The 144,179-nt window shown below is 41.7% G+C and overlaps 1 protein-coding gene and 2 long non-coding RNA genes across 7 annotated transcripts; 1 reads left to right on the forward strand and 2 right to left on the reverse strand.

The window, feature by feature from the left end:
- Nucleotides 1-5,633: 5,633 nt before the first annotated feature.
- On the reverse strand, nt 5,634-63,633 carry CYYR1 (cysteine and tyrosine rich 1). 4 transcript variants are annotated; one of them, XM_040576405.1, is made up of 4 exons: nt 63,445-63,633; nt 59,321-59,423; nt 11,010-11,167; nt 5,634-8,356 (listed from the first exon to the last, which is right to left on the reverse strand). In XM_040576405.1, the coding sequence occupies exons 1-4, from the start codon at nt 63,461-63,463 to the stop codon at nt 8,223-8,225; spliced, it is 414 nt and encodes a 137-aa protein (XP_040432339.1). In that variant the 5' UTR covers nt 63,464-63,633; the 3' UTR covers nt 5,634-8,222. The 4 variants fall into 4 exon arrangements, with proteins under 4 accessions (XP_040432339.1, XP_040432323.1, XP_040432330.1 ...); XM_040576389.1 differs by lacking the exon at nt 63,445-63,633 and adding an exon at nt 61,209-61,338 and having other exon boundaries at nt 59,321-59,426; XM_040576396.1 differs by lacking the exon at nt 63,445-63,633 and adding an exon at nt 61,209-61,327.
- A 37,749-nt stretch (nt 63,634-101,382) lies between these two features.
- On the reverse strand, nt 101,383-106,309 carry LOC121079326. Of its 2 annotated transcripts, XR_005824982.1 has the most exons (4): nt 106,135-106,309; nt 103,808-103,866; nt 102,319-102,386; nt 101,383-101,848 (listed from the first exon to the last, which is right to left on the reverse strand). It is a non-coding gene; the product is annotated as an uncharacterized LOC121079326 (long non-coding RNA). The 2 variants fall into 2 exon arrangements; XR_005824981.1 differs by lacking the exon at nt 103,808-103,866.
- Nucleotides 106,137-107,155, forward strand: LOC121079324. The gene is made up of 2 exons (XR_005824979.1): nt 106,137-106,528; nt 106,839-107,155. It is a non-coding gene; the product is annotated as an uncharacterized LOC121079324 (long non-coding RNA).
- The last annotated feature ends 37,024 nt before the right edge of the window (nt 107,156-144,179 follow it).

Raw genomic sequence — 144,179 nt, forward strand, 5'->3', positions numbered from 1 at the left:
TCTTTTTGCCAGCCTGACCATAACCCTCATTCCCTGTTTCCCTGCGCCTCTTGGGGGGAAGAGATAGAAGGGGGTGGATGGGGGGGGAAGATGTTTTTAGTTTGATTTTAGTTCTCACTGCTAGAGTCTGTTATTAGTAGGCAATAAATTACAATGATCTCCCTATATTGAGTCTGTTTTGCCCACGATTATAATTGGTAAGGAATCTCCCTATCCTTATCTCAACCCATCAGCCTTTTTTCATCATTCTCCCTCTCTTCTTTTGAGGAGGGGAAGTAAGAGAGCAGCATGGTGGAGCTCAGCTACCCGTGAGTACGAAACCACCACACATGCCCAGTATGGAAGGCTTACCAAACTGCTCCATTTTGCTTGTAATTACATGGTGACAGCTGGTGGTAACTTCATTTTACTCTACCAGCCTCTCAGTTGTGACAGGGACTCTTCATTCTTCTCCATATTCTCCAGTAGATTATGAAGATAGATATACAGTGATAGCCTAACTAGGACAGTGGTAAGTATCTTAAACATGGGTTCACAATTTGTCAGTAAGGAGACCAAAATTTATCACTCAGCTGGGTTGGTTTACCTCTCAGTTCATCACTTTATGCACAAATATATATGCTGATTTTCTAATCCTGAATCAGATCATTGATCCCCTGCCATTCACCTCAGAGGAAGAGCACCACCAAATGAGGAACAGCAGTGCAACACATATGTATTTATTTTCATTCCTAAATCTCAAGAATTTACCTGATTAGGTCTTGGCTGAGGCACATCACTGGAGACTGCAGTACCACAGCACTTCTTTGATGAATGCCCACAAGAACCCTGCCTTGTTTTTTTTAAGCACAGAAATAATGATGATGATAATTGACAAGGGCAGCCTCAGATGATTTCATAAATTCTCATTATGCGAGGTAGCAGCATCAGAAACAACCTTGTCTCTTAGCTGTCAATAAACGGCAGGTACCGTGGTATCCCTTCATGCCTTGGCAAGTAATCAACCACCCCAAGCCTATTATCATAACAAAGCAGCTCACTGCTATGACAGCCTGTCTCAAACAAGGGCCAGTCACAAGTATACAGGTTTAATCTGCATGTGTTATGCATATCCCATCGTACAAGCTATATAATCTGTAGTAGTCGATTTATTATTCAAGTTTCAGGGTATAATGAAATATACACTGAAGTTCTGAGTCCCACTACATGGGTTGACTGGATTCTCCGTCTTAGGTTAACATTTTGTGCAATTAAGCTCAGCCTAGTCACCAAGTTACCACAGGTATACATGAGATATCTAAAAATTAAGCCCAGAACAGTATTATATATCATCATCAACAACAACAAATTAAAAACTTCCCAGTTGAGTGATTGTTCACAAGGATCCAGATAAAAAACAGAGGGCCACAGGTGCCAAAATCAGGGTGCAGCCCCAGGTAAGGTTTGGGTTTCACAGCCAGGTGGATTGCTGAAGCACACCCTCCTCGTTAAAGGCAGCTGTACAAGAAAGGGACTGGATCCCTCTTCAGAAACCAGGAAGCATCCTGTCAACTGGATAGCTGGAGATACACAGAGCAAAAGGCATCTCTCAGAGGTGAGCTAAGCCTGAGGGCAGATGTGGGCATGACTTCTTTTTCCACTGCCATTTACTCTCTCTAAATTTAATGACCATATTTAGATTTTGGGAAAACTGAGAAAGTGGAGGACTAAAGCTTGGGCTGAGGGTGATCTCAGGATAGCTGGTGAACAGCTGGCATTCCTCCCCTGTGGAGGAGGTGATGTTTAAAACTGGGCTATGGATTACTCTTGTAGAGCCTGATCTTCCCACACTGAAGGTGGTAACACGGTGGGGGCAGGGGAGCGGTCTGGAAAATGTCTTCCTGCGATCAGTGTTCTTCAGAAAAGCTCTTTGACAAGCGGCGGTAAAATAAGGACACAGCCCTGAGGGATCTTGAGGGAGCATGTAGAATAAGGACAGTGAGAGGAGTCACCGGTAAAAATACTGTAACAAGAAAAGACCGGGCAATTTGGATAAACCGGTGAAAGACAATACCGGTGTCCAGATAAATTTCTGTGAAGGAGGACTTTTTATCAATAGAATATGGCGTTTATCGAGAGAAAGTGGGGGGATTGTTTCCTGGCCATGGAAAAGTGGCTTTGCCCATGTTACTGAAAACAAACCTGTCTTAAATCTGTTGTGAAGGTTATGGACAAAGATAGCCAACTTTGCATTTATGCAAGAGTGCAAGAAACAAACACTGCCCTGAGCCCTCACCCACACAGACATTTTCCTGCAAGTGAGCAGGCAGCTCAGGTAAAGACCGAGGCCTCCGGGAAGAGAGCACCATGCAGCTCCCACTTCAGCCTCGCTCCTTCTGGCATCAGCTGCTTACCACCAGCTGCCCGAGCAGGTGGCCTGCCAGCTCGCCTCCTTAAGGAGACAGCTCCATATTACATGCTAGCAAAAAAAGAACACTTTCTTCAGAAACACCTCAGTCTTTGGCTTTCCTTTTGTTTCTCTTGGCTTTACTTTATTCTTAGTCATTGTTGTGATTGCAGTGGCATCCAAAGGCTGCCCTTTCCTAATCTCCACTAAAATACTAATCATGCACAGCATAACAAAACTAATTAATGTTTCCCCTTTCCAGTGCTGTGCAAATGTTGAGCATCTAATCTTCACAGCAAACTGGACAGACCAACACCGCTTCTCTGGTTACTGACGCCAGCACCTTGAATAACATTATCCCCGAGTATGAGCTTCCTGAGATCTTTTATGGGCACTCCTCCTGGTTGCACGTCAGTTCCTTAGCACACTTCTTACTCATACCTCTCAGTCTTCCCACAGTGATAGCTACTGTCCATAGCAGTAGCAATCCATCCTCCACAGGTCACAGAAAAGCAAAACGTCTCGATCATGTTGTTTTTCCCTGTCTGTAAAATGAGGGACCGTCACCCCTTCTTCTTCTAGCCCTCCACTTCTTCATCTAGTTTGACTTCACACCAAACTCACTGCAGAGTGGGAGAGGTGTTTTTACAATAGATGTACTATAATCTACACTTGGACTGGTGTTCAGCTTTTTGGACCTCAGAGGTTGCTGCAATATAAAAACCGCCGCTAGACTGGATGTATCCATTGGAAAGTAGCAATTGGGACCACTTTGATAAAGGGTCCTGGTCATTACTTTCTCAAGGTGTTTTGCTGAGTGCCGCCATTTAAGTGAAACTGAAGAAATATATTCAATATATCTAAATTTTTTTACTGCAACTTCTGCCTCAAGGTGTTACACACTGCTATTGTCTGCTGTTAAATACCTGTTGTGTTTTATTCCAAGGTGACTAAAATACATATATATATATATATATATATATATTTTTTTTTTTTTTCCTAGTTACTAAAGCATTTGGTGAGCTTCCAGGATGAAAGTGAATACAGAAATGCAGAACATTTACCATTCAAGTAGATAGCTATCAGTGCTTTATGAACTATTCCATTACATCAAAAAAAATCATTGTGTCTTAACAAAGGGTCTTGAGAACATTTGCTTTAAATTGAAAGAATATATTTTTACAGTACCAAGAATACTGCTAATATTGATCCAGGTGTTCTGTGGAGCAATCTAATCTTTTCATTGCGGCACTATTGAAAATCTGGTCTTGTACACCACTGATACTGCATCTTTCAAAGTTAGCAACAATGAAAAAGTAAATCCTTACATTAATTAAAAAGGGCTTACAATTGCATTAACGATCCTTTCATTGGAGTGTGTCATTTAGGTAATGGCAGCCTAGCATATTAACTTCCCTTGGCTTTGCCTTGGCCTTGTAACTACTCCAACTGATTATTAACTAATTTGTAAAGTCTCCCAAATGGGGCATTAACTCTTAAATACATTTCTCCTGCTGTTTGTTATATATCCTAGAAAAAGTAGACTGTCAGAGAGATAACTGTTTTGGAAGTAGCTTATTCTGAGGAAAAAAAAAAAAAAAAAAGGTTAACGAAATACCAAACACAAACACTAAGTTTGTGAAATGAATCATGGCTTGAAATATCCCCGATACGTGATTATCTAACATGCTACACACACACGTGTATATATATATATATATATATATATCTTTATATATATATATTAATTTTTTTTTCCACAAAAGAGGACTGGCATTGGAACATATGCAAGCATATGTGCTTTTGCAAGTACTTGTAACTCCTGCTACTTCTAGTCCATAACAACACTCATGCAACCAGGTAATCTTCTAACATGCTAAGCTATGAAACCCAGGAGAAAGGCTCATGGGACCAAATTCTGTACTCCTGATATTATAACCTTCCTTCTGCCTTCTCAATCCAGCCCAGAAATCATGAGCCAAAGGCAGAGCAACCTGAGAGCACAAGCCAGTCAGTATCATGTAGTCCAAGTATTTGAATCACCCAAGGCAATGCTACATTCATTAACTAAATTAGTTATTCTGTCCACTGCCAAGTGAGAGAAGCAAAAGATCATTTTGGTATTTTTTCTTATTTACAATAATTACTTACAATTGATGCTGCCTCATTTTGCTTGCATGGAGTACGGCTGTTGGGTCTTGATGTCCTCACTGCATTGAAAAGAGATCTACTCATGGTAAGACTAAAGTGTTTTTATTATGTATTATCTGCAGTGTAATGTTCTTTTGTATCTGTGCTGTTCATGCATGTTGGGTGGTGCACAGCCCTGCTCCAAAACATGGGAGTATGGGGACGTCTCTCTGTTGTGTTGGACCTGCAAGAGTGTGATGTGACTCCACGACTGCAGAGCTGGGCAGTCAGGCTGTGCCCAGGGAGCTGGCAGAAGGGTGGCTCTGGTTATCTCCAGAGGTCCCTTCCAACCTCAGCCACTCTGTGATTCCGTGATTCTGTGACATGATGCAGTGCAGGAGACTGAAATAAATCTTTATGACTAAGTAAAAAACTCTTTGTACTAACCCACTCATCTGCAATCTATTCATGTGAGACAGAATAAATGACTACTGGCCAGCAATATCCGAACTGCAGGAACTTTGAATACTGAGATGCTGAATAAATTACATGTTTCCGCACAAAGAAAATAACACCTAAAGTATAACAACACTTCAACTTTTTCAACACTTGAGTATTAGCAAGTGCTCCCATTTGTTTATGCAGTCTATGTTTATGTTCTATTTCTTCACTTCTATAAATTTCTCAAACTCCCTCTTCCTCTTTGGTTATTTCCTTACTTTTGAAGCAATCTTCACTTCTTTTTGAAAAGAGGCGACTTGGCACTACTTCTACCTGATTTGCTGGAAGGGCAGCTCCTGTATGTTTTATCTTCTTAGCAAGGACAAGACATGTGGTGACCTTTGAGAAGTAAAATCATTGTCTGGTATGGCCCAATACATATGGGTCTGCAGAACATAAACTGGCATGTTAAAATCAACATCCTCACTAGTTTTTTCATATCAAACAAATAACTCTCTATCCCCACAAAATTCTCAAATTTCTATTTCTGTAATTTTCCCCTGGATTAAGCCATATATACATTCCAGTTACTTAGGTCACCATGACTTTTATGGAATATCATTAGGGGCAACATGCAATCTCAAAGCTGAAAAACAGAGGACTCCATTACCAAAGATTTTTAATTGTTTTCCTGAAATGCCTTTTTATTTAAGAATCTGCTTTGTAACTTGTTCTGACAAATGTCACAGGCGGAGAAATTCTTCCTCTAAGGAGAGATTTAGGATCATTTTCTTTCTTTGTATTTTTCAGGAGACTGGATTCATCAAATACAAACTACTCTTTGATTGGTGTGTCCACATGCTCAGTACAAAGACATGAGATACACAAATGGGAGAAATTACAAATACTCATTATCTACAGGTAATTTTTTGGCACAGAGATATCATCCATTGTAATCAAGGGTAAAGTGCTGAGGTAGTAGCGTAGAACTTTGTAGAAGCAGGACCTCCCACACAGAACACCATGCTTATTTTGTTCTTCACACTGACCACCAGCTCAGATGGGAAGTTTGGCAGGCCCACCAGCACCCCTACAGATGGTTTTGAGAAGGGAGTGCTAAAACCCAGAAGGTTACAATTCACAGGAGGATTTCAACTGAGGAACATCCATCTTAGGAGAGGTCATGTTAGCAGCAGAGATGTCACAGGACAAAGCCCAGAGAAGTAAGTGTAAAGATAACCTAGTTTAGGATTTGTCACCTCAGAACAGCAAAACAGAAATGAGAATTGTAACTTTCCTTCCTTGGTGAAGGCTCCAAGCAACCAACAGCAACCAAAATCTGTAACACAGCTGTTTTCCTCTGACCGGGTTACAAATGCGTGGATAGCTAATAGGTCGGTGATTCAAGGCTCAGTTTGGCCAAGGGCCACAACACAGATCTGAACCTAGAGTGGTCAGGTTCAGATCTAAGGTTCTAGTGTGGGTTTCAAGAGGGTAAGTTTAGTTGTCTTGGAAAAGATAAATACAATTACAAAATCTGAGCAAGAACAGTCAATAAGGTCTTGGATGCAAGAAAGCTTCTGAATAAGTTTTGTACTTCGAGTTAAAAGGTTGCTTGAGTTCTTCCCTGAATTAGGACTGAATGACAAAAATATCTCACTTAGGGGGTGACGAGAAAGTTTGTTATCTGGCTTCACAGGGATATACACCTTTTGCAAGCTGTTTTTCAGTTCATTAACACGCTGAAACATCTGAAAAAAAAGATGAGGGCTATACTGGAAAACATTTAAATACCTTCAGATCTCCAGGAATCAGTGGTAACCTGAAGCTTCTCCTCTGAAATGAACTTGATGCCACAGTTGTCCTGAACCGTCTTGAAGCAGGTGTTGTATTTTGTCACCTTCCAGTATTTTGACTGCACAGTTTTCCAACTGCCCAGCTACCCAACTCAAACTGAGTTCAACACTTCTAAATCCCTGAAGAGAACCATTGCCTTTTGGTTTGCATATAAAACCAGTCTTGTCATTGAAGGATGATGCTTTAGGATGAATGATGCTTTAGGTAACTGGATACTCTGTTCTGAAATAGCTGCTGCTGAATTACAGTTAGGCCAATAAGTATATGGAAGATTTTAAATCATGAAGGTCTGTACTTTACATAGTAGAGATTAAATAATTTTGAACAGTATGCATGACAAATGCAAGAAATACTACTTGGTGACTTAGAGTTTTAGAACGCCCAGGACAACATTCAAAAGTAATCTGATGCTCACAGTCTCTCTTCTCATCTCTTTGCTTAGGCTGAATTTCATTACTACTGGAAAACACTATGATTTTTTTTTTTTAATTTAAAAAAGGTCTTTACGCAATCCAATTGAAACACAGATCTATGATGTTTTAAAAATTGATTTGTTTTTCTTCTCCCACTTGTGAGTTTTCCTGAATTATTTTTTTATTAAAAAAATCAAAGTATCATTTGGTCTTAAAAAAGGCATTGTGGCATTGTCCAATATATACAGTATCTAAGTCCAGGTAAAAGTTAATCAGCTATAAATTAGTGTAATTCCCATATAAAAATGCTCTTTATGTTTACATTTTAGGCCACAAACTAGTCTCAACTTGTTTAAAAGTAGGCACTTAAAACAGCTTGCACTTGGCCAGAAATAACATCCATCATTTTTTGGTTACTGAGTAACTCCCAACAGCACTTCTCTTTGTAATACACTTATCAGGTCAATATGCACAGCTGATCATCAGTTATTATCATCCTGAAGTAGAAACTCAAAATAGCTTCAGTCTTCCTTGTTCTTCCTTATTCCCCTTGTCTCACGGAAAGGTGTATCACATGTTTGAAGACCACAGTTGGAATTTTCTCCCAGAATAAGTCCCAGCAGCTGTCTCTTGTGCATTTGAAACAGACCTTGTTGAACCATTTGCAACATTTACATGTTCCTAAATGGGAAGACCATGGCTCCCATGTGTTGTAACAGGCTGCAGCTGAGGCTAAACGCTGGTATTAAGGGCTACTCATTAGGCACTGACTTGGAGGAACTTTGGTCACACATTGTTTAATCATGAAATGTGATGGTCCAGAGTGGACAGTATTTTTCTTTGTCCTGAGACACATCAACCCTCCTTGGTTATTTCATCATCTGACCAGATGTGTTGATGCAGACCCCATCCTACTTGTCCCTGAGCCAAAAATATTTGTTCCAACAGTGCTGGCTGTTTCAACAGGTAGTTAATATCCAGGTGAAGCCGTGTAATTATTTCCCTGAATATCCAGGGTAAGGAGGGGGTGGGGGATACTGTATTGAAGTCTGTGGAGTTGGAGTGTATGGTGGAGGTAAATCAACTGGGTACTCCATTTCATATTCATAGCTGTACGGTGGTGGGGCCACTAAAAAGGGAGAAGGAAGAAGAAAGAGTTAAAAAATTAATCTTTTTCATATGCAGGCCCCTAAGTATTTTCTTGTTGGCATTAAGATTTCCATAGAACAGATGTAAAGTCTCCTGACAACACACGTGCTTTTTTTTTTCTTTTCAGACTGTTGCTATAAGTCCCTTTATGTCAATGCCAACCCTTGCTTATTGCCCTATCCTTCACTGCTTATCCCTATGCCCACAGACATGCCACAGACATGTTGTGCTGCTAACAGGGCTTGAGTGGCCATATGGCAAAAGATACCAGGGTGGTGTAGCAGAGAACTACACTTTTTCAGAGGAGGGAGGTTGGGTTTTCATCAGATCTATTCCCTTTCACCCCCTTCACCAGCAACATAGACTTATGTTATCTCAAAATGGTGGTGTAGCCAGGGCCTTCACTGATCTCTACAGATAATCGGAACACCCTCTGGGTCCCCAGGAGATGTGTGCCGTGCCATGCCATGCCAAACACAGTGGAAAGCTCCTTGCAGCACAGCAGTGTCACACCTGCTAGGGCAAATGCTGGACATCTTTTCAGGACGTTCCCAGGTCTCAGGTTGAGTAATAACAGAGCTTTCATCTTGTTCTCCCCAAAAGGGGCACCTGAGGAGAGCCCTGTGTTTGTAAACCAGGTCAGGCATTTAGAAAAAAAAAAATATATATATATATATACATACATAAAGAGGCAGCTGAAAAGCTTTTCTTCTATTACTTCTGCTAACCTTAGAGAAAGATTAATTCAGTGATCACAAAGACAGTAAATGTTGCAAAATTGTATGTATGGTAGGAACAGAAAGCCCCGTATCAAAACCCCATTACAGCAGTCTACAAATTTTAAGCTTGAGTCTGCCTCTTCTCAGTTCGTGTCACCATGGAGGCCTTTCTATTCCTTGCCTAGGTATCTCAAGCAGACTGGCATCAAAATAGCACTTTAATGGAGAGGAAACAGAAACCTAGGATGTTTGTGATGGAAGGAAGAGACTCGAGTCGTGGTATGGCAGGAAAAGCACTCGCTGCTCTCTGAAAACCTGGCTGCCACGGCGGCTGAGGCCAAAGGAAAGGCACCTCCTCACTTGCTGTTCCTCTCCAAAACTGGCAGTGGCAGGAGGACAAATCTTACAGCCAAAGCCGGGTCAGTCATCACTCCAGAAGTGTTCATGACAATGGGGAACACAGAAATCATTTCAGGGCTTGCCCTGTCCTCCAAAAAGTGCTGCTGCTGAGAGGAAGAACTGCTCAAACAAATATTTGGACCTGGAACAGGGAGTGTGCAGAGTCAAACTGCCTGGAGGTGGAGAGATAGGGGGTGAGTCATTGCAGGAGCCTGCTTGGGGAGGAAAAGGCTACAGCCCCAGAGCCTTCATTTTGCTGTTGTTTTTACAGCTTGCAGTCACTGTTAGATTCTAAAGAAGCTCTTCAGCAATTCATGGCTGAGAGTATTGCAGTTTTCTTTCATTACTCATCTCTCTACGCAAAACAATGTTGCTGTGATAAGGATGATTATAGCTGGGTTTAGTTTAACTGGAAAGTCAGAGGATGAGGGAGAGAACAGACACTAAGAGCAGTGAATGTGACAGAGGAAGACAAGTACTGCATAGCTTGCCTGGAAGTATACTTAATGCACCTGGGGTTTGTGGCAACCTTTTCAACAGGAGGGAATATAAAGGCAGGGGATCTCTAAGAGTGGGATGGGGGGACATGCTCTGTGAAACGCCATTGCCCTTTATGACAGTGAACTCTCAGTTATCCCTAGGCAGTTGCTCCTGGATGTGTAATTAATCACATCACCAAAGCAGAGACATAGCTGCAATGCATAAACACCATTAATGCTGCTTCCAGGGGCCAGCTTTGCTCTTCAACAATGTGGCCATTTTCATCAGGTAGGGACCCCAGAAAAACAACCCCTGCAGCTTTGGTGCTCCTGTACCGCACTCCTAGAGTGCAGCGAGCTGACAGGTGCAGTGCAGAGAGCAGATCTGCACAGAGCTAGCTCAGGTACCACCAGACATATCAGCTCCTTCCTGCTCATGATGGGCACAGCTACACTACAGCAGAAGTGTAAGGGGTCCCTAGTGCCCCTTGGGGTGCCCCAGGGCCCTGGCTCGGTGCCTCCCCTGGTGCTGCCCTGCACCTGAAAAACCATTATGGCAAAATGGCATATGGCATGCTGGGCCCCCCATTGTGCAGGACGATGAAAGGGAGCTGACTGCACGCGACCCAGTGCCACTACAAGAACCAGAGCACAAAGGAAAACCAACCGATCTGTCACCGGAGAGCCTCTGGCACGTGCAGAGAGCCGGTCCCACACAGCGCAGCGAGGCCTGGACATGATGCTGCGGGCACTGGCCGCCGTGCAGCCATGCTGATGATCTGGTGCCCGGCCAGATCTCGTTAGCCCACAGAGGAGCAGAATAAATGAGCCTGGGTGGAGAGCTGCACTAATGAGCCCTGTGCAGGCCGGGCTGTCTTGCGATTCTTGGCAGGGAGTCCTGGTCGTGCCTCTCCCCTGCAGGCCCAGGAGAGCCTCCAGCGCTCACACCCGCGTTCGCTGTGGGGCCGGGGCTGTCCACAGCCACGGCTCCACCGGGGCTGCTGGCGCTCCTGCTGGCCCTGCTCTGCCCCCTCACCTGGGTAGGTGCTGATGGCGTTGATGTGCGTCGTGCGGATGACCCCGACTCGAGTCCCACGGTTGTTCTTCATGCACATGCAGATACAGATGGCAATCCCGGCGATCACTCCCATTATAAAGACAATGCCAAAAACGATCCCGGCTATCGCTGTGCCTCTGCAAAGGGAATGGAAATACGCAATCAGTGGCAGCTGAATAACGTTTACAAAAAATAATAAATTCTTTCCTCAGGAGTGGCCTCATTTGAGCAGAAAAAGTGCATACTGGCTATTGAAAATGTTGCAAATTTTGACCCATGAGAATAAAAGAAATGAAAGATCTCAGAGACCGAAATGGAGACTGTTCCAAAGTCACCTTTGCAATTATGCCAGATCACTCTCCTGATTTACTGTATGTGAAATCCTTCCATTCCAGGGCCTTCTGCATTTAAACACTTCTAAATATTACCAAAATAACTTCCTCCCTTTCTCCTCATCACACGAGACCTTTTTTTTCTAAAGGCATTGGCATGATTTTCTTTTTAAAAGGCAGTGTAAGCTACCCCCAGTAATATATTCCAGAAGCATCCAGAAGCGCAGCCTGCTTCCACAGGAAGGTTTGTGTCATTGTTTTATCTTGGTCAAAAAGTCCTCCTGCTCTGCTTCTCGGCCCACAGATTAAGGAGAGCCTGCTCTTCTCAAGGATGAGCAGCAAGAAGCAAAGCAAGTGCCTAACCTTTCACACATCTGCTGCTGCAACCAGTGCAAGTATTTGAGGCTTAAATGATTTCTTTTAAAATGGTCCAGGGGATGGAATCCAGCTCAGCCCCTGAAGTAATGAATCGGGCTTTCCTTGAAATCATACAGAGAAAGGACAGGAAGCCTCATTGCGCTGACACACAGGAGAAAAACCTCACTAAAAGGGACTGAGGAACTCCTAATAATACCGAGGGCAAAATTAGCCTTTCTGATGAACCCTGTAGTTCACTTGGGCTTGTTGTCAGGAATGGGAATGAAACGTTATATGAACGACAGTATTTACAGCCTCCCCTTTTATGAAACAAACCCCGTGACTTGCCAGAAATATTCTTACTTCGTGCACCTCTTCTTCTCTTTGGAAGCCATCTACTGGCTTCCAAAAAGTCAACAGGAGTCAGAGTAGACTCAGTATTTGAAAAATCAGACCTTTTATTTAGGAACGTAAATACAAATTTAAGAGTTTGTTTGTAGGTACCAACTTTGCAGGAATTTGGCCAACATTTGCAGTAATACTGAATTGTATAGCATAAGTAAACACAGACAATTTGCTGTCTTAGTAAAATACACTGCCAGGGAGCTAAATTGCTCTCTGCTGTTATGCAGCAATGAATGAAGGGTGTGCAGGGAGAGTAAACCTGCTAATATTTTGCAGAATACATAAAGGTCAAATTTATGAAATGCTAACTCATGGCAGCAAGCACTTGGCCACAAAACCAGTAGCTCAAAAGTCATTTTGGAGCACTGCTGTGATCAAGTACTTTGGTATTAACCTGTATGAATAACTTAAAAAACACCTCCCCTGCCTCTGCTTCACCATGACCTTCGCTGGGAGCATTGTGCTATGGTCACAGGGAATGCTCTTACACCCGAATTTCTTCCACCCACTTCCAGGTGGAAGAAACAGAAGCAGCCACCGCTGGCGTCAGGACCTGGGCTGCATTTCTTCTTTGTGCATGGCTCGCTGCACAGCACTTGCAATCCAGGTCGGCTCTGCCAGGCAAATCTCCCTAAATCCCAGAAACTACAGTAATTTCCCTTGCTCATAATCGGCAGCAAGCTGAAGAAAATGTGACTTCCATCCTAAAGGCTGACAGATGTGGGTAATGCACAATATTGCACACACATATAGCTAATACATAGTACAATTACTTTCCAAGATCTAAATTAAAACTTCTATATTGATGAAGCCCATTTTGAATAGAGTTTAACTCAGCTGTCTCCAAAGGCAAAGGTGCCCCATTTGTTCCACAAGCATTCAGCTGGATGCCATTTGGTTATCTGCCCAAGCGATGGGTTGCACTAGCAACACAGAAAGCATTCTTCATGCACCAGTGCCCACCAGACAGCTTGCATCCGAAGCCCACTTTCCCCTCCTGCATGAACAGCTATTGCTCCAAAGCAGTGTCTCTCCATTAATTCAGATGCAGATTCAATGATACTCTACATAAGAAGAGTGTTCATAAGGAAAGGAAAAAACATGACAAAATGTCTGATGCTGTCTTCAAGAGGAGTTTCCACTGTTCCTGAGATATTATGCAGATGCTTGTATACTTGTCAGCTTACTTTGGGTGACAGAAGTGAGATCTGAGGCCTTACTTGCAGTACTGCAGTTTCTTGTAGTGACCTTTGGATGGTGCTGGCTGACGGGCACCATCCTGCCTCTGCAGGGAAACACTGGCAGGGCAAGACAGCTGCAGAAAGCCCATCGGCATCTGCCTGCATCTGAAATTCATAAAGAGCTAGATTTGGCTAGTATATACACGTGTCTTAAATCCACTGGCAAAACTTCCAAGTTTGAAAAGGCCTCTCAGTCTAAACACACCTTCTGCCAGGTTCACTATGCAAAACGAGGAGTTGTGTCTTAGCTTAGAGTTGTGTTTTAGCTTTAGTTGTGTTTTAGCTCGCATCAGCTAGCACATTCTTTTGCTCGTATCCACCACAGCTCCTGCTGGTGTAGCCATGAGCTGGAAACAAAAATGGTCACCAAAGAAAATATCCACCAGCTTAGCTCTGTCGACAAAGCCGGTAAATGCAAGTCCTGCTCATGGTTCAGAAATCAGGACAGAAAGTGGTTTAAATAGCTAGACCTACTGCTGTTCATGTAGTGTGAAATCCTTGTTTTCACACTGCAATGGTAAATTTAGACCACCTCTGGGTAGTTACGCAAAGAGAGCCTGAGGTATGGAGCAGAAGATGTAGGCCACTTTTTAAATCCGGCTGCAGCCTGGCTGAGCATCAGCAGAGAGGCATTCACTGGCCTTTGTGGGCTTCAGATTAGAGCCAGAGTCACACACGTTGAGCTGCTACAAGGGACAGAGTGTTTCACTTCAAAAGGAGCTGGCTGGGAGGACGTGGGGAGATGCGCACAGGGACACTCCCTGGTGCAGGGACCTGCTACGCCCGCAATGGCTCCCGTAAAGCTACGGGCACTCTGCCTTCCTGCATCAGTCTGAGTGTCCCGGCACGGTCACAGGCATGTAATAGCAGTCCTGTGGATATAACACAAAAACGAAGACTTGTGCTTTTTGTGGAAAGCCCATGGTATGACTAGGATGTGTGAAGAAAAAAAAAAGTATGCATTTTTTAATAAAGTGTCTGGGTTTCATTTCATGCTATTAGGGAATTTTTGAAAATAAATGTCCTATGAATAAGGAACCCTTATTTTATATTTAAAAATGCTTGCTTTGTTTCTCTTTGTCTCACAGATATTTTAGACTTCTATGTAGTGACACAGAGGGATACAGATATTTTTCATTCTATCTCCACTGCAGAGCTTTTCAAGGGAAGCTGCCTAAGAGATAAAGGACACCGTAGAAGAGCAAAAGGAGACCTACAAACCACACAGCAGAGTCACATAGCAACTGGGAAGTTTGAAACAGAGGGAAAACTTTGAAACAGAACAATTTAAAGGAAAAACATTATGCAGTCATTTACAGAAGCAAAAGACATATGAGAAAATAAGCACCAGAGAAAAACAATGCTTGGGAAAGTAAAGAGGGAGAGGGGAAAAATAATTTTAAAATGGTGGAAATGTCAGGAGGAATTGCCAGGGTAAAAATCAGATAGAGAGAAGCAGCTTTGGAGGTGTCTTTAGCAACATCCCACTTGAAAGAACATAAATCTGATTTACACTTCTGGCCAGACAGTGCCCCGTGCAGGGATCAGCCGGGCAGGGACCTCGCTGCCTGAGCAGGTGGCATGGCCGCGGTGCCTGGGGTCAGGCACTCCGTAGCTTGGTGTAACCGGCCAGCTGGGTGTTTTACTCAGGTGTCAGAGCCATCATTTCACCTGCTGGAGCAGGGGGTTGGACCAGCTGATCTTCAGAGGTCCCTTCCAACCTCAGCTGTACCGTGATTCGGTTATCAGCAGCTGCTGCTCCAACCTGCGAGTGCTAGGGTTGAGGTGACCAGAGAACAGGAGATGGACTGAAGAGCAGCCCTGTTCCTTCAGGTTTTAACGAGTGGGAGCCAAGTTCATTTAGCACCATTTTCCCCTTGAGAAGTCCAGTCGTTTGGGATTTTGGCAAGCAAAGTGGATGCCAAACTTGCTCAGGTTAATACTGTCTCTGTGGTCATCTCCACTTTGGGGCCAATGGATCTCAGAGGCCTAAAAACCTTACAGCTCAATAGGTTAGTGTTTCCAAAAGGAAGAATGATTACTGAATAGGCATTGATTTTTAAACGTATTGCCAAAATTTTGGAGCCAAGTCTCCACAGCTTGCAGTGTGATATGGCAGAGACTTGCCTAGTCCACTGGCATCCTTCTACTGCTGCAGTTTCTCCTTCTTTGGTTCCATCCTAACTTTACATGTGGTATTGCCTGCAGCACAAAACTTTGCCTGGAAGCCTGGTTTATTAATACAAAAAGAAGAAAAACCTTTCAATCAGCTTTTCCAGAATGCCCACAGACCATAATACAAAACTTCTTAATCCCACCAGCACCAAGACAGTCCCTCCCTTGACTCCCCCCTATATCACTTGCTCCTCGCCTGGGGATGCCCAGGGAGGTGCACGTCTCCAAACTCTCCGTGTCACCATGCCCAAGGGATGCTGCGTGGCACGTCACCCCTGGCCTCCTCTTGCCTCCAAGGCACCTTCAGCACGGGGGCTTGCATGTTGTCCTTCACAAGCAGGTGTTTTCTCTTGATTTCTGTTTTCCTTTAGCCATTTCCTTCCCTGGAACACCTTTAAAGGCTTTCTTAAACTGGGGAACACAATAGCAGCAAGTAGCCAAAAAGATGCCTAGGGAAGACCGTAAGAAAAGGAAGAAAATGTGCATTTCTCTCCTTGCTCCTTCCAATGTTTTGCAGCACAGCAACTCTGACCCAGACAGGTCTGTTTGTTTTTTAACTGTATCACTCAGTGCACTTCTCTGCAAACCTGCCCAGCCTCTCTCTGCCCTCATGCAAATTTTAGCATCCACAGCCTCATGTGGCAAGGAGCTCCCCAGCTTAACTACACACCTGAAGAACCACCTCCCCTGCTCTATTCTGCACTAAACAGGCAGTTTCCCCAAGCCTCCTAGCTCTCAGCTCTTCTGTCACCAGCTTCCCTGTCTGCACTGCCCATGATTTTAAAGACCTTTTTAGCATCACGCCTGGCAGTCAACTCCCTCCCATCCTGCAAGATCCCTGTCCTACCTCATTGATTTGTGTATGGGAACTGCTTTATACCTTTAATCGCTCTGGTCACCTGTCCTGGTACTTATTCTCATCCTATTCTGTTGGTTTTTGAGTGCTGCATACAGCATTCAGATTGCAGCTGATGCCAGTACTACATAGAAGCATAATGATGTTAGCTGCCTTATCTCTATTTTTTTTTCTAAAATAATCCATGGTATTAGATCTTTTTTTTTTTTTTTTTTTTTAATTTTTTTGGGGGGGGCAGTTGGGAGCTGAGATTTTGTGGAACTATTTACCATAATTCCAAGTCTCATTTCTGAAAGGCAACAGCAGCTCAGAGCCCATCATTTCATGTGGGAGTTGGGACGGTCTTTCCCAATATGCATTAGATAATGTTTACAGGCCCTGGGTTTCCTGCCATGATGCCTGGACACGTGTCCTCTATTGGAGGACAGAGACTAAAGTTAGCACAAGAGAACTTAAGCCACTGGATTTTCAAAAGCCCAGCTCACTCAGTAATATCCTATCATTTTAGAAGCTATCATTGCAGAAGTGGTAGCGCTCTACACCAGAGATTCATTTATACTGGCATAAAAGTCCTTTCATTCTGTAATAGCTTACGTCAGCAATCTTACAGAAATGTGACCGAGTATGGCAAGAAGTTGGTTAGAAGCATGTGAAGATCAGTATTCCCACTCTGCCTTCACTGTATTTCATTACCCTTTTACTGCAAGAATGACGTGCCATTTTCAGTCTTCACTTTGGTCAGCTGATCTCTTCTATCTCATCGCCTTTCCTAATTTCCAGTACTTTTTTAGTCCTCCAATTAATTTCTTGCCAATTCTCTGTATCTGTGATTTGCTGGCACTGCATCTCCGGAATAATATGAATAATAATGCATGTAATACATTTTGGAATACTACTGCTAATACTAATAAATACCCTTTAATTTCTTCCGTCTTTTGGGCATTCAAAAAGAGGCTGATAAAGGATTTTTTAAAAATCATTCTTTGAGATAAAATAAAATAAAAAGAAATCAATGATCTTTGATCTTCCGACCCAGCCACTGACGTTTTGAAAAATGTACTCTTCGGACTCTTAATCAGACCTGATGTTCCTTGCAGGCAGGGGGTGCTGGGCTGTTTATATAATTTGGTTAGCAAACCTTGGTTTACTCAGACTGACAGCAGAAATGCACTTCTCCTGAGTGCACTGAGCATGCAGACCTGCTCTGGGGGCTTTTCCCCTTTTTGCAGTTGCCCCTCTGTTCAAATAAGGGCAAAACCACGTAGTGAGCACCCGTCCAAGAGGCTATGCTGTTCAGGGCAGTTTGGTTTTATGGCTGGGGCACTTGAAAGCCCCACTGCTAAAACTGATGGAGCAATGGTTGATTATATCTGCAGCCCAGGTACCCCATAGCTGAGCCTGCAGCCACAGTTTTACAGCCATAGAATGAAGAAACCAGGGTAATGTGGACTGCAAAATCATCTAACTCAGGAATCAGTGCAATAGTCAGCTGGCTGCTGCCTCCTGTTTTAAATTGAGTAATTAGTTTATGGAGTAGCAACTCAAATGGACCAGGCTTGCCTTTGAGGCTCTACTTTGCAAGCTCTACTTAGACAAAATTCCTACTAGTACTTCATTTTAAGGCATGTTTTACAGCTCAGAGGAAGGCAATGATTGTCTGCTTCCGTAAACAAAACCCGTCTGCCTATTACAACTGAGTACAAACTGTACTTGGACGGTATTCCCTTCTTTTGTTCCTGTTCAGTTGGATCTAAGGTGTGCTGTTAATGTTTAATTCCTTCAAAATTGTTTCCTCTGTGCCCTTCTCTCTCTGCCTTGCTATATTCACGACATTATTAACTCAAGCAGCAAAATATTCTGAGTAATCCTGGTGTACAATGGAGAGGTAGTGAGTGGGTAATCATCCCAGTTCCTGACCTCCCTCCTCCCACCTACTTGTGGCAGGTCACCATCTAAGACTACTCCGTATTGTTAAGCTGCATAACCTTGCAAAGGGTTAAAGGCTGGTACTTTCTGTCTTTTAGTATTACCAGTGCCTGAGCAATAGGGTACCTACTACAGCTTGTTAAAAAGCTGCAGAGCCACTGAAGTGTAACTGTGGCACACTTGCAAAACCAGGGAGAAAATCATACAAAGTGCAAAACAAAAGGACAAGTAATTACAGCTCGTTCTGGTTTGCGCTATCCTTGGGGAGACTCTTTGGACAATTTGCCCTTTGAGAAATATGTAGATGTTTTATGCTTACTTCCTTTATGCTAAACCATAGACCTTTCTGCTGGAGGTGCTGCTTGGCCAGGGAGGCTGCAAAGTGCTTCAAATAAATGATCCTGGAAAGGTGTGTACGGCCCAATGTAGCTGCTAGAGCAATGGGAGAGTAGAGAAGGCGGCAGCAGTGTTCCTCTTGCTGGTTCCTGAACTGCCCTGCCTTCCTCTGCCTGCGCACCACGGGCCTGACATCCTCCTGCTGCTCTGCGCAGAGCAGGCGAAGGCGGGGATCAAATTGCTTGCACCCTGCTTAAGAGTCAGTGCCAGGAGCAGGGCTGTCTCAGAAACAATTTTATGGACAGAGGGAATGATGCATGAAATGGAGCTGGGAAGTGCGCGCCGCAATTTAACAAGCACAACACTTAATGCACAGTGGTGTTATTAACTGATCACAGTTAAGCAAATACATTTTGATCAGCCTCAGCCTGCCCAGCATGTTCGTAAGACTGATATGTGCACATATGCAGGTGCTGGCTTTGAAACTCTGAGCCTGTCTGGCAGTTCAAAAATTTCAGAACACTGCCAGAATGTGAAAATAATAAAAATCAACGTGTGTTTAGATTAAAACAAGAGATTTAAAAAAAGTCAGAAATACAGAAGTAATTGGGGGCAGGGAGAAAATGCTTTTTTTTTTTGACTTTTTATCTGAATGAATTCTGATTAAGATGCTGCCAAAGTTTCCAGTTACCATTTTCCACCCTCATGCTCTCTTGCTGCTTCTCTGCCCTCGTTTTCCAGCAGCTCCTCTTGCTCCACCTTTCCCTGCTCAGACATCCTGTCCTGTTCCCTGCAGTCATGACCTTCCCTTGCTCTGTAATGTGCTTCACATGCTTCTCTGGAAAGGAAACAGAAGCCATAATGCAATTTCCACTTTTCAAAAGGCTCCTCATTGTGTTTATGAATCCAAGGCCCAACCCAGTGTTGTCTTAAATAGAAAATTGTGGTGTAACTGCACCTAACATAGACTTTCCTTATTTTAGGCATTTTTATTCTCATAATGCCCGCAGTTTGCATTGCTGGCAGAGCCTGCCATTTAAAACGCTTTCTGAATCAACAACGGGAGAGGCTGTAATTGCTGCCCAACTTGCAGCCCTCTGAGAGACAAAGTACGTGCTGTCAAGATGACGTGGTGGGTTTCCACGAAGATCACAAGGTTAGTAGCCCCAGTAATAACTCACTTTTGGCACCAACCTGTTTACTGGGTATAAACACTTCAGAGAATCCCAGGAATATTATCTTACTGGTAATTCTTAACATACTCTTTCTGACAGCAATTTTATTTATTCCAGCTTCTGCAAACAATGCCTTTGCACACTCCATGAGCTCAGCGCAGGAGAATCCTGCAGCTCCCCTCCTGGGAAGCTCTTGCTCTAAGAACCCGACTTACTGTGCTGACTTCTGGACCTCCTGCCTGTCGGATCCTGAAATCTCAGAGCGATTGCAGTCAGACCTGCCTAGTTTTACAGATTGTTTTTACCCTGTTGCCAGAAAGGTTGATAGCTCAGCACTTCTTAGCATGCTTACTCCCCGCTCTGAGGCTGTAACAAACCGCAAAGCCAGCTTCTGATGGGATTTTGATCTGCCAGGGAACATCCCACATGGGGCTGTTACTTGGCTGGTGAATGAAGTGAGCAGGCACTACGGGAAAGGGCCATAAGACGGGGCCCTAAACTCTTGCTCCATGAGGCAGAGGAGCATCAAGGCAGGATGGAGGTGACCCATAGATTAATGAATTTTAAAAGACAAAGAACTCAAGTGGCTGTTATTAAAAAGAGCAGTTTCTCATGATTTTCATGTCAATTGGCTAAACAGAGAAGGAAACGCTAGATATGGAAACCAGAGGAGAGCTCTGTCACAGTCCAGGATGTCTTCTGTGAACTCACTTCATTTTCTTGCTGTTGGCCTCAATGTCTGTCTTCATAGTTTCACACCACTCTTTCAGTTCTGATCAACTTCACTTGCAAAATTGTGCACAGTGAAGGCTGGCCCCTACCTTATTTAATTTTCTCCACACAAGGCTTTCTCTTTCTCAGCAGCCCTGTGTGTGCAATCTAGCCGCTAGCCCTGAGCACTGCGGCACAAGCTGGAGTTGCTGGCAGAGCTCTGAGCTAACCATCCTCTGCTGCCACATTTCCTTTAGCTGAACAGAAACTAATGAAAGAGAATAAACTGGTTGTTAGGAAAAAAAAAAAAAAAAACCACAAAACACCTCCGCCCCTTAAACTGACAGCCACGCCACCATTTCTAACTTTCTGAAGAACAACAACAACAGAAGTAGTGCTCTCTGTGTTTCATTTGGGTAATGGGGTTGAAGAAGATAGGCCTCAGGGTGACTTTCTTCAGCTGCTAAGAGCTGGGACCTGATTCCTGGACACGGCACCCTCCAGGCTTTCCCAGAAATGCTCATGCTGGCACAGCAAAGAGCAGGACCCAGTGGCTTAGGAAGGCAGCGCTGGAAAGGACTTCCCCTACTCCATGACCAGTGGAAGCATGAACTTACGCCAAACTCAACTGACCTTGCATCTCTGGCCCAAACTCAATGACTGAGTCAACTGAGAAAACTACACTTTTTTTCCTTGCCAGTTAAATACTTTTCATGACAGAGTTGTCTTTGAGAGGCAAAACGCCACTGAATATAACTCCCAGACAAGGTTATTATTTAGTTTGCTAATGAGAAACCTGTTTGCATTATGTAAATGTGCCTCTTCCTGGCTGTGACCCTGGGCTTTCCAGGTCCCCCTCCTGGGCTCCCAACCAGGCCGTGCTTCAAGCATTCTGTCTCAAAATATTCTGAAAGAGGCAAAAGCCCAAACTTGGTCTCTTGCATTCAGTCCATGGTTCATACAAAACTGCACACTGCTGACTCAAGGTCTTCTTCCCAATTACGGAAAAATTGAGGCCAACTGAAACATTTTTTCCTCCTTTGTGGTCAGCTCTGAAGAAAAAGTAGCCTAGTAGCAAATCTAGTAGCTTATGTAAATTGCTAAGTAAGACATATTTTTAATATTGAAAGATTTCTGCCTAGATGCAACACAGCCCCTAAATACACACTTGCTAATCACTGCAAAGAATTGCACTGTCAGCTCCCGACAAAGACAGCAAATCCAAATGTGAGCTTTCAGGGGAACGTAGACCGTGCTGTGCAGAGGGAGGAGCCAGCAAGCAAATGCCCACAGACCAGATATTACAAAGCTAATGGCAGCTCTTTTTTTGTGCCAACTGACCTGGAAGAGCATCACAGAGACCATCATCCCTGAAACGCCCCCTGCCCATTCAGCACATTTTTCATGAGCTCATCATTCCCCCTCAAGAGGCATCACAGACCTTGTTCTGGCATCCTAGGATATATCCTCAGCACCTATATAACAGCACGGTTTCATTTGTACTCTTTCATTGACATTAGAGAGCTATAAATTACTCCCAGAACAGATGCTTGTTAACTCTTCTTCTTTTCTCTTCTCCTCCCCCCGCCCCCCCCCCCGAGATCGAGGGGAGGAAGAAGCAGAGTATTTTGCCTTTTTATGCAATGAAGAGTGGGAAGATTGTAACCAAAACCCCCTTTTCACAACAACAAAGTGAATAAAAGATGAAGCAATAAAATACCTGAAAATGAACAGATGACTCCAAACAATTCTCCTTTAATGTACCTGAAAAAAATGCTTTTGACCTTTTCAGAAATTTGATTCCCACAACATAAGCCGTGCCCCCCAAATGCATTTATGATTTACCAAATTTCAAAATGGAATACTTTACTGCTTTTAGACTTCCGCCTGGTAGACAGACAAACAAAAAAGATGTAGGCCTTTTTTTTAGAAATTGAGTAATCTGAAGTGGCTCCTGGAAGATCTGGGAGAAGAGTCCGGATTAAGAGATTAGTCAGCTTCATATATTATTTGATTCCATTTAAAAAGGAAAATCATAATTTATGTGCACTGCCTGAGTGAAATAGCATTTAAAAAAGGCAGTACTGCACTTCTTGAGTCTAAATAAATCTAGCTGGGCATTGAATTATCCAGCATAGGGGGATTTTTCCCTCATATCTTCCAATAAAAATAATAAGACACTGAGAGTTTAATTTTAGAAATTCTGGAGCAGACTGAAAGAAAAAAAAATGTTTTTCATCTTCTCTTTCCATCTCCTTTTTCTAATGCACTTTAATATTCAACTCTCTTACTCCTGTGAAAGCAATAAAAGAGCCTCTCCTGCATTATTTTCTGCATCAGATTTATAGCACCAATTTCATTTTTCTTTCTCGTTCTTTCTTCCCAGGTGCTGTGTCAGAGCTTATGAGGACCACAGAGATAAAGATGCATTGAACCCAAGTCAGTGGAGGTTGTGGCTGTAAGTCACCATCTGCAGAAACCTACAATGAACGGCAGTATTTACAGAAGTCTTTGCAGGATTCGAGCCTTATTACGTAGCACAAGCAAATTATGGTTTTAGTGGTTTGGAATACCCTCGTTAAGCATGCATGAAGTGCCATTTACAAATTTAAAGTGAGTTAAGTGCTTGGGTATATGAATCATTTTCTGTTTCTGAAGAAAGGGACTATGAGTCAGAAAACTAAAAAAAACCCTGAAAATTAAGCTGTATTTACAAAAATATTCTGTGGCTCTTACAAGTTGCATAAAATGTTGAAAGCTGCTGAATCTGAAGGCAGCTATGCGGAGGATGCAGAAATCGCTGTGCGATAAAACCGTATGCACACACTACATTAAGTAACGTCGAGCTAGACTTGACCTCTTCCACCGCGGGAGCTCTCTGGGGGCTGGAGAAGAGCCAGTTACTGATCACTCAGCAACAACTTCCCTTGTAAATGCGAGAGATCCTTGCTCACCTGCTTGCAAGGCCCCAACGAAGGGAACCCCTGCACTGGGCGAGGGGGAGCAGACCAAGGACTCTTCTTCCCCTATCCCAGGAGACTAGACATCACCTAATCTTGTAAGGCCATGCAGAAAGGACACCCTGATGTCTCTCTGGTCCCTCCCTCCCCATTCTCAGCATCACTTCACCTTGGTTTTTACACCAATGAGATGCTGCATAGTGCCCTGATGTCTTCAGGCACAGAGCCCGGTGCCTTTTCCCTCCCATGCAGGGAAGGTGAGAAGCTCTCTCCCTGAAGGCCCCGCTCGGCAGCCTCAGGAATGAACTTAAACATATGCTTAGGTATAAATGTAACACTCCCAAGGAAGCCGACAGACTCCATGTACTTTGCTAAATAAAAGCCTAAATCCGCTGCCTGTCAAACAATTAAAATGTTATCCTTCCGTTTTAGTTTTGCCTAAGGTAACAACAGCTTTGAGGCTGGCTTGACTATCTGAAAATAAATGCTCTGCTCCCCCTCTCCAAAAGGCGAGGCAGCCTGGCAGAAGGCTCTCCCGTACTGTGATTATCATATCTGACAGTAGTTAAACACACCCGGGAACACCAAAGCGCAGCCAACCTTCAGGTGTCCTTTGCCATACTGCATGCTCTAGTAGGTTTGTGCTCCTTCACGGGGCCGAGCGTTCAGCATCACCCTGTGAAACCACAGCAGCATCCACGAGCCAGAGGAGCTCATATCCACACAAGTATCTCTGGCAGCAGAAATAGAGATTTAGCGACAGTCTGAGCTATTTTCACAGGATGATCTGTAAACATAACATTTTTTGAAGTTTTCCTCGAGGCTTTAAGTACTGCTGTTATGCCACGACCTGTTACTAATCTAAACTTTACACAGTTTTGCAACAGTGCGAAGGAAGTGACTGAATACCATTATATGGCTTGCAAAATATTCAAAATCAAAAGCATCCACCACCGCTAAACCACATATCAATACAGCTTTAAATTAAGATATATGTTCACCGGGTCGATTTTTTTTTCACAAGTGTCACAGTCCATTAGAGTCACTTCAGACCTGTGTGCATCTGTTGGATAGAACAGCCAGGTTGGTCAACGCTGTGGTGAAGTAACACAAAAATATTTTCCCAGGAAAGCAGACCGAATTATGGCCCTTGCTGGAAGCAAACCATGCACCCCACTGATTAAACAGGAATTACATCCCTTAATCAAGAAATGCACATTTGCCTACACAGTTGACTAATATACTGAAGAGGAACACTGTGAAACATGTGAGGACATACATGTACTCCGCCCCAGAGCCGCTCCCCAGAGCAGTTCCAGTCTGGAGACACCACCACTCAAGAAGGGACCAAAAAAGGATATTTCACAACTGCAACATGGCATATGCAGGGTCAATTTAGAAATTTATCACCAGAATTAACACACTTGTAGAGGAAGCTTGCAAAATCAAGATTTTCAACAAACCAAAGAGTATGGCTCTGGAACAGCTTTTCGGTGGATACAGCTGGGGTTAGCTACTTACGAGGTGTGAATATTGAGCTTGGCACATTTATAAAGGCAACCACGTGGTGTGTTGCCTGTGATAGCAGGAGCCTGGTCACAGTGACCTGGGAGTGCAAAGCAAGCAAAAGTTCTGAATTCAAAGCTAAGCTGCAGCAGGTTTAAAAAAAATGCAAAGACATCAAAAGGACTCATGCTTCTCTGAGTCAGTGCTAAGTCACCAACGCTCTGGGAAAGCTCTGGGCTCGGATTGAGAGAAGGATCTAATTAGCAACCCCCATTTTCAACTTCTCCACATTTTCAAATCTTTTCTTTCTGAAGCAGCTGCACGCATCAACTGTTCGCTTACAAAACCCAGGAACACTCTTGTACCAAGCAAACATGTAGGCCAGCACGTATATTTTTATCCCATCAGGACAAATGAAGGTGAGATAGTACCCTCAGACCGGTCTCACTGTGGCATGAGAGTGGCATGCGTTGACAGCCGCCTGATGGTACCAGAAGCATGTCATGGACCAAACAACCTCAAGTGCCAACTCAGTTAAATAACCATACACTACATTTTCTGAAGTTCAAAATAGAAGCATGCTTGCCAGCTCTGGGGAAGACAAGTGGTAAATAAAAGAAGAGCGGAGCGATGAGAAACAGAAAGGCAGACAATACAATATGGCAGAGAAAGCAAAAAAAATGGGAAGCTAAGAGCAACTACATTAAAGGGCCAAGGAGACTAATAAAAGGAAGAATTAATTGGTCCTCTCTGTGCCACTGAGAATCTCTCCATGTGCCTTTCAAACTTCAAAGGATACCGGCACTCAAACAAGCAGAGTAGAATGGAAAGGTCCTGACTCAACAAAACACTTCATCACTTCAAGCTGAACATATGTTTAAATGCTTTATTGCACTGGGACTCCAGCACTTAAACGGAATGAGGAAAGGAGGAACAAAAAAAATAAGTGGCAGTATGTTGGACTTGGCAGAAGTAGCAGAATGCACTGCATCTAATACGTGACATTAACTGAAACGGAAGAAGGCTGGGAATAGAGTTAGGAATTAACAAGCTTTTAAGTACCAATGGCCCAGATGATGTAATGGCCTGCAAGGACTAACCCCGAAGTTAAGAGAAACTAATGAGGAACACCGATTTCTCTAAAACGGAACCAAGTCTTATGAGCAAATCTCTGGTTAGTGCCTCGCTTTTCAAATGGCAACTTTGCTGCTTCCCACCCTTTATGTAAGTAATCAGCATTGCAACTGGACTGAAGTTTTGCAGTTGCAAATGGCACATCTTAGGGATGTGACAGCAATGGCACACATGGATCATGTGAATAAGCAAGGATGGGGGTGACGGGCATATCTGAATTCTGGTTGCCTGACATGAGAACATCCAGAAGTAGGAGAACTGCACCAGAAACCTGTGGCTGTATCACCTGGCATACACACCGCAGAATGAGATCTTGCCATGGGAAGCTGCTACATTCTGGCCCAAGATGAAAGTACATCCATCCACAAACTGCAGGAAGCGCCACAGAGAATGAGAACAGCAGTGAGTAAGGTGCCAGTTGTATTAATTAGAAAATTAGGAACTCCTATTGGAGCAAACTGAATGACCACACAAAAGGATAGCACCACCAAGAACAATAAATACGATTTTTAAAACTTGTTAAAGGCAGAAAGCAAAACATTACCAAGTATAATGAAGAAACCAGAGAAAATAAGGGAAAATAATGTTTTATGACACAGTTCTCATTTTCAGCCTTTTGCAATGGAGAGCTTACACACTTTTGAAAGTATTTTTTTCCGGTTTCATTATTTCATACTTTTATGCATGTTTGTGTGAACAAAAAACATGACTTAACAATCAGGTAAAGGTATTTTTATCTGCCTATCTTTAATGCTGCCCTCTGGTCTTACAGCACTGAATAGAAGTTGAAGTCGATACAAAACCCATAAAGCAAGAGAATACAGTAAATGGTATAAACGACTTAATGGTGTAATTTAATGGAAGTATTTCCTGCTATAAAAATGCACTTGCGCCTTTCTTATCACCTGCCAGCTTATGAGTAATGAAGTATGTGATCTTCTAGTTACCTAATTATTGTAATGATTCTGTAGGTTGTTTTGCTTAGGAATTCTTTAATAATCCCTTTTTCCACATTATGTTTCTACCCTACTTTATCACACAGGTAAGTACAAAGAAAGAGATTTACAGCTTCCATTTTTTTTTTTTTTTTCCCTGATTGGAGAACTCAGATGGAAAAAGAAACATACATTCTTGCACGTTTTATAAGACTGTAATTTCGAACATCAGGCTATCACTTGATTTTCAACCTTCAAGTCCTGCACTGGCCAAAAACAACAGAGCTTCTAACTGGACTGCATCAATGACCAAATAATCACCATTATTTTTAAGAAGTGATTTGCATTTTTAAAGCACATATAAGAGAGTAAAATAAAGAGTAGCCTCACTGTATTTCTAAAAGCTATTTTTTGCAGAACTATTGTTCAGTACATACCACACAGTGCAGTTATCACAGTAAGAGATAAATATTGCAGCTGCCAAAGAAGTAGCATGAAGTATCCGCAGAATCATTTCAGTCCCATGGTGCTTTGGCTTTCCTTTTCCAGCAACTTCTCTTGAAAGGTGTTTCATCTATTTCAAAATGTTTTTACAACCCCCTCATTTCTTTAATGGGTTTGGGGATTATGAACAGACTCTCCCACCACCAGGGAATCAGATAATGCTCAGATAAACATCTGTTTGGAGACTCAAGGTTGTGCTAGACCCATTACCAGATTATGGGTGGTCTGGAGACCCTGTTGTAAAGACTAACTTTTGGGAAGCAGAGAAACAGATAAATTAAATCCTTCCATTTCAAAACAGCAATTTGGTAAAGTGCTTTTTCCTATTTCCCTCCTCAAAAACAGGGTTCAGGAGATTTCAGGAGAAAGGTTTTCACCACTAATGACAGGCTTAGCTCATGTGATTTAAACGATGGTGTTCCTTTGTTCCTATTTAATTGTCAAAGGAAAGTCATGTTTTAATTTTGCCTTTTCCTCATTTACTAATTACACAGAAAGCTATTTCATTTAGCTTATTTAGCCCTTTACAGAATTAAACTCTACAAAACCAAAACGTAAATCATGCTCAATCAGTGACAGTTTAGGCTACCAGAAAGCAGTTAGGTCTGATTTGAAGTAAGGGAAAATTTAAATGCATATCCAATACATAAGTCAAGATCAAATACTCCCCTTTTCCTAGCCTTACAGCTGTGCTTTGTTTCCAAAGATGCCAACAAAGGTATCGTTTTTTGACTGCATTTGACTGCCATTTTGCAACACACTTCGGGTCCAGCTATTCAACTTTCGGCCTCAGGTAAGCAAGAGATGTCAGGGTGAGAGAAAGCAAGGAGCAAGGAGAAAGTCTCTTTCTCAGCTTTCTAAGGATCTTCATCTCTTTTTAATTGACTGACACCAGACATATTATACCCAGACACCCCAATGATAGAATGTGAGGGAATGGCACAAAGCTGCACCAGGGGAGGTTCAGACTGGATATTAGGAAAAACTTCTTTACTAGGAGGGAGGTCAAACTCTGGAACGGGCTTCCTAGCAAGGTGGCTGATGCCCTAAATCGGTCAGTGTTCAAGAGACATTTGGATAATGTCTCAATAATATGCTTTAACTTCTGGTTAGCCCTGGTGTGATCACAAAGTTGGATTTGACGATCTCTGAAGGTCCCTTCCAGCTGAACTGTTCTATTCTGTATATGAAACTATTCACAATATGGGAAATAGCTTCTCATTTCTTCTTTCCAGAGGACAAAAAAGTTGTTTCAGATTCCCAGGTGGCTTGAGAGGATGTAGATCTATGAAACTTAACAAACATTACTGCAGATATTCACCAGCCCAAGACCTGGCTCAGAAGGTGTTGGAATACTTTCTTCCTCAGTAGCAATCCGATGACCATTTCTGTTCTTCCTCCATGTAAAACTGTGGTCAATGAGAGATGAAATAGTTCTGCTGATGAGTACAGTCCCGTATGGGGGGAGGGTGCCCAGGTGGTGGCAGGGGTCTGGGGGCCGCTGCGTGAGGCGATGCCGGGGCTGCCCCGTGCTGGCCCCAGCCGGCTCCAATGGCCCCACCGCAGGGCACCAAGATGGCGGTGCCTCGGGGGCAGCCTGAGGAAGGGAAGGCAAACACCACATGGCAGGGGACGGTGAGGGGAGCGGTGTGAGGAGCAGCCCTGCACAGACAGCAAGGGGAGAGGTGGAAGAGGGCAGGAGGTGCTTCAGGTACCCAAGCAGACATGTCCCTGCAGCCGGTGGAGGAAAAGTGTGAGGAGAAAGGAGTGGCAGAGAGGAACTGTAACGGACTGACCACAAACCCCCATTTCCTAACTTGGTGGGTCGGGGGTGAGGGTGTTGGCAGAGGAGCTGGGAATGCAGGAGACAAATTGAGACTTGGAAGAAGGGGGCAGGGGGCAACAGGAAGGCATTTGAGTTTTTGTCTTTGATTCTCAACAACCTTCTCTATTTTCAATTGGCAATAAACTAATTTTCCCAAAGTCAAGTCTGTTATGCCCATGACAGTAACCCGTAAAGTGATCTCCTGGCCTTTATCTTGACCATTGCCTTGCCATTTTCTCTTCTTCCTCTGTCTTTTTGAGGAGGGGAAGTATGAGAGCGGCTGGGTAGGCGTCTGGCTGCCAGGCAAGGTCAAGCCACCACAAGCAAATAAATACTATAGCATCCTAGAGCTATTTTCTTCCATGACTCAGGCTCTCAGACACAGATGTCCTAAGATATCTTAAGTACCGAATCCCTATGCCAGGAGAAGTCAGATTTTCAACTCATTATCAGGGAGGATCTATTTTAGAAACACCCAGGACTGTCACTTAGCTGCCCACTCCACCTCCCCAGAGATCCCTGCTGCAGGGACCACTCAGGTTTCTGCTAATCACTTACCCACCCACAACAAATAACAGCCTGATATATTATGAAAACATGAAACTGGAGTTTACTTTAACTGCACAGAGGTTGACTGCCATTTTGAGGCAGGAGGCAGTGGTAAGGCTTATTTTTTTCATTGAAAGGTAGGCTGTTTTTTCTTGGGGGTGTGTGGTGTAATGTTAATATGACCTCCAAAACAAGGCAATAGAAAGTTCTGCTCCTTCCAAACATTTCTGCTTGGTGAGACCAAACACGAAGCAGTCTATTGTAGAAATACCAGAACTTGCACAGACCTTCAAAGAATACATTATATTTAAAAATGTAACATAGGTGCTCAGAGGTTAAGCTCACCTATTCTGATCTCAAGGTGACATGACATAAAATCATAAGGAGAAAAGCTTTTGTGATCCGAGCTGAGGGAACAGGCTATTGATTAAAATGTCGTACTGAAAAACTGCAGGTAAGTGACAATAGTTTAAACAGAAGGAAAAAGTAGAATGAGGGACAAAAAAAATCCGTGTTTAGCAGTTCAGTAATATTTAAAAAGACTTGAGAGTAGCTGGTTAGCCATAATTTCCAGAAAAACAAAAATCTCCATGATTTAATGTGGAAGGACAAAATAAACATTGTCTCAGTACTATAAAACTAAAGGAAAAGCATTCTTATCTTTAAGAGTAAACTTGTTAAACACCTGTGTATCATCCTCTAAATTTATGAAAATACAGCTAAATCACACTTTTCACAAATACCTGTGCCCACCCTATTAACCTCCCACAGAGAAACCTAAGGCGCTTATTTTAGGATGTGTGCTGCTTTCGTATTATGTGGTGCTGTAAAGAAATTAGTCAGTGCCAGAAGAGCAAAGCTGGGAAATGCAGCCAAGAAAATCATAGCCTAGAAGCTACCATGGTGGCAGAAAGAAGATTTGCTGCTGTCCTGGGGCTAACAGGGAAAAGTAGATGATACCTAGTCCCTTCCTGCCCTACCAGTCTCAGCTCCTAGGGACAGGATCTCAGTAAGGTTGGCTGAATCAACCACATGAAATGGAGATGTCATGGTGGAAGGTATAGCATGCCTGGACAAACTAGAGGTCACAGACTGTATTTTGCCTTCAGTGCATGTCTTCTCTTTGCTATCTGAAAAGACAAATGGAATTTTTATACACTTACTCCTACGCAGCAGGTTTTCTTTGCCGAGATAAACAATAGGAATCACATTTTTTTAAGCTGTGAAGTTGATGCTGGTGTCCCTAGCTTGGTTTTACAAATCTTGTGTAGGACAGCAAATTAGCTTTACAAAAGCACTCCTGTCAGGTAACTGACCAACAGCCCTATTTTATGAAAGGAGAAAAGGAGACATAAGAGGTTGAATTGCAGCAGTTCCTGAAAAAGAAGCAGGGATTTCCAATCGTCATATGTATCAGCTGCTTCACATTGCAAACTTGCAAAATAAAGCTTTATAATTTCCAAATGTTTTACTGCACGTGATAAGGAGATATTGAAAAGCAGTGCTAGAAGCTTCCTCAACAGTCAGAACACAAGGATCAGTGCAGAATGCAGAGTCTGATGCAGGCTGTAGGATCCTTTACTTTCTCTTCGCATACACATTCAAAGACTCTTAAACTTAAAGAATGTGTTTGAGATATTGGTGTTGAGCCAAAGAGCCCTCCAGTGATTCAATCTGACTGTAGGCTTGAATTTCCTTCAGTACTCACAAGGAGTTCTTACCCAGGTAGGCTGGCAGTCATAAATAAATGTGCAACCATTTGTATCTACCAGCAAACTTCCATGATCTGTTAGTTTGTATTTAGGCTAAATGCAAACCAAAGCTGACGAAGTTACAGGTGAGAGCACTGATGTATAAGCAAGGCTGGCAACAAATGGTAAGGAGCACCCCCAGAACGTACTACAGGCAGTTTTGATCTCATCCAGGCATCTCAAAAAAAGACTTTGGGTTTATTGGGTGCTTCTCCTGCTTCAGGCATGGTGGCAAACAGAACGCTTACTGAAAACTTAATGTGCTCAATACATAAGCACTGAGGGCTGCAGACAAGCTGAACATAGCTGATGGAAGTAGTCAACTTCGGGCACTTTTCTACCCTTTTCTACAGTGACTCTTAGACATTTCCTCCCCCTTCAACTGCAGGATGAATGGAATGAGTGGTTCCATGGCGAGGAGTTATGCTGTAGATTTGCTTGTTGTGTAGTAGTGAGGGAAAGGCCTCCAGCTTTCCTGGGGCTGAGGTAAATACAGAATACTTTTATTTAGGACTAAGTCATGAGACAAGCAGCTGAGTGGAATGGAGTCATTCCCCTCTTCCTGATAGAGGAGGAACAGGGAGAAAAGAAACAGGTCCGCTGTTAATAATCAGGAAGAAAATCTGGTAGTACATCCCATTCTTCATAGTGTTTCACAGGACACACTTTAGTGTGTCCATTTACATTCATGTGAAATGACAGTAAAAGGTCTGCAAATAAGGACAGGAGATTACACTCTGCTCTTCTGTAAACATGCAAGTTGAAAAGCAGTGGAGAAAAAAAAAACACACATAAATTTGGCATTTATGGTAGGAAAAACAAGATTGTATTGCTTCCATGAAATCCTCATGTCAGATTGTATAACAGCCTTTTAAGCACTACATCGGGACCTTGCTCTGCAGAGACCCTGTCATGCCTTGCAGGCTATATGTGGCCTTAAGTCCCCATAAATCTATGTGACACTCCTTCTTTCACACGACTGGTGTTGTAGCAGAGAGTGAGTTATCTGACAAGCACATACATTCCTCAGATCATTATTACATGCTCAGACCTAAAAACCAGGAATGAAATGCTGGCACAAATGTAATATAAGAAGACAGTACCTGTCCCCCTGGGAATCTTAATGGCAGTTCTGTGCACTTTTGAACCAGGCAGAAAAATCAAGAAGGTATGTAATAAAATATGAGTGAGCTTTTGTAGAACAAGTCCTATCAAAACCCCCAACAATGTGTTTTTCCCTTTTCAACATTTCTGTTCTTTTAATCTTTATGTCAACTTCCCATGTTTCAAATAAAGCAGGAACTATTAATGCATTTGCTTTCATTTCAGGAACCAGGCAAGCTCTTGGCTCAGGAACTGGTGATTGGAAACAGTTATTTTCCCTCCGCATTGAGTTTGCCTGAACATAAAATGCTTTGGAAGCCATGATGGCATTGGCAATGTAATTCTTTGAATGTTATCTGTGTGGTGTAAATCCAACCCTTTTTGAAATTCATTGCCTGCCAGGCAAAACTATTCATGCATAATACATATCTTGGAGTTGGACACAAGATTACTGACATTATATTACTCCCTATTTCCTTTGTCATGGAAGCTCTGAATTGCTGGTGAACAGAAAAAAATGCCTTATGTCTCACATAAAAAAGACCCGTCAACTATATTTTTATTTACCATTGCTGAGCGCTGACTCAAAGTTTGGCATCAGTGTAAGAGTTGCTCTTGTTCTTCCTTTTCATAAAGTTTGGAATTTGTTTGCATTGTTCATAAACCGTCTTTGAAATGACATTAAGGCAGAGCATTTACAACAAGCACAATCACAGTACAAGTAACAACATGTGTTATAAAAAAGGTGCATATCAGTCATTCTTTAGGGTAAATCTACCTGTGAAAAATGAAGCAACGCTGAGGTAAGCCAGTAATTTTCCTCTGAAAGCTGTAAGTCTACATTTTGCTAATATTCTTCACAATTTTATAAGGCAACATGGAATCACATTTGAGCTTTGCTTTTTCATCTTTTTCAACCTAAGCATCTCATTAACCACCTTGAAAATAAGTATTTGTTCCCAGGACAAAATGGGTGTGACACACTGTCTCACATGCATGTTGGAAGGGCAGTGCATCCTGGCCACAACTGGGCTGCTGGAAAGATGACTTCAAACAATATTAGACTAACTGCCTCTGTGTGTGTCAGTGCCTTCCACATCAGATTTGCAGACTATGGAAATTTTGGCCTTGCTGTATGCAGTTCTTACCACTAGGTACAGATGATCAGAGGTTGACCAGTGGGGTGTTCACAGTGGAAAGCTCCCTGGTTATGTGACATCCCAGGACCCATCATCGGGCCCACACTAAGATGGCCCGTCCCTACCCTTCATCTGTATGACCATGACAGAAGAATGGTCACAGATAGCTTTTGCAGATAAATATCTTGAAGTAGTTTCTAGGGGATAGCAGTGGGTCAGATCTAAAAGAAATTCAACCTTTGGGATGCTTAAAAACTACCTGTAATCAGGTTCTTCAAAGTTGTCTTATGGGCTACTTAGGAGTGCAACTATTCACCTGATCTAAGTTACTTCTAAGGTGTTTCCAAGAAGGTGCTTTTGAGAAATTCAGTATGATTTAAACTCTGGGCTTCTAGCTAATAGCACGAGAAGTATGCAGAGTTAAATTGTAGAGCAGAAGTCAAGCTGACAATGGCTGTTGGCATGGACCTACCAAACGTCGAGCCTCTGACCCAGGTCTGTCAGGTCCTTCCCCTCATCGTTAATCATGTTTGAGTCAGTATTTTTTTAAAAAAATACATGGAATGAAACAATAGCTACTTAAAGGAATCAATGAGAACATTTGTAGTAGCAACTTAGACAAAATATAGTGTAACAATTTCTTGGCAGTTTCAAAATAAGGAAATAGAGCTAAGAGGTCTTTAGCATAGCTTTTCATTAGTTACAATACTTCCACTGATGGAGGGAGGTATCTATCCATCTCACCACCGTGATTTTTTTAAACATAGTTATTGTCAAAATCCAGTCCACTTCCACTTCAGAATCTCATATGACAGGGCTCAAAGAACTTCTTGTTGCTTTGCTTAAGTTCTCTTTAGTTCACTATACCTCTGTCCTCTTGAGTCTGCATATCACAGCTGTGGCAGGCCTTGTCCACACTTGAGTACTTGCACATAAGGTGAGTTTGGAGACAAGTGTGGCATCCCCCAGAAGTCCTTGTGCTCAGGATATGGTGTAGCAGAGAGAAACAGGACAGGAATGTGATCAACAACTGAAAGCACCTATTCCCACATAGGGATGGGCTGCAACAAAAGTTACTGCTGACTGAGGAACCTGCCACCTCTCAAACATCCATAAGAAGGCAGCTTCCTATGGAGAGCCTCTGGAGCTGTTCCAGAAAGTTACTCAGTTTTTCAAAGGGTGAAACAACAATGAAAAAGCTGCTGCTGCTGAGCTGGTACCCCTAGTCATGTTACCTGAACTGTAGTTGTGCCCTTAGTTTGGGGGAAAGAACTTTTTGAATGAAAATGGTCAGATGTGATGGACTTGTGAAGAAGGGTCATCCACACAACCCTGAGCAGCAGCTTGTGTAAGTGCAGAGTGGAACATACAGTTCTAATGATCCAGCATATCTGTGTTTGTTTCTCTTTTAGCCCTGGTCTAAACAGTCTGCCTTTGTGGAGGAAGAAGAAAATCAGTGGAGAAGATGGAGAGCAGGACAGTATGCAGGAAGACATAAACATGATTGCCAGAAGAAAAGAACTTCTTGCATGTATTAGTTATTGTCAATTTTGTTCAGAAGTAGATTTAGTCTTACACCAGAAAACACTTTAAATATGTGACAGCGTCACCTACCATTTTGCCAAAACTGTCTTTTTCTTCTGAGCAGCTTTTCCGGATTATCATTGTCCTGCTGGTTTCCACATTTGGCCAGGCTGATCTCCTGCCAAGGGCTGCTGCTGAACTCTCCAGCCCTCTGATCCTCACAGCACCTCTGCTAGTCCTGACACTTGCCCCAGGATCAGCATCAAGAGGGTGGCCTGGACAGAGTCAGCCCTGGAAGAAGGAGACCACTAAATGTGCCAACCAAAGGGAGCCATGCTACTGCCAGGAAGTGCTTGCATTGACTCTCCTGTTGACATGGGAGCTGTAACCATTTAAAGTCTCCAGAGAGAGAAAAAAACTCCTTCCTACCACATTCACTAGAATGTTTCTTGCTGCTGATCCATGTGGAATAAAACTTCAGGACCTATGCCAGCACATGAAAACATAGAAGCAGACATAAACCATGCAGTATTTTTCCAGGGATAATGTGACACAAAACCTAGAAATTCAAGACCAGAATTTTTCATTTAAAAATACTCCAGGATTTGCAAACCCTACACAACCTCATGATTTTTACTGTTCTGATTCATAAATCAGTGATTGCCATCCCAAGGGTAAAGAAAGGATTTATATTTGAAAGCATATTTAGGATTTATTGGCAGGATTTGTACTGTAAAGGCATGGAAGGATTTGTAAATCTAATTTTTCACTTATAAAGGCTTTTGAGGATATTTGTGTGGTAAATCCAATTAATATAATTTTAATGTCATGATTAAAAATCAGGCAGCCCTGTGCCCCAATTTTGAACCATGTCAGTGCAACCCACTGGAATAGTGAGGGGACCCTGCCATTGAGTGAGGTTGTCTGGAAAAGCCTCACCTACCTACAATGGAGACAGGAGAGAAGGAGCGTGGCTTCCAGCCACATGGGTACTGGAGAAGAAACATTGACGGCAGACAGGTCTTTAACTTTTGTCTCAGTACCTCCTCTGCTTGCTCACCACTGTCTCTCCTGGGACCACAGCAGGGAAACAGAGGCACTTTTAGCCCCAAAGAGGCTGAAGGGAGACCTCCTCCTTTGGACCCAGCTGTGTCCCCACATCCTGGCTCAGCTGTCTGACCTTGGGGGCAGCAGCTTCCAGGGATGGAAAGGATCTGGTAGGTGATCAACCCATAGTTTGGGACATCTATCTGCAGGGCATGGCTATCTCCAGACTGACAAACCCCATGATACCTCCCAAAGCTTTGACTCTGATAGACTCCTCTTCTGCATCTATCCCTGTCTGGGTCAGGGCACCCCAAAACACAGAGTGGTGGCTCAGCTCACAGCATTCACTGCACTGGCCCCCACAGGCACATCCTCATGCCAGAGAAGTTTGTGCTTGAGTAATGACACTACCTTCAAGTTTATTGCTACCTGAGAGACCACGGTCCTGGACACCATTAATCCTTGAAACCCCAGCTATCCCAAGGTTGAGCAGCTACAGTGCATTATCTCTGCAGAGTTTATTTTGAGGATACAAGCTAATTTAGATCCTAAACAGATTTAGATTTTGAAACTCTACTGGCTGTAGGTGTGAAGGTGTTTATAGCCGGGTGCTGTGGGGCCGCTGAGTGAGGCGATGCCGGGGCTGCCCCGTGCTGGTCCCAGCCGGCCCCAATGGCCCCACAGCAGGGCACCAAGATGGCGGCGCCTCGGGGGCAGCCTGGGGAAGGGAGGGCAAACACCACATGGTGTTTGAGGGGAACGGTGTGAGGAGTGGCCCTGTACAGACAGCAAGGGGAAAGCAGGAGGAGGGCAGGAGGTGCCCCAAGCGCCAGAGCAGATCTAGAGAGAGAGAACAGTGGAGCACATACCCACAGTGCGGCCTGTGGAGGACCCCACACCACAGCAGGTGGCTGTGCCATGAAGGAAGCTGTGGCCTGTGGCGAGGGAACAGGGGAAAAGTGTGCAGAGCAAGGAATGGCAGAGAAGAGGTGGACTGACCACTGAGCCAATTTCCCATCTCCCTGTGCTGCTTGAGAAGATGGGTGGAGGAGTCAGGAATGAGCAAAGTTCAGCCTGGGAAGAAAATGAGGTCAAAGAGAAGGTGGTTTTAGTTTTTATCTTTGTTTCTCCCCATCCTCCTCTATTTTCAATTGGAAATAAATTAAATTAGTTTTTCCCCAGGTCGAATCTAGCTTTGCCCATGATGGTAACTGGTAAGGGAGCTCCCTGTCCTTATCTCGACCTGCGAGCTTTTCCATCCCACTTTCTCCCCCTGTCCTATTGAGGAGGGGCAGTGAGAGAGCAGCTGGGTGGGCATCTGCCTTGCAGCCAAGGTCAACCCAACACAGAAACACAAGAAATGTTGACACAATTCAGGCTGCTGAGATAGCAACACCTATGCTATCCTTCTTCCATCACTGCAGTTTTGCATTTTGTAATTCGTCCTTGCCACTCTGTCAGTACTTTTACTTAACCTAATTATGCGTTTGCTTTTTTTACATAAGAACAACCACCCTCTGCCTGATGTTTGAAACAGCTAATGCAAGACAAAAGAATTCCAAGTACTTAATTATCCACAAGAAATTACTTGATTATAGTAATGTTAAAACAACTGGTATCACATATGCACTTGGATTTTAACCAGGGTCTGTTTTCTGCATTCAGATTTGCCCATTAGTTAGTAAGTCTCCTGGGTCAGCAGCTAGAACGGCCTGTGTCTCTTCAAACAATGAAAATGACTTTTAAAGAAACCAAATTCCAACTTTAGGGCCAACTGCCTGCAGGGTGAGATCAGGGACTGAGTACATTAGCTGAGCCAGACCTTGCCAATTTGCATCTGGTAAAGATTTGCACAGAGATGCAATTATTGCAGCAAGGGACCAGATATGAGGAGGACTGGATTGTGCATGGCGGTATAATTCTACTCCTTGCTCATTTAAAATATTTAGACAACTCACTTCATCTCATGGTGCCTTACTGCAAACACAGGGGGGGAAAAATGATTTTCTGTTACCTCCAAAAGCAGCTGTAAAGCAGTATCTGGTTCCTAGCAGCTTTGGGATTGCGAGCTGTATAAAATGTGGAGGTAATTCTGATTTAATTTCACTCCTAAATTCTGTCAAAGTGCATCTAGTAAATAGGGAATATGCTTTATTATGACTAACAGTACCACAGGGTTTCAACCAAGGCTATTAACTTACTGAGCCTGGAAAAAAAATTGAAAAGAATACACACATGCCCACAGAATTGGGAACACTCGATTCCTGCAAGGCATTTACAGGCCAAACTGATGACAGATTGCCCAAGGCTGCCCAGGACACCAGCACCAGAGCCAAGAATTTACCTATGACTTTTACTAGTCAATAATCCAGCAATTCAACCCTCATTTTGTCCTTGATACATTCACAAAATGAACCAAAAGGAGATCCCAGTATTAGCTGACATAATTCTGATGAATCACAAAAACTACAGTATTGCTGGAACATGTGTTTCTCTCCCACGCATCAGAAACAGGGATGATGCCGATAATCCCCTACAAACCACTGGCTTGGTAAGACAATTAATTACTGACCTTATAAAGGTTTAACAGGATAAAAAATCCTGCTAACAGAAAAACGCAGTGTACAATTAAGTTTTATCTTTTGATGAAGAAACCTCATTTGTGCTAAAATACTGCATGATTTATGTTTTCCATTTCAACAGATCGTTTAAGATTTAACAGATTGCTGAATAAATTGTTTAAATATGCAAATCATCTGGGCATTTTGTAATATTTCTCCAAGGACTTTTTCCCAGTAGTTCTGACCAGATCATGCAAATTGCTAGTGATTCAGAAAAGGAAGCATATTATATTTTAATTGGCAGGGTGTTTATTTCGGCTCAAGTTCTTTTACATTTTCCCTCATAGATAACTGGAAACACATGACCTCCAGGAATACCCATATTCTGTGGGGTTTATGACAAAATAGAGCATTAGGAGAGATGGAGCACAGGAAATTAAGTGTTTTACATAGATAAAATGCGCTGACTTTGGGTATATAAATAGTACTGAGTTACACTACATAGCGTGCCCTGTACACTTTATTTCCATGATAAATAACGAGCTGCACTGGGCATTCATGCATTCAATACAAAGCATCCCCAGAATTTCATGTCACCTCTCCCCATGTCCTGCCTAGAGGCTGGCAGACTCAATTTCCCAGAGGTCCAGGGGCTGCTCTGAGAAGGGAGCACCATCCGTCGGGCACCCTCACCACCTCACTGCTCACCCGCCTGTGGTTTCCACCACCACACGCCGGTGCAGCCAAACCCCATTTCCATGAAGCACTCCCGACTTGATGCTCAGGGAATCCACCTTTCCTCCCCAAAGCCATGAAGAGGAAAGGAGGTTTTCTCCTTCTTTCCCATAGCTGTCTCCTGTGACTGCTTCTTTAATTACTCTAGTTAACTAGCAGCCCAAAATCTCAACCTCTGGGCCAGAAAAGTAGAATTGAAGATGAAAAAGACAGCTTTTTCCTTAATGACTCACGCACTGATTTCATTTATCCGCTACCTGGTGAAAAGGCCAATGCATTTGTAATTGCATTACAGAATAACATTAGACGCAACTTTTTTTTCTCCCCTATTTTCTTAAAGCTCCACTTCTATACCGGCCTAAAGAACGAGTAACACAGATGCACTTAGTCCTGGTTAGCCAAACTGTTTTCCTAATACACTTCTGCTGAGAAGCAAACTGCCTTCTACTGAGGCAGATTTGGGTACGCTGGCTTCAGCATAAGCTCACTTCCCCAGTGATCCACTTCAATCAGAATCTAAAAAGAGAGATGCCAGCCCTGCAGCATGGTGTGAGCTCTGCTACCTCATGCATTATTTCAGCATGAAATATTTATAAATGGGAGAGAAGGGGCAGGCTCCTTCTTCGAAAAGTATAATGAAATTTTTTTTTAATGTATGAGAGTAACTTGTAACAATCTGCAACTTATGATATCCTGGGCTTAACAGCCAATTCCCAACTTCTTATCCATACTAAAGGAGCTGAGATTTCATCTTGCAAATGACTTCTCTTTAAAAACTCATCTTGGAATAAGCAGGTATTTTTATGTTTTAGGGCTAATTTTGCTTTTCTTTACACTAGCTCTCAACACTACACTTGCATATCTTATTGTAGAGAAAACAACACTAGTTGTATCGTAATTATCTTTCCCCTAGCAGCAGTTTGTATTCTGTAATTAAAGTGGTGGTCACAGTCTAGAGTGACACGCTGTCACCAAGCTGGTCCTTGGAAGCTTACAGGGAAGTGACGGAGACAGATCTGACAACATAAGGGTCAAACTAGTACCCCCATAATACAAAGCAGACAGGGAAAAAGCCTCTGACAGGGAGATGCCCTCGCTCTACCAGATTACACCTGTAAAATTTAACTCCTGTTTTAGCTGGAAATCGGAAGCTGGGACTTAAAAAAGGCAGAAGGTAAATGGGTCCCCTGGGGCACTGGAGTCCTCAGCAAGGGCAGCAGCTTCATAGCTTGGAGGACCTGGGGCTGAAGAGCACAAATCTCTGCAAATTAAACTTCTGTTTGACGTGTAACTCGCTAATGAATTCTGCAGAAACAGTTACACAATTGACCTGTTCTCTGTAGTGCAGATGAAGCATTACTCTTTTTTACCTACAGATTTAGTAATATTTACCAGTAGACAACTAATTGACTCTCAGGAGAACAAACCCAATTTTGCTTCCTTTGAAACATCAGGAGATAATGCTGGATATGTAGCGCCTTGCAAGCAGGAAAATGGTGGCTGTTACTGCCTAGCATTTCTGAAGGCATCTGATTAGAGAATAGCTAGCTACTTTTATTTTCATGAAACATATGATTTCTTTCTTTCCTTTTTTTTCTTTTTTTTTAAAAATATATTTCCTATTTGGCAAAGCAGAGGTCAGCTGACCTGCCTTCCATTCAGCCCTAAAACACGTCCCATCTCTGCCACCAGCTAGTGTGTATGCCTTAATTTATATTTCCTTCAAGCCTGCACTATAAATAGACGTCTGTGGAGGTACTGTGTGTGCAGTGATACTTATAAATGCCAGAACCATTGTGAATCCAGCCCAGGAGCCAAGAGACACGCACGAAGCTGAGCTGAGTGACTGAGCGTGCCACACAGCCTCTGCCAGCTAAGGGCAGAGCTTTCCGAGGGCATGGACAATTCCTAAGTGTCCCGGATAAAACAGATTACAAAAAGAGCTTAAATCCAGTGAGAATGCTGAAAATTACTTACACGGACTGCCTGTGGAATTATAAATTCCTGGGTTGGTAACTCTCTGTTTAAACATCAGGATAAATGCACCACAGACCGCTCATATGTATCTCCCTACCAAAGAGATAATGGGAGACCACTACAGTGAGTTGCCTAAAAGATTATGCTTTATTAAAGGTAGCTCATCTGGCTACAACCCGGTATCTCAGTAGAAGGAATTTTTCAGGAAATCAAGCGTTTGCTCAAGTTGATAACTTTTTCCCCACCTGGGCCCCCATTTTGGTTACTCATTCCTTTGGAGCATTGTCTGTTTGACTGACAGACACTGCAGCGAAGGGCATTTTGTGGGGAATAAAAGCCTGTACTTAACGTATTTCTATCTTATTGGACGTATCCTTCCCAACAACAACACAAAAGGCTCCATTTCACTCAGTGCAGTACAGGCTGTGCTAAACCTACGCCATCTGGTGCAGAGGCACACAGTAAGTACCTATTTAAATTTAGAGAGCAGCTACAGTATGACCTACAGATCACAGCAGTAGATATTCATGCCTGAGCAACATTATGTGCTTCCATTATCACCCTGCCTTTTAAAGGGAGCCCTAAAGCTGACGGCACATTAGCTATTTTTGCAAGCGTTGTCTTTGTTACACATTGCCTTCTTTGTGGCACTATAACTAATTTGCTGGAAACTTCTAGACATGGACTATACATTGCAATATTCACCATCCTGCTTCCTGACATTAAGCTAATAGATTCAAAATGTATCTGCTTTACATCAAAGCACTTCTCTTGGAGTCAAACTCCGCAGCCCTGTTTTCAGTGTATGACTTTGCTTCAGGTTCTAAATGGAGATTACACTGATTTTTAAATGTGCTGCTTAAGGGAGGCTTGAGACATCCAAGAGAGCTGTAATAAAATATAGTTCCACGTGATCAGTTCAGAAGCCACTGCTGTAAGACCAGCAGCAAAATTGCTTGATGGCTTCAGTCTGCTCCTGAATTGAAAGAGATCCAGCTCCCAACAACCATAACCAGCTATTAAGCCACCACAACCAGTGCCAGCCATGATGCTGACTGGCCAGCTCAGCAGTAAGACTGAGAAGGAAATGCCACTGCTGTGTGGGTGGAGGAGGAGATGGTAGCATTACCGCCACAAAGGTGATGGTCCTCTGATCTCCTCTATCACAGCCCATGAAATACAGTGTGAAACTTTCTGGTGAATTCCCGGGGGCCTGGACTGGGACACAGGTTACAAAATAGGCAGTTTTCAAGAGAAGGTCATTACAAACAAAAAGAAAAAAAGAAATAGCCTACATGGTTTACAGCAAATCCATACACTCTCAGCATAACCACTTGTACTTACAAAATAAACACTATTGTAAACACTTTGGCCCTTGTAAGACGATTCAGGAAATGCTACAACACTCCTTAGTATAAAGCTACTCCAGCTCCCACTAACCACAGATTCTTTCAGAAGCTTGTACCGGTGTTGGAAAGGTAACATTTATATCCAGACATCACCATGTATTTAGCAGTGAATGCTTCTTCCTTACGTCCCGTTCCTTGTGAGAGCCACCCCAATGGGCCATCAGGAAACATCCCCTCCTGTATGCCACCACATGCTGCTTGTGCAGGTAGCATGCCAGCCATCTGGCAGGACAAGGAGCTGATTCACAAAACAGCTCCGGTCACTTTCTCTTAGCCCCAGAACAGACCAGGCTTCCAGAAGGAGAGGGATTAGCAGATGATGTTCCTCCGCCAACCCTTCCCGTTCCCACACTCTGCAGGTTGTTCCACAACACAGAAGAAACATCCCTGGGAACTGCTCCTTTTTCTTGGAGGATGACAACTTCTGCCACCCCTTTCCTGCCTCTCCTCAAATGCGAAGCACCCCTGAAGGGGGCAGATATGTGCCACCATCACCCCTCACTTCTCATACCTGCCTGCTGAGCCCTGCCAGCACCTTTGCATCATGGAGCAAACTCCACCAGATGGGCACTGGACAACCTGCTACAGCCCATTCCCCTGCACTCAGTTGGATGGTACGACCTCCTGCTTCACAAAGAGAAGGAAGAATGCCGTAAGACACTACACTGATACTGCACTGCTGCAACAAACGGGCTCCAACCATCACTCCTGCCTATTTACTTTGGGGATTAAAATGGCACGTGCGAACCGTGCATCAACCATCGCTGTGCGCACAGACCAGAAGCATTTATTACCAGTCCGGTTCTACAGCCTCAACAACACTCCTACTGACTTCAGGATAAATCAAATTGGCATTTTCAGGACCACTGCAAATCGGTTTTCAGACTGTAGAAATTAAGCCTGAGACAGACATATAAAGGCAGATTCATTTTTTAAAGAGTCTTGAAAATATCTTGCTAAAAATGCAACTAAAAAATCCTGTTTCATAGCTTAAATATAACACTTGCTATGAAAAATATGCTAACTAGCTTAAGAGAATGAATATATTGTTACTGAAATCTATTTCAAACAGGATAGAGCTTATTTTCACTCTCTTCTTGACCTTTATTTGAGAAGATGCCCTGAAACTCCAGATATTTTGTATTGTATCTGATGGCACTAATTCAAAGGAGTTTTCAACCTATATTCAACTATCAGAGATCACAGAGCAATGCCCTCTCCCCTGCCCCCCAATTTAATTTGCCATCTTGGACAGCTTTCAGAAATAGAAATGCAGTCACATCTGATTAAGAGCTTATTTATTATATTTCATGGTTTAACAGAAATAATGTAACAATGTTAGTGGAAAGTCTGAAAGGATCAAGAATCAGAGTAATTGAGCAAGCAGAGAATACAAGGACTTTTTGAGATACTTGTGTGTGCATTTTCTTTTTTTTCTTTTTTTTAAGAGGAACAGGAAAGAACCATGCTGCTAAGACTAGAAAGTCAGGAAGCACACCAAAGTCAGCGTACACAAAGACATTCAGTTTTCCAACACTAGGGAGTTTGGTCATGGAAAGCAAGTGCTCCAAAAGCCAGGGGGGGCTCTGGATGTCCTTACCCACAGGAGACCACCTGCAAAAAAACTGAGTTTTTTGAGACTTCCCAGTGCCTTTTCTCTGGAAGTGAACCTCTTGCTGGATGCATGAAAACAGGATCAGGGATCCCACAGCACTTCTGAATATAGGGGCTGTAAAGCAGTTTGTTATGTTTTTAATTAGGTTGCATAGATCACCTCTCTTTGTACTGTCACTGAATTCCTGAAACACCACCATAAAAATGGCATTGAATTAGAACGCTGAAATTTTTATCGCCCTTTCTTAACGTGCTAACATCATAAGAGAAGGGACTCTCATTTGTGTTCAAAAAATTTATGTTTCAGAAAACAAGAAATCACTTGTTTCCTGCACTGTCTTGCTAGGTGTTGTTTGCCCTGGCCAGGACATACTACTTCTGCAGGGATAGGGCACAAGCTATTCTCTGGCCCTTGCATTTCCATTTTTGAGCTATCTACCTAATATCTCATCTGGCATCAGCTGTGACAAATTTTGGTTGTAATCAGTAATAGCTGGAATGAGGACAGCACTTCAAATAAGCTGGATGCCAGTGTCAAGACCTGGTGAAGAATTTTGGCCATTACTGGCCTGAGCCACTTACTGCTCCGAAATCTCCCATATCAAGATCAGAGAGGGGCTCTTTTGTGCTACTGCGAGTAATATGCATTAAGGGGCCAAGTTTAAATTTGTATAGAGAGGTACATGCCTTTGTACACTGAAAATACCTCTGTGAAAGCCATTCAAATGTTATAATCCTGCTGCTCTGTGAAAACCATGTAATTGCCTGCACCTCAAAACTACACTGAAAAGGAACAAATTAAGGTCACAGAACTTTAAAAAGTGCATTCGTTTAAGATGTAGCTTTGTCACACATACACATGCACACACACTTTTGACCAGGGATTTTGCATTTACATCCTAGGTTCTGACTGGCATCGGAAAATTTTCAGTGCTAGTGCTAATCCCCAATGAACTTTGCTGCAAACAACCCTTATTACACAGTAATTCTTTTGCTGCCTCCACTTTCTGACATGTCAGCCAGTTCTTAATCCTTTTAACTTCTTAATGAAGGAGCAGTTACACAACGGCGTCATCCCGTGGAAGGTCACCGATCTGTCCCTGGAGAGCGCTTCCCTGGCACGCGGCAGGGAGGCGAGGGCTCGGATCCTGCTCACGGGGATGGACAGCTCTTGGCCAAACACCTTCTGGGAGGATGGGGCTTTCAGGCTGGGAGAAGCAGCTGCAGGCACTGGGGGCAGAGGAGTAACACTGCTGCAGTGCAGGATTTCCTCTGAAGAGATCTGCTGGCGGGGGCAGCGACAGCTCCCACCTGGGGCCGAGGCCTGATCTGCCTCAGGACAGCCGCGTGCATCCCTGAAGCACGAGAAGCACAGCATCGTCTCCACTGGGGAACAGCTGCACGGTCTAGCCCAAGCTGTTTTTATTTTGGCTTCTGGGCCTGTGTGGAGCTGCTAGAGCAGAAGAGCAAAAGCTTGGTGAGGGGAGCTCTTCTAAGCAACGTGTTCACTGCCGAGGTTTTTGTGTCACTGCAGTTGTCACGAGAGCTTTCCAAGCCCACTGGCAGGCCAGGCAGGTGGACAGAGATAAAAGTAAAATAAGGTGGCTATTTTGTGAGGAAGAAGCAGTTAAAATCCTCAGAATAAAACAGGACTGAAAACACTTGGCTGCTGAGCAGGGGCCAGTTTGAAGTTCAGCCTCAAGCAACTTTTTAAGTAGATTAGACCACAAAATCCAAAGTGTAAGATTTGAACTCACAGGGTGAGTGAGGGCCTCCAATCTCTGTTTTATGGCTCAGGCCCCTGGACAGATGGGCTTGTGTTGCTGTTGTGAAGCTGGTATGAGGATTTTGCTGATGCTACCAGGAAAAAAAAAAGTGCTTCTCAAGCCTGAGTGTGGGCAGTGGAACACCAGGAATCCTTATGGCCATGGAGAGATGGCCCGAGTGATGCTGCTGGCCAGTCTGGGAGGACAATCTGGTCACCCCTCCCACACTGGACTTTGTTTTCAGCCAGTGCATGTCAGTGCAAATCAAGTGACTTGATGATTTTGATCAGTTAATTGGCGTCTCCTGACACGAGTTGAAAAAACAATGAGAGTGATAAAAATATGGCAGCAGCCATAGCGGTGCTACTGGTGGTTATGAAGGAGATGTTAGTTCTGGTAGTTATTAAAACCACTCAGTGCAAGTGACAGCTAACAGCAATAAATCATCTAGCTTGTTTCACAAATCCACACATCACGTTTTTGTGTGTGTGAGCACAGAAAATATGCGGCCTAGAAAAACAATGACATCTCATTTCCAAGCCCTATCGGCACCTGAAACGCAGATTGAATTGCCAACACGTAACGAAGCCGAAGTGAAAACCCTCACTAGAGGCACAGCTCCTTCAGGTTTAAACAACGGCTGTTAACCCCTAATTTGCTTTCCAGTTACCGGTCTCACAGAGAAGTAATTGCTTTCAGATTGGCTAGAAGAGGTACTGTGCCTTCTCTCAGCACCAAGGCTGTGTCCTCACGGAGAGGCTTTGGGAGGCTACTGGGAAGGTGCAAGAAGGCACCTGTGCTGTGAGAGCATGTCCTTGCCAACCAAAAGGCATGTGTCCTTCCTGCCGAGGTCCCAGCCTCCCCGGGGACCATTTTGTTCACCCCTACCTCAGCGAAGAGGCTGAGCAGCAGGCTGGGCCCACAGGCCCCACATGGTGCTCATCATGGAGCACGGCACCAGAGGCAGGACCGTGCCCACACAGAGTCCAGACAGCTGCACCGTGGTGACTTTCTGGATGAGCCTCCAAGTGTCCCCACGGAGGAGTAACCTCCCAACACTTTAAGCACCAAGAACCTCCAAGTAACACAACTTTCTTGTAGAAGAGACGAGTCAATGTTTAATGAGAGCCTAACCTAGTCACTGCAAGTTCCTGGGGTAATTTGGGATTTCAAGTAGCTCTGCAAATGACAGCTCCTCTCTGGAAGGAAAATAAAGCAGAAGTATACAACAACTTAATTGATGCTGTCTCAAAATAACCTCACTTTAACCTAAGACAGATTTCAAATTACATGGAGATAAGCTGCAGACGTTACTTTCCTGAACTCGTTTAAATACCTGACAATCCAGTGAACACTCAGCACTCCTTGGCTCACAATAGCAGCAGCCTCCCTGCAGCCTCCCACCACCCCCTGCCTGCATAGGGTCCTTCAGGACCAAGTCCCAGCCCTTTGGAGGGGACCTCGGGCTCTTCAGATGCCCCCTGGGCATCCTTCTGGGTAATTATTCATGGACGTGCAGAACAAAACCTCCCTTGTAGAGGAAAAAAAACAACAAGCTCCCCTTTAAAGAAGGATGCACTACTCAAAAAACAAAGCAAAGCTGCTTTATGACTTGCTAAATAGGAGTGACACAAGCCAGGGCTGCCACAGGAGCGGAGCAGAGGCCAGTTCACCCTCAGAGGTAATTCTGCCTGCTAGATAAACAGTACCAGCCCCGTACGCAGAAGCCAACCTGGAGGCTGGCTTGTAAATAGCTACTGTCAGCTTCTGACTTCAGAGAAAGAGAGGGTCCCTCTATCTAGCAGTTTGCCCAGAGCTTCAGATGGTATGAACAGTCCAGATCCCAAATTCCTCCTTCTGTGGCTAATGCAAAGGGACCTTCCTAGGTCATCAGATCCATTCGCTGCTGCACCAGGCAGCCAGACCATACTGGCCATTTTGTGAGCAGGCCACACGTCCTCACACACCTGCCTGGAAAGGAAGGGTGACGGGAGGCTGTGGGGAGAGAGACAGAAAAATCCCTTTTCTTGATATGGAATTTTAATGCAAAATGGCTTATGTTAGAAGGTAGCAACAATGTAAGCGTACCAAATACAAATGTTAAATACCATAGCTTCCCTCCTAATTTCAGCACATTATCTTATTATCTTGATGTAGTGTAGTACTTGAAACACACACCAGACATGCCGCTATGTTTACAGCACCCATCATAGCGCAATTTTGAAAGCGTTACTGTCAAGCTGACATTTTATTACATTTCTGGAAATATGCTAATTCAATCATTGAGCTTCATTCAACAGTATGAAGGCTCAGGAACAAAGATGCATTGCGCTTTACTTAAAACAATTTTAAATGGAGAATGAGGGCCATAACTTTTCATCCATCCCCCGCCCCTTGAAGCTCTATCCTTTTGCTCTCCACCAGAATTTAATATCGCATTATCTCTGCAAGGAGCCACATGAGGAAAGCGATGCGAGGTAAGCAGCCTGGCGATTCTATCAGCCATTTTCATAATTTCACTTTATGCAAATAGGCCATCTATTGCCAAGCCAAACACAGAGTTACCACAGTGGGCTGAGTTAGCATTATTAGCTTTCAGCCATGTCAATATACTAGCTATCATTGGACACAGCCTCACTGAGGTCTGTGGGGACAAGGACTATGTGGCATAGCAAGCGGCTGGCACACTACAATGCAGGAGAAGCTGTGCCCTGGAGCAGAGCTGTCGGCAAACAGAAAGGCAGACAAAAATAACAGCTGCCATAGAAAAACGCAACATTTGCAGATCGGATGCTCTGACAGAATAGGTTACTAATTCCTCTGATTAGATCAGCACCAAGGCATCTCATTCACAACTGCAAGAGCTTTTGTGCTGGACATGGCAATAAAAGGCTCCTCACACTCTCTGTCCCAGGTCTTCATCTCAACGTGCTCATCCATGACATATTCAGTGTCCACATCTAGATGTCAAACTTTGGCTCCAAATAATCAAAATTCTGCCCAGAGCCCAAATAATTTACCTTTGTCTGTGATCATTGACACCACTAGATCATTCAGAACTGACTAGCCCATCACCAGCCCACCGCCACGTGGATGGCAGGCAAGCAATACCCAGACACTGTTTCTTTGCCTGACAGGATGAGACTGTGTTTTGGAGCCTTTGGATGATAATATGCTACACAAGGGGAAAGCAAAGATGATTACAAAAAAGCTGCAGTCTTTTGTACAAAAAAATGCACTAACAAAATTATTGTTACTCTTCCAGGAAAATCTCAGATATTCCATGAGATATATTTCACCAATGTCTGGTATAAAATATGAGTAGCACTGCTTTAGTCCCAACAATAAAAAGTAAGTGATAAATTTATGCTGGCTGCTTATTTTCTCTCCTGTTGTTTTACATTTCCAAAGCAGCAGATGAGGAGAGGCCTTAAAGCTCAGGGACCTGCTGAAGGATTTTGTCCAAAAAACAGCATTAAGAGTTGCTATCATGTATCATATAAACACTATAATATTATAAGCACTGCTTTTAAGTGAGTAATTAATTTGGGGTCTTTCCAATGCTTGTCTTCTGTCCCTGAATTCTCCTCAGTATGTTATCAAAGTATTTCTGTTTCTCATTTGCTCCACGCCAAGGGGCCTGTTGCAGAGGTGTCATGATACGGGAACATGAGCTCTGCAGCATTTCTCCCTTCTCCCCACTCACAATCATAACCAAAGTCACAGCAGCTGGAAATAGCTGCAGATCAGCAGTACCCAGATTATGCCTTCATTAGATCACCTTGACTGTGGTCTGTAAGAAGGACTGGAATACAGAGAGTTTATACAGTCCCTTTATGTTTCAAAAGCAGTGTAGGAAGTCCACAAGGTATCCAAAAATAAGGTTCTCTGCATCTTGGCTCATGAACAGATGTTTCAACAATAGCGGTAGATCCTTAGTTCCTCTTGTGCTTGTCACAAACTGTACCATGGTCCTCAATAAAGAAAGAGAAGCTGGAACATTCAGCATTAAACCAAGCCTCCCTTGAGAGCAAAAGGAATAACTTCATTTAATGATAGCAGTAAAAACCTCTTATCTGTGTGGATGAGCCAACAGAGGGAGATAGGATGATGGAACATGCCTGCCCAGTGTGCGGTATTACTGCCTTGCCATCCCATACTAAACACATATAGAGTAAGACCCAGGACAAATCTTGTATTTTACAAAAATAAATCAGAAAAAAAAAAAAAGGATTTTTTTTACAGAAAAAAAAAAAGGATTTTATGATAGCATAGGTTATTCCAAAAGTAAATGTCACCACTTTTTTATTATTTTTTAATAGAGAAAAATTAAGAAACCTTCACTGAAGTTCTAAAGATCATATTAACTATGGAATTTCCATCTACGTGGTGGTTATAAATCTCAAAGGAACTTGTGGCTGCCCTGTGAATTAATAGTTCATTTCCTTTAATTTTTAATAACTCACTTATATACTCCAAACTTTCTTTCTGTCCCTTAAAGAGGCACATGTAAGATTAGAGAGTTTGTCTTTCTAGGACAATATTGTTCAAATATTGAACCAGTGCTACAGGTGTTATTTGGACTGGCTGCAATTACAGTGTGCACAGCATCAAATGGCCCTCTTGCACAGCTTTTGACCCAGAAGTATCTTCATTAATAACCCTAGCCTGAGTCAGTATGATATTACTTACTCCAGAGGAACCAGTACAAAATTCATCAGACCAATCCCCTGAGAATCCCGCGAGCTCAGTGAAATCTCAGAATTAGCCAATAAAACAGAAATTCTCCAGCCAAGGGTAGGGAAGGCATGTATTTATCTGAGAAATGCAGGGAGCTAGTGCAGGGAGGTGGGGTTTGTCCTGTGTATCTCCTCACCTCCCTCCACTTGAAGTGGGAGCAAGGGAGCACGAAGTGGCAGAGAGCATGGAAGGTACCGTGGTGATGGAAAAAAAAGAAAGAAAAATGTCTTTTTTCTAACAGCTGGATTCAACAACGTACTTGAGCTTACAACTTGTCCCATTACAGCCAGTGTATGAAATCCCCACTGAAGTAATTAGCTTACTGATTTCAACAGGGTGAATGATACACTGCATCTACTCGCTGCCTTGAAGTTACACGCGCGTTTAACTAGTTGCTGAACTGGTGCCTAGCACTCTATCTGAATTATCTTGAAAGCTCTGGATGTACAGATGGCTTAACAAAGTTACAGTTTCATATCGAATTCAGGGCTGTACCTTTCCCCCACTGGAAAAAGGAAAAAAAGGGGAGGGGTACAAAATAACAGACAGAAGGTAAAATTCTTATTTTATATATATATTTATATATATATTTTATATATAAAATTCTTATAAGAAAGGACAGGGTGCTTGTGATCAACAGAATCCCCAGGCCCAGTCTTTACGCCAGTCTTAATAAGTGTTAAGAAAATTCATCTTTTACATGACCGAACCTTATGGGAAAATCCTAAAAGCTTCCAAAACAGACAACTGCAAGTGATAAATACAGAATTATCTCACCTTTCACTGAATAAATCTTTTAAAAGCAAACAGCGCAGTAAAGGCAAGTTAATTGCACTGAATTCCTTAAGAATGTTTATTTCCCCCCCTCCAGTGAGTTTTCTGTAAGCCACAGGCAGCATTTCAGTGATTTATACCTTAATGCATCCATTTGCAGGCCAAATTCTAGCAATCTTCCAAATGATGAAAAACAGATGATCCACAGAGATGTCAAGAACTCAGGGCTTCACACAACCATGCTAGCCTTTTTTCTCATGAACAGCAGATCTTTCATGTTTACAAAGGCTTCCAGTTTTCATTAAAAAGGTATTCTGGTTCTTACAGCTACTTACTAAATAATAAATAAATAAATAAATAAATAAATGACAACAACTAAACTTCTGAAAACAAACAAACAGCCAAAAGAATCCAGTCCCAGTCCCACTGGCCTTAAACATTTCAAAACAGTTAGTCAGATGCCCTGTGCAAAAAAAAAAAAAGGAAAAAAAAAAAGAAAAGAAAAAGAGGTGGGAAACTTGAAGTGGGAGCTATCTTTTGAGAGTTTCTGTTTGGCAAGATTTTTTTTTTTCCCATTTTGAGCTGCAACACAGGGTCAGAAATAAAAACACAAAGGGCTAAAGAAGAGACGCCCTACGTTTTAATTCTGGTGCTGACAAGGGTTTCCTCTGCATCCGTCGTCGAGAGCAGATACTGCTCTGGTTGTAAATCTGATCGCACATTCTCCACTGAAGGATATGAGCTGGAACAATAGGCATGGAACAAAAAACAACTGGAAGTTCAATTGCTTAGCAAAGGTCACATTTCAAATATCTGCTCCCTCTCCAGCAGATCTTACAATGAAAACGTGGTCCTAGGTCTTTCTCTAAGCTGCAGTTAATCAACCCCCTGCACAGAGCAAGCTGGATGCTTCTCTTGAGGAGGCTTTCCCAAGCTGAAGCATGAATAGCACACTTCCCCAGGTACTGCAGATGTTGAAGACAGGGATTAAACGGCTGAACTCCTATCCTCCTCTTACACAGAATGAAAGGGAAATAGTTTTAGTCCAATCACGGGAGCCTTGCCTTTACCGATGACGTGTTTACAGCCAGCCCCCAGCGCTCAACACAAGTGTCCTCAGGCTCTCTCTACCCGCGTCACCTCGCAGTTCAAACTGCACTCCGTATGCTCATTCAGGGAGGCTCTCCTGACCAGAAGCCACAAGTCAAGCCAAATGGAAAAAATAGTTACTGAAACAGGCCTTTGTCTCTCCTTCCAGCGTCGCATCAGAAGTCACAGAGCCAGAGGAATGCCATGGTAATTGTCAAGTGAACTGCAGTTTTACATATTGTCCAAAAGCGCTCTGATTGTGGAAAATTCTGAACATTGCAGTGACAAAGAGGAACCCAGTTTTATTTTAAGCGGAGTACCAAACAGCTGAAGTGCAGACACAGAACCATCCCCAACCCATATGTTGCTTCACATATTTACTGTGGGATGCCTGAAAATATCTAATTTTAATTATTTGGAATATACAGTGAATGCTAAGCTTCCTGATTTTTTTCTTTTATTTTATTATTCACTATGAAGCCCAGAGGCTACATCTCTATATGCCTAACTCTTAAAATGTTAATTCTGCCCTTCAGTGCACTCCTCTTCCATACCCACTCTCCATCTCAAACTGCCATATTAAGTGAATCAGCTTAAGGGACATTCTTTCTTCCACAAACAAAACTGGTATTCTCTGAGGTCATCTGCACTTCTTGTAGTACTACTGGATATGAAGTACTTCACGTCAAATGCCACACTGACATACACTACGCACGCCTTTTTCTTCAGTTTTACAGGCTGAGGCCTGCATGTGACTTTTATGCTAAATATATTCTCTGCCTCTTTTCCTCCCATTCTCCCTGTCTGCCTTCCTTCCTTCCTGGCCACATTGTGCAGCTCCTGGACTTAAAACAAAACAAAAAAAAAACATGCAAAAAACTCATGCTTTCCAACATACATTTAAGTTCATGTAAATAGCACCTGTTTCAGCAGTCACTGAATAGGCTGCTGCTTCCTCATTATCTCTGTTAAGACTTATTCCACCTACTCTCTTACAAATTGCCATCCACTACCTGTAATGAGATCACAGTTCCCTAAAGTTTTTATTTACTTTTCCCCCCAGTTATTTTCGAAGTCCTTAGAACCATTTTTTTTTAAAAAAAGTTCCCTTAGAGTAAGTCATTGTGAAGACATTTACCAAGAAACTTCATATACTTTGTGACTTAGTGCAGCACCACTGCATCTTAACTTCCTTCTTCCATTTTAGCCAATATTCCAGTTTATTCCCTTTCAAGCCTTACCCAGGAAAATACAGCCTAATCACTAAGGCTGAATATTTTAGCGATGAGTTTTCCTAAATACTGTGGGCCAAATCTGGGTGTAACTCCCTTCATTTCCACCGAATATCCAACTGGCCCAGCAACATTCATCTGAAATAAGAGCTGGTTTATTTGTCCTCTCTGCCTCATTGTTCACCTGGAGGCTGGGACTATCCCACACCAACTGATGGCTGCTGGCAAGGGTGAAAGGGCAAAGCAGCATCCAGAGCGTGTCCTGTCAGCATGCAACTGCTGACATCTCCTCCCAGGGACCTCCCTGCGGCTCCAAAGCCACGTGTGAGCCACCATAAACACAAGGCACAAGGTGGTGAGAAAATTAAGCAGGAAATTAGCCCACAGAAAACCCAGCAGCCACCAGGCCAAGCATGTGGACCAGACAATTTGGGGCCTTAGAAGAAAATACATAGAGCGCTGGCAGACACACTCACAGATGCAAATTTGGAGCCTCTGAGGAGCACGGGGGTTTGAGGCTGGAGCTGAAGGCAGTAACCAGATGTCTCCAACTCCTCTGAGTGACAGAATGCAAAACGCTGCTCGTTGGTTGGTTTTGAAAATACTTTTGCTGGGGGCAAACCTGGAGCATCTGTCACAGAGAAAACACAACTGCAGTCCTCTCAGTCCCTAGCCAGGCAGCAAGTTGCAGAAGTAGACACAACACAGGGAAACTGATAAAAGGTCAGTCACCATTGATTCAACAGGCACAGAAACCTGCTTCTGAGGAGGAGGGGAATTTGAGTTTCTTGCCTCAAAGGGCTGGGATGGTGCCGAAGACTGGAAAGGGTGCCTCCACACTGCCTTTTGGTGAGGAGTGAAAAGCTGATCAGGAGGATCAGTCTGACCACTCAAGCATCCTTGCATCTTTTCATTCATTGCATAGAAACAGCTCCATTACCTTGCACAAGTCCAAACATAAATCTATAATTTGTCCAAGAAAAAAACATTTTTAGAATGGCCAACTATTGAGCACTAGACGGCTAGTGGATAAACAGGAGGAAATGCACATGCATCAGAGGAAATAATGACAGGCTGTAACTACTGAAAACTAGTGGGAAGGGAAATATAGCTGGAACATTAATGCTATAACAATTTGCTCTGAAAGGGTATCATGAAAAGCAGGGGGAGAAAGAGGAAGAAGGATGTGTTACTTTACATTAGAGATGCTCATGGGATTACAAGTGACTCAGTCACAGACCTTGAATACTTACAGATTATACCTGTGGTCCAGCTAAAGAGCGTGTTATGGGAACACCTCTTAAAACCCCCGAAGTCCTAATACTAGAGTGAGCTGATAACTCTGCATCTGTTTTTCATATGCAGAAAGAAAAACAGGCTAATCACAGATGCACACAGCCTGGAGGATGTTTGCTGAAAACCTCATCTGACTAAAGAAAAAAAATTCCCCGGTGTCCTAAAAAGATGATGACTTCTTAAAATAGAAAACTCTAGAACCCTACATGGAATATCTCAAAGTTGAATCTCATTTTAATGAGTGAAGAGACTTAATTAATCACCGAACAGCTAAAAGCTGCCTAAGTATCAATGATCATGATCTAGTCACAGTGACTCTGTTTTAAAATTAGGATGTGCATTATTGCCTGGAGTTTATATTCTGTTTGCACAATCGTTGGCATATGGGTCTAGAAAGAGAACAGTGAGAGACATAAAGCAAAACACTGAGCTGTTTAAAAGGAACCTACCACATGCTGAAATGCTTTTCCAAAACTGCAAGGCAGAGTTATGCTTGTGAAAAAAACATCCCGCAGAAGATAAAGAACAGAAACCTCAGAAAGACATGCCAGTGTATAAAGAATGGAGAGAGGAGAAAAATGAGTGGTAAACAAATGAAGAAGCATAGGGAACCTCTAGAGAAGCAGAGGAGCCAATAAAACACTAAGGACTACTAACAGTGGTTCAGGCAGTAAAAAGGCACTTCTAAAAGCAGCGGAGCAGATCAAGTCCGCTTGGTGTTTGGTGCAGGCAGTAAGATCAAGAATGATGATACAAGAAAACAAGGATACTGTAAGGACATCGTTATGTGGAACTATCAGGGCACATATGTTTTTGGATTAAAAACAGTTCTTTGAAAGATTTCAACACACAGCTGTTCACAGAAAGACATAAGCAGAAAGGTCACTAGTGGTGATTTCCAGATTCCACAGAATCTCACAGTGTAATTTTGCAGGTTTGTCCTTTGGGGGTGAGGCAACATGAAACTTTTGTGGGATATGCTGTTGCATAAAACAAAGCCCGGTATAGTGCCAAATAATGAAAAGCGATGGTTATTGTTACGGAGCATAGTTGAAGTTGCAATCTAAAATCACTCTTCTGTAATTAAACTAAAGCTGCTACCCCTAGCAAAGAACAACCTGTAAGCTTAAAGAAGCAGACATGTTTTGAGGACAGTGACTTAAGGACTTAGACCTGGAACAAACTGCTAAGTTCACTTATGTCTTTGGTGATGATCACTATAGACAAGTGCTTCAAAATACGTACCCAAACCTAGATACTCAGATATAGAAAAAAAGTAATCTTAGTAAGGCTTCTGTCAAAACCTTGTGCTCAGCTCTGATAGACACATTTTCAGAAGGAAGTGAAAATACTAGAGGGTGCTCAAAGGAAGGCCAAAGAATTGACCCCTGGGCAAGGCAAAGCAAAACAAAGCAAATCTTACATATGAGGCTGACAGAGTTCGCCCAACTTACCGATAAGGTTGAAGGCTGTCATGATGACTATTTAGGACCACATTTCAAACTCACAGATAAGTTAAGAGCTGACATCAGGAATTTCAGCCTTCATTTCCCAGCAAAATTTTCCAGCAACATTAGTAAATGAACTACAGAAGAGTTTACCAGGGCAGACGGTGAACTCGTTAATGGCTGAAGTTTTCAGAACGATATTACACGTGTTTGTAGAAGGCATATCCCACACAGATTTCAGGGAAAAAACTGTGGCTCAGTTGTTCAAAATGTCAGGTCAGAGGAGTATAATGACTCCTGACTGGTCTTTGAGTTTATGAATAAAAACCATAAAAAAACATAAAAAACCATAAAAAAATCAGAAGAATCAAATGTCTCCTTCAAGTCACGCTGCGAAAAACAGCATTTGTAAGAGCCATTCCGGTGTTCAAAATCATCCAGATACACCCAAACCTTTCCAACATGCCAGTGTCACTCCCACTTCAGCTCTAATTCAATAGCTGTTTACCTTGGTTAAATAAGCATACAAAAGACTAAGTGTGAACCTGGTATTAAGGCCGTGGTTTCAACATTTCAGCAACAGCTCTAAAGAATCCCCTGGCCGATCCTTTCCACAGCACCGCTCTGACATCGGGCTACACCAATGCCAATGATATGCATGTGGAAGTGGGAGACGAAATCCACTTGCTTTAATGCTCTATGGGAAGCCTCTGTACAATGCAATATCCTATGCTACTGAGTCCATCATTCCTAACTGCACATGAGCTGGAATCAGCTATTCAAAAGCAGTACCTCCTTCCATGCATTTAAATAGGAACGCAATCTTGGAACGAGAAAAGAAAAAAAATATCAAAGCAGACATTCCCTAAGTGAGAGGAAAACAAAATCACTTGTCATTCTCCAACAGTAATCAGTCTTGAATGCATGCCTTCTTATTCCCAGAGGAATGAAGTATTCTGGCGCTCTATCACCATTTCATTTACCTTAAACCAAGAACTGTTCTGATCTGGTATAAATGCTGTGGATCAATTCTGTATTAAAATGCCGTCACTACGCCTACTCCTTCAAAGTGCTATATAATACGCTGAAGGGAACACTAACACATTCCCCAGGTACCTTGGCTAAAACAAAACCTGCAACAGAAGAATCTTTTTAGAAAAGGCAACTACCACCTTCGCACTCACTCCTCCTCAAGCACTGGGCAGTTCATATGACATGCCTCATCTTCCTTCTCTGGTTTTAGCCAAGAATACAAACCAAAACCACATCACGGACTGCATGCTAAAGATTAAGGAAAGTACTTGATGGGGTTGACAAAACACCATTTAAGATGCCCTACCTTTAGAACATTTTATGTTTTGTTTAGGTTTATCCACACACACAAATGTAATTCTTATGAGTTGTCACTTAAATGAAGCCCAGAGCCTGGAGTCAAGTCCACTAGTGTGCAGGCTTCTCTTCTTCCTCATCGATACAGAGCTAACACTTGAACTGGAGACCATGTTTTTTATCAATAGTTCACCTCTATACTTTTCTCTAGACAGGAAATATTCATACCCATTCCATTCCACCTGCTGTGTTTTTTTTTTTTTAAGCACTATGAAAGGTGCTACTCATACCACAGTATTAAAGGATCAGATTACCCTCACCTAGAATCCATTCAATATATTCCACCAAAAGCCAAAACGCCATTTAATGAAAACAAACAAGTCAGTAAAAAGAAAAGAAAAAAAGTACCCAAAGCAAAAAGGATCTCAAATCCCAGTCATTTGAATAGTGGCTTGACTCAGGTATTGTAACAAAGCATTTCAACAAAAAAAATACAAGCTTTCTGTTCACAGTCCTCTTCACTTGAAGAGCTTGAAACAAAGTTCTCAGCATCTCTACAACTTGCTTCGAAAGGCTCTACCAATGTACACAAGCTAACTCTCAATTTTAGCAAGCTTTTTAGGTATAAGCATGCTTCAAAAAGGTATGCAATGTGAGACTTTACAGAAATAACAATATTTGTTACTAGCAAGGAAAAAAAAGAACTAAAACTCCAAGAACCCAAACCCTGCCACTGTTTCTTGCCAAAACATAGTTTCCAGAAATCTGAGTTTACATCAAGTCCGTGAACACAGTGCATCAGCTTTTCTGAAGAGCAAATATACTTACGAAAGGACATTCCCAATGTAGGCATAATATGAACAGCAGTAGGGAGTAGTCCCATCACAGCAGTAAGCCTTGCAGTCATTATCACACTGAGCCAGACAATCTTCTGCTGAATAAAAATAACATTCATGCGGTCAAACAGCAGCAACAACAAAAATCTGTACAGCACAGCTTTAAAGAAAACGCAATCTACTAATTTTATACAATCACAGGACTTCACTTGAGGCTTGACCTGACCCTGTAATCCAAATGGCAGCCAATTCCCACTCATTCAAAATTTCAGTAAGAAGTTCAGATTTAGGTGCTTTGTGTACAGGTACTTTGTAGCTGGCTGTATCAGTTCCTTCTCATATTTAATCACTTAAAATAAAAAAGAGCATCTCAAAATGTCAAGTCACTGCGGATGATCTTTTCTATGCTTCAACAAAGAGTCCAGATTAAAACCTTGAGGCCAGGCTGCCTCCTGTGCCGTGCTGTCGGGCGGAGGGAGAGGAGAATGAAGCTGTCTGCAAGCTGGCTGCCCCCCGGACCCCTGCCTGGCGCAGCCCACCAGGGTTTGGAGCTCAGAGCTGCCCTGGCCAGCTGGCAGCGCTGTCCTCGCTCTGTGCCACCTCTAGATCCGGCTCCGGCTGCAGCTGGACCCCGGCCAGCACTGCACAGCACGGCCCTGCCTGGCACTGCCCTGCCTGCTGCCCCAAGGGCTCTTCTGCCTAGCAGGGGCCAGGAATGGCTTCAGCAGTGATGCTCCTCAGGACTAATGAGCAACTCCAACAGCAAAATAACAATAAGGGAGCTCTTTACAAGTGAGAGGTGTGGAAGAACACGTCCTTTTATTGTATCGAGGAGCTATTTTGAAACTATCGATCGCTTGTTTGCAGCACAGCTGTTGCTCCTCTGTGTTTTGGAAGCCCCAAGCCAGGTCCCCCCAGGTAAATGTTACAGTACAGCCTCTGTGTGCTGGCACTGTCCTGCAAAAGCACCCACATGGGTCCCATATTTCTTGTGTCTCATCCTGGGCTCTCCTTCCCGACTGCCAGGAGCTTACCTGTAGCCCTTATGACCACAAATGGAGCCTCAGCCCCACATAGCCTCACCTTTTTGGTCACACGCTTGCTGCCACAGCAGATACCTAGACACGAAGACAGCTAACCATGCTTCTGCATTCCTGACCAGCTGTGGCTCCTCCTCCCCAGGCAGCAGACCTCTCTGGGGGGTTCCCACTCTCCCTGCAGGTTTTACTCCCACTCCTACCTCTCACCTGCACTGGCCCCGCTTGCTGGGACCCAGGCAAGCCCACCTCATCTCAGCTGCTTCCTTGGCCACCTCCTGCCCCATCCCCGGCTGCAAGCCCCCACCTCGCTCTGAGGCTCCCCTGCGTGTGAACGTGTGGCAAACTGCTCATGCTGCTGGTCCATGCTAAAGCTCATCACCTTAATTTTGTTGGTTACGTTTCAACAGGTCAGCTCCCTCAACCTGCTCAGGCTTGGTCCCGTAAGAACAAGCACCAAGGTAAGGGTAGGCGAGGGCTCGTGCGGCTGCACACCTGCACCCTAAATGTGTGCAATTACCCCTTTTTGGAGGAAGGCATGTGCACGACAGCATGGCACAGCCGACCCCCTGCCTGAGGCCAGCCCGCCGAGAGGGGTCAGGCTCCTGCCCCGCAGCGCCTCCCCCAGCACCAGCAGCCCCCGGCCGGCCTCCAGCCGTCCCGGGGCTGGCGCTGGCGCTGCCCCCCCCGCGGCGGTGCTTTTTGGGGCGCAGCCCCCTCCGCACACCGCCAACCCACTGCGACACAAAGGAAAACCTCCGGGAAATTCTGTTTTTAGCCCGAGCCCGCCCCGCAGCGCCCAGCCCCGCCGCTCCGCACACGGCCGCCCGCTGTCCCGCTGACCTGCGAGGAGGAGGAGGAGGAGGAGGAGGAGGAGGGAGGGCAGCAGCGCCCCCCGAGCCCGCCCGCGCCGCCCCGCTGCCTCCATGCCGGCAGCGGGTGCGGAGCCGCCGCCGCCCGCCCCGTCGTGGAGGCGGAGGCGGGCCGGGGCCGGGGCCGGGGCTGAGGCCGGGGGCGGGCGGCGCCGTCGGGGCCGGGCCGGGCCGGGCCCGCTGCCCCCCACCGAGCCGGGGCCTCCCTCGGGCAGGGCTGGCGGCGCCGTGTGTGGCGGCGGCGGCGGGGCCGCCCCGTCGCGGCCCGGCCCCTGGCCCTTCCCCGCCTTTGTCCGCCCCGGGCCCTGCGGCCGTCGGGGGTGTGAGGAGGGAAGGGGGGAGCTCCTTCGGCGGAGCCCCTCGGCCCCCTGCGCTGAGGGAAGGCTTCTCGCACCGGCCCCCTGCACACGCCGACGGGTGTCCCAGGGGCAGACGCATTTCCCTTTCCCAAAGATTTCGCAGAGTTTCGCCTCCTGCCTTGGGGCTGGATCGAGCTGGGAGCAGCATCTTTAGTGTGCATTCCCCCAACGGGGTTTGGACTGCCGTGCTTGTTTTCCTTCTTCCTTCAGGAAGCGCAGTTCCCGAGTTGTTACATTTCTTCCTTTCTCTCCTCTGGGGTTAAAACCATGCCCTGTTTGTAACCACGAGAGTGGCATCAAAGCATGGCACCTCCTAGTGAACATGAGATACCATCTACACAAGCGACAACAAAATGGGACCTCTCCAACAGCAAAATGGGACCTCTCCAAGCGTGGTGAGGTTCCCTGCTGCCCCATGGGAACACAGCCTTCGCTGAGCTGGCACAGAGAGGGTACAGCACGGCCAGCAGCCTGCAAAACCTCCTGAGCCAACCTGTCTGTGTTGTCCACTGTTAAAGTTGTTCCGTGACCTGGCTGGAGCCATACTCTCTAAAGTATTTTTCAAGGGAGATTTTTGATAACTGTTCAAATGCTGCGGCAATTAGCCCTGTGCCAGAGTTCCCATCGACAGGGCCCAGAGGCCAGAATGTTTTCCCTATGTTCTCACAAAACAATAGGGCCAGCTCTGACCTTGTGTAGAGTTACAAGTCAAGGAATGCACTTCGAAGCACTGAAGTATGCACGCAAAAATGAGAAAAATCCACAGGTGTTTCTGCTCATAAAGGGCTTCCTGCTGTTGGCAGCTTAGAAGGGAGGGCTGACACAAAAACATACAATGACATTTTTTTAAAGGATTTTGCTATTCTACTGCGGCAACAAAAAGCAAACCCCAAAGCACCAAGTCAAATCACTTGAATGCCAGTTGTTTTGTTTATCAGCACACAGCTATTTTTTAAAAATATATGCCAGAATCTAATCATCAACAAAGAGAAACAACTTTTTATGTTTTTAACTACCCTGCAGTGTGTATCCCTTAGTTATGTAACAGCCTGAATTAAATGAATAAAAGGAAATTTCAGTTATTTCTTGGTTCCTTCCCTTGTAACCCCCTCCCCTTCACAGATCTCACAGCAAGTCACATTTCACTGTTACCCAAAAATGCTGGGTAAAATTGCCCAGTGCTTATAGACCAGCATAGCATGCTTGATTTCAGTACTGATTTGCACATAATAAGCTTACGGACTTTCTGCAGTTGCCACTTTTTTATGTCAGCATTTGAGCCTCTCTAATGCTCCCCAGCCCAAATTACAAGAAGGCTGAGAAGAGGAAGCACGATGCCAAGGCAGTAACTTCTGTTTCAGCTGGGATAAGGCAAGGGCCTTTTGGGACCAAAAACCGTTCCATGTGCTCAGAAGGAGATTTTAAAGGAAGACAGATTCACAGCAAAGAACAGCAAAAGCTGAGAACTAAGGCCCTAGCCATGACGATACTTCTTACAAAACTCAGCAACATGTGATGACAAAATCATTTTTTTATCAGAAATGTTTTTTTGGAATACGGTTTTGAATAGCATGTGGGATTGATAAAATGATGTGTACAAGCCCTGAAGTGTTAATCTTCAGGCACAATTCAAGGAGAAAATCTCACTCCCAGTGCACTAGTGTTTTGAAACTCACTATAATCAGGCATTTCAGTCTCCAGAAGCTTAATTAGCAGTTTAGAAACAGTAATTATCACACGTAGAGCACTAGAGGAAACTTAATAGAGAAAAAGTCATATGCTTAAGGCAAGCGTTTAGACTTCTTTACCTCTAGACTACCTCTAGAGAAATCACTTCAGAACACTTACCAGCATATCGTTTACACATGCTGAAGATGTTTCTTGTTGAAGCTGGCTGAGCATGAGGAATGACAAGTCCTTTAGATGTTTTCCAGCATGTAACCAGCCATGCAGCTTCTCAGCACCTCCAGAAATGCCTGGACATTCCCTGTGGCAGCAGCAGAGCCATTGATTTAGCCAAACTTCTTGTTTCTGAAACAAGGGGAGGCCAGAAGCACTCCTGTTGAGCTCTGCCCCATGTTATCCTGTAACACCATTGAGGCATGGTCTCAACTTCTGTTTGTTAGCCACCTCTGAGCTCCTTCTCCTCCTTGCTCTGCAAGATTTGAGTGATTGGTTCTCAGTCATGATTGATGCCTGCATACACTTTGGTACCTATCAGAAGAATAGCTATCACCCTTGTTTTCCTGCAGGTTTCTTGTTTCAAGGACCAGACAATTAGTCAATGTACATCAGACAGCAAATATGATTTCACTGTTGTGGTGGTTTTACTCAGGTGGGCAACCGAGTTCCACCACAGCCACTCTCTCACTCCCTCACCTCAAAGGGAAAGGGGAGAAAAACATGATGAAAAGGGCTCGGGGATTGAGATAAGGACAGGGAGATCACTCAACAGTTATCATGATGGGCAAAACAGACTAAGCATAGGGAGATAAGGGAAATCTATTGCCTATTATTAACAAGCTAGAAAAGTGAGAAACAAATAAAGCAAACTAAAAACACCTTCCCCTCATCCACCCTCTTCCACCTCCTCCTCTTGAGCAGCACAGGGGAATGGGGAATCGGGGCTGCGGTCAGTCCCTGACACTTCATCTCCACCACTCAGGGTCACTCTCTGCCCCTGCTCCATGTGGGGTCCCTCCCAAGGGATGCCGTCCTTCCCGAACTGAGCCTGCAGGGGCTGCCCACAGGCAGCAGCTCTTCAAGAAATGCTCCCACATGGCTCTGTACCACGGGGTCCATCTGTCAGGAGCAAATGGGTTCCCCACGGGCGGCAGCTCCCCCCAGACCCCCTGCTCCTGCGTGGGCTCCTCTCCACGGGCTGCAGCTCCGGCCCGGGGCCTGCTCCTGCAGGGGCTCTCCATGGGCCGCAGCCTCCTTCAGGCCACATCCACCTGCTCCACCGGGGGCTCCTCCACAGGCTGCAGCATGGAGATCTGCTCCGTGTGGGACCCATGGGCTGCAGGGGGACAGCCTGCTCCACCAGGGGCCTCTCCACAGGCCGCAGGGGAACTTCAGCTCCATGCCTGGAGCACCTCCTGCCCTCCTTCTGTGCTGACCTTGGGGGCTGCAGGGTGTTTCTCATTCTTCTCTGTGCCAGCTGCTGTGGCACAGCAGTTTTTTTCCCCTTTCTTAAATCTGCTCTCACAGACAGCATGACTTATTGGCTTGGCTCTGGCTAGTGGTGAGTCCCTTTGGAGCTGGCTGAAACTGGCCCTTATCTAACATGGGGCAGCTGCTGGATTCTTCTCACAGAGGCCACCCCTGCAGCCCCCTGCTACCAAAACCTTGCCACTACAAATATGCATTTCATTTAGTACCTTCTCTTTTCCTAAGTCACGAAAGTACAACCAGGATTAGCTGACAGAGGGCGTAGTCCAGCCTCCGCTGAAGTTAATGAAAGGCCTCCCAGTGACTCCACATTAGCCAGACCTGGCTTTTAATTTCTGGTTATGTTCTGCTTCCCTGTACTTATCTCATTGCTGGTCAAAAAGTCTTAGTCTTTTATCCTTCTTTAAATAGAAATCTTTTCACACTTCTAATCAGTTTCATTGCCGTTTTGGGATGCAATTTCTGCTAAATCTTTTTCTGAGGATGGCATGAACACTAAATGAAATATTTAAAATGGATTTTCAATATCAAATTCTGTCCTTCTCTGACAAAGTGCCACGTCTTTTCCTGACCACTCCATTAGCATGCATTAGGTCTACTGCAGTATTGGCAGGTAGTTAGTCTCACACTATTAATGACTCTAACACAAAAAGTACATACTTGCTTTCTTTTTCAAAAGTGTTGTCTATGATTACGTTGCTACTTATCTCCATACAAGCCACTTTATTATCTCTTTCAGGGTTTCAGATTTCTGCCACTATCTGTGACATTGGAGAATTTATCACAAAGCTCCTAGACTGGGCTACTAGGCTGTTTTTCTTCTCCACACAGACTAGCAATCTCTGTCACATGATGGATGTGCAAACACTCCTGCATGTTGCTGTGTGAAGCTCACAGAAAGCACGGTGCAGGAACGCTGTAATTCAGATGCAGCAAGCAACACATCACATGGGCCCTTCAGTTACACCTACCATGTTAAGGTAGATATAATCCCTACTTTATAGACTATATTCATATTCTGTGGAACAGAACTATTCTTCAGGTATAAACGCATTCTTTATTTTTGTAAGCATGTATAAAAGCTAGAGAAATCTTGCCTACATTTTGCACACAGAAAAGCTCAGGGCAGCAGAGAAAATAGGTGGCTGTTTTTTAATATTTGGAAATCAGACATTTCCCTTGTTCACACCATCTCTTATGCCACATCAAGCATTTGTCTACAGAAAAGGAAATAATGGAATATCTTTAGCATTATTTCTACTAAGAGCAAGGTGTGTCCCCAGAATGCTGTTTCCTTTCTGGTAGAGCACCAGGCAGTGATTTATAAGTCTGTGCAGGCAGCATCTATCTGCTGAAAGGCTAACTCTCATTCAGACTTGAACAACACTAGTTAAAAATACAGGCACTTGTGTGCTTTATTGCTTTCCTTAATGAAACATTTATTTAATAAACTAATTAGTAGTGCTTGGTGAAGCTTAGCAAACAATAACACCGTTGGGGAAAATTCACTAACTGCAGAAGTCTTGGATTTAGCCATTAAGATTGATGATTTTTGTCTTCCAAACACCCTCTCTCTACAAACAATCATTTTTTTCATAATTCAATATGAAAATTCAGAATCTGGGTAATAAATAGTCTTTCTTAAATAATGATATAGCATTTGAGGATGTATGATTTGACTGGATCAAGATCAGAAATATAATTAGTTGATCTAAACTAGACTTTCATTTCCATTAGGCATTAAACACTGGTCTATGACATAAATTCTGTGGTTAAAGTGAGTTAACTTGAAGTAAAAGGTATTAGGAGAGGTAGTTTATCATCTGACTAATAATCCACTTTTTCTTTTTTTTTTTTTTTCCCTATTAATTGAATAAAATTTCAGTTTTTATTTTATTTTATTTTATTTTATTTTATTTATTTTATTTTTGGAATTTGCAAATTTTATCCCGTGCATGGTTTTAGGGGACAATGTTAAATTTTTGTGAGTAGCATCTGGTTTTAGGATGACAGTAGGTGAGGAAGATATGTAAGTAGATGAGCAACCAGCTGGAGATTACCAAACCAAAATTTGTTCTCAACAGCCTAGTTGCTGTTATTTTTCACATTCCTTCTGCAGATCAGGCAAATCTCTGGTTAAACAGAAAACCACTGAAATAGGATGAAGAGTTCTGTACCCTGTTATCTCAGTGCAAGGAAAAGCAATGTAACCCAGGAACCAAGTAAATCTCCATAGTTTGTCAGGGGGTATTACCAGTAGCCAAGATTTACCATTATTCTAAAACTAGTTTTGTAGCCTTAGAAAAAAACAACAGCGCAGGATTCAGGGATCCATGGATATGACTTACAGCCCTCTCGCTTGTTGATTCAAAGCTGAATGTCTAGACCTAAGATTTTGTCCTGGAATTTTTAAATGGTATCAAATATAAAAATAGAAATAGGTAGAAAATATTTAGAAAATACTGAATATTATTTCTCCTTTAATGAAGTTGACTGCATACAACTATACATTAGTGTTGTAAATTTCATAGGAAGTGCATGTGAACATCTCTCTTAGGTTCAATGCAAACAAAGCGAAACCTGAAGATATGTCAGAGTCTAAAATTAAGTAACTATTTTCAAGAAGCAGATGAAGCTGCTTAAAGAAACAATGAGCTCAGTGAACTCCAAGTTTCTGCTCCAGGCAGAATGCTTTTTTAGTTTTAAACAGAATCATTCTGAGCACGTGTACAATGCCTCTATCATTCAAAGTTGAGTGAGGTTTTAAAAGCTTGTGTTGAGGATAGGTAGATGAAAGTCTCATTGGTTCAGCAATTGCTGGTGAAGGATGCATTAGTATCTAAAGAAGAGCTCTGTCTTCTATTGTACACTTTCTCTTACAAAGTCCGCTGTCTTGTGTTTACCTAACACATCATGTGTTATCTCAGTCTGTCTTTATTTACCACCTATGATAAGAGCAGAATTGAAGGGGTGCTAGGGAGGGCTTTTTTTTTTTTTTTTTCTTTCTGTTCCCCTCCCACTCATATAATGAACCTACTAAAATGATTTTTCCTAAGGAATGTACAGTGTAAACAGCCAAATGTCACCTTTTCCTGTAGCATCCAGCATGCAGGGTGAATAGCCTCAAGTTCTCCTATCAGTGTCTGTTATAATTATTGATGCTTGGCTGGTACTTGTGACCTTCAGAGAACTTTGACTTTGTGAAAAATGTCACTAAATCTACTTTTCTTGCCAAAGAGATCTATGTAGGAAAACAATTTATAGAAACCAAAAACGAACAAATGCCAGACTGTGGTTTATCCATCTCAGTCTGTGGATAAACTGGATTACAAATAACTACACTTATTTACTTGACTAACAATGAAATAAAAGGTAGCAGAAACCAGCAAAGATGGGTAGCAAATGAAGACGAGCACAGTAGGTAGGAACTGTAGCTTGCTGTATTTAGGAGGGAGGAAATTGTTATTCTGCTGATCCCTTAGTCCTTGTTCTACAGTTATTAGGGTTGAAACAGATAGTCTTCAACAGATAGTCTTCTATAATGCTATGTTCTTATATATTTGCTTGGGCAAACATAACTATGTTCTGTTTTTTAATGTGCTATTTTTTCTATAGCATCCTTTTAATTCTCATGGTTACAAAAATACACATTTCTGTTTTGCTTTGTCAGTGTGGCTTGACTTGACAGGAGCCATTATACTGGAGAAAACATAACTCTTCCACTTGAAGCCTAGGGCAATACAGACCTTGCTGGCTTGAAAAGAGAGCAGTCTGACATGCTGCTCATGGAAATGGTGATGGAATGCCTTTATCAGACACCCTGTGCTAATGGACCCTGTGTCATTCTCTTCGGTATCCTGTTCCACAAACTGAAACAGGAGAATAGTATTTAAAACATAAAATATTAACATTTATTAAACTCTTTCACAAGAAAGAACCCAGTCCCTGAGTCCAGTAACTTAGTGCCTTACCTTTCAAAATTCTTTTGTCCTGTATGGCCACACCTCAAATTCTCACATAAATTGATAAGCAGGACAGCAGCAGCAGCATGCTTTTATTGAAAAACAAAACAAAATGTTCTAAACTCTTCAGTTAAAGAAGATGAAAAATCTTTTGGAGCAGGGTAGAACTCATTCAAAGTGGAGGCAGAGATAGGGGTCAAGGCAGCACTATCTATTTTCAGTAATGTTCCTAATCATCATCACCAGTGACATTGGAATTACTATTCAGACTGCACACTCATTAGCACCTTGGCAGCTTTCTAGTTCACTAGAACTGGCAATGGAAACAAGTGCTTTGTATTCATACAAAAAGCCATCCTTAAAATTGCTAGATATCTTTTCAGTTTCCCAAAAAAGCTCAGCTGAACAACTTGTGTCTTCTATTTTCCATGCTGTATGCAAACATCTTTGTATTAATCCCCATGACATATAGGACATTATAATAAAAATATTGTTAATACTCTTACTGTGGTGTTCTGCTCCCTGGTCTGTAAGAGGCTACCTGACTTTTCTAACCCAACATGAGAAGTCAGTGACAGAGTCAACATTTGAACCTAAATGATCCTGAGCCCCTCCTTCAAGTGCAGTCATAAATGATGCCCTGCATACAGCATTAGAAATACTAGGTACATGAGTTTCATCAACAGATACTGGTGAAGAACTTAAGACAAATCTGGCCGTATCTTGCATCACACTCTGGCCACACAAATACATTTTAAAAGCTGCTTCAAGAACTATGGCTCTGTTGTGGTTCCAAATGCAGAGATTTTGTAACTCTTTATAAAAACTATAAGCACGTTGCTCTTGGTGATACAGTAAATGCACTCATACATGCATACGTACCTATATATGCGTGTACATCTATATATTTATATTCACACCTACACACACATACATGTAAATACATCAAGAGGCAATGAGTCTGTGTTCTGATAAAGAGCAGCACAAGATGCTTGTTGTGGAGACCCAGTGCTCCCAGCTAAGGTTAAAAGGCAACATCCATGGGAAGCACTGGATTCAGAGAAGGAAACTGCATTTGCCAAAGACTCTCCCTATGCTCTTCCATAGTGGCACTGTGTTTTGATCCTTACATGAGACATCCAAAGACTTCCTTCTCAAACCCTGAGATCTGACACAGTTGACAGGCATCAAGTCCTGGGGCTAGAGACACAGATTAAGTCCAGGGATTTGGAAGTAAGTGCCAAGGACTAATAAATGGGAGATTAAGCTCACCCTTCTGAGAAATGCCCCACAGACATCTCACAATGACTTCTTGCCATAAGAAGGACTTACTGGAATCAAAAAGCTGTTAACACAATTAAAAAATACTGTTAAAAACAAAATGTCTAACAAATGACAAATGTACTTTCTTCCCAAACACTGGGTCTTTGGAGGTCATGCTCTCTTCTGTAGTGTTTGAGCCTTGGATGCTTTTGCTTAAAGAATAATTTCTGAAGCAGAAAACATTTTCTAGAGATTTAATGGTCAGTTACCATAATAGTTCAGGTGACCCATTTTCAAGCAATGTTCCACTTTTCACGCTATACTTTAACTTGAGGGGTTTCAATCTCTTGACTTTTTTTTAAGGTTTTTCTTTTGAATTGGGAGGCAGCTTGCATGTGATGTCCCCCTTGCCAGCAGCACAACAGCTGTTAATTGTATTCTGTAGAGTTCGTCATGTGGTGACACAAGATGTGCAACTGAAAAGCAAAGGGCTGGAACAACACAGGAGTATAATCACAAGGGGGCTAGTTATAATCAAGCCAAATACATTGAGTTAGGAACTGAAAAATTATCTTTTCAGAGTGATGAAATACTTAGTAAAATGGATTATAGGAGTAAAGCCAAGAGATTACTAACTTAATCAAAAGAGAAGGCATCTCTGTGCTCATTTTGATTTAATTGCATCTATCCAGAGTTATCCTGTTATAATGCATCACACAATGGATTACCCAGTATACAATTAGTATCTTTTTTTTTATAAAAAGTACAGAAAAAGTGAGCTTTTTCCTCCTGTACTAATCCACATGCACTGGGTGCTGCAGGGGCAACATTTTATCAAGTACTTCAACCCTCACCACTAGAGACATTCTAAGCTCCTATTAGATATCTGAATGGGTCAGTTCATGAAAACAGTTCCAGTATGGGGCTTTGTCCTCCCTATGTCATCAAAGGAACAGTCCGTCCACTTAGTTAGGGTGCCAGGAAGGTAGGAGATGGAGGATGAAAGGACGCTGTGAAGCTCTTTATTCATGTGTTGAAAATTGTGTCTCTACAGCTATTAGGCATCCAGCTTGTCCATGTGCCAAACCTAGGAGGTATGGTTTTTCCGAAGAACACACCAATGCAGTCATGTAATTCACTTGCAGGAGAACTGCCTAGACTTTCCTAGCAGCTCAGGACAATTCCAGTGAAAAACAGTGGCATTATGTCAACACAGACATCCGTAACTGATCTCTGTCCTGCGGATACCTATCACCACAATTACCTCCAAATGAAGGTACTTCTTTATCCACCTGTGCTGCTATTCTGCTCCTTGTATCCCCTTCACTTTTTCTGGCTTGGCAATTGGTTGGATTGCCTGGTGAACAGAGCTGGGAAACTGCTCTGAGTAAACCATTGCTTCCTTCTTAATTTATATATGTATTTCTAACTTTTCTGGTTGGGTTATTTTCTGAGAGGAAGATGCTGTCAGATGTCTATGCAAGGCACAATGTATATAATGACCATATCCTTATCCATTTCCTTTGTTGTATCTGGAGTCTGTCTGTCTAAGATACTGGCCCTCTGTATGGTATTCATAATTTCTCTTCCTGTCAGACATTCCTGTGATAAAGCATGAGTTTAAAATTCCATTCACTTGTTTGTGGTGATCAGAGGTAATTATTGTAACTGGTTGATAACCAATGAGGGTCACTTCAAGGAAATCAGCTGGAAAACACAAGCTTTAAAAGGTCATTTTTAATCAGTTCCTCTCCTGAAAATCTCCAAAGGTCTCTTATTTTTTAGTTGCATACTCAATACTCAGCTAGCAATGTAATACTGATTAAAAAAAAAGGAGAGGAATGAATATAAGTAATCTCAAAGATGTTTCACAGCTTATGCATAAGTTAACATGTCATCAGTTACAATAAAGTGATTGTCAAAGAAAATTAGGATTTGTAGACAGTTATCACACAAAGATGGATATTTTCTCTATTCAGAGCAGAAAATATTGTTACCTATACATAAAAAAAAAAAAAAAAAAAAAAATACATATTAATTATAACCACTGCATTATACCAGTTGGCCAAATACAATTTTACTAAAACATATAAGAAGGAAGCTGGCACAATTAATACATATGTGTTCATAACCATAACTCTTGAAATAAATACTGTTTTGGCTTCCTAGAGGTAATGCCATTGGTCAACATTATCTGTATCCATATGCCAAGCAGTCAAGGAGTGACCTCTTCAGGAAACAGTGATATTCTTGCTCCAGTTTGACAGAGAGATCCTTACAGGGAATGATGGCACATGGGATAATCAAAAAAGAAATAGAAAATGCTTATTAAAAAGTAGTGTTCTTGAGGGTTAGGTAAATCCTACTTTAGCATTCAGATAAAAAAATCCTGAATTCATGAAAGTGATTTGAAACATGCCATTTACATTTGTAATTTTTGACTAGAGCCTCTGCTGTTGTAAACTGCTGTATCACCACTGAAATCTGAGCAGTTACACCACTCTACAGCAAATAAGGATCTGGCTCATGATGTTTATGCACAAAGCTTGCAGAAGGTACAACTGCCAGAGAACACAAATGTAAACTCATAAACTGAGAAGGTATTGAACCACAAGATCAAATACCAATAACTTTTTGGAAGCCACAATGAGAAATTGAAAGAATAATAGGAACAGAAGGCTGAAAGTTAGCAAAAAATGAGAGCTCTTCTCAGAAATGGCAAGGATTTCCTTCATGAGCTCCCTAACCTTTGTATTCCTTGTTTATCAAACCATAAATTAAATTGGACAATAATAGCTACCCACAAGATCTTGTTTTGCAAGATCCATTGAAAACCATCAATAGAATCTACAATAGTAGGTGAGATATATCTTATCACTCAAATTCTACAGGAATAATAAATCAATAAGTAATAAAATTAAATGTATAACACTTTTAGCATTGTCAGCATGAGAGTAAAAGAAAGAAGAACTTTTTTGATAACACAAAGTTCACTGATTAACTTGTTCTATAGCAAGAAACATCATAACCAAAATCCAGAGAAGAAAAATTTTGGTTGCCTGCCAACAGAGAATGTAAAAATGAGGATTCTAAGACTTTTCTTATTGCTTGTTCCATTATTATATTTGGATAAAAGTATGTACTAATATGCTGTGCAAGTGAATGCATAGTTCATGATAGCATCCGTGTCTGAAGGCTGAGGCTGGAATGCAGCTGAATATGTCCAAGGCCATTTGTTGTTTGAAGGAAGAAAGAGAATCAGCACCATCTACTTTTTCCAGAACAGAGGTCATTTTACAGATTTTAATAGGCTTGGATTTTAAAGGTTTCCTGAGAGAGCTTTTTTTTTTTTTTTTTTTTTTTTTTTTTTTTTTAATTGCCATTCTCTCTGTTGAGTAAAGGAAAAAAAATAACATATTACTTTAAGCCCAGGGATTTCTGCTCAGTCTCTTTAAATTCTACAACAAAGACAACCACCACTACCCTAGTTTTGAAAATGCTTCCTGTTTAAATTCTATTTCACAAAGGTTCCACAAAACCCTTTAAAAATAACTATAAAAAATGCAGCTGGTTATGCTGAAAAAGGGCAATATCAAAAATCTATAATGATATTTGCCACGTTTGACAAAAAAAAAATCCCCACACTTTTCTCACTCTTGACAGGAAATGCCTTGTCTAATTGTAAGCCATTTACAGGTCTCTGGAATATGATGAATCTAGGCTTTCATTGATTTGAGCATACTCTACAAGACTAAAAAGATGAAGAAGCCTCATTTTTTATATTTCTAGGGGTGGTCCAACCTCTTCCAGCAGTATGAGTGGTATAGTTCTTTGGTAAAGTTAAGCTTGTGCTTAAAAGCATTCTTGGATCAACACTTAAATGTTGTAAGTTTTACAAGATTATTTACTTTTTTCACATTTTGCTCATAAACTAGTCCTTCTACAATGGAGGTCCTATATATTTTATAGAAAATTACACTAATTTAAGTGTCATTTAAAGGCATTTTAATTAAATATATATATATAATATTAATATAAAGGCATATATATAGAAAATAGTAAAATTAATACATTTTTAGAAGATTCTAGAAATTATTTAAAAGAGGTTCTTCAGTGCTGATGTTTTCAAAATTCACAGAATCACATAATGGTTGAGGTTGGAAGGGCCTTCTGGAAGTCCTCTGGCCCATCCCCTGCTCAAGCAGGGCTACTTGGAGCTGGTTGTGTAAATGGCTTCTGAATATCTCCAAGGAGGGAAACTCCACAACCTCTCCAGGCAACCTGTTCCATTGCTCAGTCACCTCCACAGTAAAGAAGTGCTTTCTGATGTTCAGACTGAACCTCCTGTGTTTTCATTTGTGTCCATTTCCATTTTTGCTGTTACTGGGCACCACTGAAAAGAGGCTGTCTCCATATTCTTTGCCCCTTCCATTCAGGTATTTATATACACCAAAAAGATCCCCCCAGAGCCTTCTCTTCTCTAGGCTGAAGACTCCCAGCTCTCTCAGGCATTCCTTGTAGGAGAGGTGCTCCAGTCCCTTCATCATCTTTGTGGCTCTTTGTTGGTCTCTGTCCAGGAGGCCTATGTCTCTCTTGTACTGGGCAACCCAGAACTGGACACAGCACTCCCATTGTGGCCTCATCAGTGCTGAGCAGAGGACCTCCCCTGGGACCAGCTGACCAGCCAGTTTTCAGTACACCTCATTGTCTGTTCATCTAGCCCATAAATCAGGAGCTTATCTATGGGAATTTTATGGGAGACAGTGTCAAAGGCTTTACTGAAGTCCAGGTAGACAATATCCACAGCACACCCTTCATTTACCAGGCTAGTCACTTGTAGGTAAAATGACTGTAGAAACTATATTAAGAAAACCCATGCTTAATGTTGGTTGATTTCAAAGGAAGAAAATGTGTGAAAGCATTTGCTAAATAAGGATGAGTTTAATTCATAAAATCTTCTACCAAATGGTCCTGAAAACAAATGGAAGAGCTCAGAGGTATAGCAGGTATGTCCCTTTTTCCACAGTGTAAGACATTCACATCCAGCTCCTATTAGCTGTTAGGTATTGCATATTTATCCTATCATTAGTCAGGAAAGGAATACCATAGGTTTACATCTCATTCTCATATTAAGGCAAGTTGGTTTTGTGGAAGATTTTTATAACTCTCAAAATGTTGTTATATGCTTCTTGGAAGGGATTTGGAAAACCTGGAGAAGCCCTAAGAGAGACAGCAACAGAAAGAAGTGTTGCAGCCTCGATGCAATCTTTTTGTATGACTAAGACTTTCATGACAGATTGGATAACATATATTTCTTCGGGCACACCCCACTTCAGTTGCTTCAGTTGAAGAAATGAAATATGTTGTTACATGTAAAGATGAACAAGAGTACTGTCTCTAGAGAATTTAATGGACTTGAATGACTCTCACAAATGGTAAATAAAAATTTGAATAAAAGGTATAATTGCCAATTTGCCAGATAGACTAGAGTAACTTCTGTATTGTCATTCTGGTCTGCTGAGTACATAATATGCTTTAAAAAAGCTTAATTACATACTTAGCTGATAGACTAATAGCTCCACTGGGAGTAATTTTGCTCTATTAAGTATGAATAAATATGTATTTACCCAAGATGGAGCATTCCTAGTCTCCTGAATGAAGTGTAAGAGTTGTTGCTTTCTACTTAAGCATGAAAGAATAATAATAAAAATAAATAAAAAATACAGAAAAATGGCAAAATAAGGTATTTTTACCTACTAGAATAACTACATAAAAATAAAAACATTAAAAAGATTTCACAGACTATAAAGCATTAAAATAACACTTTTCCAGGCTCTCCCCAAATACAGTCTTCTAGCTATAACTATCCACAGGTGAGAAAGAAATCCCCTTTACATTCCAAGAGCCAGAAAGTAATTTCCTTCCTCACAGGACAAATTGTGCTACAGAGGAGACATGGGCTTGCCAGATGCAAAATATTTATTTCTCTGGGGCTCGGGTAGACAGCAAGAGACAACTTGAGGAGACAGTACTTCCAGATGCTCTGAGCAGCTGCATAAGCAGCTCCACACTAACCTGTGCCACACACAGGAGGTACACTGAATTCTCTTTGAATACACTAGAGAAATACCTGGCATCCCTTTGCATCCCAAGACAGATAGGTACCACAAGTGTAATTCAACACCCTGCTCCAAATGGGGCTAACTTCACAGTCAGATCAGGTTGATCAGGCATTATACTGTCAAGTTTTGAATATTTCCAAGGGTGGAGATTCTGATAACCCACAGGGCAACCTGTACCAGTGCGTAAACTCTGTTATTGTGATCTTTTTAGCTTATGGTTGGAATTTACCTAGTTGTGACTAGTAAACATTGCCTCCTGTCCTTTTGCTGAGCACCTCCAGCCTTTCTGACTCTGTCTCTTCTGTAAATACCAGAAGATAGCAAAGGAAGGCAATCTCCTGGTCACTTGAAGCCATCTCTTCAGGCAGAACAAACCAAGTTACCTCAGCCTTTCCTTGTATATTATGTGCTCCAGCCCCTTACTGTCCTAGTGGTGTGTCTCCAGACTTAATACAGCGTGTTGGTATTTCTCTTATTAGTCCTCCATCTGGGGTCTCAAAGGAACTGCATATAGGGGAAGCATCACTTCTCTTGTAACCAGCTGGTTACACTTTCACTAACATGGCCCAGTATGTGGTGGGCCTCCATTGCTGCAAGGTTGCATTGCTGCTCATGGTCAACCTGTTGGCCACCAGCACCCCCAGCTCTTTCCCTGCAAATCACAGAATCACAGAATATCTTCAGTTGAAAGGGACCCACAAGGATCATTAAGTCCAACTCCTGGCTCCACACAGGATCACCCAAAAATCAGTCTATATGTCTGAGAGCATTGCCCAAATGATTCTTGAACTCTGTGAGGCTCACTGCTGTGACCACTTCTCTGGGGAGCCTGTTCCAGTGCCTGACCACCCTCTTGGTGAAGAACTTTTTCCTAACGCCCAGCTTGACCCTCCCATGTCCCAGCTCCATGCCATTCCCTCGGGTCCTGTTGCTGTCCCCAGAGAGCAGAGCTCAGCGCCTGCCCCTCCGCTCCCCTTGTGATGAAGCTGCAGGCCGCCATGAGACCTCCCCTCAGTCTCTGCTCTGGGCTGAACAAACCAAGTGACTGCAGCCACTTCTCATACAGCTTGCCCTCGAGACCCTTCACCATCTTTGTAGCCCTCCTTTAGACACCCTCTAATAGTTTTATGCCCTTTTTGTATTGTGGCATCCAAACCAGCACACGGTACTCTAGTTGGGGCCACACCAGCGCAGAGCAGAGTGGGACAATCACTTCCATCGACCAGCTAGAAATGCCATGCCTGATACAGCCTCAGGGCATGGTAGCCGTTTTGACTGTCAGGGCTCACTGTTGACTCATATTCAACTCACCATCAACCACAACTCCCAGATCTCTTTCTGCGGGGCTGCTCTCCAGCCACTCATCCCCCAGTCTATACATACACCCAGGGCTGCCCCATCCTAGGTGCAGAATGTGGCACTTGTTCATGTTAAACTTCAGGCTGTTGGTGACTGCCCAGCCTCTAATTTGTCAAGATCTCTCTGCAAGGCCTCTCTGCCCTCAACAGAGTCACCAGCTCCTCCTAAATTGGTGTCATCTGCAAACTTAGTACACATTCGTGTCCTGGGTCTAGGTCATTTGTGAAAACGTTGAAGAGAACTAGCCCTAAAATGGAGCTCTGGGGAACCCCACTAGTGACTGGCTGCCAGCCTGGTGTAACCCTAGTACTATCACCCTTTGAGCATGACCTGTCATCCATGGAAAGCTCCTCATCCATGGTAAGTTCTGAGTCCATGCTGATTCAGGAATTGTTCAGTCCCAGGTGAAAGACTCTGTTGAACTTCAGGAGGGTTTTTTTTTTTTTTTTTTTTTTTTTTCCTGCCAATTTCTCCAGCCTCTTGAGGTCTCTCTGCATGTAGTGCTGCCCTCTACCTTGTCAACTGCTTACCCTTCGTTTGGTGTTACCTACAAAGCGGAATTCTGTCACACAGGCAAAGTGTCAAACAGTTGGGCTCTGTAGCCTATCCTGAGAAACAGTACCAGAAATCAGCTGCTTGCTAGATTTTGAATCACAGATTACTATTATTTGAGCCCAATGTTCTTGTTAGCTTTTTCACCCATTTTATAGTTCATCCACCCAGTCCATACTCTTCAAATTGATTATAAGGATAAAAAATCATAAATGTTTTTGGCACATTAACAGAGCCTGAGTCTATACCATGATTTCATACTGAATGTGAAGAGAAAGACAGAAAGAATCCTTGTAGCAATTTATAACTGCAAAATGCAGCATGCCACCCTTCCTGTGCATTTAGTACATTTCTCTATCTAAGCGCACAACCTTGGACATATGTCATTTCTGTAATGAGAAACTACTGCATGACCAAGAGTGTGAGCTCCTGAACAGAAGCTCAGGAGGATGAAATTGTCCCTCCATCATCATCAGGAAGGCATGCACTAAGATTTTTTTTTTAGTCCATTTTCAAGTCCAAATCTAGATTGTGTCAAGTAAAAAATACATTTGGGCAATAGAAGGTGAATATTTTCAGCTGGCTTTTGACTATTTTTTCACAAGAGTTTGCTGTGGAATGACATGTACAATACTGACAGTAGCTGGCTAAAGGCAGTGGATGGAGGATTGGCTTCTACACTCACAACCAAGCTGTTGAGAACGCAAAGTTGAAATGAAATACCTCTTCCCATGTTTTTGGTAAAGAATTGCACCAGAAGCTTAGGAATATCCTTCACCAACCAGAAAAGTAATAGACTGAATTTTCAGTGCAAGGATTAAGACCTTTTAGGGAAGGCTGACAACTCTTATGAGCAAGCATACACAAAACTGGGATACAGATGGTTGGCTTGTCTGCATAGGAAGTACAGATTCACAGTACAGAAGAAAACTTGCTGCATGTATGTATTTTTCCACTTCTAATGTGGTGGAGTAACAAATGGTAAAATAAGAATGCCTGGTCCAGGTGGGGCTGGAGGTCCACTTTGCTCAGTACTTTGTCTCTGATTGTGGCTAACAAGGGATGCATAGAACGGAGCCTAAGAAAGAGAAAAAAAACAACACACGGCAATGCTTCTTCAGTCTGAGACTCAGGCTTGTTTTGTTTGATAATTCTTGAACGGCCTTTTGTGTATGAATTTGTCTGAATTTCTTCTTGAACTCCTGAGAATGCTTATGGCACTCACAGCCTCCAGCAGTAAGGGATTCCACTCCTGAGCAATGCATTGTATCAGGTGATAACTCCTTTTGTTTGCTTTCAGCCTGTTACTTTCATGATTCATTTGCTGCCCCTTTGTCCTTATACTGGGAAACAGTGAGTTATCATCCTTTATTTATCTCTGTATTATCATGGCTTTATAAATATCATAAAGTTTATTTATCTTCCAGGCTGAATGGTTCTAGTCTGCTTAATCTCTTAATGTATGGAAGCCCCACACCTTAACCATCTTTGTTACCTTTTGCTGCATCTTTCCTAACAGTATGGTATTCTCTTGAGATGGAGAGGGTGAGGGTTACACATCCTACTAAGGATACAGCTACTATTTAGATCTATACAGCAGCTTGGTGACGTTTGTTCTTTTGTTCTCTGTTCTATTTGCCTTTTTGACCGCTGCCAAGCTTTGAGCTGACATTTTCACAGAACTATTTATTATAATTCCAAGATCTCTTTTCTGAACAGTAATTGCTAGTTCAGAGCCCCTCAATTTGTATGCAAAGTGAGGGTTGTTTTTCCTCTTGTGAATCACCTCACAAACAGTGAAATTCATATGCTGTTTTATTCACCCATCATTCTTCTAAGAACTTTCTGCAGCTTGTCATAGTTGACTACTTTTCTTTTGACCTTTGCCATGAATAAGTTAGTATCATCTGCAAATTGTCACTACACTCTCTACTTATTTTTAGATCATTTAGGGTTATTTTAGATGGTGTAGGTCCTAGCACCAATTTCTGTAACCTCTTTCTGATTGCAAAAATTACATTTGTTTCTACCTTTTGTTTCATGCCTTTTAGCATATTACAAATCCATGAGAGGACTTTCTCCTTTGAGTCCTTAGCAACTGAGCCTCTTGAGGAGCTTTCTGCTTGGGGAGGAGGAAATCTTGCTGATAGCCTTCTGGAGAGGAAGCAGACAGGCATAGGCCTGTAATGCTTGTCTGTGTGCTGAGTCCCCTCAGTCCACTTCAGAGGACTCATGGAATTGTGAGGCATGACTTCTCTCCACATAAAATAACATGATCTTCCCCGATGGTATATTTGGCAGTGCATTTATGAATTTGGTTCGTTAACACATTTTCTGCCAGTAGCCCCTACACTGCTATCAGGCCTACATGTCTTCATTTGCCAGCACAAAAAGAAGAAACAACAAAAATGCTGCTGCTAAAAGCAGTTAGGGAAAAGAAGTGGCCATGTTTTGTTTTCTGCTCTGACTCATCTTTGATAAGTTCTCTGTCCCAGTATATCTAATCCCTTGTGTTATATTTGGTAGTGTGCTACAATAGCTATTCTCCCTTACCATGATAATGTGAGATGTAGTTAATACAAAGAGTGAGATGGCTCCTCATCCAAGGACATGGCTGATTTCAGAGTCTTCCTGCAGATCCAAAACTGCATTGTCACGAATAAAAGTTTTTCACATGTGAAAACTGATTAAAAAAACCAAACAAACAACACAACAAACACTTCAGATTTGTTCTGTTATTTATGGACACCGCTATGTATTGATGTTTACTGAAGCACACCTTAATATGTCTTTTCCCCTGTACTTCAATATTTTTAAAAGGTAAATATTAGTTTCGTAGGATACTTGGAGCCTTATGCGTGCCATATGACAATAAGGTTGCCATGGAGACTTCTCATCCTTGAATACTGGTGTAATTAATGTAGAAGAATTCAGTTCCTTTTATCTGCATGAGAGTTACAAGACAGTCTCTTCTTTTTTGTAGACTTTTTTTTTTTTTCTGGTAAATATGCACGCCTTGTGTAACAGAGCAAAGCATGTAAATCTGCAAAGTTTCCTGATCTCTGAAACAATGCAGAAAATATACAAATACAGTGTTCACTGCTGCAAGCAAAGACCATGATACAGCCTGTATGAAAAATGCATCAGTAGCAACACAATTGCAGCTACTTACGGTAGGATGCATACAAAGCAGGAGGAAAGCTGGAAACGATGAATCACAAAATGGCAGCTTCCCCATACTTCTTTTCCTTGTAGTATCTGTAATAATTTGTCATATATGATATGAAAATGTCTTTTTAATTGATTCATTGATAGCTTAGTAGTTACCTAACCTACCGATATCTGACCTGGAAAATTTCCTTTACCCAACATGACATAAGTAAACATGTTGTTTAGACATTATCATCAAAAGCAACATGTTGTATTGACAATGTAATGTTTTGGAAAAAAAAGGTAATGCTTGATATTTAAGAACCATTGGATGAAGAAAGGGGATATTGAATTTAAGTTATAGGAAAGATTCTTGTGCTGTTCTGGATGATACTTTACTTACATTTGAGATGCTCTCTAAGACTGGACCAAAGTTAGGCTGCTTTATATATAAAAGCCACTTAGGTTTTTGTTTTGTTTTGTTTTTTTTTCATCGTGTCTATCATTAGGAATTCAGATGCTGCCTGGACTGGATGATTCTTTTTGCTGCAGAACTAATGGAACCATGACTGCACAAGACACAAGAAAAAGAGATATTACAAAGAAATAGGGTTTCAACACAATTGTTTAAAAGTAATTTTTGTTTCATTTTTGTTAGCACCTATTTAATTTCAGCACCTCATGTCCTGTATAAATCATCAAGGTTCTGTTAAAATTTTTACACCCTTAGCATTTTACTCAGGAATTTGAAATAAATAGCCATTAGACTGTCTCCTGACAAAAACCCTTTTATTTCTGGTTTTATATATTCGGGGGCATGCTGTCAGTAGAAAGTAATTTATGTTCTCAATTCGTGTTAATGAACTCAGCTAAAATGCTGAAAGATAATCTTCTCATGCTGAACTTACTTAATGTTCTCTTTTTTCCTGGTGGAGACATAAACTAAGGTACAAATCAGGCAGACTTTAAGGACCACTGTAAAAAACTTAGAAGACATCACCTTTCAAACTCTTTGATATTCTATCTGATATTCAGTAGAGCTTCCAGCATTCACAAAATTTATTTTTTGCTTGTATACTTCCATCTTATCTGCTATTTTTGAAGTGGAAATACAGGAAAAATAGCTACTGATAAAAGCTATGCCACTCCATCCCTGTAACTTTATTTTTTTGAGACTAATTGGGGTAAGCAGTCCTCAGCTTTCCCTTCAACGTGTGGTCCAGTTTTACATCTACAATAAACGTATCAAGTAAACTTAGAAGGAAATAGACTTCAGGAGTAGCACTCACTTCTAGCACTTCTGGCCACAAGAGAGGCCAGACCAAGCCACAGCACTGCCATAGGCAGAGCCCATCAAAGAGGCTATTAGTAAAAACGTACCTTGAGATGACATGCCACTTCTGCTCCCTGTAACAGATGGCTTTCTAACAGAAGCCTTTTGAGTAGGGGCTGGACTGAAAAACAGAGGATGCAATCTCAACTTCTGGCTTTCTTGTAGGCATCTTGTGGCCCATATATTCAGTTTCCAGGGGCCCAATGAATAAAGGTGCCCGAAGACCTTGAAGACACCGGCGCCAGGCTTTCTGGGCTGCAGTTCCCCATCATCAGAGAGTCTGTTTTTACCCTCTGGCTTTCAACTTTTTGTTCATCCTATCTGTTAAGACTGAAAGAGTAATCCTCTATTCTGGACCTTGAGGAGCACTTCATTTAACTGAAACCCTGCTCTCTGATGTTATGGGTAAATTAGTGGATTGGATGTGCCCACAGATGATGTGGCTGGCACACGTGTTGCTGCTCCTTGTCTTCATAGCAGTTCTTGTGAGCCAGGTGGCCTCAGTGTCTCATCAGCATAGGACCCCTATGTTGGCTGCAACAATGGTATTATAAGAGCACAGAATGCCTGGAAACGAATATTTCTAGATGTCCTGTCACGCCTCTCCACACAGAGCTGCATTCAGGTGTGTTGGACCCTAATATTATAGTTACATTCTCTGTGGACCCCTTTGGTAGTGAGAGAAAGAGAGAGAGAGGGGAGGAGTGTCTTTGCATCCATGACTGTGTCTCTGTGACTAGAGTGCTGTTGAGGTAACCATAATTTGACACCAAACATACAGCTTTTGTTTGCTCTTGATGCTCTTCTGATGTAGCCATTAAGAAGCTTAAAACGTCAGATTCATATTTCCGCAACCTGCCCAGACTGTCATAACCCAGTGTCTCTCACAAAATGTACATACCCTGTATTTACATATCATCTTTGATTTAATTTCTGAGGTTCTTTCTGTCTTAGACTGCAGAGGAGGAAGTTACAAAATGATCTGGTAAACAACCAGAGCCAGCCACAGAGTGTCTGGCACCTCGTGTGAGACTAATTACAATGATCCGTATGGAATAAGTGATAGGACAGACTTTCCTATCTGAGGGACTTTTACTGACAAGAGTTTTGAGATTTCATTTTCACTTGCAAGAAAAAGTTGTCAATAGAATCAAATCTTCTTGTCATGCATTTAGACAGAAAGGTTATTAGCAGCATTTGTTGTCCAAACATTGCAGGTAGAGAGCTCAATTTGGGGGCAAAAGGATTATTATGTGGTACAAGTCATTCTTTTTGTTGTTGTTGGCTCACAAAAGTTAATGGGAAGGAGAAGCAAGAGTTTGTGCCTCTCTTTGCCACATGGAAAGTGCATGACCATTCCAGCACCCAAGTAGCCTGTTGGCAATTACCCTGCAAATGCCCAGATAATACCAGTGAACTTTAAAAGGGAGTCCGTGTCGGCCACCAAATTTTACTTTGTGAGCAAGAAACCAGAGCTGCCATACAGACTAATGTGAGAAGTCAGTATCAGGTAGGACTGCAGAGAGACCGTGGCTTTCCCAAAGTCCAGCTTTTTCCTTATGTAGTTTACATCATGCTCGCGAGACCTAAATCCTCTCTGCTTTAAATCTAATCTTGAATTAGGTTCTCCTGCATGATTCCCTATTTCGGCAGATCAGACTTTTTAGAAGGAAAATTGGCACAGCTGTTAACTATTGCAAATGCCCCACAGCAGAAGATACCCACCTCTGAGTGCTGTCAGTGTTTGTCAGTTCTGCCCTTGCGGACACTGGTGCCCCCTCCCAAGCACCCAAGCACTGCAGCCTCTCCTTGCTTTTGCCCCAGGCTCTGCCCAGCTCTGACCTGGTGCTGCTGTGGTGCTGGGAAATCACCAAATCACCTCACATTGGCAAACACCATTGACACTGAAACTGGGCATTAAAGCAATAAAATAAAATAAAATAAAATAAAATATAAAATAAATCAAATCAAATCAAATCAAATATATCTCCTGCTCCCCCCTATCCCTGATGATACAGTCAAAGATGGAATTTGCTACATCACTGACATGATTGCACATTCAGCTGATCAGCTGCTATCTTCCTGGTAGTCTCCTCTTACTGCAGTGTGACCTCCAGTCTTGTCTCACAGATGTGTGACTGCATTATGCTGTACTGAGAGGAAGGTTGTTTGCTAGCCTGCCTCCCACTTACCCAGGCAACTCTGAATCAGTGACTTCGTCTTTTTTGCTGTTGGCTGCTGTCCTAGCACTTGTGCTTACTGCAAACTTTGTTAGCAATGATTTAATAGACCCCTGCAGGTCACATTTCAAATGTTAAATAGCACAAAGCCAAGGCCATTGATAGAGAGGTTTTCAGAGAGAACCTGCAACCCCACGAGTCATCCATTTTTACAATTACATTTTGAGATATGTCACTTAGGCCATTTTTTATCCATTTAGTGAATACCAGGTTGATTTTGAATCATTCTAATTTCTTGACCAAAATACAGAATAGTATCCACTCAGGCAAATTGCACAAGCCTAAATACATTACCTCCATATGTTCTAGTTATTAACAATATTTATAATGTCTTTAAAAGTATATATATATTTAATAAGAAATAGACCTGTGTAAGCCCATGTGCTATATCAAAAAGTCAAAGAAACACCACATTTTTCTGGTGTGGGTTAAAGACAACATTCCTATCAAGATCTTTGTATTTGTATTTAGTCCAATTTCACTTTGTGGTATATACCTATATTAAGATTCCAAGCACAGAGTGATCATCTGAAAGACGTGGGATATTTTTGTTTTACTTTTCAAAAGTGTAATCCCAATACTGCTACTTTCATTCACAATCATTTATTTCTCAAGTATTTATCTGAATTCCTGGGGAATTCATGGATTAAGATAACACTTAGTGGAAGAAAAAGTATCAGGATTCAGTTCTAAATAGTAGAGGTATATGAATACACATGGTATTTGAACTATTTTATTGAAAGTATATGACAGCAATAACCCGTCACTTGCCAAACAGCAAGTAGAAGCAACTAGTATTATCACAGGAGTAACATCTTTTCTTTTTTGATGGGTCAGTTTTCAGGAAACCATCAAGCTTCCTTCTGATCTTTTTTGTCCCCTGCCTCTCCTTCCTCCCCACAGTTTAAACAACTGAGGAACACTGCTGAAATTTTCTGCTGAAGCCTATAAGCCATTTAAAAATTGCTTTAAAAACCAATAGGGGTAAGAAGTTCCTAATGCTGTTTGATTTTGTTTACAGCATCAAAATAGTTTCAAAAGACAGTAGTAAAGCACACTCTGTGGCAGAAACAATCATTATGAGTAAAAATATAATGATAAAATCAGTTTCTAATATGCTGACAGGCATACATGAATGCAATATGGATCTTATATTTTCCCAGAGCTATGCACTGCATTTTACAGCTTTATATGTTTGCTCTTCTCACCACGAATTTCCTCCTTAACTTTCCCATTACTTTTTTCCATACCTATTGCTTTCTTTAGCAATCTGGACTTTTGTTTTCTAAGTGAGTTGTCACTGTAGTAGAATACAGTGGACGGTTCACTGAGTGAACAACCTAGGAGGATGTTGAGAAAAGCATCTGCCACAACAGGGTCCTGTTCTTCAGCTCCCTTCTTATGTATATAGTTGCAGAGTAAACACGATTGCTTTCATTGCAGGGGTTCTGAAAAACAGGTGCAATTGATCCCATTGCTTGGACACAGCTCTGCATTCTTGGATGCTGAGGAGGAAGGAGACTGCTGGATCCAACAAGTAGCAAAGTCTCTCTGGCAAAGGAAGGTCTGGACTGTTTATTCCAAGATCCAAGGAACATCTTTATTGAGCAGCCACTGTGTAATGCAAAAAGCTTACTGACAATGACAAAGCAGTGACAGAATAATGTTGATAATTGAGCTTTGGTACATTTTATTTGATTGGCTTGAAAGTGGTAAGAACACACATGGCTAAATACAGTTTTGGCTGTTCCAATCAATCCACAGAGCTCAGAAGGATTAGAGATGAATTTCTGATGTTCACAGAGAAGTCCTTTTTAAGCTCTCATCTCCCCTTACTTCTGTTAATCACAAAGATTGTACAATGCTTATTTCAAAATTACTTTTAACAGCCAGTTCAATTCTGATAGCATGCTGTTATCCTTTTCTAATACATTATCCTTTTGTATTTTATGGGTCACAGACTAAAGTATATGAAAACTTTCTCTCATGCTGACAGCACAGGACAGCCATACGCAAATTCCTGTATCGATCTAAATTAGGCTATCAGACTACAAAGTTTCTGTTTTGCTTTGTTATAGCTGCTCAGCACCCTGACATAATTCGGAAACCATCCCAATCATTCTCTTTACTTGATTCTCCCATAATTGCAATAGAAGAGGGTTGAGATGAGGAAGACGCAGTTCCCATTGCAACAACATGCCGTACTCTTGTCTTTGGGTAGGTGCAACACTAGTCTCAGATGCAAGAGATTTGGATTTCCTGTCTGTTTTTCCCTGGATCCGGAGGTTTTAGAGATCTCACTGAGTCTTTTTTGTGCCTTGGTTTCCCAGCCATGCATGTAGGATACAAATATTGCCTCTCTTGTTGGCAGGGTGCTAAGTGGAAAGAACTCCAGCTGCAATACTGACAGCTAAGTTAGGAAAACCCATTATAAAATATCTTATTTGTAACATGTGGCTCCAAATAGGTCTGAAAGCCTTTCAGCACCTTTTTTTAATAGCAATAAGGATACACAGCATATTCACAAAAGACTGCAAGTCAGTACCAGCAGAGATGAAGAGGTTGTTGCCACATTTCTACAGATGAAGAAAGGTCATGGATTTTGTTTTCCTTTTTTTTTTTTTCTTTATAAAATTTTGAATTGAGCTTTTAGTTTGAGTAAATCACTAGTCAGAGGAACTATGACCAGTTCCTCCAGATCCACATGAGAGGTCTACCCATGCTAGATTTAGTGTCCTCCCTGAGCTGTGTGATACGCTTCCAGAGAAATGTAATTTTAGGGCTAATATTAAGTTCTTTTATCACAAAGCTGTTGTTATATCAAATACAGTATCAGCATGTGTCAAAAGGAGAATCGTGATAACAGCAACACGGAAAAAGCCTAATAATTCTATTTTTAGTGGGAGTAAAATCTCTTCAAAATGATTCCACAGGACACAAAATGCAGAGAACTGAGTCATACTATAATGATTAGAAAGAGATTGCTGCCTCTGATGTAAGTTTTGAAGCAACTGGAATTGCCATGATCACGGCTGTTCATTTAATATCAGTTTGTAACAACAGGCTTTTGTACAAGTTTATCCAGTGATTCAAACTCTTGACTGCTGCAGGTAGAAGCCATTAGCCATCCCAGTAGTGATTCTGTCATTTTGAGCCACTCCTGCTCAAATCCAGGAGAGGTACTGGGTAAGTCCTGTCAGAAGTCACTCAGAAAATTTATGTCTGGGCCCTTCCTGAGACAGCCACAGGGCCCAGGACCCCACACCAGCCTTGGGGCTATCAGACCCTGCCCCAGCAAGGCTGCATCAGGGACAGGATCCAGCTCCCCACAGCCCTGCCCGGCCTGGCATGGTCCAGCCCAGCTGGGCCCACCGATGGGCCCTTATCCAGGCCAGGCCTCCTCGTCCGAGCCTTGTCCCAGGGAGGTGCCAGTGCTCTGGGCTGGGGCTGCCCAGTGCCCCTGGGTGCCCTGCTCCTGGATGGCGTGGTGAAACGTGTTGCAGGGGAACCGCTGCTGCTCCTGGTGCCCTGGTCCCCAGGGAGCTGCTGACCCATATAGAGCTCTGGCAATGTAGGCCCAGGGTCAGCTTTATGAACAAAGGCTCTGTGTTAAAAACAGTTTTTGTCCAGGCTTTTCGATTTCAAAGTTAATGAATATTTGCAGAAATTTGTCATCACCACTGAACTGCTGAAACTATAAAAATGGAAAAAAGAAGTAGTGTCTGTAAACCTTATTTCAAACTGTCTAGGAAAATTTCAATCCGACTGTTTTTCAGTATCTTAAGTGTGCTTGTTCAGGATAGATCATGCAAATCCTGCATATGTTTGGATAAATCTCATTTCTCAACTATGAAGCATGTAAACAGAAGTGTGTACTTCATCATTAAGATGTGCATGCTCACGCACATGTGGTGATGGCAGAATGGAGCGTAGAGTCGCTACTGCAGAATGATGTGATAGGAATTGCTTTTTGCCCAACCAAAACCAACAATAAAAAGTATTCCTCAATAAAAATCTTTGACAGTAAGGCAGAGGCACATTAAGAAAGGAAAATCTCCCACAGAACAGTGGTGATTATATAGACAGCAGCCTCTTATTAGAATATTAATCTTTATAAGGGCTAAACCCTGTTTGGAATAACTTCTCCCTTCCCTGCAGGTTTATAGCTCCTTGGAGAGAAGGAAAAGGTTTTCACAGGGCACATTTCAGTAACTCAACAGTTTCTAACTTTATGTATTAACCTTTCCACAAATCAAAGAAGTGTGCAATGGTTTAACGCAAAGATTTTGCATGGGCATAGTATTCTCTGGAAGTTCATACTGAAATGGGTCTGTTAATGAAGTGACAAGCATCCATGTAGTAAAAGAGCTAATAACAAACTGAGATCCAATGATGTGCAATTTCAGCTGGATGAAAAACACTGTGGAGATGTGTAGTAGATGTCTGAGTGAGAAAAGCAACCACAAATGTTATAATCAAGAATATAATTAAGCAAAGCCTAAACATGCAAGATATATGAAGTCACTTGGTTTGTTCAGCCCAGAGCAGAGCAGGCTGAATAGCCTGCAGCTCCCTCACGGGGGGAGCGGAGGGGCAGGCGCTGAGCTCTGCTCTCTGGGGACCAGCAATAAGACCAGAAGGAATGGCAGGGAGCTGTGACAAGGGAGGTTCAGGTTGGATGCTGGGAGAAGGTTCTTCACCGAGATGGTGGTTGGTCACTGGAACAGGCTCCCCAGGGCAGTGGTCATGGCACTGAACCTGAGAGAGTTCAAGAAGTGTTTGGACAACGCTCTAAGACACACGGTCTGATTTTTGGGTGATCCTGTGTGGAGCCAGGACTTGGACTCCCTTGTGGATTCCTTTTAACTGAGGAAATTCTACGATTCTGTGTAAACAGAAAGCATTTGCTACACTGCACTATGTTTTTCCATATAGGTTGATCGCACAACGTAGGAAAAAATGCCTATTTGCATTTCATGGTTTTAGTGTGGAGTCACAGTCATGCTTTGTATTATTTACTCATTGTGTACTTGGCATGAACATGTTACTTTGGAAAGGGAAATACCTAACAGAGCTTGCACATTAAACATATGCTGCCCTATTATTTTGAGAGCACAGCATTGTGCCGTTTCCCCATGGTGGATTCTTTCTGTTAGAGAGGAAACACCTACATATTGCCAGTCTTCATCACCCCCTTAATCTTTGGGGATGGTTCCAGGAAGGAAATAGCAACTTTTCTATTCCTCATATTAGTAAGAGTTTCTTATTATTTTCCTATCATACTGTGTTTCAGGGAACAAGGAATCGATTCCTCACTGATTAAAAAAATAAATAAGGCCACTAACTAAATTCCAATAGTTCTAAGGAATCAGACTCTGTTATGCCTCCAAAAAACTATTTTGAAGAACATCAACTACAAGGTTAGCCAAGGATGGAAGAAGATCTGTAGGAAAAGCGACCAAAAAAATCAAGCATGCAGGGCTATTCAGGTATGAAAGGGAAGCTGACATTAAATTGCCTATGGGAAGGAGCTGTCATGTTTAAATAGGGATGTGGAGATGCAACCTGACTTTGAGGCAGCTGGGATAAGGATGGACAGCCTGCCTCATGAACAAAAAGAAAATCGTAAGAAAATTTACAGGAATCTCATCAGAAAATTTGTGGGCAAAGGTGTAAACCCATTTCTCTATTAATCTTCTGTGTATAACTACAGTCTTTATCCAGACATGGTTTTTGACTAGCAAGCTAGTGCATGACACCAGGAGCCATTGATATGTATGGCCACATACATTCATAGGAGACAAAAAACTAGGAGAAAATATTGAAGTGCATGTGAGATAAGCTACTTAATTGACTATGATGGTGGAAAACAAAACCAAGCTTAATATTTTGGATCCAAATAAGTCCTCCTTTGGAGACCAGCAAGGTTTGTTTGCCTTTCTATTTGAGCGTATGGACACTAGTTATGGACCATAGGTAGAAAATAGTGTAAATGCATTTCCTCCTTTTTTGTCATTAATTACTCAGAGACTGAAGTAACAACCACGCAAGGGTAAATACATCCCTGCAGGTTCAAAAGAATGATCATGTACCTCCTTATACCGTAATAACAGCTTGGTAGACCACAAAAGAGCAGATAGGAACATCATAACATCTTAGTAAAGAAGCAGGAATAGGCCAATGGGCCTTAACAATAGCTGTATTTTTTTCAGCACCCTCAAGGCAGGGATCTCAAAAGTACTGTAACCTTATTCTACCCTTCTGAGCTATGCTTTAATATCTTGAGTAAGTAAGCAGAGAAATAGAAGCACCGACTATTATAACTGAGTTAATAAGCAAAATCAATAACAGATCTAGAAAACGAACCTGGGGTTTATGTCTTCCAAACTTGATTTCTTAAAACACCCTTGAAAATGGAATTGTTTGCTCAGCACTTTTTTCAAAAAATGAAGCAAAAAGCAATCTAAATGAACATTTCATGTAAAGTCCTGATAGGTATTTTGTACAGAAATCGCCTGTTCCAGCTTTCTGTCCATGACTAATGTAGATGTGCATTGACAGCCTGCCAAATGAGGTAGGAAGAGTAATGTGTCTCAAAACCAACCTCACTACATTGGGGCTAAAGAAATTTCAATAGCAAAGAGAAGCTTATGTTTTTTCCTGCCCTATTATTTTTTCTGCGTGCTGGGTTGAAAGTTCAGAATCTGTTTCAAGTTTTTTTCTATACCTATTACTGGCTTTTTTTTTTTTTTTTCTTTTTTCCCACAATGGAAACCATGCAAAACCTCAGTCCTTCCAAAACACCAATAAACATGTTGTCATGTGGAAACCTGCCCATGTCCACTGAACACTATATTAATATAGTGCTTGACACTGTTGCAGGTTAAGACATTCTGAATAGTTTTGATTAATGCTCCTTGACTGGTTCAAAACACAAAGAGAATTGCTATATATTTGGATGATCAAATTCCCTCATATAATATAAATTAAAATATAATAAAGTTATTATTTGTCATAAGAAAAGAAATGATGAGCACAAAAGATTACTTGCCTACTTAATGTCCCAAATCCCTTGATATCTAGCAAATTGCAAAAGATTCCAGGCTTTCACCAAAATACAAGTCAGATTAAAATGTAAAATCTTACAGTTTACTGGATATATCATAATCCATTTCTAATCATTTGAGATTAATTTCAGTTATATATTTCCTATTAATCTGCTGAAGCATAAAGCTGTAATCTAGAGAGAAAAAATATACTTTGAATTCACATTATTAAGTTATCTTGACTGTACTCACTGATCTTGGTTTTATTTCTGAAACTCTAGGAATTACATGCACAACACGTAGTTCTAGATTAATTATTTCTAACACTCTTTTTGCCTGTAAGTTTCCTTTCAAAACCAACCTAGAAAAAATAGTTTCTTACCATGCAATTTACAAAATTCAATTGAGAACAGAAAACAAAAACAAAAAACGATCAACCAAAACTCTACTATTTGATAAACTTTCCGACTTGTATAACAAAGCATCTTACTAACTGCATTACTAACAAATCCTGTATCTTGTATAGATGGCCACCTTTTCCTGATTTTATAGGTTGGAAATAAATTCTAAAAAACTGTAAAGAAACAGACTTACTGTATCTGATTTTGCAAGGGGTTCAGATGTCAAAGGAAGTCAGCACCTATACAACAGGTTGCAGCATGTTGTATATGCAATATACTGTGGACACTGGCTACTCTTAAACAAAAAAAATAACCACATTAGAACACACAAACCTCTATGCTACCATGGTTGCCTGCTTCCAGAACTTGCCCTACCTAATCTAAAACTACCTCTAATATTGCTGTATTAATGCTGTGAATGTAGGATGTTGTATATCTTCTCTTCCATTGAAAATTGCAGGGGCAGGCAAACCACTTGCCTTCAAAATTGTATATTTCCTTACAAAGTGGTAAAATAAATGATAAAGTGTTAAGTTCATGTGCTTTAAATGTAATGCTGTTCAAAATTTAAAAGAATCCGTTCAGACATGGTCTGCAATAACACACAGCAGGAAAAAGATGAACCAGTCTGGCCCAGAAAATAAAGTAAAGCAGAATTTGGTAATACATATTATGAAGAATTTAATACTTATATTTAAAGATACCAAATAAACTATATCCTACCAATACCCAGTTGATGATGCACACATAAAGGACAACTAACTAGCTACTATTCCTTTGCTTAACAAGCAAGAATTCAAAGGATGTGCTTGAATGCAGGGAGATTCTCAGAAAGCAAAACAGCCCTCTCTTTTTCAACATATTCCTTAGAGCTCCTCTAGAGAACAGGAGAAAAATTATTACAGCTATGAACTTCCCTATTACACTCCCAGAACATGACCAATATTATAATCCTGTAGAGACCACCCCCTGGAGGCGTTGTAGCACAGTGCATTCATCTCCTCTGCTCCTGCCAATCCCTCTACTTTAGTATCATTATTGCAACAAAAGCATAATTTATGCTGGTTTTATACCCACAGATATACAAGTAACAGCACAGAATCTACCCAAAGCACTAATCTTAATTTCTTACCTTAAAAAAAAAAATCAGGATGATAATATTGGATTTTCTGATCCAAACCATAGGATCCCTATGAAATAGTTTATCACTCTCAAACCTTTAGGAAAGATTATTAGTGATAATTGACCTTGCTGTAGTGAAAAGTGTGTGCCCTTGATTCAAGCTTGCAATGCTTAAGTGCTCAGAGCAGTCAACTATGTCACAGTAATGTTGGTATCAGTGTTTTACTAGTTGAAGATACTGTCTGCCACTAAACATCAGCAAGATATTCAGCCTGTCGCAGATGAGCAGTCAATGGCTGATGACCTGTGATTCTCAAATTATAATAAATATAAAGGAAAGAATTGCTCTGCTAAATGTTAGCTGAGTCACTGTTCATTACAGTATGAGGGTTAAATATGGGGATGAATTTTGTGAAGGGACAAATACAAACATTAATAGACCCATTATGCTTACAGTTCACTCTTTTTTTGGAATATGAATAAAGGAAATTAGAAGGCAGGAATACCCCTTGTAACCTTTGGAGTGTTCAAATATTCAGAAAATAATACAGGTTAAAACAATTTCAATCTAACCTGTCCAAAAAGGTTGGAAAAAGATGGTATTCCCCATGCTATGTTTGAGAGCAGCTTATCTTTATCTGTACTAAGACTGGGTTTCTCTGAGCTGGAAGTAAATATGACTCATACATCCTCCTGCAGAGATTAAGTATTCTGGACTCAATTAATGTTCTTTCATAATGTTTTGAACTTTAAAAAAATAGATCAACCCCCCAAATACATAAAAATACTCTTTTGAGAAATAGTATTTTATAGCTCACCCAGAATATGTGCTAACCTAATGGGTCTTTTTCATTTTAGCATCCTTTTTGCACCTGAACCCTGGAGTCCTACAGACCTGCACTTTTTCCATGGTGACTATTGTGTAGGGAAGGTGGTGACTGTCTTCTTGGAGCTAATCGTAAATTCTCTGTCTTTCTCACTTTCTCTATGAAAGGTAATTTTCTTTGACTGTATACCAGGAAGAAGCTATAACCATCTCCTGTTCGTTCAGCCACATTAGCTTCTTCAGTGGAAGAGTGACAAACAGGCCCCTGTATCGTCTCCTGTCTTTCCCCTACCAAGACATCAGGCCAGATATAGATCTTGGCTTGGGTTTACCATCACACAAGATGGTATCAGGCTTCTTCCGGTACAGAAAGGCTGCCTCCCCCATTCTCCCCATCTTCTCTTAAAGTCTGCTTTGAGTTTTAATTTGCTTAGTTATAAGACTGAGATTCAAAGTGTTATAAACTTAGATGGAAAGCCAGAATATATTGTAGTGCCTGTTCTGACTCTGATTATATTAACAGAAAGCTTCCTCTGCCAGGATTTATGTCACCTCACTTCAGACACTTCCACATTGGACATCTAACCTTATCCACTGTCTACCTGCTCTGGTCAGTTGGCAGAGACAGGCAGCACTCAATGGAGATTTACTCCATGCGATGGAGAAGCTGACCATTGAGGCATAACATACTGCGAGGGGATGCTTGTCTCCTAGTTTCTCCCTTGACTAACTGAGATTCAATGCCTAACTCCTGTATAATCAAACAGATGGATCCCACCTTAGGGAACACCAAGGGACTGGATCAGGTTCCTAAACATTCATACTTTTAGCTGCAGAAAAACTCTGTAGAAGTTTGTAATTAGGTAAATAAATTCAAAAAACTTGAATACAGTAGTCCTAGTGTTGGAGAAAGGTAGATTTTTAGGTATAAGACAATTTTCTGTCACAGTATTGGCATATTTAGACCTCCTGGGCTGAAACATGCTTGGCTGTCTACCTATCACCTACACCTGATCATTTAGAATAAAAGTCAGTTATTCCTATGGAGAACAAACACATTTCCTGTTTTATACAAAAAATTCCCTATATAATACTGCATGTGGCAGTTCTAGTATTTCTGCAGCTGCAAGTTGAAACCTGGCAGGAATGATTCACACACTGTGAGTTGTCCCCTGCAAAATCTTACCCAAATTTGGCCAAATTATGTGTGTTTAGGAACTTCAGTTCATATTGCTCATCAGAGCACCTGGCTGCTGCTAATCTCTGTTAATTCCATCTGCTGAAGATTATGCTGTAGTGTAGTTCCTTCAAGTGCTGCATGAAACTCCCCACTGCAACTTGGAGACTGCAAAAGTGTTTGCTGTGTGCTCTCAGCAGTTCCTACCCTGTCAGCATGACAATGTTCACCTGCCTAATGACCCATGAGGAGATAAGAGAGAAGGGAAAGACTCTCACAAAAGGAGCCTGGGATTAAATGTGAGGAAGGGCTGGGGAAGAGAGGGGAGAGGAAGACCTCGCTGATGAGTCCAGAAGTAGAGAGTGCAGTACTCACTAGAGCAGACTCGGTATCTGGATGGAGCACTAGAATTCATATGGGTCAACCTTTGTAAGTTCTCAGGAGGTCATCAACCATCAACCAGGAAATGAAGACTAACACCTCCATTAGTGTCAACCATGAAGAAGGAGAGAAAGGCTCATGCCTGGAGATTACATGGGGTACACTATATCTTTCTGTTACTACCCTGTATGGAGCTGACAGAGGAAAAGCCTCCCAAGGAATCCTGCTCCCTCCACAGTTGTCCCACATACATTTCTGTTTGAAATAACAGGTCCAATCATGCATGTCAGCTCATGACTCAGTCCTGCAATCTTTTGTCATGTGGATTGTACCTGGAAAGTACACTGTATTTAGGAAATCATGCTAGAGGCAGTAGGCTAAAATTCAAAATCTTTGAAGGTTTCTTGCTTTTTGCCAACCCAACTATTCAAACATCTTAAACGTGCCTTCACAAGAAGGTAAGAGTTAAAAAATAAAATAAATACAGCATTATTTTTATTTGCCTTCTGGTTTTCAGTTTCTACTATCCAGGCATCAAATATCTCTCTACAAAAAGCCCTTATTTACAAAACTGAGAAAAAATTAAAGTTGTTAATTTCCAACCAGAGTCACAGAAATTAAGGAACAAAAAGACCTTAGTGAAAAGACAGAAGGATTAGCTGATGCTGAGCGTAGACCTGGAAAGGATGGCAGTACAGCACAGGCCTTCTCATTGCTTGCCAGCTGCATTTATTCCTGTCCCATGAATTATGACAGAGATTGTGTGCACTAAATCCTGCTTGAAAACCAGAGAACAAATATAGTAAAGCATAGAAAGTATGAACTTTCAGTGCTCATTTTCTTCTCTCTGGTTCAAAGAGCAATAAAATGAAAATGTTATTAATCCCCTCTATTCATTATTTTTCATTGAAAGAAAAGGAAGGGGAAGGAAGGTTAAGAGATGAAATTGTTTTGTGCCTTATCTTAGAAATGGACCAATCTTCTAGCCCCCTTCTCATAACTCCAGCTGCCAGGTGACTCTTCTTTTCAGCTACTACTTCCAATAAAGGATATTTCTGAAGCAACATGCTACTCTGTGACACTTTCCGGGTTCTTCTTGTTAAAATGTACTATAAGAAAATAAAATACAGCTTTTGATATCCCTCTGCTTGCCTTGAACCCTGTAGTTAAGATGACAAAAATCCATAAAATGGAAGAAAGCTAAGGCTTCCCTCCCCAACGCCCCACTTTTTAACCCAAACTCATTGCCTACAACCATGATAGAGATCTTTTCCCCTCTTCTCTTTTGTTTGTGACTGCAAATCCAGATCTGCCAAGCCAAATGGTTTATATTTTAGGGAGTGAAAGAAACAAACTTTCCAAACAAAAATGCCGCTCTCCTGCTGTTTATAGCAGAGAACCATGTATGTTACAAAAAAAGCCTTGGGCTTGCACAGTCAATGAGTGACAAAAAAACATGGGAAATCATGAGTTAAAAATGTAGGCCTGGGTGTAAAAAGGCCCTGTCACCCTCCCTTATATGGTCTGATAAAGTTCTGATAATATTTCTGTAAATGTTAATGGTGCAAGTCCATCAAAGTTAACAGTATACTTAATATTACAAGCCCATGCTAATAAGATACACTCTGAGAGGCCCTTGATAACATTATGCACTGCTACCCTTAAGACGTGAAGAGAAGGGCATCCATTAGTCATTTAATGTGTCTTTTAGGTGCCCAATGAACCTTTCACTGAAACAAAATGTTTAAAGCCCTGATCCATCATTGGGACTACTGGGATGAATGAAGAGTGTAGAACCCAGCTGTCAGAGAAAAAGAGTGCCAGAGTCCTGCTGGCTCGTCCCCATAAAATGTGCCTCTGGGTGCAGTCAAAGGGAAGTGATCTGCAGCTAATTCCTTGGGAGAGAAGCTCATGGGTCTGCATACCCTAGGATCAAACTTGGGCTTGTTTGTAACATAACTATATAGGACTGACTAGTTAAAAAGTACAAATACTAAGCAGTCTGCCTCATTCATTTTCCTTCTGCGTTCAACCTTATATTTTTAATCCCCCTGTCAGCATAATATTTGAGAATGACTTCTTTCACTGTTGTGGTACCCTGTTAATTCTCATAGGTATCAGAGAAGTTTAGGAGTTGAGAGGAAAGAAGCAGCATTAAAAAGACAAGGAATACTGCTCTGCTGTAGTCTGAGTGTGGTGTTGCTTGCTTGAGAGGGGCTGCTGCACCTCCTAAACCATAGTCTTCTCACTGATCCTGTGGGCACAGACTTGCTCTCAGGGTGCCCCAAGTGGGACAGTGGGCACCGTACCCTGGGCCCCATGTCTGAGGGCAGCTGCTGACACTGAACAGGCATAATTTCACCTCAAATAATCTTGATCTTCAGGTTATACTTTGAGGATCCATGATGAGGGCTTTGTAATAGCCACAGCAGAATGAGTGCCCCCCTGGTCTTTTCTGCGTAAGGAGTGCATAAAGACGCACCTGTAAACTGTTAATTCAGCTGGATAAGCCAAATACAGACAGATGGGAATAAAGTATTCTCATATTTCTTTATTGCAATGCATCCTATGGGGATTATTCTACTACTTCAGTGGCAGACAGTTCTCTAGTTTAACGTTTTCCTTAACCTCAAAGTCATGTGTCAGCTAGTGAACTTAAAACTCATCATAATATACTTTTTTTTTTTTTAAAAAAAAAAAAAGCTTCACTGCACGTACGACACAGAGTCCCTACTGAGGGGCTTTCATAACTGGGCAAGCAGCAGGACTCTGTAAAGTACGGTGTTGTTTCTTGTATGTTTATGCTTTGCAACTAAAATGACATTACATAAACATTTAAAAATGCTTTCTTCCTTTACTTTGAAATGCTACTTCATCCTCATTGCTGGGACATTTCTTCTCATAGGCAAATATTGCCTCCTAAGATGCAGCTACTTTTAGGAACAGTGAGGAGCTCATAAGCTATACGTACCAGTGTGGTATCTGACAATCAAAACACAATGTATCACCTTAATTAAGCCAAACAGCAAATGAAAATGTTGGCTCAGACTAGAGCTGGATCATCCTAGTTGCTTTAGGCATCACAGCTTCTTGCTCCACTGTGTTCCACTGGATGCCCAGCTCCATGGTTAGCATGGGCAGAGACAGATAAAGTGCAGTGGGAAGTGTTACAAAGCATTACTGTAGTTTGAACAGAAATTGAATTAACCCTTCCCTGACTGTGCCTTGAACTGGATACTAGTATCTGCACAGGATTGGATTTACATTATCTCAAAAGAAAAAAAAGAGCGGCGACAGAGAACAGGCCAGAAGCATTAACGGCACTCTAGCCATTTCTGTAGACTGTTTCACAGTTTTCACTCTGGGATCAGAGTAAGCCTTACAAAGAAGGTCAGAACCATCATTTTGTTAAAGTCAACTTAATTTTCATAAATTTTGCTTTCTTTTTTTTCAGCTGCAGTGTTCCTGCAAAATCAGAATTAGAAGTGAAGACTTCTCTTTCAACATATCAGTCATGCAAGGCCAAGAGAGACTCAGGGAAGGGAGTAGAGCTGGCAGGAGGAGCAGTTGTATTTACAGGTGGCCTTTTTTCTCTTTCTTCAGACTGGAAGTGCATCCCTGGTACATGTGACTTTTGAGTAGAAATGGGAAAGATGGATCAGGTGCCATCACATCAGGATGCCAGAAAGACTTGCAGTTTGGTAGTTCAGAGTGGGTCTTATGCTTGTAACATAACTTCATGACATCCTGTTTTCTTAATTACTTTACATGCGTGGCTATGCCCAACCAAAAACAACAACAAAAACAACAACGAAAACCAAACACAACCAAGCAAAGACCCTCCCACCAACAAAAAATCCTGACACCACTTCATTGCTGAAGGCAACAACAAATTGGCAAATGATCAAATATGGCATGAATTTAGTTGTATTTTTGCAACTAAACAGCCAGATAATACACTTTTCACAGTCATGACACCAGAAACTTGCAGCATCTTTGCACATTGAATTGGTGTAAAATAATGTGTCTTTTCTTCTAATGTAGGCAAGGCTATGAATCATGCATATGCCATCAAATTTCAGATTCTAGTATTTCAAATTGAACAACTTGGCAATCACACTGTTAAAAGCATTTACTTGTGGTAAGATCAAAATTACTTGCAACTTTCAGTCTGTGAGACTAATTACACGAATGGCAAATGAACATATTTATTTCTAAGAGCACAGATTAAGCCCTAAGCAATAAAGCCAAATGTAGGGGTTCTTATTGAGATTCGCACTGAAATCAGCAGTGATTTTGCTGGAGTTACAACAGGGGAGTCAATGGGGAAGATTACAAAAACATGATAAGGAAAGAGCTCTCATACTGTTTTAGAAATACTGATGTCTGTAAAATAATAAAAGCTATTCATGATGTAATGTAAAAATAACGAAGAGTAATCTAACTAATTAAAATCTATGCCAGCTGCTTCTATCATCTTTTTATTTTTTTTCCTGCAGAGCCAACGAAAAGCAACATTGGCCACAAGGGTACCTCAGCTTGGAGGCAACGGTTCTTTTTTCTAAGAACAGCATGCTGTTTGCTTGAATCTGTTCATTATTCAACTTTCTCTCAGACAGTTTATAAGCAGTCTCTTGTGACTCTCTTACAATCAAAATTCAGTCAGTTGTGCTGGATCTCACTACTGAAACCACTTGGGTAAACACTTATGGCCATGGAGACTTGAATGCAGGATCAAGGCATACACTGCTTAGTCCATACTGGATGCTTATCCCCAGGGACTCTTTGCTCTTCTGTTAAGTGTAATTTTTGGTCTTTTTAATGCCATTTATGAATTCAAACATCACTTTTTTTCTGGATATCTTTTATAACTGCATTTAACTGCAATGCTACAGTGACTGCTCCCACTTGTAAACCCATTTGCCAGAATATTAATGGATGCAAACATCAGAATGCAGGTAAAGCCATTTCATTTTTGAAAGGGATTTTCCCAGGTCTTGCATTTGGTAATTTGACAATGGATAAGCACTAAAATGTTTGGTATCCCACTGAGGGGGAAACTGAAATTATCAACCAGTACCGAGCTTTGGGGTGCTCATCTATGCAAGATTTTTTTTTGTGTTGCATTTGATTCTGAGCTTCCCAGCTTATGAGAGTGGTGAGCAAATGCCTTCTGCACCTTCTTTTCCTTACATCCCTCTGCTGTGCAAGGCTCCAGGCCTGCACCACACTGGGACGCACCACTGCTAGGCCAGCAGGAGCCTGCAGTATCAGGGCCTTGGCTGTTAGAGAAAAAACTAATCCTATGGATGTGGGGGATGGGAGGGAAAGAAGGAAGACAAGGGCCATATCTCCAAAGGTACCACCTCATTAAAAACATCTAAAAGCTGTATTAACCAATTCATGAGCTATGAACTCCATTCTTACTTCCATTTTCATTATCTTTTTTTCCTTCCTCTCACTCGTGGTCTTCAAAAATAACCAAATTAAAATAGTAAATCTTCAAAATGATCTCTTTCCCCTGTTTGTTAATGCAAATCCTTCCTCTTGCTATGGATCTTCATTGTCTTTTGAAAGAAGAGAGCAGAACACTTTATTATGAAGATTTTTATTCTTCCATATAAATAGATTATAGAAAATATCATATAATTTTTATATCACTGATATGATTGCTCTGTGTTTCACAGTTGAATTGGCAAGCAGCAGCAACTTAAAGGTTTAATAGTGTGAGGTGTCTTGTGCATATCCAGGTATATAAAAGCATAATAATAATAACAATAAGTTGTAATGGTTGATGTAAAAACATCACGTAGGGAGGAATGGATAAAGCACACTCCTCTAACTAGGGACAAGTTATTATCTCTAGACATTGAGATTAGTCATACCTGACTTCATCTCTTCTCCCACAGGCTCACTATGTTTACTGAAATTAATCTGAGTATCAGTCAGGCAGTCAGTGCTAGGATGATTTTTGCTTTCAAACCTATTCTCACACGCCCTCTTCCCAAATTAAAGAACTGAATGTATCCTAAGGTGTTTCTGACTGAGGAAAGTTGTAAAGTTGACTAAATTTCCTCACTTTTCAATCTTCTCTCTTTGTCAGCTTTGTAGGTGACTTCTAGTTTGGCATGAACTTTAACACCGAACCTATAATACAACAGTGTTGAGTACTGATACCTTTTACAAAATAGGATGTCATTTGCAAATATAATTGTCTTTCCTTTACATCACCGACCTCTATGGCATTACTGATGATTCTGAGAAAATCATTAAGGGCCACGTCTATTTTTTAAGGATTGTGTCATACATCTCTCACAATGCTTTATTTTAATTCTACAGTTCATCGTAGAAGGTCCCGGACTATTACCATCAGCTAATTTCTCCCTGTCAATGGAGGGCAATATCTCTACAAAGTTAACTGTGACAATCACTGCACTGTGCAACACTGAGAGAGGTGGGAGGAAAATCATCATTTTGAACCAAACATAAAGGTTGATGACCCCTTTTTCTCATTAACTCTGTCACAGAAGTTTTAATAACGATCCAGGAAACACAGCAGCTAAGATTAAAATCTCTTAAAAGATTCTCCTTAATAGCTTTGGAACTGAATATCTAACCTTGGAGCAGAGCAGGCCTGAGCTGGTCCAACTACAGTATGAAAACACGGTTTCAAGGAGGTCTTCCCCTGAGAAAAGTGAGAGGATGGTCACTTTCTGCCCATGACTATTGCTGATTAACATGTATATGTATTATTTAAATTTTATCTTCTCCTCTATCCCTGCCACTTCTTTCACTTGCTGTCTCTCAGCCTTATGGTGGTCAAATTTCTTTCGTTCTATGTGACATTTTGTGAAAGTTACTTAAAAGTTATTTGCTTCTTCGCAAAATGCAGATCTCAAACAAAGAACATCTCTTATCTCAATTGAGGAGAGAGGCCAAGAAGCTCTACTGAAGCTAACAGCACTGTCCAAGGGAGGTGTTTGTGTGGGTGGGAAGAGGCCTTAGCATAAGGGCATCTGCCTGTCTAATCTCATGTAGCAAGGTCATCCAGGTGGAAGGGACATGAGGATGGTAGTAGAGACAGATAATGGGTATATGATGAGGGAATCAAAAGGCAGTCTTATTTCAGCACACTTTTGTCTGCTTCTGCTGTGATCCCTGTCTGAGAGGGATCCTGCTGTGTGAGAGACCTGACCAGAGCATCTCCAAGAAGTTGTCCATGGCCACCAGGTCAATGGAGTTACAAACGCTAGAAGGCATCACTGGGGTCCTGTTTCTTTGCCACACAAAGCCAGCCACAGTGGGAATCCTGTCCTCTGAGCTGCGGCATCAGACACAAATAGAAGTAATTTCAGTCATTTGATTTTTATTTGCTTTCTTAACTATTGTCTCAATGATGCCCTAGTGTTTCTATGTGTCTGAGATACCACAGGCTGAGTGCAGAAAGATACAGACAAAGTTGTGTCCTCTGTGTGAAATTGCATTTAAGGTGAGTGTTTTCTCCTTCTGACTGACTTTTAGACTGTAGAGCTGGAGGATGAAGAAATTATTCTTTCGGACATTGCTGCATTCCACTTGTAGTTACCAATGCCTTAATACATATTTTAAAAAGCACACTGTGGCAAAATCTGTTTTCAACTGTTTAAACCCTTTGGTTGTCATGAGCTTTATTACTAGCAAGTATCTGTTCCATGCTACATAAGCAAAGCGCCTTACACAATACCCAAGCAATCATGCTAACCATACCATGCAAGTTTAGAGCTGTACCAGACAGAAAGAAAAATGGGGAAGACAGGTTAGAAAAAGAAAGGCGTATGGGAGAATATGCAGAAGGTGATTTATTATGATGATAATTTCACATAAAACAAAGGCTATCCAAAAAAGGCTGCCTCTACTCTTGTGTTTATAAAAGAGTTCCAGCAGCATACTAGAAATTTCCAAAATCCCTTATAGCTCATACAGGGCTTCACTCATCTCACACATCCTTAACAGCTATCCCTGTTACTCTTAAAGACGTGAATGAAATCAGGAATAGAAATAGGGAACAGTCAGTTCTACACACTGCAAGTTTTTCAGAGCAGGGACTAACTTGTTAGTGCTCTTCACCTGTATGAGCATGCCCAGCACGGTAGGTCCTGCTACCAATTAGCGCCCATGGGTGGCTGCTGCAATAGAAAGACCACACAATAGAAAACCACCGGGGTAAGGAAGGGCAGTAGGGGAAAGAAAGAAAAGTGAAAGAAATTACTTTGAGGAAGGCATTGGAGGAACAGCACAACGTTGCTTAGCACTGCTTATCCTGTGTGCCATTTTGGGTGCAGGGAATAAAATAATAATGCCTATTTATTAGATTCCCATTCTTGCTATGTGGACTAAATCTCCAAAATGCCAAATTATTTCATTGGCAAAGAGTTAGAGATTTGCGGAGACTTGACATTAAATAACTAATGTTTATTTCTCATTATCACCATATGCAAATTGTTGTCTATACTACAGTTTGGTCTTGCGTATGCTAAATAGCTGTATGAATATCTGCTGGTGCAATAGCTTCTGCTACAGTGATTCAGAAGTAAAAATGGAAAAAGAAACAATATAATAATTCTGCAGTCTCAGATCAGAGTCTTTTCATCCCTGGCTATATTCATTCCCTTCTCTTGCCTTCACATTAGTATAAGAACACAGTATAAGAACACAGCGTTTGATTCTCACTTATGCCACTGTTGTGCAGACAACTAAGTCTTAAAACACATTCACTTGTTGAACATGGCATGATCCCACAAATAATAGTTATGGCACTAATTTCAGAAAAAGATCACACAGCAATCACTAGCCTACAGCAACCATACATTTCATTTCCTAGTATCTTTTTTTTCAGTACAGGCTGTACTAAATGACCTAAATGGAAGGCTTTTGATGAAAGAAAAGCTAAAACAAGAACCCCAGATAGTTCAAACAGTGCACATGAAATGCTTAAAGTCTGGACAAACAAAATCCAAAACAAATGGCACCATACTGAGCACTGCTAAACCAGGTTGTTTTACCTTAAATGGCACTCAGCTGATCTTTCTGTTTGCTTGTTCTGGCTTTGCAAATTGCATTAGTTGCATGTGATTTCATATTGGAACCATCAATCTCTCTTCATATACTTTTTTTTATCATTTATGACATTTTATGTGATTATTTTTTCTCTCTCTCTCTCTCTTTTTTTTTTTTTTTGGTTCTGTTTATTGTACCAGGAATGGGAGGAATGGAAGAGAAGTTAGGCTCTGGAACACCTGTTCATCATTTTTTACATGGGACAAAGACATTTCATCTTTCCCAGACAGACAGAATATAAAAATTCTGAGTATGAGGAACAGATACACACACAAAAAAAAATCCCTATATATTTCTAATCAGTGATTTATAGATTTAATCAGCAACTCCTGCAAGCCAATTGAAATTCACTTGAAGTTTGTCTTCTTAGGAAGCTGAACTGGAAGCTTCAAATCAGCTTTCAATTCTGCTTTTAAGCACTTGTTACCTGTAAATTTAAAATCAATCCCTCTTTTTCTCAAGCACTGATGAGTCCTCATAGCAAGGCTGCAAGGGAAGACATGATGGTTTTTCTTTGAAACTCCATACTTGAGAAGTGCTAATGGCAGAGCTTGAAAGGAAAATTTACATTTTCAACACGGCCTTGCTTACAGTACAGACCAACACCTAAGGAGCAGAAGAGCTGATTTTCACTGAAGTGTTATTAGACTAGTATGAAAAATTCTACTTGAGGGGAAGAAGAGTTTTGTCCAAGATCAAACCTCATCTGTGAGCTAACAATGGTTTATTAAACTCTTATTAGAGATTTCTTGACCTATCTGTATCCAGTGCTTACTGACTTTCTCAAGTTGTTTAAGAAGCATTTCAGGTTCAAGTAAAATTTATCAGAAGATAGCATAAGTTTCAACAACTCAGTTTCACAAGTTTGATTATCCTATCATATGTGATCAGCAAAGCTCCTTTTTGAGACAGAGAAAGAGAGAAACAGAATTATAGTGACAACCTGACCCAGCTGAGGAAAAAAAGAGTAATCAGATAAAAAAGTAATTTCCTCCGACTGTCTTAGTACTTATATCTGTGTTGTGGTGGCCTTGTGTACTGTTGCTTTGTGTAACTGCCCCAGTTTTAGCACTATCTTAAAAATAATGTGAGCAAAAATATGAAATAAAGTAAGACATTTTTGTAGGAAACTTCCTTTCCCTTCCTGAATCATATTAAGTGTCTACAATGCTTTCTCTCTCTGTAGCTTTTTACAAGCTTTGGGAACTTTAAATTTTCATTTATGCAAATTAGTAATAGTTAGACACTCATTTGCTGAACTGACTTACTGTCTTTGCAGGTTTGCTGCTACTGGGACTCTATACTAGGAAAGACAAGGTAGAGAGATTAAGACTCACTGTAAGGCGAGGTAGTGGTGGTCAGGTCTGGAAGGCAAGGAGTGCTGGGTGACAGTGACAGGGGAGATCTCAGGAGTGGTAAAACAGGGCAAAAGGATGCCCACTTCAATCTGCAGTCTGGGAAAGAGGTAGGAGGAACCAGAGCTCCACCAAACTATGATGTCATTGGGATAACTGAGATGTCATGAGATAGCTTGCTTAGAGGACTGCTGTACTGCAATGGGCAGATACCAGCTCTTCAGGAGAGACAGGCTAGGAGGACAAGTGGGACTTGCCCTCTACGTGCGGGAGCACTTCAGATGCAGTGAACTCTCCTATGGGCCAGACAACAGCCTGCATGAGAGCTTTTGTGTCAGGATCAGGAGAGGCTGGCAAGGATGGCACCTTAGCAGGGGTATGTTGCTGTGGTGGTAAGGTTAACAAAGCCTTCTTTAAATAACTCAAGGAAGTCTCTTGATCACAGATCCTGGTAGACATACAAGGAGACCAATTTGGCTGAACAGGGAACTCATGGCTGAGCTCCAATGCAGAAATGGAGTGTAGAGGAAGCTGAAGAAGGGACGGGCCAGGTAGCTGGCGTTAAGAAACATAAAGATGAGCAAGGAAAACATGGGTTCATTGATGAATGGGACCGGTAATTTAGTGACTGTAAGCATAGATAAGGCTGAGGTACAGCATGCTTTCTTTAATTCACTTTCCACCAGGAAGGTCTCCTATGCATCTGTGCTCAGAGGCAGGCTTGAAGAAAGGAAATTTCAATTCTCTTCAAACTCCTGAATTTTATTCAAGGCAGTGGATGAGAGTAAAGTCAGTGACTACCTGACAGGACTTGAACTATACACATATGCTGCATCTGAGGAAGCTTAAGGAGCTGCCCAGTGTATATGCAAGTTTATTTTCTGTCATCTTCAAAATGTTGTGGAGATCAGGAGAGGTAACCCATGAAAAACTATGAAGGCAAACACAATGCACATGTCAAAAACAAACAAATAAAAAACAAAGAAGCAAGCAAGCAAACAAATATAAATCCAGAGATCTATGGATTGGTCAGTCTCACTTCGGTCCCAGGACAATCAAGGAGTGAGTCATCTGCAAGTACTTTTCTGGGCACATAGGTGAGAAGATGTTAAGGAAAAGTCAACTTTGGCTGAACAAGAGTATGATCAGTCATGTGTGACTGGCCTGAATGGCTTCTGTGGTAAAATGACTAGCATGGGAAGGTGACAGATAAGGTGATACGGATGAGGGGAAAACAGTGGACTTTATTTATCTTGACTTTAGCAAGATTTTTCATCAACTTAATCCCACATCACCCAGTATCTAGTTTGGGATCTTGTTTCCTGGATGGGTGAAACAGTTGAACTCAGAGAGTGTCATGTGGGTCGTATCCCACCTGGATGCCAGTAACAAGTGGAGTACCTCAGGGTTCTGTCCTGGGGCCTGTCCTGATTAACAACTTTATCAATGAGCTGGGGGAGGCAAGAGAGTATATTCTCATCAAGTTTTCAGATGATGCCAAATTTAGAGGAGCAGGTGATATGCTCAAGGCAGGAAGAATAGACTGAAAGGAACCTCATGAAATTCATCAAGGATACATGCAAATTCTTGCACCTGGGAAGGTATAACTCCTTTCAGTTATACAAGTTGGGGTTTGACTCACTGAGGGATAGCTCTGTAGAAAGAGCACTTGGGGTCTGGGTAGACAACAAACGTAGTGTGAGTTAGCAGCATGCCTAAGCAGCAAGGAAGGTCAATGGCATCCTGGGTTGTATGAACAGGATATTAGCCAGTAGACCGAGGAAATGATTACTCCCTTTTATTTAGCAATTATCATTTCACATATAGAATACTACATCTGTTTTTGGCCCCCACAGTACAAGAAAGACATTGTTAAACTGGAGTGAGGTCAGCAGAGGGCCACCAAGATGGAGCACTTGCCCTGTGAGAAGAGGTGGGAGCAGCTTGGCTCATTCAGCCTGGAGAAAGGGTGTCTGTGGGGGAACCCGTCTGCAACCTGGCTGCAGGGGAAGCAAGTCTGTACATATGGGGCGCCACCAAGAATATGCAGCTGAGGTCTTCATAGCAGTGAGCAGCAAGAGAACAAGAGGAAAGGGACACAAATTGAAATGAGAGGTTCAGATTGGGTATAAGAAGAAACTTTTCCCCCACAAAAAACAGTCAGGCAGTCAGACAGGTTGCCCAGAGAGGCTGCACAGGCTCCATCCTTGGAGGTTTTCAAGAGATAACTGGAGAAAGACCTGTGTAGCCTGGTCTGATCCCATGCATCTGAGTTGTCTGATAGAGGAAGAGTGATGTGGGGCATCCAGAGTTGGGATCCAAATATTTCAGATGGGAAAAAGTACTTGAAAGTTCGGAAGTTTTTTTTTTTTTTTCCCCATAACTGCACAGGAAAAGAATTGTTTTATATGTGTAGCTTATGAGACATAACATCCAAGCTAGGAAAAGGTTATTTACATGCCAGTTAATATGTGTACACTACACTCTGCTATGAATTACAGGTCAGAGTCCTGTTACTTACTTCCAACCAGGTCATATTACTCTATAGTGGAACAAAACAACTAAAGTGTGTCATATCCCATCGTTCCCATATAATTAAGGGTATCACAGTCTTACCCTATATGGAACAGAGATTCACTCTACAGATGATAATTCATGGAGCATTCAGTGAAGTTACCAATAGGTATGTGAACTCCTACAAAATGCTTTGCAGTATGTTCTAGCTAACTTTAAATTAAACCCGGAAATGGTGCTCCTTTGCTAATGATTGCTGAAAAAAAAGCTGGCGGTTCTCTGACATTTACCCTCAGTAACCACCTTGGGGAGTTTGGCAAGTCTTAGTCTGTAGGAAGATGAGGGGCAGGATATGGCACGTAGCAGGCACAGGGCTGCCACCAGCCAGTTTGGGTAGTGGCTTGGAAAGACCTGAATTTTCCTCTAGAATTTTTTTTAAAAATGTTTGTTACATATTAAGGGTTTGGGAAAACCTGTTCTAGGGAGCATGGAACAAGGAACTTTTGTGTTCCTATAACTTCAATGCAGCAAGAAATCACAGGCTGATAAATGGGTCCATAGGTCTGTTCAGCCTTTTTTAATGATTTCCAGTGTGTCTCCACACTAGACCTCTGAAGAGAATGGGTAAAAAGATGTGGAGTTTCAAGCCACTGATGTCCACATCACCTCACCTGTTTGAATCTTACTTTGTTTAATGGAAAGATGGCACTAGGACTGTAAGAACACAACAATATCATGTAGGTTGCATTCTTTCTTCTCTTCTGAACAGATCTGCATATTTGATGGCAGTGGTCTTTTAAAGAATGTATTTCAAAACCTGCCAAAATGGGTTGAGAAAAGCATATGAATGAAAAGCTAGCATATGGAACATGTGTGTAATATCAGTTCTCTGTACCACAGAAGACAGAACCGAGAGCCAAGTTTTTAGAGTTCTGAAAACACAATCTATTTAGTCCAATCTTTGTGAACATTTTGGGTAGGCGAATTTTTCCAATTGAGACTAGAGAGAAAACAAGAAAAAATTAGCAAGTTTTCCGTGCTAGCTACCACAGGTCCATTTTTATGGTTTCCCTTCTACCTCACTTTCTCTTCACTTCCTTGGGTGGGGAGGGGGGAGGGGGGGGCCGGAAGAAGAGGCATGAGAGCAAAAGCAAGAAGAAACGGCAAAGAAATGAATCACACACACACACACATTTCAGAAAGGTACTGGTTGCTATCAGAAATGCAGGACATACAGGCACTGAAATTACCAAAGCCACAGAATATAAGAATCTTCATCACAAATCAAAACACAATTACCCTTTTGTTTTGAATCATTTCATAGGTGGAGTTGGGTGAAAATCTAATACTTCACGTTCCCGCTTTGTATTCACACACATACTCTATTTCTTTTCACCCTCATTATGAAAGTCGTCATAAAAAAAGCAACAGCAGAAGTTCTGCAAACCAAAAAGAAGGGGGGCAGTTGTATTATATCAGTTCATCTTTGCAACTGCACTGACTGTTACTTGCAGAAACACTGTGGAAGATTTTTAATCTGTCATTGCTTGATAATGCCAGAGATAGTTCCCTCCAGGAAAAGTATCTCCTGGAAAAAATGTGCAATGCCATAAATGGTGATATTAGATTTAGACATCAGGAGATGATAAACGGAGGCTCTTCTGAAAAAATCATATAATAGCTTGGATACAGTCTATTGCAAGACTAGAGGCTGGCTTTTACCACTAACAGTGCATATAATACTACAAATGTATGCTGGAAGGATTTTCTTATGTCTATAAAATTGATTTTTTAGATAAAAATTAACAGAAAAACCACAGATTTTTGACATGTCTGTGACACAATTAACTTTCTCCAAAAGCTCTATTTATGCCCAGTTATGAAAAATCTTTGGTAAACTTCACATATTTCTGCACTTGATTATATTGCCATTGCAGCACAGTCATTTAAAAGAAAAAAATCTATATTGCAATGCTTGTAAAATAGGATGGGATTTGAATATAGATTGATATGTTATTTACTACAGAGAAATTCGCATACATATAGAAAATTAAATCATAACATCTAATTCTGTTCATTCAACTATTTAGATTCAGTTTTGTATTCTGAAGTTGTATCCATAAGTATTTATGTTATTCTGCCTGTATTTTTCTTTAATGACCTGTAAAAAAAGTCATGGGAAGAAGCCTTCAAATAATAGAGTCAATTTTCCTTTAGCAGAAGTAATAACACACATCTGAAAATTTTTCAATACCTTAACCCAAGCCAATACAGGTAAGACCTCCAGAGAAAATAGTGAAGAAGCTACAGTGGAATACTAGTCTGGACAACCAGATATTAATCATTATTGTCTCTTCCCCCTGTTCAAGTGATATTTTCGGGAGGTTTATGAGGATTCAATGCAATTACTTTCTGGACTGACTGGTCATCAATCAATAGACATTTCAATGTCTTCTGTGCATAGCCTCCTGAGATACCTCTCTTTCATGTCTTCTCAGATACCTCTCTCACTAAAGGAAAAAAAAATCCTATCTGTAGTTTATCTTGGGCTACTTGCATAAGAATGACATGCACTGTAAAAAAAAAAAAAACACACAACCCTCCCATACCTAGCTTTGTATAATCATACATCCCACTTTCTCTTTGTTTTCTGAATAGGCAAATAAAACCCAACACCCAGCTCTGAGAAACACCTTACTTTGGTCTTATTACAAATATTCCAAATTATGAATATATGCATTCCTACTGCCACATTTCCTTATTGTCTTTAAAAGGAAAATGTGATTATTTTTGGTAAATTAGTAGCTTCCTGGTACTTCTATTTCCATTTACACATTGAAATATGTTTTTACTTTCCAGTTTCCTTCCAGACTCATGAGGTTTGGAAATTTATTTATCTTTTTTTTTTTTTATAAGTAAGATTCTCATATCCACATGATCCAGCAGGTATGATATCAAAGCAAAAAGTGAATCCATAAAACTCAGTAAAATTGGCAGTCAATCACAGTACTGTCAATCAAACAGCAGGTGTACTTACAAAATTAAGTAGTGTGATTTCCCATGTGCACTCAGGTGAACTAAAAAAGTACTGTAATTCTCTGGTGCTTTTAGGAATAACGCATCTGATCTGATTGCACTGTTAAGTGTTGCACAACCCCTTGCCAAAATGAACAGAGTTAAATGAAAGGAGACTGTGCAGGATCACCTATGTGTACCCCTTGGAACAGTAAAACAATGGACTCCAAAAGAAGCATTCCCTTAATATAGTACCATTTGCTTATAACAATGGAGAAAACCTCAGTCTTGCGCTGCAACCATCCTGTTTTACCTGAGAAGAGGAAGGTCAAAGTCATTCATTAAAATCTGGCTCTGCAGAGAAGAGGACATGCAGGTATAATCCAGCAGATTGCAGAGGTTTTGCCAGGGGAGGCAGTTGTGAGCTTAGAGGCAGAGTTGGGGCAGGGAGAACCTGCCTCAGCTATTGCTGGGGACTTCATCTTAAGAAAAGGAAATTATTAACCTTATTTTTTCATGTTGGGTTGATTTTGTTCTGCTTGGTTTTGAAGAAGCTGTTTATGCCACCTGGCCAATTGTCAGAGCTCCAAAAGCCAAACCTGCAGCTGAGGCCAGACCAGCTGAGCTCATCATGGCTGGGAGCTGCAGAAGGGGAGGGAGGAAGGTGCAGCCCAGCCCTGGATCAGACAAAAGGGTGAGGGAGGTCCATCCAAAGCCCACAGCCAGTGAAGATAAAGAGACAGACTTTTGATGGCACTCGAGAGGCAACATCCAACAGATGCACTTCCCATTACCAAACATTTAAAAGTTTTGCATTTTACAATGTTTAACTCACCTTGAAATAGGAACTTGCCAAACTCATTTTGTCAATGCTCAGGTAAAGCGGAGAAAATGGCCATAAAATATGAATAAAGTAAAGCACTTGTGTAATGAAGTAACTCCAATGACACATCAGAATGATAGGCGTGTAAATACCTCAGTACAATGGTAGGTACATAAAACAAGAAGATTTAACCTGCTTCTGGCTCATCCCCTCTTTAAACAGAAACTTTAGAACAGTATCAGCTATAAATGAGCTAAATAGTACATGGGCCTCTTCTGATGAAGCTTTTCAAAAACTCTAAGCCCTGGCCAAATTCTGATCTCTCTGAAATGTTCAGTAGCTTTCCACTGGAGTACAATGCCAGGTAACACTGAGCATTCAGCAGTATTTCAATAGAGGGAAGAGTGTCTTTACATTTTACAAAGGATCCATTTTGCAAGAAGAATTTTGAATGACTAACATAGTCAGAGGCTATGCTATATTTAATAAGCGTTTCTTCATCCTTATTGCACAAACTGCCACATGTTTACTTACAGACTATCGTTTACTATAAAATATGTATATGAGGTGACTACAAAGACACATTCAATCTTTTGAAGAAATAGCTGTACAGGATAGCTGCCTCTTCAGAAACAATCAACCGAGTGCTAAATGCTATCATTTAATGCAGTGAATATCTAAAGCTGAACATATTCTGGTACTAATAATATCAATCCAATTATTTCCATATGAAATTACAGTAATTTCAGGAGAGACCATTTTTAAGAAGGGAAACTACAGCAGTAGAAACACTGAGAACAGAGCTCTGCCAGCTTGAATGCAAATCTCTGTATAACATCAGGCAGGAGAGAGGTATGGATAAAGCTGTGTCATGCCGACTGGCTGCACAGAAATGCTAGCATGGCTGAGCCAGGCAAGCATGTTTTGCCACTGCTCACGTAAGGCTGTAGTCTCTGTAGTTAGCCCACCCCACAGGGAAGGGCAAACATTTACCAACATTGGAGACTTCTGTTTCTACTCAAATTACTTCCTTCGTGGCTTGACAAACTGAAATGTGGGGTGGCCCCCACACCCACTGAATACAGCGGATCAAGCATGGAAGCAAGCGTGAAATCTGCTTGCAAGGGCACTGCTGCTGTCCTGAGCCGTGCCCACGTTTATCACGCAGCCCAGCACACGCTGCACACCTACGCGCTGCCATAGCCGCGCGCAGCCTTCAGCACAGCTCTTCTCTCTGCTCCTTTAATTTCCGATTTACCCATATTGCTGATTCCCCTGACCACTTGTAGAGATCTCATAATTAAAATGGTCTCTGAGATCACTCGTTTCATTTGAAGGAATTCAGCGGACAATATTTACCAGCTGAGGTTGCACTACACTCCTGGTATTTATCTGGCATTCACTGTGATAGGAGGTGATATTTAATGCTCTATTGACCCCTGCAGCAACAGGTCTCATTCTGGGGAGAGTGATGGGATTGTGTTTCACTGCATTCATCCAAGTTTGAATGCTGGGACCTTAGCGTTCAAATACTCTGATCCTCTGGTGTGTGTGATACACTGAGTATCACAGAAAGGTGTTGCTACAGTGAAGCTGGAAAATGTATATACTCTTTGGGATGGAAAGCTGATGAAATTAAAGAGACTTGACTTGGTTTATCTCCACTGATATGGCATGAAATTTACTACATCTACCTACTAATATAGGTTCATTTTTATTGCGCTGAACTCATTTGGAGGCTCATCCTTAGTCCAGATATCAGTGGGAGGGTTTTCATTAATCTCAGCAAGCATTAAATCCACAGTTCCCACCGTGCTTTTCTCTGTGAGAAGAAAGCAATTGCAGGTATTAGACATTCTGCAAGGGAGGCCGTGGGACTCAGCACAGCATTTCCTGTGATCAGCTGAATATGAGAGATCAGTTCAGTTTATAAAAATAACCTTCCTGTAACACACAGTGTGTGTGTAAACTAAAATAAATTCAACCTTCATCTGAAACCATGGGAAATGAAGATTTTCAGAAATAAACAAGGGATTTTTTTCAGGATTTTCCATGAGAATCAGCTAACTGTCCTGTGAAAATCCATCCCCAGAAGTATATGCTACTTCTTCCATTTCCATACAATACATCATTTTCATTCTTCTAAGCTTCGCCTTTTGATCAAATTAATCATCCATTTTACTAACAAACAGCTGTGAAAAATATCCTTATGTATGTTTTCAATATTAGCTGGATCAAATTAATTAGTTTTAACTTTCTCTCCTCCACAATCCTATCAAATTCTCTTCCCCACCCAAATATCTTTAGCATCTATTTCATTATGTTTACAATCGTCTTTTCTCACCCATGTGGGAATTTTACTTGGAGTCTTACATCTCCCCTTGTTTAGAAGGCATGCAAGCAACCCTTTGAATTATTAAATAGGACTAGACGTGACCTGACAGTTTCAAACTGACAGTTTCTTCCTTGAGCAAAGCGTTTATTGCTCCTCCCAATCTGGAATATAACAGCCTCTTTGCACTTGCAAAGTTATAAAAACATTTGGAAGGACTTCTCTGAGCTCCACTGATGTAAACAATTGGAGTGTGAAGATGAGAAAAGTGATTATTATAAGAAAACTTAAAACATTACATTGAAATTAGAGAAGTTTCCCCAATGGAACAGGCATTGCCAGAGTCATCCAGTTCAGACTGAATCAAGCACTTGAGAGTGCACAACAGACACCAAACTTTCTTGATTGGGTGACAGGATGCTATAATTATAAAATATTTGGAAAATGATGAATAACCTTGAATTCATGACACAGTTTTCTTATAACTGATAATTGGTACTAGCATTGCTTTTGGCAGTGAAGAGAGGTGGGCAGGGGTAAAATGGTCTCCTGGTAGACAACTGACACTTTCTGCCATCCTGCAGCCATCCCCCCTAGTGCTAACGTTTTTTTTTTTTTTTTTTTTTTTTTTTTTTTTTTTTTTTTCCCTGCAGATCTCTGTAGCACTGTAGAAAGAACACATCAGTCCCCTGAGTATTACCACTGCTGGGTATGTATCAGGGACATCCAGCTCTATTGACAAACTTTGCATTTTATACATTTTAGCAAAAGTTCTGTTTCCCTTGTGTCAATGCTGATAGCTCCTTCACAGCGATGAGCCTGACAGCCCTTATGTAGATTGCTGAAAAGAATTTGATGGATTAGTTTAGTCCAATGATAAATTATTACCGAACATCTCTGTATAGAAGAAATCACCACTCGAGCAAGAAAGTAGGCCTCATCTATCACTCAGTCACCTTTTCCTACAACTCCAGAGAAGATCATCTGCAGACAGAAATAGATGCTGGGGAAGGAAGGTGCAGATTGACTGGCGGGCACCTAACCACCAGTTAGTGGGGAGCACCAATGAGAAGGTGAAAATAAAACATTCTGAGATTATTTTACCAAATATCATTAAAAACAAACAAACAAACAAACAAAACAAAAAAACATCGACACCAACAACAGCAAAAAAAAACCACAAACACATTTTAAGTGTCTCTTGCTGTAGGTTGTTTATAAAATTCAAGCTTAGAAAACTGTATAAACTGGCAGAAAGGCAGAGCCTTTCTCATAACCATAGCTACCATAGCACATGCCACCATGCATTATTTTGCAACACAGATGCACCAATAAATAAACAAATCCATAACCTACTCCAAAACTGATGAGGGGAGGAGTTGTCGCTCAGCTTTGTAGGTCCTTTACCCTAAATACTTTCCCTACCTTCATGTAACAGAGAGCTGTCAGAGCACTTAGGATTGGAGCCCCTTCAAAGTTCACATATATGGTTTGGATCTCCTAGGTGGGTACTGCTACATCTTTTACTTTATTGCTCTTCTAGATACTTCTCTTCTCCCCAGCAGTAGTGATTTTAGTACTTCTAAAAGCAAAAATATTAAAAATAGTATACAGTTACTACATTTTTACTGTGCATGACCCATGGAGAAAGTAAACTAAACCCCAAAAGTCCGTGCTTGCCAATCAGCTATTATACTTAATTAGTCAATTCACTCAGCTGGGCTAAGGAGGCTTCTCTAAGATGAAATGGGCCATCTAATTATGCAGCTTTATATCATCTCATTATACCTCATTTTGAACTTGAAGCACAAATTAATTCAGAGGAACTCAGTAGCTGTGTTAAACTGAAGGCCATGTTATTTAGCCATGAAAATCCTGGTCGGTATTAAAGATATGAATTTATGAGTCTAACTTAAATCCATATGCATTGACATTCAGCACTACTATTTTTAACAACGTATGCCTTGAACAAGCTTTTTGAAGCTGCAGCCTGGTGGGTCTCTGTTTTTGCAGGCATGGTATGAATATGCCTTGCTGTTACAGAGAAAGGCAGCCCCTGTCCCAAAGGACAGTTATTTATCATCCAAAAGGCAGTCACTAAGTGGCCAAAGAGAGAGGTTGTGCCAGGGAGTAACTGAGGCATCCTGCCATGGCTGTGCTGCTGCCAGACACTTCCATGGTAATTTACTACCTGTGTGATGAGCCAGGCCAGTGGCCTCAAGGCCTAAAGCCAACAGGGTGGCCAGCTGCTGCCTGGTTCTCTCACTTGCCAGGTCACTGAGCCCCATGGTTTGCTCCCTTGGTGGGAGAGAAAACTGACTGCCCACCCCTTTGGTCCTCACCTCCTGTGGTGTCAAGGGAGGGGGTTGCAAGCAGCAGCCATCAACCCCAGGCCAAGAGTCTCACTGGGTCATAAAATTATAGAATATCCTGAGTTGGAAGGGAACCACAAGGATCACTGAGTCCAGCTCCTGGCTCAACACAGGACCACCCAAAAATCAGACCATGTGTCTGAGAGTGTTGTCCAAACACTTCTTGAATTCCATCAGGCTCTGTACCAGACCACTGCCCAGTGCCCGACCACCCTCTGGGTGCAGAACCTTTCCCTAACCCCCAGCCTGACCCTCCCCTGTCCCAGCTCTATGCTGTTCCCTCGGGTCCTGTCGCTGTCCCCAGAGAGCAAAGCTCAGCGCCTGCCCCTCCGCTCCCCTCGTGAGGGAGCTGAAGGCCACCATGAGGCCCCCCCCTCAGCCTGCTCTGCTCTGGGCTGAGCAAACCAAGGGACCTCAGCCACTCCTCATATGTCCTGCCCTCCAGGCCCCTCACCATCTTTGTAGCCCTCCTTTAGATGCTCTCTAATAGTTTTATATCCTTTTCACACTGTGGCACCCAAAACTGTACACACTGTACACAGTGCTTGAGGTGAGGCTGCACCAGCACAATGCAGAGCAGGTGTGGTGGTTTTACTTGGGTGGGCGGCTGAGCTCCACCACAGCCGCTCTCTCACTCCCCCTCCTCAAAGGGAAAAGGGGAGAAAATACGATGGAAAGGGCTCAAGGGTTGAGATAAGGACAAGGGAGATAACTCAACAATTATAATCATTGGCAAAACAGCCTCTGCATAGGGAGATTAATGTAATTGATTACCTATTACTAACAAATTAGAGCAATGAGAAACAAAACAAAACAAAAACAAAACAAAACAAACAAACAAAAAAACCCAACAAACTAAGAACACCTTCCCCCCATCCATCCTCTTCCACCTCCTCCTCTTGAGCAGCACAGGGGAATGGGGAATGGTGGCTGTGGTCAGTCCCTGACACCTAATCTCTGCCGCTCCCTCATGGTTACTCTCTACCCCTGCTCCATGTGGGGTCCCTCCCGCAGGATGCCGTCCTTTCCGAACTGATCTGGCGTGGGCTTCCCACAGGCAGCAGCTCTTCAAGAAATGCTCCAAAATGGGTCCGTACCACGGGGTCCATCTGTCAGGAGCAACCTCCTCCAGCATGGGTCCCCCACGGGTGGCAGCTCCCCCCAGACCCCCTGCTCCTGCGTGGGCTCCTCTCCACGGGCTGCAGCTCCGGCCCGGGGCCTGCTCCTGCAGGGGCTCTCCATGGGCTGCAGCCTCCTCCAGGCCACATCCACCTGCTCCACCGGGGGCTCCTCCACAGGCTGCAGTGTGGAGATCTGCTCCGTGTGGGACCCATGGGCTGCAGGGGGACAGCCTGCTCCACCAAGGGCCTCTCCACAGGCCGCAGGCGAACTTCAGCTCCATGCCTGGAGCACCTCCTGCCCTCCTTCTGCGCTGACCTTGGGTTCTGCAGGGCTGGTTCTCACTCCTGGCTCTCCCAGCTGCTGCTGTGCCACATTTTTTTCCCCCTTTTTTAAGTCTGCTCTCACAGAGGCACAAACAACATCACTTATTGGCTCAGCTCTAGGCAGCAGCAGGTCCCTTTGGAGCTGGCTGAAACTGGCCCTTACCTAACATGGGGCACTTTCTGGATTCTTCTCACAGAGGCCGCCCCTGCAGCCCCCTCTTACCAAAACCTTGCCAAGTAAACACAGTGCAGCAGGACAATCACTTCCCTCAACTGTCTAGCAATGCCGTGCTTGATGCACCCCAGGATATGGTTGGACATATTCAACTTGCTGTCAACAAGAACCCCCAGATACCTTTCCATGAGGCTGCTCTCCAGCCTCTTGTCCCCGCTCTGTATGTATAACCAAGGTTGCTTCATCCCAGGTGCAGAATCTGGCACTTGTTCTTGTTAAACTTCATGCTGTTTATGATTGCCCAGCCCTCTGATTTGTCAAAATCTCGCTGCATGCCCTCTCTGCCCATGAGGGAGTTAACAGCTCCTCCGAATTTAGTGTTGTCTGCAAACCTACTTTTGAGTCCGGTGTCCAGGTCATTTATGAAATCGTTGAAGAGAAGTGGCCATAAAATGAAGCACTGGGGAACTCCACTACTGACTGGTCACCAGTCTGATGTAACCTCATTTACTATCACCCTTTGAGCCCAACATGTCAGTCAAGGTGTTGAAGGGACTGATGGACATGGAAGAGGACTGCCCTGTATCAGCCCCTGCCATGCTCCTCTGCACCACTGCAAGCTGAAATTGGGGTCCTGCAGAGACCAAGGGCAAAGCCCTCATGAACTGGGGATTTGGGGCCCAGAGCTTCTAGTGGGTGGCTATGGCCCTCCTCCTCTGCCCTCCAGTAGCGGGACAGGAACCAGCTCCCTCTGTCCTGCTAAGATGCTGTGGATCTACTTCTCTGGGAAAGGGCCCATGCCTCCCATAGTTGGCAGCAAAATGACGGCATCCACCATAGCCACCTGGTTTGGGACTGGGGCCATACTGGGATACCTGCTGACAGGCATGACCAGCCACAACACTGGTCTCCTCCTGGGCAGCCTTGTCTCCAAACTGTCTCTAGCAAAGACAGGTGGTAGCTCACGTCTGGTGCCCATCAATATGCAGTGTTTGGGGCAGGGAAATTGTAGCAGGGGTCAGGCTGCTGGTTAGGAGGGTGCCACCTGGAGTGTGGAGGGTCACAGTGCTTTGGCATCTATTTTGCGCCCTGAGTACGTAGGTGTCGTTGGGCTTCCTGTGGTGGGTCAGTCATTTTTGAAAACTAATTTCATTCATTTCTGTTTCAGCACAAAGTAACATAAAAATGGATTTTTGTTTCCATGCCCAAAGGTATAGTGATACCAGGTACTACATGTTAGATTTCATTGTTGTGGGAAAAGATTTGCTGAAAAATGTCTTTATGAGCAGAATGAATGGATTGCCTTCTCATCAAGTAAATTAAATGTTTCAGTTTTAACATCTGAAAGTCCAAATTCATTTATTTATCCTTTGCGAGCATGCACATAAATTTACTCAATGCATGTGATGTTTATCAATTTTCTACATCGACTAAACTCAAATTACTCCTAGCCTTCATTTCAACAGCTTCTGAAATGCGGCTGGCGGCTGGCGTGCTGGAGACCGTCACAGTCCCCGTGCGATTTTTATTTCAAATGAAGATTTCTGGAGGACTCCGGGTTCTGCTGGCTGGCGTGGTGGCTGCGCTGCCGTGCCGTGCCGAGCCGTGTGCGAGCCCTGTGTGCCACCCCGCGGCCGCTGCCGTGTCCTCCCCGGGAAAACGGTGCTTCGAGTGCTCCGAGACTCCGCAGCAACGTTTTGAATGACTCAGCACTGTCCTCCTCTTCCTTCGTGCTTTCGTACCTTCTCTCTCAGAATGGCTGAGGTTGTCTTTAGTTCATTAACAATGCACTTTGAAGAAGAAAAATGTGGAGCCAGGGACACTGATCATATAACTCTGAATGCACAGCCTTCTCCTCAGCAGCTTCTTTTGGAATGTAAAAATGCTGTATATGCACAAGTTTGTTGCTGTTAAAACAGAACAAAACCAACCAACCAACCAACCAACAACAACAACAAAAAAACAGTCAAATCTCTAAGCTGAACCTGTTACTTATCAACGTCTTCTGTGCATGTAAATGTTGTATTTTACAATTTCTTATGATTAATTAAATTTGTACTGATTTAATTAGAAAGAGAAATGAGTGGATTCATTTGCTGAGATATCTAGCTTATTCTACAGATTAAAGAAGGTTAAAACGGTGAATGTGTCACCAATACAGCTGTGTGTGTGCATATGCTTGTGTTTGTGGCTTTCTAGGATTTTTTTCTTCCCTCCCATAGCTAAATGCATCACAGCCATTTGCAACCACACTTGACTAGACAACAGCTGGGCCCATTTCAGCAAGCTCTCTGCAGTGCATTTAGATGCCTCGGGTAAGAATTTATTACCTGTGCACTGACTATCTGTCATGAGCACTTCCCTGGACTTTCCTTTTCTAGTCCTTGCCATGCAGACATTGCAGTAACATATTTTATTAGTTATGTATCAACATAACAGAAAACAATTGTGACTGTATACTTCATTACTTTGCATCAAAATAGATAAGTCAAAATATACAACTAGTCAGTGATTTGAGCGACCTACTTGAAACTTAACAAGAAAAATCTGGATACCCACCTTGCAAGTAAAGCATTTTTTGTGTTTGATTTAAAAGCCATACTGCTGCCATGAACTTTTCTTGTGACTACCTCAAACGGAGGCTGAAGAGCAACCAGATCAGCAATTAGATGCCAATGAACAGAAGCTAATAGAACATCTGCCTGTCTTACATGCTTTGTGTTCAGGCATAAGGGTTTTGCACTGTTTGTGTAGTCATTCAAGCAAATAATGAATCAAATTTCAATGCAGAGGATCCTTTTGCTTTATTTACAGTTTTACAGTTCACGATGGAGTTTTTATTTTGATAAAATAAATATCAGATGCTGATGCTGTTGTTTACCAAATACACCCTCTATTCAGATTATTATGCTACACAACAGCTACAGAGAAAGAACAGCAGTTGCTGATAGTGGTTAGTATGACAAATCCTCTGTTTGGCAATAGCAGATGAAGCTGTCTCAGAAAGCTCAGAAGCTCTTTTCAAAACCTGCAAGCCTCTCTACAGCAGTGTTTTTATCATTAACTGCACCCAAGACCAAGGCACTACTGAAACAGGCACTACACCTAAACAGACAACGATTGCCATGCACATGTTGATTGGTTAGTTAGAGAGGGTTTTGCTGTCTGAGGGGAAACCAACCATCATTTCCAAATTTGCTCAACCTTCATTTGAGTGAACATCTCAAGCCACAAGTTCTACTGAAGTTCAGTGTGATAAACCCACAGCTGGTCTGAAAATTCATCCCAAACCCACGTGAATCCCTGTATTTTAGGTTAGTTGTTGAGCAGCTTGTTTACAGGTTTTCTGAGAAGTACTTTGAAGCCAGAGAGAAAGGTAAAGGCATTCCCTGTCTCACACCTGAATGAAGGGACATGAATAACTTCAGGGACTTGCAAGCTGCCTATGTACAATTCACAGATGTTTCATCAGTCTGACCTGGGTGAACAACTCACTCCCCAACTTCCATTTGTTAGTGAATGTATTACTTGATGCCAGCTGGGCTTCCCTGTACTAGAGGCATTGCTGCCTCCCTCACTGCTCACTACCCAGTAACACAGCCAACAAAAGTCACTGAGCAAGGGCACGCAGGTGACAGAAACCAACACAAAGCTGCAGTACAACCCTCATTATTTTCCTTCTTCTCTCTCTCTTGAAAAGAGAGCATGGATGACTTTGCTTGTCCTTGATGTATGAGTATCTATATCTACAAAATTAAAAACTCAAAGTCCATGCTTAAACAGTTGATGTTATCTATTCCTTTTTTTTTTTTTAATCATTCAGAAGCTGCAATGCATACTCAGCATCCTATACTGCTCTTTTGCAGCAATTGATATTCACATCCAAAATAATATATACAATTTTTGTTATTGGCTGCAGATGAATAGCTGTATAGAGAAGTCTAATAAAATACTGCTTAGATTTTAACAGATGCAATTTTTCCTTTCAGAAGAAACAGACTTCTCCAAGGCTCTTACTGTAAAAGTTAGGATCTTCATTTTCAAATGCACTTAAAAAAATGGAAGAAGCCTGTTACTGAACAAGAAAGGAAAAGAAACAGAACAAAAATGAGTGCATGTGTGGGTATTTCTCAACAGATCCAAGAAGTCAGCACTTCTTTTTTTTTTTTTTTTTTTTTCTTTCTCTCTGTTTCTTATTTTCCAGTTTTTTGTTTTCTTTCTCTGCAGTTTGCCTCATTCAATTTACGAGTGAGATATTAGTCTGTCACAATTAAAACAGAAATGATGACGTAGGACTTTCCTTCAAAATCCATGTCGGATATGTCTCTGGGTGTACTGCTTCTATCACATTCATATCCTCATGCCTACTGCATGAAAATGTTTGGCAGAAGCAAGTAAGCCTCTTCCCCCCCCCCCCGCCCCCCTTTCCCTCAGCTAACATAGAATATATCATTCTGAATAAATTCCTTAACTTTATGTAATGAATAAGCTTCTGCTATGAAAACTTATTCCTATCACATGGGTAATGTCTTCTACCTCATAAAGAATATAAGTGGAAAACACTGCATTTGTCTAGGTGTAAAGTCTGTAATGGGAATTTCCAAAAGAAAGAAGAAAAAGACGAACAAGAAATTAGTGATACAGATCTGCTGTGCTTCTGCCTGAAGAATTTGCTGCCCAAAGTAGAGTGTTTTAACAGTGGTGAGTTGATGGTCCTGCCCTAACTTATTAGTGATGCAAAGAGCAACTCTCATATTAACTTTCTGAAGCATGCAGATAACCATAAAATACATGCATATCCTAGAGGAATGATTTTTCAAGAGCCATTTACTTATTGAGACTAACAGATTATGGTAAAAAACTTTCATCTATTTATTTATTAAGTCTTAAACAACAACAAAACAAGTAAAAAACCAAAACCCCCACAATTTTCTAAAATGCTGAAGCAAAGTACGTGGTAAAAATTTTGCAGTCATTACAGAAATAATGGCATGCACAATATGTGCAGATATAGAACCATGAGTATCTATGGTGATATAAAAGGCTTGTAGAAAGAGGCCATATCTTTTACTAGAACAAAAGACAGCTGGAAAAAAACTCACACAGGCTCTTCTTCAGGTTTGAAATGGATAAGAAACTTTGCAATCCTGACTAGAGTTGGCAAACTTCTACCAGCAAATCATTTATTTGTTGAAAAACGTAGTTTTAGGGCAGACAATGCTCTTTGCCAAATCTGAACTATTCACCATGAGTTACAGCCAAGAACAGAAAATGCTGGAATGTCAAAAGGATTTATCTTATTTTTTTCTGAAATGGAAACAGTGACTGAGCTCATAAACAAAAGTCCTGACACAGCCACACGGCCACACGCTCAGAGTTAAGATTCCATTCACAAAACAAGAGACAACCCTCTGCAACATAAAGCAGGGCATCTGGGAAGTTTGTGTTCAAATATTGTTGTCACGTTTGCTACATCTGAGGTTTCCATATTTTAGAGAGTATCCTAATGATATTTTGACCACTTTGAAGTACAGCTTTCCTAATCCCACTGATAACCTGTGTTATATTTTAACTTCGCTAGACCTGTGAAGGGGACTGAGCCAAAATCATATTTCGTGTGATATATCTGACAGAGGGAAACAAAAGGAAGAGAAAAAAACAAATACAGAAGCAGACAAGCAAATAACCTCTCCTATCCCCCCCCCCCCAAAAAAAAAGCACAAAAAACAAAACCCCCAAACAAGCCAGCTTCCTTGCGTTTCTGTGCCACAGATTTTTAAAAAGATAATTTTGCTTAAAACGTAATAATAATTAAAAAAAGTAAAAGATTTTGTAAAGACTGACTCTTAACTCTCCTAAGTTCAAAATATATTTCAACATGATGTTCTAATACACATGCAACCAAACATCCATATGCAGCACTATTTCTTCTTAGACTAGACAATAAAGATTTCTTTTTGAAAAATGTCCTATTTTCAAGCCAGTATATAATTTCAAATATTTTAATACAATTGGAAAGAAAGGAGAGTCAAGGTGAACTAAAAAAGAGCATTAAAAAAATAGACACTTAGATGACATGATTTATTAAATGAGACTAAGCGATCTAATGTTTGCAGTTTGTAAGAAGGAAAACAATCAAAACAACAATTACAAATCTTGATTTCTGGTGTATTTTATAATCCCAAGAGATAAATGATGTACAAAATGAACAGAAATAAAAACATGCAGCTCATTCAGTAGTGAAATACGGCTACCCCTGAGACGGGAAGCAGTGAGTGCAGATTGGGACAGTAAGAACAAGTCTCAGAGAACAACAAGGATGGTAACTGTAGATGTTGTATGCAGCAACATCTACTTCTGTGGTACAGGACTGGGGATGACTCTGTTAGGCCCGAAACTAACCTGAAACACTGTCAGTGCAGAGACAAAGGCAGACAGTCTTCCTGAACCAGTAACTCTTCTTCCTCATCTGGCACCTGTTCTGGCTCCAACAATGGTGAGATCTAGCTAGGGAACAGAGATGCAAAACTATCTTTTCCATGGGAAAATAGCAGGTGAAACTCCTAGGGATGCTTTGCTACAGCTCAGAGGGTGACACCTCCCCTGACAATGAGAGTGCCAGACCCCTAAAGAATGGGGTCTATTACCTGGAAGATGTTTCTAAGACACACACTACCTGCAGTTTCCATAACCCATATCTCCTTCCCACCAGCTCACTCTCCAGCTGGATCTATTGCCCCACTTCTCTGCAGTGTAAGAAATAGCATTGGTAAGGAAGACAATATCTTACCATGCTGCCATGTGGTAGTAAGAGAGGAAGAAAGGGGACAAGTGAAATGGGACACCAGGGACTCCAACCCACAACTGATGGGCAAACCTCACACCTTGTGTTTTACATGTCCCTCTCCTGTCCCGTGTGCTGGTAGGTGCCCCTTTGGATATGTGTGTTTGTGATGTGTGCTTTTTCTTCAGGTTAAACACTTACGTAATGATAGGAGCACAGGAAAATATCAGGTAATAGAGCAGGCTGCTGGTTGGCCTTGCTGTTTTGCCCCAGAGTTTTCTTCTTGGCCTCCCAGCAGCTCAGTATCAGAAGGGAGAGGAACTGTGCAGCAAAATCTTGCTCTCTACACCTCCAGCATATATCAGATGAGGAAATCAGCTTGCAATAAGAAGAAATATTTCCTGACCCAGATTCAGGCATTTTATAAACCTCAAGCCTCTTTCCAGCTGTAGAGATAAAGCACTGTAGCTGAAGCAAGAAACAGTGATAGCTGTCAGAGACAGACATCTTCGCCCTCTGTCACTGTGTGTGGCACAACCGTTCAGAAAATTTATGCGGTGTTTCACAACAGAAGTGAATATGTGTTTCAGTCCTGAAAGCCTCTCTACTTGATTTGTTTCACTGTTTCTGCTGAGCAACACACTGCTGACTGCAAAGCCAGGCTGCAATGCAAACTGTTACACAACAAGGCCTTTGCCCAGCGCTCCAACAAAAAGACACCTAAGTAGGGAAATGGCATCCTCCCAGTTTTAAAGTCCTTCTGCAGGCACAGACTGGCGCCTCCAGGCTTACCGAAAGGCTCACACAATATCTCATTGTGCACAGTGCTCGTTGTCACCCTGCCTGGCCGGGAGATGAGCAGTGCCTTCGTGCCTGCTGGCATGGAATGCGGCAGTGACATCCTCCACAGCTGCTCAGAGGCTTCTGTTAGGAAAGATCAAGAAGCCTTTGAAAGACAAATGTAAGGGTTTCTTTAAAACAAAAATCTGTATTAAGTAATCCCCATAAATCCTGGATAACAACTTTCTGCAGATAGCAAAAATGCAAATTGCACAAGACTACGTTATACTTTATTTTGAAGCAAGAAATTACATTTAATTCCACTTTTTTTTTTTTTTTTTAATGTATTTAGGAACAGATGTCCACTTTTTTGAAGACAGTGACGTGGTTCATTATTGTCCTCTTTCACTACCCATAACAAGAGGGTCTTTATAGATGGATACAACACAAATGATAATTGACACTTGAGGGTAATATTGCTAGAGGGAAAACTGTATGGAAATGCTTCAAAGTTTTTTTTTTTTTTTCTTTTATTAATAAAGTCTTCTACAATTATTCCCTTCAAACCAAAATGCTTTTTTATGAAATTCTGATGATGCTGCTGATGGTACTTTCCCCAGGATCATGCACCTCAAGCAGGCACTACATTTTGCAGTCACAGTGCAGAGTCACTGCTTGTTGGACACATTTTATGGCATCTGTTGTCACCGCACTGACATCATGCCCTCTGCTCAAAAACTATGCAAGGGCAATCAAAGGGCAATGCTAAATGTCAACCTTAACTCCAAATTGCTTATGCTAATTTAAAGATTGAGGTGGTGGGGTGGCAGCAATGCCGCTGGGGATTCTGGTGATGCTGAGCAGTGGGGAGCCGGCGCCACATCCCTGCTGGTTTCCAGTGGGAGCCCACCACAGACAACTGCGGCCATGAGGGTTGCTGGAGCACAGTCATGTGTCAGCTCTGGGAAAACTCCTCTTGCTTTCCGCATGGCAGGGATATATATATATATTTTTTTTCAAATAAAATCAGAAGAAAAAAACCCACAACAAAACAAACAAACAAAACCCAATACAACAAAAAAACCAAAATGCATCAGGGGTTGAAAATGACCCAGCTGAAATAGTATAATTGGATTTGGAAATGGAAAGCCTGTTTCAGAAGAAAATTCCTGGGATGCTTGTTTTTAAAGTGGTAGCAGCAACCTCAAGAAAACAACAAAGCATCTGCTAGAAAATGAAGGGTAATATAAGGTCTGACCTCAGGACTTACCTCAGGACAACAGAGCTTAGTACAGTTCTGTTGCCCTGCAAATACCTCACGTCACTGAGAGCAAAATCATGTTCAGGACAACAAAATCAAGGTAAGTTGCTCCAGACATTTCTGAGCACAATTTGTCACAATACAATTCCCACTGAGGTAAAATGGGTCAGGAAGACAACTTTCAGACAACTAATGCAGGCAATATTTTTGGGCAACTTTTTAATATATTCTGAGATGCTAATAACTTAAACAACCAAATTCCAATGCTGCTTTAAAGGTTTATTATTATTTTTTTAATTTTTCTTTTGTACTATGCAGATGAAAGCACAGAACTCTGTTTATATGGCAATACTATATGCTGGCTTCAACTGAACCTGGGGAACTACTGTGCTAAACACTCTACAAAAGAAAACCTAGAATAAAAGACAGCCTTCCTGAAAGAGATTATAAGTCTGAACAAACAAGATGGGAAAAAAGTATTACTAATAATGCTCTGCCTTCAGAGAAAGGGGCTACGGCAGATGTTGTCTTGCATCTAAATCAAAAAAAAATTCTGGGAGATGGCGTGGTTTTGTTCATAGAGAAATAGGATGAGCCAAAATAAGACACAAATTAAGAGATGGCAATGTGCTGAATGTTTCTATTACCCAAGTGATTTCTTCAGAGGGCCAAATTATTTCTAGCCTCTGGATGGATTTGGTTTATTTCACAGTATCTGTAGTCTGTATGGGAAAGCCAAAGTTAAAAGGTGCCTTACTGATGGATTCAATGAGTGTTTCTGCATATCACTGACTTTTTTGAAGCTAAAATATTTGCTTTTGTATCAGCTGATTTGCTTTGAAATCCTCAGATCACACGTGTTAACAGTAGAGTTTTACTGTAAGACCGTACGTGAAACACACACAGAGGGTTGTTGTTACTTGGCTGAATAAATGCACAGAAAGACTGAATTTTCCTCATGATGTTTGTTCTCCTGAAGCCATCACCTGCAAGCCAACTATATATGACACAAACTGTGCAAATTCATAAAGGCCCTGCAGACAAAAGGAATGCTGCATAAGAGTTTTCAGTCTGGACATGAAAATACCCTGCGTTATACAGTATTTACTAGCACTAAGGGACAGCTCTGCAAGAAAAGAAAAAACAATGGATAAATGCGTGGCAAATAGAGACATAATAAAAAAGAAAAGGCTGATAAAATCTCTGGATGCCAGCAGTTCCAGTGTATGGCTTACATTCACTTTTTACTACACCCTCTCTTCCTGTTTGCCTGAGAGCTTATCTTTGATAAAAAACGCAAACATTGTTTAAGGTCTGACTAATACCCACAAAAACAAGGACAGTCAGAGAAGGACAAGAAAACTCACATTTCTTTGCATTCTCTGGAGTCTTATGAATTGGACAATACTGCTGAATGAAGCATTACATTTTAATCTGAACCAACAAAGATCTGCAATTGCTCAAGTTAGATGTTTCATTTGCCTGGAATAGGACCACTTTTTACAAGTATAGCTAAAATTCATCACCAATTATATTATAAGTGAACCACTCTTAGTAGATTACTTGCAATGACTAATAAGTACTCAGTATTCTTAACACCCTTTGGTTTGTATTTAGGATGACATATAAAGCAGGCTTTTTCTTTTAAGAGCTGAGTGACATTTAAACTCAAGCATCTCAGCAAGCTCTTGTACTAAGGATTTCAATATTTACTTTCCATAAATAATCTCTTTAAAATGTTCTGTTTCTTTGCACTTCTCTGCAGGAAAAACAATTTGCTAATATCAAGGTAAATGTGCACGAGGGCAGGCAGAGGAAATCTCTGTTTTGTTCAAACAAGACAGTCCCTTCCTCAATTTTTGACCTCCTTTCTTTGAAGACCTGTAAGCTATTAAATTTGATTTATATCTTTTGAATTAAATGAAGCAGAATTTCTCATTTACCACCACCTCCAACTACCCAACTTTGGGAGTAACCACATACAAATATATACCCAATCATCTCAAAATATATATAAGAGTTTAGCTTCAACTATTTGCCTATTATATTTGCATATTTGTCTTAAACTGATCTACTGGTGTATAAAGTTAAATGAGTCTCCAAATATTTAAAGAATCAGAGGCTTTGCCACTAAGTTTACAACAATACTCCATTACTTCTTTGAAATTCTTTCTATCCTCCTCGGTATGCTGAATGTGTCTGAGCACGCCATGTTCTCCATCATCAAATACTGCACTGCAAAATCATACTGCAATGTGACTTTTCTATTTGCAGTCCCTTTGATAGGTTTGTTATAGGACATGTAATGAAAGGACCAAGATACTTCACCAAGAGTGAAAAAGGAGTTTTAAAAGAGTTCTGCACTATGGTTAATTGGATCATTCATCACTAAAATTTGTCTTTAGAGTACAGTTAGTATTTGCATCACAGTTGATCGCTGGTAATTTTATGGGGATGAATGCATTTATTAAAAAGATTATTGGTCTATAATTTCACAGATTTCTGCATGCAACCAATTATGCAACTGGTAAGTTACTATTAATAAAATTCCCTTCCATAAATCAACCAGCTTTAAAAAATATTTCAGTCTAGCTTCTGTATTTTAACATTTCTAATATTTTTGTACTCTGCATTTTTGCAACCTGTGTTATTGATGGGGAAGGAAAAGCAGGACTTTGACCATCTGAAACATGCTCCCAAAGTTTTGATAGCTAATCCCTTTAAAGAATAACATAACTGGTCAAGGCAATCCTATAGCAAACCACAGACTTAGTAAGCCAACTTCATGGTGCATCTAGCCCCATCAGTTCAAGGGGCAAGAGACCAGAGGTCATTGCTGAACCTTAACCTCTCTCACAATGGCATGCAGAACTGCCTGGCCAATTTCCTCTGGGTTTTATTTAGCAGGCATGTGGCCAGCATGGGAAGCAGCCTTTCCCACAGATGTTTAGTATAAAAGAATCTATTTGTCAGTGTGAGTTATACAGTCAGACTGTGATCAGAATAGATCAGGTCTCTTTCTTCAGTATGTAACACAGCAGTTCCCATGTTCTCTAAAACAAAGGGCTACAACGACTAAATTAAAACTAATTTCTGCCTGAAGCCTGTTTTTTTCCATTATTGTCTTTTAGAGGACACTGTTTTACACCCAGTTCTCACCAGGATTCATGTTGCCTGGGAGGATGTGAAGGATCACAGGGCAGATGGTGGTACTGTCCAAGGTGACTGGCTGTACAGACCTCAGGAAACACCAAGGTTTTTGGACAGACCCAGTCCTATCTCGGCTAGCTGTTCCAGCAGTTCCCTTTAATGCAAGCATTTTTCTTCCCTAAAAGTCTTCTAATGTGTTGGTCTTGCTTTCTTTTTTGTTTTTAAAGAAGAACAACAAAACATGCAAGTCAGCCTAAGTTCCTTTCCTCAAATGCCAGACTCAATTTGCCATGTGTTACAAGTACCACTGTACTTGTTTCATGTACAAAAAAATACCTCAGATATAAATCATTAGGTTCTTCTGGGACCAAAAGGACTATAGGTAAATCCATGGTAAGCAATTGTCAGATTGGACACATTTGTCATTAGTCCTATGAATGTCTGACTATAATAACTCATTAGAGGGAAGTCATAGATAAACTTTTGATGTATATATTTGTAGCACATTGGAAAGCATTTGGATTCATTCTGCTGTCTAGTTAGTTATTTATATTTATCTAAGATAGGTAATTTTCTTTCCTTGCCATACCTCTGTGAAGGCAGTGGTGTTCAACAGCCCTACAAGACCTTATTAGCATCTTTCTTGTATGTAGTAGAATCACAGAATGGTTTGGGTTGGAAGGGACCTTAAAGACCACCCAGTTCCAACCCCCTGCCATGGGCAGGGGCACCTCCCACCAGCCCAGGTTGCCCAAAGCCCCATCCAGCCTGGCCTTGAACACCTCCAGGGATGGGGCATCCACAGCTTCTCTGGGCAGCCTGTACCAGTGCCTCACCACCCTCTGAGTAAAGAATTTTCTTCTTATACCTAATCTAAACCCACCGTCTTTTAATTTAAAGCCATTACTCCTTGTCCTATCACTACATTCCCTGACAAAGAATCACTCTCCAGCTTTCTTGTAGGCCCCCTTTATTAGACTGGTACTGTTGCACTGATTATTCTTAGTTATGTCCTTCACTCTAAAGCCACATGGGTCATTTATCACATATTTTTTTCTTTGAGATTATAAATATAATCAAATTTTACATAATTGTACTGATTAGACTAAAAGCATTGTAAAGTAATGCTTCTAGAAACTGATGTGAGTTTAAACAGCACACTTATTTCAGGGACTGTGACTGAGCCATCCTAAACTTGGACATATCCAGAGCCTAGTTTTAGACCCAGCCCTTGCAGAGAGAATTCAGAGATGGATAATTTTATCTTCATTTTCTTAAATTCTAGCACTTTTCCTAAATTCTAACACTTTCAAAAACTTCAGGCTTTGTTTCGAGTTAGAAAAAATAGTAGTCCCTGGATGAGATGTACAGAAATCTTTCTCCTTCCTGAATCAAACCAGCTCCATCCTTCTTCTCTCCAAGGACTCAGTAATCCAGCCAGTGCTTGTGTTCCCTACACTTAGGCCAGATGGTCCCTGCTGGTTCTTGGTCTGGTAGAGAGACTGTGAGACCTGGGAGAGCCACAGGCTGCTCCAGCCCTGGGTCTGCTGCTGGATGCAGTATTGCTTAACTCTGAGCCTCTGAACCCATGGAGATGGAGTGTCAGAGCTTTGGCCAAGAAACCCTAGTGAGTTTCAAATTAGCATAGTAGAACTGAGATGCTTCAAAGGCTTATGCATTTAACCACATTTGGGCAAAATTTCATGAACAAAGCAGTTTTTCCGCAGAGACACACAGGGTTCTCCCTGTCCAGAAGTCAAGTTGCTACTACAAAGCACAATGATCTTTGTCCTGTCCCAGTAGAACACTTGTAAGAATTTGGGGACATGGGAAAATGTATCATGCTACAATTATCTTGAGAACAGATGATTTTTTCTTTCTTTTTTATTTTTTTTTCAAAAATGTGAAAAACAAAATAAAAATACATCAGTAACTGTAAAACAAAACAGCAAGTATTCACCCTGAGGCAGAAGCCTGGCATAAGAAATTTCAGAACACTGAAAAATAATTTAACCCAGCAGAAGTAGGATTTTACAATAGAAATTGTTGGCCAAGTGAAACTTTTGGTGGTATTGCCAGTTCCGCTTATAAGAAAAAAACGCGCCTATGCAAATCAGCCAGTTCTCGAGAATTTGCAAACCCCAAATGCTACACCTAAGTCATACAGCCAACAGGAAAGTTCATTACTTTAAGAGATGCTAGCCATATTTTGAATAATGTCTTTTCAGGAAAAGCTTATAAAAGATTATGGGAAATGGGAAAATAGGACTCACCTGACTCACTAGAAGACTTGGTAATGCGTCCAGCTGCTCCCCTACCTCTTTTCTACTCTCCCAGTTTCAATAGGAGTCATGTCTTTCCCAGGCAGGATAAGGCCCCTTCAGGTTGAGACTGCTATCATGTGGTATCCATCTCCTCTGTTTCAGCACAGCTCTTTCAGCACACCTCAAAAGCAATCATTCAAGCTTCTGTTGCGCTTGAGCCTTTCCTTAGCCCATGCATACTGATGTCACTGCAGAGTCACTTCACAAAGGACCATGGAGAATGAGGGCTAGAGCATAGTTTGCTCCTCCTCATATGCAGACCCCTGCCATGACCACTTCCTTCGTGGGTGTGGGCCCCAGTTTTGCTCAGAGGGAACATAGTGAGGATCATACAATCCCTCTGGCACTTAGAGAAGCAAGACAATATTGTCTTTCTCTTCTTTTCTCTCCACTCTCTCATAGTATGCATAATATACAGAAAAAACACTATAAATTTCTCCTTTATCAGATGTTGAAGGATACACTAGAGCTCACAATCAAGGTACAAATACATGTGAAACTGCAGAGGTTTTGCTGTGCCCTGCTATAATTTGCCTGTTACTTGGGAAATGTAAATGGTGGTGATGTAGGCTAGGGGTGCACGGGACTGCAATTTCCATTTTTGACAAGCCTGGATACTGGCTCAATATTTCATTCAGTTATCACTGACCACCAGGACAGTGCCCCATGTAATAACTTGTATCATAGGACATCATGCTCCCACTTCTTTGGCAGCTTTCGTACCTGCCCATGTTACTTCCCACTGTGTTGCAGTGAGGAGTTGCTAAGAAAACAAATTTCTTGGATTCACCTATTTTAAAATACACCTCTGCTGTCTTTTTTCTAGCAGACTCAGTGTAGCAGGCACCCTGTCTGTAATCTCCATAGGCTGGACTCTTCCGCATTTGTGCAGGCGGGAATAGTAGATCTTTGTCTTTTGCCATTCACCCAAATATTTATTGCACATTTCCACATCTCCATCCTGCTTAAAAGAGTCACCATAGAAAAAGTGTGAAATAGTAAGGGGGAAAAAGTCAATAAAGGGAGAGGGGAAAAAGAAAAAGAAAAATCAGCTCATTTTTGACAAATAGAAAAATGTAACAACTAAAAACTCTTCAGATCCTGAAAGCAAAGAGAATAATTTGACAAAGATAGAGCTATGTATTTCAAGGGTAAAATAGAATGCACTTTAATATTTTTAAGCTAGCTCATCTTTCATGTGCTGTATTCTTCCAATAGACAGACATGTATTGTAGCATTAAATACATTTCCCCCAATAAGCTCTTTTATATTTTACACACAATTTGAAACATCTGGTAAATGAGTTGTTTTCCTGAAGCACAGCAGAGAGCATGCTTGGATGATCCTCTGCTGTTTGTAAAATGTTTCTCTCTGTGGAACACTTCCCTTCTTCCATTTCCTCTCCATTTTTGCCATTTGCTTATTCTGAAAATAATAACACTAATGTGAAAGCACCATAACAGATTAGAATATTGATTGCACCGTACAAATGAAACAATAATATGTAACAGATGCCTTGCTATACTACTGAAAGAATGCAGTCTTAATAAGATATTTTTTTTAGAAATATATGTGGTTCTCTTGAGAGCGATGAATTGAGATGCTGCACCAATGCAGTACAGACCCTTGTGCTATAGCTTATTTGGAATTTGTCATTTATTTTAGAATGGTTATTTTTTGAGAGCTGGCTTGGTATGAAGGTGTTTTCTGACTCTTATCATTGAGGACATGTCGTTGAATGACATTTGTCTTTTAATATATGCTCTCATCATCTTTCCTACTCATTTCTCAGATACCTGAGAAATTTCAGTTTTCAACTACAGTTACAGGTAGATCTTAAAATTAGTTTGACTTGCTGTTGCAGTAAAACATATAGCCTATTATGTATCGTATAATCTAGTAATAGATACTGTTTTGAGAATGCCACCATCAGCCTTGCAATAACTGAGAAAGAACATAACCATGAACAAGATTGGACTTACTGATGGCTAGCACTGATGAAATATGTTAGGCAGAACGTTGTGGGAGCAGTTCCCCTCTGCCCTTTGACTAGAAACACCATAAGAAATACTGGAAAAATAAAATTAAAAAAAAATCTCTGCAATACATTTATATATCTAGCAAAGTGTTATACTGAGTGCTCATTCCACTTCCTAAGTCTTACAAGCCTTATACTTATATTTTTCTAAACAATTTTAATCTTGAAATTTGTTACATTGTTAGCAATAGAATTATAGCAGTCAGCATGCTCGAAGAAATTGCATTCCCGTAAGGCAAAATAATACTGACCTTATAAAAGCCTGTATTCCACTGAGTCAAATTAATCACTTCAGTTATTTTAGTGCCACCTACACGGTAGCATACACATTTTTGGGGGCTAGAGGAAAGTAAGAATGAGGTGAGCAGAAAGTATCAGCCACCGCAAGCGCAGTCTTGCAATCCATTCAAGAATGATGCTCTCTTGAAATGAACAATTTATAGCAGCGGGGTTTTGCATGTATAAGTCCAGTGAGTGCATAATCTGAGCACGTACATTTCTGGCCAGAAATTCTTTTCCTTGTATCTTTGTGAGAATATTTCCAAGCTTAGCTAACATTAAAGGCTTTTACTCCCCCTGCCCTTTAAATAAATAAATACATATAAATATATATTTTTTCACAAGACAAACGGCTCAGGAGCTAAACAGGAAATGCAGAAGTACAAACATTTCCCCCTAATGAATATGGCCGCTACATCAAAAGCAAAGTACTTCTTATACGGTTATTATTTTAGAAAGTCTAGAGCCAAAGGGAGGGGTAGGGTGTAAGCAGGGCATGTGTGGAGTGAGGAGAAATTATAAATAGATATGTCCATTTAGGCAAACAATGGCCCTTTAAAAAAAATCACTAAAACATTAATTACCATGAAATTCACCTGGGGTGAGTAATGACCACAGCTACTCTCAGGTTATGTTTCAAAATACAAACACATGTTCAGAACTAGAGCTAGACATGAGAGGAGAAGTGATGAGGCAGGATCTAAAGAATCTCTCTCTCTCTACAGACCATGACAATTAAAGAAACTGAAATCACAGAACTGGATTGCATTTCCCTGGTAAAAAAATATCTGATGAGTTTTCACAGATTGTATATTTTCTGGCTTGCAACTGTTATCTCCAAAAACAATGAAAATAATACTTCATACAACAGGCACTTGCCATTAATTTTATGTTGTAAATGTTAAGTTATTCTCTCACCAAAGTCTATAATAATAATAATAATAAGTGGAAATTTGAGAGTCTAGATGAGTTTTAAATATTGCAAATATTTTCAGATGTTTTGCAAAGGCAAAGAAGTAATCTAAGAACTTCAGGTCATTGTCAGAGAAATGGGCAAAGGGAGGAAAGGGAGTGAGAATAACCACAAGGACATCAGACATACAGAGTCCAGCTTCCCCTATCCTCTCTTTGTGCCAGTTGGCACACTGAAGTCGGTGAGAAACAACGGTCAGTGATGAACAGAAACAAACAGGACGGAACGTAATATAACAATTTCAAGCTGAATACGAGATTTGAAGGGAGAATGCCATATTCGGCATATTTCTCTTCAGTAATCTCTTGAATCTCATGGCTCAGAGACAGCCCATATATTCTAGGCAAAGCCAGATTCCAAATTAATTGCCACTCTTTTTTTATGAACCATCTATGCTAACTCGAACCAATACCAAGTTTCTTTGCTGTTATGACAGATTTCTTCTCTTAAGAGGTCCTTGATAGTACTCTTATTCTGTCAAGTCAAGATGACAGTTTATTACTCCATTTGTTGTTAGAAATGATATTGACTATTGCGCAGCAATCTAAAGCTCAAAGAAACGGTAAAGATATCAATTAATATTGTGTAGACTACACAACAGATAGAAAACTAAATTGCTGGAATAACTTACATTAAACAACACAAAACAAACAACAACAAAAGAATGCACCAAAACAATCAAACAGGAAAATCCAGAAAGGCTTTGGTTAGGTGAGTATATAAATTTAAAAATAAATATGTAAACACAGATTAAGAACTGTGAACCTTAATTACACTAAAGCACAAAAGGAATTTATCCCCTTACTGAACACTACCAAGACAACATCAGTAAAGTCTTCACTCAGTTCCAACATGAACTAAAACTGTTTTCGCTGAAGTTGAGGGCACCTGACATGAAGCTGACCAGTCATAGTTCTTTGAAACTGCTTGTATAAATAATATACCTACTGGTCCATTTTCCTCTTTGTTTCATTTTGCTGTGGAGAACACAATTGAAAGGACTTCCTTTCCAAGCTGTAAGTGGGTCAGAACAGCTTTATCTTTATGTATCTTGTGCAAGCACAAGAGGTGAGTGAATTATCTGTAGTGGCAGTAATATGAAAGCCAAGATGTATATTTAGGAAGGAGTGAAGTCCCTAGGTGGCAGCTGTGTTCACTGACTAGAGCAAGATTTGGTCATTGGAAACCTACAGAGATGATTTGTAAGCAGAAAACCTCAGCTTGTACGTTTTTTCCATCTCAACACACAGATGTGGAAACTCTGAAACAAATTGTCATGAAAATATCAGATAATACATTGAATGGATTCATAACACTTAATGAGCCCCGTCAGAAGAGTCAACGGTCACTTATCTCTCAACAATCCAGAAAGGAAAATGGAAATTGCTGTCTGAAACACAGGGTAAAACCAAAACTTTTGACATAATCAGTCAATCACTGTGGAAGCTGGAGGGATACATGAAAGCTGTCCAATACCAGAAGCTGTCAATCAAACAGCTTGGGGGAAAACTTACAGACTTCACAAGGTGCAGGATGTGCAGAGGGGAGCCTCAGCGAGGAGGGGCAGCAGAACCTTGTTACCTCCTCAGAGACATCGAAATGGGAGGAAGGATTTAGACTGGGAATAAGAAGTTACAAGGACTCTCTGCTGCATGTGCATACAAGCCAGGCGCTCTGCCCCAAGAGGCAGAGTACTGTGAAATAACTACTCAATTATCTAAAATTAGAACCAGTGACATGGTTAACATTATTCTGCAAGCTGCTGCCTTAGGACATGCTTGAAATTGAGAAGATTCATTTCCATTCATGTATTTTAGCCTACCAAGCAAAATTTTAATAAATAAATGTTGCGGTCCTGAACTTTCCTATGCTTTTATGCAGATTTGAAAAATTGGTTTGCCATACTGCATGGATACAAGGTTATTTGAAACTGAACGCACTGGCAAATTGTGCAAGACCAAGTGATGAAGAAAATAACTAGAATTTCATATAAGTACTGGTAAGGGGGAAAAATGATGTAACTACACAGGCTGCATGCCCTTCACAAGCCTTTGTAACTGGAAATACTGATAGCTTTTAAGGAAAAAAACAAAAACCAACCAAACAGGAAAACACACCATGGAGATTGCAAGTAAGAAGACTTTATGAAAACCATTAAAGGGCCTTTCTTCTCTTCACATATGGCTTTGCCGACACTGTGGATATCATGCTGTTTAGCTAAATCCAAGAACATGGAGAAAAGTCACTTAAAATAAAGCAAAAATATTAAAAACAAAGTCTACAATGATAAATGATATATCTGTAAGATTACTTCAGAGGTTGACTATTCATGTTTATGTCATTTATTTTTAACCTTTATTATTTTACTTAGCCGAAAAAAAACAAACACAACCACCACACACAAATTCAAGTGTTTCTTGAGTACAAACTATTAGGTATCAGCTGTCTACTTAGTCAGCTGATACGACAAATCTAAACATCACATCAAATTATATGATGTGTGAAGAACTGCTTTCATCTCCCTTTTCCAGGTCTCATTTATTTCATAGACTTTCAAGTCTTTCTTTCCACAAACATTAACATATTATTAATTTCTAATATTTACTGGAAAAAGAATCTGATGCCGGAAAATTGAAACATACCTGACCATACCTGCGGTGTGATCCCCTCTACTTGCCAACAGTCTTTCCATGTTCTTGCCTAGCTTTGGACAAGTCTAAGAAAAAGAACTGAGGTATTTTGCATGAAGTTCTGGCACATGAACTTTAAAGCTTATCTGGCATGTGTTGATGCAAAATCATTCTTTCTACAGTTATTCCCAAAAGGATCCATTTTGCCAAACTTTTGTCTCTTAGAAGGAAGTAGAACCAGAGAAACGAAACTGAAGACACTAATGCCTAATTGTGCTCTCAGACTTTCTGCAATGTTATTTTTCTCTCTCTGCTGTTTTTGAGACCATATGTAAGTGGGACAGGGGAGTGGGCTCCAACATCATGAAGATACCAACATTCAGTCACTCCCTGTGCAAGGAAGACTTGCATGCCTGAATGTGGCTGGAGGTAGCCATCTGTCACACCAAGCCTGAGCAGCGTGACCCCAGGAAGAGGAGACACAGCTGGGGACATGCCTTCATAGTTTGAATTACTTCATCTCCTAAGGCACCTTCATCTTACTTCTAACATGCCTATCTTTCTCTGTTAAGCATATTGGGAAATGTAGTTTTCTATGCTGCACCTAGATACATTGCCAAAAGGGTAATCACAGTGTCCACTTGACAGTCAGGACCATCCAGAAGCTATCTGATACCCCATACTTTCTAAGAAACAGGGGGTCTTCCTTCTTCTGCAGAGGCTTTACAACCACCCTGGAGTCCTCATCACCACTTCAGGCACTCAGACTTCACTTTCCACAGTCACGAGGCCCCATATGTGAATTATCATCTGATTCTCTCCTATTGCAATAGACTTTGAGCTCAATCCATTTTAACTGCTCATTGCCTGGGGAAGCCACAGCGAATGCTCAGCACCACCCAACATTCTACAACCATTTTTTTTAAACCAAAATTTAAATTGCTATTGGGTGATCACACAGTGCTAAGGCATGAGCATCCCATCCATGGTCTGAAGCATCTTGATGCTACATGCTGTACTCTCACCTATGTCCCAAAGACCTTTCCTTGCCATTTGATCTGAGGGTGGTGAGTGTGCCAGCACTGCTTGGCCTGGAGCTGATGAACTGGAACATTTATTTTATGACAGTGTGGTCGTATAAGTTGTCAGTGTGATCAGCATCAAGTCAGTGAGCTGCTCAGAGCCACGGTGGGTATGTTATTCATGCAGTGCACAAGCTGGCAGAAGGAACCTGAGACATGGCAGTATCGTGTAACAAGTTCACATGAGCTTGCTGTATATGCCGTGTAGCAGATGACTGAGTTGCAAAGACATATCTGCAAGAGGTCTGAGATGTGATGACCACTAGCCATCTGGATAGTGTGAAATGCAGACTGAAAAATCACAGTGTAATTACTATCAACGAGGCTTTTCTCCTCATAGGAAGTTCTGTAAATAGGAAGCTAAAGTAACATCAAGAAAAACTGAGAGAAAAGCAGTACCTTCAGTCTGTCTTATAATCCTGAAGGTACAGATAGGATTTCCCCAACGCATTTTCTATTCCACACTTTCCATTTAATTAGATCCTCCCTTCAGTGCTTGTGTAAGGAAAGGGACTCCCGCCCAGCTGATTTATTTCTTCAGTTGTTCACAGGCTTCATAACCTGCTCTGGAGCATTTGTGGACAATTTTGTTCAACAGATTTCCTACTTAACAGTCTTAAATTTTTTCTCCAGGAGGAAAAAAAAAAAGTATTTTATATTCATCCTTCTGCTAATGCCCCTCCCCACCAAAAAAAAAAAAAAAAAAAAAAAAAAAGAGGTACCTCTGCTCTTGGTGGTTATAAGTGGAACTGTGTGCCCAGGAAATTTAGAGACAAGTACTTGGTAATTTCAGTTCAGTGTCTCTGAATTAAAACTTTCTGAAAAGCAAACTGACTGCCAGGCTTAATTAATTCATGTTATTGTCTAAGCTTCTCTTCTCTTTAGAAACAAGAATGTTAGATACCATCTCTGCATCCCCCCCTCCCACTTCCCGAAATACAATTTGCCACTTGCCTTGCTCTCCACCCAGAAGCAAGGTGCTTGTTTCCATCCTCACGGCTTGACCTCTGTAAATAAGGACTTGGATGCTGTGTTTAGTACTTCACAAAAACACACTGTGGGAGACAAGTACCAGAGAATAATGAAGAAGTCTCCTAAGCCTGCAACCAGGTCTCTCCGCCCCACTTTTGTGGCCCAGAGCCCACCTCCCAAAGGAGATGTTACCTCCTGCCTCCTCAGCCACGCTCATCCCCTGTCTGCCCTCACCAGCCCTCAAGCATCTTGGCACGTGCTCTGTTTTGTGCTCACTGCTTTCTCTGAGGCTGCTCATGTATAAAATAAAGCATATGTGCCCCTGTTTGCTAAAGGGGATCTGCCCTGGTTTGGCTGACATGGAGGATATCCAGGGATGGATATCCCCCATTTTGGTTCGTTTTAGTGAGCATCATCCAGGTGTTTCTTTACCTGGTTAAGGCTGTCCTTCCTGGCTTTACAGTTACAGCAAATGAGGCTTCCCACCCTCTTCAGTTAGGGGAGACCAGAGAGACACGATGGCGGCAGAGATAAATTACCCCACTGCAAACATGAAGAGAAAGGAGGAGGCAGGGAACAGGATACCTGACCAGCTCCAGCCGGCCTGACAGGTTAATTTGTCCCAGCCCTCATCCTGGGATCAAAGGGACCATAAAGCACCAAAGGCCCCTGCCGCCAGGGAGGGGGAGGAGGAGGTGGGGGTGGCCACAGAGCAGCCCCTGAAACACCAGCACCGAGCTGATGTGGTGCCCAGGCTGGGGTCAAAGGGCTGGGTGCCGAGCAGAGCTCGTGAGGAGCAGCAGCACCCTCACAGCAAGCTTCGCAGTCAGAAAGTGTGGATGGAGGGGAAAGAGATGGCTGTATGGCCCAGGTGCTATGGCTGCATTCTGTGCAGCATGTGAGGACGGGGCTTTACACTCTAGTGTTGACAGAGCAGTGACAGAGACATTAGTTAATGTGGAGCCCACTGCAACATTTGGAAGACCTACACAGCCCTTTGCAAATAATACATTATCTTTGCCAATTTTAAGCTAACAACAATAAAGTTGAATGTTTGCTTATTTGTGCAACTACTGAGACTCATAGATTTTTATAGATTGCTAAAAACAATAAGGAATAAGTTATCTGTACTCTATACTCCAGCCGTTATAAATGAGCTATTTACCATTTCCTCTAGCACCTGTTAAAAGCTTTTCAGAATTCCTGAAAATTCCTGTTTGCAGCACATACACCATTGCACAATGTTTACATTGCAAACAGAAGAGATAAGCTTCCTGCTCTCAAAAATAGTCAATTCTGATAAAGCCTCCTAAAATAATGCTCTGACTCTTGATTTTAAACTAGCCAACAGGATCATTTCGCCATTTATTACACACATAAGAGAGTATGCAGGTTGTAAAGGTAAGAAAAGGCAGAAAATTTAGTAATTAAAGACTGCATCACAGTACACCTTAACCTCTGCTACTTACAGCAAACCTTGGCCTGTAATTAGCTACATTATTGTAGTAGCACAATACACAGCCTTTATAGGCAGGAGAGAAAGCCCCTTCAGCCAACAGCTCCCTCTCAGTCTTTTCTTGCAGGGCAGATTTCTTGCATCTGCCACCTGAGTCATATTAAGCTAATTGGCATGGGCTGAGGACAGAAAGCACAGGCAACCTGGTGGCCTGGGATGCCTGGTCCTCACCCATGTGCACTACTGTCCCTGCCTGTTGCTGCCTGGGGAGGCACTCTGCCTGGTGCGTCCCTGCTCTCCCCCTGTGGCCGTGCCATCCTTGCTCTGCAGACAGTTTAGGAAGATTAGGGAATGAGAATATTTCAAGATCTGCTTGATAAGCATTTCCAGTTGTAACTGTCGTGTTAACAGCTGTGGGCCCGAACCTCCCTGTGGTGACTTGGCTAAGAGACACAGACTACGCTTACCTTGCTTGTAGGAGGCATCTTTCTGCCCTCACGTAGTTTAACTGTTATAAGTGTGTCCAAAGGGTTGGACTCCTTAGGCAGGACATTAGAGTTTGCATTTATCATTACTGTGTACTACTAGCAAATGCATTTCATTCCCCGTTCTCTCTTCATCTGCCAATATGCTATAAGAGCAAAGTGTTGTGGAAAATCACTTCATCAGGAAGGAATCAAACCTTGTTGCGAAATTTTCCTTAGAGTAATCCCATAATCTGGCAGTTCTTTGAAGGAGTCGTGCATCTGTAATATGCAGCCATCTCATTGCTAGGGAACACAGCTTGCCTGTAATGACTATACGATGTTAAATTTAAGCTTAAACAAGACTGTTGTAACTGTTGCTTCTGCATGACAATGTCTTCTCGTCTGGATTTCAAAGGATTGTAATATTAAATTGTTTAAAAATAGCACTTATTGTCTCCAGAAATAATGCTGCCATTCTCGGATTTTAAAGTGCTGCTTGCAGTACTTTGTCTTCTGAAGGTTTGTCAGCTTTTCCATCACAGACCCCACTGAACTGCATATGGAGTAGGAATTATTATTTTAAGCCAGCTGAAATGGCAAATGAGGTGAAATTTTGATTCTTCCTACTTGTGTAAAGTTACGTCAAGGTTTTTTTTTTTTTTTTTTGGTGGGGGCATCAGTAAACCCCATATGCTACCCAGTTCTTGGAATATTTTGAAATCTTCTCCAGGTTTCTGATGACCCAAGTATTTAAAAGTAGTGGGTAACTAGCAGGGGCATGGAAATATGTAAGAGAAGAAAGATAACACCCAACCTCTTTTGCAGACCCAGCACATTGGGACTACAATCCCACAGAGTTGTGGGAGAAAAAGAAGAGCTCTGCCCATGTGATCTCCTGCACCTCTGGCCAGCAAGGAGGGGTATAGAGGTATTGCTTCCCTTTTCTTTCCATGCAACATGAAAACCAAGGAGGAGAAGGGGGACTGAGTTCCTAATGTGCCCAAGGCAGAGAAAGCTATTTAGTGCTCCTCTGTATGTAACTGGGTTTGCCAACATGGCTTTAGCCAGTGGGGCTATTTCTGTACATGTGAAGGTGCAAAACCTAATTTAGATGGGCGAATGAAATTTCCTTGTTGGTATAGCTTAGATCAGTTC

This window comes from Cygnus olor, chromosome 1 (assembly GCF_009769625.2).
Source record: "Cygnus olor isolate bCygOlo1 chromosome 1, bCygOlo1.pri.v2, whole genome shotgun sequence".
Lineage (NCBI taxonomy): Eukaryota > Metazoa > Chordata > Aves > Anseriformes > Anatidae > Cygnus > Cygnus olor.

What these genes read in the sequence shown, in the direction of transcription:
- CYYR1 (XM_040576389.1), bottom strand. Translation starts at nt 61,293, where the DNA reads ATGGAGGCAGCGGGGCGGCGCGGGCGGGCTCGGGGGGCGCTGCTGCCC. An exon ending in TACATTGGGAATGTCCTTTC is followed by an intron (nt 11,168 to 59,320) that starts GTAAGTATATTT and finishes TTCCCTTTGCAG; the next exon opens with AGGCACAGCGATAGCCGGGA. An exon ending in CGCCATCAGCACCTACCCAG is followed by an intron (nt 8,357 to 11,009) that starts GTGAGGGGGCAG and finishes CTCCCTTTTTAG; the next exon opens with TGGCCCCACCACCGTACAGC.